Genomic DNA, 120,393 nt, shown 5'->3' with positions numbered 1-120,393 from the left:
CTTTGTATTCTACTTTTTAGAGCTGTTTGCAGAAAATAAAGAATATCAGAATGTTATTCAAGTTAAAGTAAAGCTTGAATTTAAGGATAAATCAATCAAGTAAAGGTTACAGTGAATAAACCATACTTGTGCAAAAGTTTGCGTTGAGAAAAGTGAGAAAATGAATCTGCACTTTAAGAAGAAACTTCACATAACTCAGCTCATATGTCCAAACTAACAATTCATTCAAGATGTCTGGATGTCACAAGGCCTCACAATAAAATTCAAACTCAACACAGATATGGACAAGTTTAATCGATTTGACAAAAATCTATAATGCCGTACTCATTTTAAACCAGCAGAGGGCACTCTCTGCTTTTAGAAACACGTATCGTGTCAGTTTTTAGAAATAAATAATATGCATCGTTTTATTAGGAATTATACCATCAAAACAAAAAGACCTACATTTATAAATAAAGAATAATAATAAAGTATAATAAAGAAAAAACGACATTTTGTGTTTTGATTGAAAATAAAATAATCATGCTTATTCATCATTTGACTTCAAGCTTTGTAAAAAAAAATCACAATTAAATTGTTAACCCAATAGTTATGTATCATTGTGGAGAGGGAGGCTGCCCCCCCCCCCCCCCCCCCCCCCCCCCCCCCCCCCACACACACACACACAAACACACACTCTAGAGTCATTCAGGAATCAGTCACATCAGGTCACTGAACGAGTCGGTGCAAGTGACTGTAAGCAGGGTGTGTCAGCGGCGTGCTGATTGATGGACAGGATATATATAGTGTATGTCATCTCACAGGTGAGAACTTCATCTTTAATGTGACTGAGAGAAGAAAATGGATGTCTGTGTCCTGCTGATAAAATGCTCTGTTATCTTCCACATTACTCTCCTGCGGACTCCACCTGCAGAGTCAGGTGTGAGACTGACAGCGGGGTGGAGAGAACAGGCTGAGAGAAGGAGCACCCTTCACCCTCCTGCTCCGCCTGCTCCGCCTGCAGAGTCAGGTGTGAGACTGACAGCGTGGTGGAGAGAACAGGCTGACATTAGCAGCAACCTTCACCCTGCTGCTCCGCCTGCAGGCACTGAGATACAGACGTCTGCCCCGCCTGAAGACGCAGAGGAGGGAAACACGCAGAGGGCAGATGTGAGACCTGTGCATGGAGACTCCAGGAGGAGAAAGAAGAACAGAAGGAGCAGAGGGAGACCTTTTGGACAGTTTAACTCAGACACAGTGAGTATGTTTTTTTTATGTTTAATGTTCTAAAGCAGTGGTTCTCAACTGGTGGGTCTGTACCCAAAAGCGGGTCATGGAGTCGGTTTCAGTGGGTCACCAATATGTGCCTGCGAAAAAATTATGTCGAAAAGAGTGTGAAGCACCTTGATGTTTATTTTGTTCAGTCAAATGGTTTTATACCATCTTAGATTCAAACTGAACAATTTTTCATTTAATGAATCTGGTTGGTGGAACATTTTCAGATATTTGGGCCGTGATTTAGGCGATTAAGGAGCTGGTGGAGGGTCGTGAGACTAGCCCAGATCGAAACAACTGCGTCTGTAAACGTCCATGTCGTCCGCACCTTTATGATATACTGAGAATATGATCTGTTCTTTAGTGTTGAGATAAGGTCCTTAACAAACAATAACATCATGAGTTATTATCTATTCAAATCACACAAAATGTGCAGAAATATTTGATTGATCCTCTATCTATCTATCCTGATATTTCCCCGTGTTTCTGTCATATTTTATACAATAATTTGTTTTTCTTCCCTTTTGAGATTTCTACATAGCAATCATCATTTGGCCAATTACAAGCTTCCATTTCCTGTTCCCAGCCTCTATCAGCCAATGAGATCCGTCTCTTATTAGACCGGTTTAACAGGATTCACAGTCACTGTGTTTGTTTACCAGAAAACTCCAACAGCATAGATAACATGGCGCTGTGAAGAAACAAATGAAACTGCTCAATCTGTTTTTGAGACATTATTATCAACTCAAATTTTCCCTCTTCAGTTTGGCTGCAGCGGGATCGAGCTGTGGAGCTGCAGCTCATCCTCACACTGCTCTGGATGTTTGGGACTGTTCACCTGTGACCGGATCCTGAGCAGCTGTCAGTTGAAGGCCGTGTCAGGACAGACAGGTACACGTCTCTGAGCACACTTCTTCAACTCCATCACATTTCTCAAAGGGATGGGAAAAAAAACCATGGCTGTCCACTGTTCCTGAATCAGGAATAAATCATGGTAATTTAGGCGTACTGCGGATCTTGCATTAGTTGATATACTGCGTTTTGGACCAATCAGAACGAACTACTAGTTTATATGGAGGTTTCTCAAACAGCCAAAGTCTGTACCTTTAAATGTAAATGAGCTGTGTCTGACCACGCCCCCTCTCTGGAAGGGCTTGGGTGTCTCGGGCTTTCTCGCTCCATGTCCTATTGTTTACGGTGAGAAGGCAGACTCAGAGGGCAGAACAAACACCTAGCTGTGGGAGAGTCACCCACCTGGGGGAGGGGTTACTGCCCTTTGTGATGTCATGAAGGGAAAATCTCCAAACGGCCTGTTTGAGCACACATTTTCTGAAAAGTGGAGCAGGAAAAAGACGAAGAGGATGGACTTTTCTCGTCATTGGGGGGTTTGTAGACAGACTTGAGACACATATTAGAGTTAGAGAAACATGGAGAAGTGGATTTATTATCATATGGGACCTTTAAAGTTTCTAACATTCATTTTTGTGTTTTTTCAGATACATTCCTGCAGACTCTGAGTGAAGTGTGATCATCGCCTGCACTTCAAACAAATGCTCCACGTGTTGTCTGTCAGTTTAAACTCTGAAGAACAGACGTGAACATTTTCACGACTTTACATCAGAAACAATCATTTCATCTGATCACCTCTTTGGACACTGGTTTTGTATAAAGGTTGTTTTTGCTGTTTTTTGCATTTTTAATATCACTTATTTATTGACATGGTGACATTTATCTCCAACAGTTTGATGAGTGAGAACGGTTATAACATGACAGTGATAAATATAAAGGTTTATAAATATAAATATTGAAATTTTAAAGATGACAGGAAACAATCATCATGTGTTTAAATCATAGGTTTAAATGCTCTAATAAGGAAAATGTCTCCACCTAGTGTTCGGACTAACACACAGCAGTCAGAGAGACTGGACTACAAAAATGTTTTTAAATTTAATGTAATGATAAATTAAACATTTTATCCTTCATATCAAAGAATCAAAGAATGAAATGGTTCATTTGTACTTTTTTAACTGCTTACTGAAATAAAAACACCTCGGCAATATATATTTTTTTAAGCTTTTATGATGGTATCACCTTCCTGCTTGTTCAGTGTCTCTCCCGTTTTTCCCCTTTTTATGGCTTCCTCTGACAATCATATGTTTCACGTCACAATGTTATGAACTCTGGGTAATTCCCTCACGGTAAGTCTGCAGGTATGCACACTTAGGGACAGGGTGCATAAAGGGCTCAAAAAGTCATCTCCCTCCACTGGCTCCCAGTTACTGCTCACATTAAATTTGATGATGATGATGACATTCAGGCTGGTTTTGATGCTGATTAGAACTCTCAAGAACAGCTGCCGATGTTATGCTCTGTCAGCACCTGTGCTCGGCCTCTGGTCACTTCCTGTCAGCTCCTGTGGTCACTTCCTGTCAGCACCTGTGTGTCTGATCAGACTTGGAGCTGTTTGTTTTCACTTCCTACTGTTGTCTCCTCTCTCTCTCTCTCTCTCTTTCGTGTTGTTCTTACTCTCTGATGTTCGTCTTTTTGGATTAATGAATTGAAGAAGTTTAGAAATATCCAGACATCCGAGGATGACTGCAACAAACCTGTTATTAAAGTGATTAACCTTTTTATTGTCATACATATTAAGATTGATTCTATAAAATGTCAAGAGAAACACTCATCATTATTTTGTTTGATACACTCTTGTGATCTTCATAAATGTTTCAAATAAAATCAGTTAAAAATCATATTTAAAATTGAAGCCTTTCTGTATGTTTGTTTGTGTTGTGATAAAAATAGATTCTCTATGAAACAACCGGTCTGAGTAAGAGCCTCCGGTTTGGTCCTGCAGCTCCTGAGCAGTGACTCTCTGCCGCCCCCTGCTGGCCTCAGTGAACTCAGTTCCCATTAGCCTCTCAGGTCTCCTCCTGTCAGAGTCCTGTTAGGGGTTTCTGTACCACAGTCACTTCTGCTCTTTGTTTCTCTGAATTTTCTAAGTGTCTCTGCAGAGAGCTTCAGGAAACAACTACATGACATCATTTAAGTGCAGTGCATTGTGGGAAATCAGGCTCATTTATTGACCACATGGGGGCAGCAGATGATGATTTATAATTTTGACACACAGCAGGCAGGTTGAGGTGGAGTCCAAACTGAGAAAGCAGTCTGTTAGTGTTGACCTGGTCCACGATCATTTCTCGTCCTCCTTCAGGTTCTGACTTAATAAAACGTCTCTTCAGCTTCAGGCTCGTGTTTACAGTGAGGGAGGGTTTGTGACGACAGGAGAGACAGAAACTGCTGCACACTGACCGGAGATCTGTTCATGAAGAACATGTATTCACAGAAATCAGACCTCAGATCAGAGCTTTATTCTGAAGGAGACCTGAAAGGTTGTTTTAATGTGAAGGTAAAACAAGGAGACTCAGGGCGCACTCACACGAGGTGTTTCCACTGTATCATGTGTACATGATCTCCTGTCTTCACTTGTAGCTACACATTGATCTGTGATTGGTGAAGTGACTGTGTTCATTTGTTTTTAAGATGACGCTGTACAATGTGACCCTCGTCTGATGAAGAGCAGGTGTGCTGCACATGTCTCCCGGTGAAGTAAAGTTCTGGAATATGGCGCCCTGCAGTGTGCGAGCCGTCTTTGTTTCCGGTGATTTCTTTGCTCGACTGCAGCACCTGCGCTCTTCAGGTTCAGAGAAGATTTCAAAGCTCAGGGCGCTGGTGGCGCAGTGGTTTGTGCTCGCGCCCCATGTGTGGCGGCCCAGGGTCGAATCCCACCTGTGGCTCCTTTCCTGCGTGTCATTCCCCTCTCTCTCCCTGATTTCCAGCTCTATCCACTATCTCTACATGGAAGGCGCAAAATGCTCCAAAAAAAAAAAAGTTCATGTCATGATCCGAAACTGTGCCCACCGTTGGACATCCAGCATCGTAACACCTTATGAGAGTTTAAAACAAGGAGCAGCAGTAAAGGTCGACTTTACCGTGACATGTTTGTTGAGAACAAAGCTCCATGATGGCGTTCCTCCTCTGTGCCGCTCCCTCCTGTACACACAGAGCTGTGCGGTTAATGAGCGAGTCGAGTCATCCTGTCAATTAGTATTTATTATTCATACGTCCGTGGTGAGTGAAGGCCTGCTGTCTGCAAGACGCTCTAAATGTTTCTGCACATTCTGAACAAGAATTTAAAGAGACAGAACTCAAATACTTTCACAGTTAGTGCCGGTGTAGGTACCAGATGTGCTCGGGTGTTCAGATCGACTCTGGGTCCTGCGCCTGCTAGTGATGTCATACAATATGAAGTTTTATTCGTTTTATTCAGGGCATAGAACTACACTTCCGCATTGAACTACACTTCCGCCTGCGACCACTTCCGCCTGCGACCATAGAGTGTTTCTGACTGGTTAAGCTTGCTGTTTCCATGGCAATGTTTACCGCCCCTCAGCGCCGTATGCGAACAGATAAGTCCCGCTAGCAGGCTAGCTGGTTAGTTAGCTAACACGAAATGTACTAGCCTAATAACCTTGTCATGCCGCAGTGAATGTAGTTTATATTTTCCACAACACAAACTACAAGATAGTTTTAGTAACGGTATAAAAACTTTAACAACGACAAAGTTCCATTTAAGAAGACGCAATATAATGGATTGTGGGATGGGTAGTTCCTTGACTTCGGACGAAAATCATGTACACAGTCTTGTACCTTTGTCTTTTTTCCGTTTTTTTAATGCCGTTTTGGTGCCAAATTAAATGTCCTATCGTCAGTGGACGGTCACTGTGAAAACTATAATTTCTCTGATCATATTGAGACTTCACTAACAGACGCAGGACCCCGAGTCGATCTGAAAACCCGAGCACATCTGGTACCTACACCGGTTACCGTTATCTTTCTGACGAGGCGGCAGATAAAGTCGAGAGTGAATGAAGCGCTTACACTGCGGCTGTGCTGTGTAGGAGGAGTCAGTAGAAATGTTTGTAAACATTCAAACTGGGCCCCTCCTCCTGGGCTCATCTCCCACCAGAGCCTGCACCTGCCTGTCCAACAGGAAGCAGACCAACTCCACGTCCACGGGTAAAAGACAATACAAGGTTCACCCTCGTTTTAGAACGAGCTTTATCCACTTAGTGTTTCACCTCACTGTGATTATATTTTCTCTTCTTTGCTGCTACGTCCACGTCCGTTATATTCACCGGTTTGAATGGCGTCCAATCTCTGAAATGTATCCACTCCTAAACTCACCTGCTGCGCTGTCATTGGCTGGAGGAAACACACCAGCTCCGCCCAGAAACGTCCCGAGTCAACCAGAACAAACCGGGACAGTAAAATCCAGTCAGAGGACAGAGTCTCTGCAGACACAGTCACCACCACACATGTACGGAGGCCCAGAAGGGACGACGGAGCAGCTTCACTTCAGGAGAAGTCTGTATTTTATTTTGAAGGGACATGATACTGACTCTGTCTTTAATTTACCGTCCTAATAATCTGACGAAACCAAACACAACGGGTTATATTTGTTATTTTTGGTCCTTTCTGACACACTAACCTTCGTTTCTGTCCCGTCTCTCAGAAATGACCACAGCAGCAGCAGCTTTAGTAAACACACTGACCAGATTTATTTTGTGATTTTACATTCCACAGTAGAACATTTCCTTTTTTTTCTCCTATGTTATGTTTACTGAACAGACACGTTACTGATGTTAAAGGTTGATAGTTTGTCCACAGTGGAGGCTGCAGTCTCTCTCTCTCTCTTTCTCTCTCTCTCTCCCCTCTCTCTGCGTCTCTCTGTCTATCTCTCTCGGCTCTGCGTCTCTTCGTCAGCGAGGATGGCGAGGGTCTGGTGGGTTATTATGAAGCTGTTTGTGAGTTCTGCTTCGATCCGTCAGTCTGAGTTGTTGCTGAAAATGTTTTCTGACGTCCTGCAGGTCCACGTCTTTGAATCTTTGTGGTTTATCTTGGATTTCTGTCGGTCTACAATCGATGTGTTTGAAGGAATCATCATCTGAGGAGAACATCTTAGAAGACCTCACTAAGCAGACAGATAAATGAAAGGGGTGTGTTGTGACTTAAAGCGTCAGTCTGTGTGTTCGTGTTCAGGCGTGTTAAGGCGCTTGAACACCCCTGCAAGCTGTCACACAATCGACGAATTGCAGCTTTTATGTTTTTGGACTGATGTTTTAGGACGATAGGCTTTTGATTTACAATCTGGTACGCTCCGGAGATTGACCTCGGCGTCTGCATTGGAAACAGAGGCATCGACTAGAGGGGCAGGGCGCCGTCCGCTGCCCCTCCATGTGGTCATCAGCAGTAGCATTATGAGCGTGTGTCGACTCTAACGTCTCTTACTGAAACATACGCTCTGACCGCACACGGCTGGTTGTGTGTGCGTGTGGTTTCTGTAATAAATACACACTTCAAAACAGATTTTTAATAGAATGACGAGTTTTGAATGTAAAAGCAGCCACTGACCCTCTAACTTCATTATTGGTGCGGAGATAATGGTTTGATTATCTGAGGAAAGGCGGATTTATGAAGAGGGCATTATGTAATCATATGAGATTATGTTATTATAAGATGAATCGCTGGCCGTCCTACGCAGTCTCTCGTCTGAAAGGAGGCTCGGAGGAACCACGATGATGAAATCAACCACAAATTAAAGATGTGAGCAGCAGGAGAACATGATGGGATATTATTATAATTACATTATTATTTAACATCTGTGGTGTCTGTTCGCCCTGCTCTCTGTCTGAGAGGTGCAGCTGGAAACACAAGAGGTTTTTATGAACTCTTTGAAGAGGCAGAGAAACGTCTTCACACAGCAGCCGTCCCCTCAAAATAACCCAGATAACCTCCGACACTCTTCACCCCTAACATACTCTCTGAATGTATCTACAAGCAGACGGCGTTTAACTCCATATGCCCTCTGTAGTATTTAGACTGAAGAGGAACAGACAGGATCTCGAGGTCATCAAAACGGAGGGCTCAAATTCAAACGCCAGATCAAACATGCAACATGTCAGTGGTATTCTAGCTTTTAACTTTTGGGGATAACTGCATCCACAGGTTCGCACTCGGTTGATTCATGAAGTGGGACAGTAAGAAGCGTTTTGATTCACAGTTAAAGAGAAGTCTGTCTCCGCTGCACTCAGACGTCCGATCGCTGTGTGGCGTTGGTGTGAATGCTGGATTGAAGGATCAGAAGTTTTGAAAACTTCTGGACTTCTGGACCCGTCTCCTCCTCATGTTCACCTCTCATGTCTGTGAAACCTCTAGAGCAGCTTGATATGATCTTACTGATCTGATTACTGGTTACCCCCCATGTGCCCACTTTTTTCTGATTGGCCAGCTCTCTGGAAGCCTTCTGATGGGCAGAACGCTGCAGGGCTGCCAGGGGAGGGTTGCTCTCCAGTGCTGGTAGAAGAGAGTCTATCTAAGAGGTTTCAGCGGCTTACGTGGAGGCTTGAAGCCGTCTGGTGAAATTCTTGGTTTCATATTGGGGAACTATGGTGTGATTTACAGAAAAAGCCTTTTAGGGCCCTCTGACTCATCCTTGGATTACCCCAACATGTTTCCAGCTGTTACCTGGCCTACGTTTAGCATGGGCAACATTTTTCGTTACCAAACTGTAGTTGGGTGGATGTTTATGTAAGTTGTAATAGTTTCTAATACCTTTTCTAAACTGAAGACATAATCTGAGTGAAGTTGGCAGCGTCTGACTGACGCAGCTGAAGACATAAAGCAGGTAAACCGTGGATGCACACATGTACAACTACCACACCCAACTGGTCTGAAAGACTGGTGCTGATTGGTTCGACACTTCCAGGATCGATTATTATTATTTAACGATTTACGTCTCATTTCCACTCACGTGTGTGTACGGGGTGAAGTCAACCGGAGGTCCGTTCATTCCTACGTCATTATTATGATACCCGATGTGTCAGCGAAACTCCCCTTGTAATATTTCAATCTGGGGGGGTGCGTCGAGTACGTTGAAAAACATGAACTTCTGCTGTGAATTTTAGGGAGACGATACGGCAGTGTTGCTAGCACAGCTAAATTATGCTAAGAGCTAACAGGCTATTTCCTTGGATTCAGTTGTCGACGTTGATCGTAAAGAGAGTTTGCGTGATTCAAAATAACGTCTTTAGCCAGTTTTAATGTTAATGTGCTAACATATGCTTATTCTTTGTATACAGTTTTATCGATGTGTTAAAACGGACAAAATTAGCCCCTCCCCCTTTCCTTCAGGAAGCTTCGATCAGATTTCTGTCCAACCTTAAAGATATGCACTTCCTTGAGCCGGACACTAGGAGGCATCATCTGTATATTAACGGATCTACGGACAAGAGTCACATACGTAAGTGGAGGCATTAGTGGATGTGTGATTTTTTACTTCCTGTAGCATCTTGCAAACTTCTTGCTGTGTTTGGTCCCTAGTTATTGCGGTTTGATCCTCGTCTCTACTGTGCATAGAAATATTCACCCTCCTGTTGGTGTGTGTTCTGATGTCTGACTCATGATTGTTTGCAGAGGCCTCGAGGATTCCTGCAGAAGCAGAACTTTTCTTCTTCAGTCTCTCTGGACTGAAACCTTTTGAACCTTGTGCTTTGATGCTGTTCTGCTCACAGAGAAACCTGCTAGCGCTCCACTGTTAGCGACAGAAACAGATGTATGTTAGGAGGAGGTATGGAGCTCCAGGAAGCTAATCTGTAGTTTACTCTCATCAGGTGAGGTTCAAACGTTGCTCCGAGCAGCAGAACTCAGAGTCTCTGCTTTCGTTAAAAATACTCCTCTTGATCTGCCGTGTCTGCTGGGAATCTCCAGAACAGACGAAGGAGTCATTATTCAGGAAACGCCACGTCTCCGTTACGTCTTCATCGTCTTCTTCCCGAGGCAGGACGCCGCTTTGTCACTACGATTCATCTTTACAACTTTTTTCAATAGAGACTGCGAAACAAACATCTCCCGCACATACACACTCACACACACATTTACCTCTATGACTAGAATGGAAAAAATCAGACAGACAAAACGTTTGCTCTGAAGAAACGTCCACAGTTCGTTCACTACGTGACGGGTTCAGTAAAAAGGAAACACTTTGAATCGGAGAGGAGTGGATGTATAAAACGCTAAATGGAGATACGGGATCATTGGACGATTTGGAATGCATCTACATGGGAATGAAAATGGTTCAACATGACAGGTCCTGTTTGTCTTTTCTCTGGAATATTCTGTACAATAATGTACAAGAGAGATGGTCCCCGACCTCCTCAACGCCTCGATGTCCCCAAAACATCCGAGGGACCAAAGTGAAAGTCAACGCATAATCCAACCCAGTGAGTTCAGAGTTTGATGTTTGGTCCTCTTTTTTTCTGAATCGACCACCAGGAAGCTCCACAAGGCGAGTCTAGGAGAAACCTCCTCAAGATCTTTAATTGATCAAACGACAGTTTCCCTCCAATCCTGAGTTCTGCTTCTCCCGGCAGACGAGTTTATAGAAGCCTCTTCACGTGTCCACCATTTAGTCCTTCAAAGTCCTCAGAGAGTTTCCTCTGCAGGGTTTCTCAGTCACGGTCCATTTCAGTGTCCACGACAACTAAACAAGCACAACTTCAAATGTTCGATAATATTTCTTCAGTTTTTTTCTGTTATTTTCAAGATCATCAAGACAGCCATTTTTAAACACACACACAGATAAAAAAAATACCCAGGAGAGACTGGAGATGATTGGATGGATGAAGACGTTGGACAGTTTTTCTGTTGATTTTGGGGGTTCAGTCGGTCGTCTTTAGCAGACGGTGCCGTTCTCCTGTCGGGACTTGGGGCAGGTGGATCGGGGTATTGGCTGGACAGAGGGGGCCAGGGTGCAGAAGAAGCCGGCGATGAGGGTGAGGCCGAGGCCGCCCCAGGCGCAGAACATGGACCAGCCGTAGCCGTGGCCGATGTCGTCGGGCAGACCGTACAGGTACCGCGGATAACGGGACAGCTCGAAGTTGATGCCGGCGACGCAGGTGCAGAGGGAGATGATGCAGAAAGTTCCTGAAATGACAGAAAAAAAGAATTGAACCTTTTTTCAGTGTGAGAGAGGAAACAAGAAAGACATCAAGCTCACATCAGAGACCTAGAAAAGAGAGTCAGGTCTGAGACTCGCCGTGGTGTCCATTACTAATTCATATTCTACTCATTCTCTTCAAGCTTTTCATGCTGCAAGTAGTTATTTAGAAAATACGAAACCTGGGTCTGTCCTACCAACACAAAACGGATCACTATGCAAAGTTAGCATGCTGAGGTCGCTCCTCACGTCCCGGTGTCACAGAGTTTGTTGTGTACATTTTTGTTCAAGCTAACAAACCCTGAACCTAAGAAGTCACTGAGAAACGTGATCTTTACAGCTGGAGGAGAGCTCAGTCTGAGAAACTTCACACAGAGAAGAGTTTCTGCTCATTTGTGATCATCACCTCATGAAGATGCTCTTCTAATCAGTAAGATGTGTAGTGAGTTAAATGATAAAGTGAGCTTACTATATGCTCAGACATTAAGGAAACATGCTCTGTTGAAGTGCTGGCTTCTCTGACAACAATGCAGCAGCCAGTATGTCCTCCTTCTAACTTTAGATTCTGCTCCTGAATGCTCTGGATTTGTTTGGACCAGAGAAGGTAGGCAGTTTTAAGGCACCCCCCCCACATAGTGGTGGGCGATATAACGGTCTTAGATCGTGAAGGATTTTAACGTGCTGACGATCTGCCAAAGCAGGGAGATTGTAGAACCGGGCTAATGTGTTTATTCTATCATGCTGCAGTTTATGCTCCGACACAGACGCGACTCCCCCTCTTTTGCTCCGGTGAAAACGAAAACAAAACTTAAAAGTAAAGTCTGCAAAAACAACTCCATCCCGGTTATAGGCAACTGTTCTTATATTTTTCCAAACCGACACGCCGTGATCAACAGTTAACTTATCCGCATAGTTTGCACAGTTAAGTTTACATCTCGGATAGCGACACAAGAAACCGTTTAACGAGCCGGAGAGACATTAACAGTCTGCAGAGAGTCAGACAGAGCGGAGCTCAGACAGACAGTGAGTGGAGATATAACCCCGGTGTTTAAAATCTTGCTGTCTGTGTTTTCTGCTCTCTCTCGATTTATGATCAAGCTTCTCCACCCGAAGCTCACCTGTTGTGATAACAGAACCTATAGGGATTAGGCTAAACGACGTTACAAAGCAGCAGGCAGGTGAGAGTGAGTAACCATGGTGACTGTCTGTCAATCAACAATGTCCCGCCCCCTCTATGAATTAAACTCTTCTTTCAGTAAAACTTACTTTGATCATGTGTCACAGAATGAACACATTCTGTATTATGTTTGATTATATATAAACTAAACTAAAGTTAGTCCAATGATGTCGTAAAAAACAACAAAGGCTGCAGAGCCTGTATGAAGCTGCAGCTCTAGGAATTCTGCAGGGCTAAAATACAACAGAAACACAAGAACTCGAAGTCTACATGTTTTTAAATGAATGAATAATTCCGTGAAAATGTTTCATGATGAACATAAAAAGAGGACACATTATTAAATCATAATTTGTGGTGCAGAAAACCTTCAAATTGTTCATAAATATTGATCAAATTGAGGGAAAGACATTTCTGTTGCTAAAGATGTTCTGGGTGAGAGATCTCCAGACCTCCTACAAAGATGTTTTTCAAATAGATTAAACTTGTCTGCACAGTTTTTGTGCATTTAAAAACATTATACAGGGAAATAAGTTTGGTTGAACTGGTCAGTAACTTACAAATTTGTCTAAAGATCAGTATGAAAAAAATCGTGATAAAATCGTGATCGGGATTTTGCCCAAAAAAAATTGTGATATGATATTTTTCCCATATCGCCCACCTCTACTCCCACATGGCCGTTTTGGACTCCCCTCGGTTTGCCAGATATGAGACCAGTTATCAGGTCAAACCAACAGGTGTTGCAGCGATGGAAGCGGGCAAGAGAAGTGGTTCAGATAGAAGTGATTGTACCCGACCTAAAAAGCCTCTGCATGTTTCTAATAAGCTCCACGAGCAGAAACGTGCTCAAACTAGGATCAATATTGGAGATGCTTTTGAAAAATGGAGAGAGGTTAGAACACAGAAAGGTTTACAGACCGATGCAGAGCTGGCTAAACACTGAAGCTTCAGTGTCCACCACATGGCAACCTGCGTGAGCATCGACTCTAGAGAGGAGGGGGCGGGGGGAGACAGATCTCTAATGTTTAGAATTTGGACTGCAGTACCCATTTTAAACACTAGTTGTCAGAGTTACATGTTGCACGGATGCAACCAAACACCAGATTCTTGATCAGAGGGGCCTGTGTTGAGAAAATACAGATTATGGCACAAACCACAATCTTTTTCCAAATGACCCCAAGTCGTTCTGATGAGAACTTAAATGTAGTATTTCATGAAACAGACAAAATGGTTGTTGTTAAGTACATGGTTTGGTTTAGGTAAAGATCTTTGCTCAGGCTGAAATAATGCATAGATGTTTATTCAAAGGGAGAACAGCTTTTGTCTTGGATAGCAAATAGTCTATTTTAGGGATACCTGCAGTAAAGATAAGAGAGAGGAATTGTGTGTGATCTTTGAATAATTAGTTATCGAATGTAGAACACACAAACATCTGCAGAAACAGATCACATGTAGATCAGCATGCCACCACACCATGGCCTCTCTCACAGGGCTCACATCATACATCTATCTGTGTTTGTTCTCTAGTTCCCCCCCCCCCCCCCGTTATCTTCACTGATGATTCCTCTCCTGTGGACTGTCAGAGAAGTAGACTCCGAGTCTGGCCTGGTTTTTGGGGGCTGTGAGGCGCTGCGGGCTGCTCTGCTGTGATTTGGACGCTGCAGACTGACCCGGCTTATTTCTGCTGCCTTCACTGCCAACAAATATAATTGACTTTTTAATTGCCTGTTCATTATACAACTGTAGGGCACAGCACTAATCCAACAGCCGTCATAATCGAGTGTGCAGCCGCCGCCTGCCAGAGCTGTGCATGTCATAGCGAGAGAGAGTGTGTGTGTGTGTGTGTATTTGTGTGTGTATTTGTGTGTGTTTGTGTGTGTTCAGAGTTACTACTGACTGTCCACGGCCAGAAACTGGGACACGCAGGGCTGTGTGTGTGTGTGTATGTGTGTTAAGGGCTGCGGGGGCTGAATGTGCACACTCATACACTACACTTTCATTCACCAAGAGAAATCAGCACACGCACACACTCATGCACGCACGCACACACACACACACACAACCCCACCCACACATACACACACACACACACACACACACACACTCAGATCATGTTTCAGTCGTTATTTGACTGTTCTGCGATAAAGCTTTAAAAATAGAGCTCTACTTTTTCCCTGAATATGCATCTTGACACTGTTGTTCAGTTGGTTAGCTTAGTTTATCTCAGCCTAACCTAGCTTAGCTTATTTTAGCTTAGCGTAAAGGCTGAAGACAGAGGGAAACCGCCTCGCTTCGTCCAAAGCACAAAAAGCACCAAAAACCTGTGAAGCTAATCGTGCGTCACACTAAAGTCCAGCTCCTGCATATTTTATGAATAAGTGTTTGTGTGAGTTTGTTGAAGGAAGGTTAAAGAGGCTCACTGTGTTTCAGCTGATCTGAAGAACGACTTGCTAAGGACAATCCTCGTCACCATGAACTTCTCACTCATCTCTAAATACTGCCTTAACGTGTGCAGATGTAAACACGCTGTGTGGACGCTGTCAACTTCTGTGAAATGGTTTCTCTCTGATCAGAGGGAAAATTAGTTAACCTTTCACATTTAGAATATTTGTCTTAAATGAAATGTGTTCATGTGTAAAAACAGCTGATCAATGGAGGCTCAAAGGGAAATAAATGAATACATGCAGAGTTAAAGTCTGAACGATCTTTCGAACATTAAGAAGGTGATGAATCCACGTCTGACTCACCTCCCATGAGGAAGAGGAGTCCGGCCACGTACTGCATGAGTCCTCGGTCCCAGCAGCAGCCGAGCACGCCGATGACCCAGCCGAACAGGATGATGGCCACCGCCATGCCCATGAAGCCCGCCGTCATCCTCCGCAAGTCTGAGGACACACAGGAGAGGAAGAAGAAGAAGAAGAAGAAGAAGAAGAAGAAGAAGAAGAGAGGTTACACATCAGGAGAGAAATGTGTTCTGTTCTCTGTTTGGTAACGTTTATTTTCTTTCTCAGCAGCTGTATCTGTGATGATAAAGGTTATTGATGAATGTTAAACTTCTTATTTGAAGTCCTGTTTGTTAAAGTCGTGGAAACGAGGACAAACAGGAGGACGAGCCGGAGTGGGAGTGAGGTGATGAGGACAGCAGTTTGCTCTGCAGGAGGCTAATGACAACGACAGCTACACGCTGAAAACTCTCAAACCAGAGGAGAGAAGAAGAGCTCGGAGCAAAAGCAGACTCCCCCCGCACCAGAAGATTAAAAGTCATGGATGAAGAGCGCCGTCGGGGGGAGGACGGGGGAGGGGGGGGGACGGGGACGGGGGAGTGAAGGAGGTAGAGGGTCAACGAGAACAACAACGACACCACCTCTCTACCTGCTCAGGTCTGAGCTGGATCATTTTTAAATATCAGGTTGCTTTCTCGTCACGTCTTAATGAGGTGCTGGCGTGTTTCTGACAGTGACGCGGCTCCGGGTGAGTCCTTGTCCCCCCTCACAGTCCGTCTGTCAGATCCCATCAGCCGTCAGCTCGTCTCTCTGTCAGGACTCACATCCTGCAGGTCACCAGGGGGCTGAAGGCCTCCTGGTGACCTGCAGAACAAACGGCCTCCTGGGGAATGATGATGTCATTTGTTCCCACGGGATATTACCCCACGGCCCCCCCCTCCCCCGCCCTCTGATTATGACCCCTCAGCTCCCTTACTCATTATTACGTTATTATTACTCGACTTAGCCTCGTTATTTATGATGACAGATGAGAGAGCAAGACGCCAACCAGGAAACAAAATAATAATGTGAATATTTAAAAATAAACATGATTTATTATAATAAATACAGAATACATTTCTAAATAATAACTTAAAAATAATGAATAATCAACAACAGATATCGTTGGTCAAGAGAGCTAGCATCAGCTTAGCATGTTTTCAAACCCAAACGGAGTCCTGTAGGAGATGATACGATAAGATATGACAGACGCCCAACAAGATATGACACGACATGATCTATCACGACACGACATAAAACGGTCTGATACGATATGACCTGACACAAAATGAAAAAATGAAACAACACGACTGAATATAACACGACTCAATATGAGACGAGACAGTGAACTTTCTTGTCCCTTTGGGTAAATGAGTGTTGGTCTCTGCTCAGAAGAATCAATGAAGAACAATCTAACAACAGTCCACGTGCCGCAGATAAACCACAGACACATACTGCACATTACCGTCAATGTGAGGAGAACTGGGAGCAGTCTGCAGAATGCTGTTCAGGAAAAGTGTCAGAAAGATTTTTGTAGAGACTCGTGACAGGAACAGAAAGTGTCTGATCAGCAGAAACTAATCTGAGTCTGAGGGGAGAGTCTGACTCCAGGTGAAATGTAATGTTCCTTAACGCAGAGGATCATCAGATTGTTCAATCAAACTCCGTCGCTGACCTAGAGGTCATGTTGCTTACAGCCGATTTCAGAGTATTCGCTCAAAGAGTGTGTTTCTCATCACTCTGATCAATCAGACACTCTGCAGCTGAACACCTGATCACCATTCTACCTGCAGACAGGAAATGAGAGAGGAGGATTCAAGAGCCTCAGGACTGTGAGGAGACACAGACACACACACACACACACACCTGGCTGTCAGTCAGAGAGAGACTTTTACTGAATGATTGATCTCAGGCCAAACTTGAGAACACGTGTTCGTTAAGCTGAATATTTCTGGTCGAACTCCGTCATGGACTCAGGGGCGATTCTAGAGTTTCTTGGGACCCTAAGAAAGAATCAATTGCGGGGCACTCCAACCAGCGTTCGTCCGTCATGTCTGCCAGCATCCCGACACTTACTCCTGTAGACGATCCTTCCTCTTCATTTTTCTTTGTCCACTTTCATCAAACTTTAGTTTTCACAGCGATAATGCATGCACGCTAAGCAGGGCAGCGAGAGTGAGTGGGTTTCCTCCTGTCATCGCAAAATGTGCACAGTTTGGTCCACTGCTTTGGTTTAAGTTTGTGAGCCCTCAGGGACCCTGTACTGGTCTGGGGGTCAGGGGGTCTGCCTGCCCTGCCTGTTGACCATCAGCGCCTCTGCATGGACTCAGAGACTGAAGAATACAAAGGTGATGCAGATGAGTTTGACGGAATGAAGACAGACATGTCATCAGAGAACACCTCTGCGTTAATCAGGTTCAGATCAAATACTCGATTTGTCATCATGCCTGACATTCAGCATCAAGTAGCGTTCACAGTTATTCTCTGTTAAACTGCAGAGGCTTCACTTTGAGGAGATCAAATCTGTAATTCAGTCCATTTCCTTCATGCTTTGGAACCACAAACGGCCCATTCTGTTGGTACTTTAAACCAAACACTGACTTTTATTACAAACACTTCCTCTGCTGGGCCAAACAGTCCCTCTCTCTCTCTCTCTCTCTGCCGCCTGCCATGTGGGAGCTTTTCTTTTAGGGACTTTAAATGTTTGAAATGATTCTTCTTTCTGTCCTGATCTGTCCTCGCTCGCTCTGAAGCTCGACCGGCTTTCATTCCACATCGTGCAAAAACTCTGCAGAGGATTTTCTGTTAACGCTCCCGACCGCTTCCAACAGAGACTCTAAATGTTATGACCTCCAGCTTTTAGAAACCCAAAATATTTAAACTTAAGGTCAAATGTTCACACGCTTATAAAATCTTATTCATGCAAATGTGAATTTAATTTGTGCAGAAAGGCTCAAGTTCAATGTCATCACAGGAATCATTTAAAAACTGCTGAAAAGAGAAAAGTGCTCTTTAATTAATACAACTTAAAGTCAGGGTTGGTAATTTCCTCCAGATCCACTTTTTAAGATGTTGTTTGAAATTGTCTTTAGGTCCTGACAGAAATTAATAACTCATGTTCTCTGAAAAAGGAACGAAGAAAATCCGTCATCTGTAGCAGTTGTAAGCCTGTAAAAACTTCGACCAATGTCTGCCACGAGGTATCAATCTGATGAACCAATCACACGCCTCCTTGTCTCCCTGCTCGCTCTCTACTCCTTGCGTGCACTAGCCCACACTCAAAGCGCTAGTTAGTTAGTTGCAGAGAAACTTCAAACTCTTAAATCAAATAAATCAGATGTTTGTCCCTTTAAATGTCACAAAGATTTAAAGAGCCCATATTCTGCCCTTTTTGGGGTTCGTATATTTAATCTATGTACCTACTTTTGTACGTTCACAATAGCTAAAGTCCGAAAAAAGTGTCTGTTTTCATGTACTGCTCCTCCTTGCTCCCTCTACGCTCTGAGTCCGTCAGCTACGCTCTGTTGAGCCCACACTGTTAGACCCCACGTGGGCCAAGTCTGCTCTGATTGGTCTGCCGATCCGCTCTGTCGTTATTGGTCAGTTGCTCAGCACGGTTCTCGGAAATGTCCCGCCTCTTTTATCATATTGGGAATGCAGCCACTGGCTCCGTCCGAGGGGAGCATAAACATTAGCACCTTAGCACTACTGTGCTACCGCAGGCTACGGCATATCGTGGGTGTGCTACAGAAGTTAATAGGCGTGCAACATGAGCTGCTGGGCTTACCACAAAGAGCCAATGGGCTTAGATCAGTGATCTCACACTGACAATGACGTCGGACTGACAAATTTTTATCGAGGGGGGCTAGAACCGAGCGTTACATGCGGCTAATGCTACAGCTAACAGGAGGAGGCAGGAGAAGCCCCGTTTCTGCAGACTTTGAATTTTTGCACATAGATGTGCCTAAACATGCACAGGACACTTGGAAAACACACTAAAGAGCATATAAAACCAGAAAAAGCATAATATGGGACCTTTAAATCAGTGTTTACAGCCTGCAGTAAAGACTTCAGAATCTTTCTATGATGCTGAAAACAAAGTGCAGCCTTTGTGCTGTGACGACAATGATCTGAGAGCGAGGAGACTCGAGGTAAAAATAGCTGCCGGTCGAGTCAGTCTGTGTTCAGTGTGCACGGCTGACCTGTATCTGCATACAGTTTAACCTGTGTTCATGGGTGAGTGAGCAGTGTCAGGTCTGATGTGGATACCTCACTGAGAGATGTGATGCACGCCGTGATGCTCGTCTCTGCAGCTGTCCGCCTGTCTGTCGTGCTCCGCGGATCCTGAGAGCTTTTTACAGCAGTCAGAATTCAGACGAGCACTCGGGCCGAGTGTTCGGGCTGTCAGACGTCATCCGTCCCGCCGCAGTTCACTACATTTATCCCCCCCAGAAGTTTGGAAAAGATGAGTGACAGGTATCCCCCAGGTGACTCTGTGTGCACCCACCTGTGTGCTGAGACAGAAGAAGCAGTCCGTCTGCTTTACCTCCATTGTTTTGCCTTGTTTGGTGTCTCTAAAAATGTTGTTGCTTTCAGATAAATACTCAAGATCATAACAAAATAAAGGTTTCAAAATGTAGAAATAAACTGCATATTGTAAAATCAGATGCTTCTTTTACAGTCTGACATGTTGGCTTCCAACACAGGTTCCCTTATTTCATCTGGTTAATCCTGACCAAAATATGAACTGACCATTCCTTATTGTCCACGTTACCGTTGTTCGTTCAGACATTGCCGCTCTACTTCGTTTTAGTTTTTTCCTCTTTTAGTTCCAAACTTTGTTCAACTTGTTTTTTGGATCGCTGGTCTCATTGCTAGACTCGTCTTGTTTTTGTGGGCCCCTAAATTTCCCCCAATTCTACTTCTCCAACATAGCGGGCCTCCTTCTCTTAGTCCCCGAAGTTGCAAACCTTGTTCCTTTAATTCTACATTTTGTTTTGTTTGAATTTTTTAGTTCCTAACGTTGCTGGTGTCCTTCGCTTAGTTCCTGAAGGTGCCGCTCTTGTTTTCCTCTTACCATTTCTGGTCAACCACTTCTTTAAAGATGTAATGAGTTAAAGATAAATACTTCTTTTCTTGGTCATGTTTTGTAATTTGTCGGGAAAAAGAAAACGAAGATTTGAAGCTACAGCCGTTATCAACGCTTTCAGTAAGATGTTAATTTGAGGGACTCTTTTAATTGGCTCTGGCGTCTTTGTCTGTCTGAGGTTATTGTGAAAATGTTTCAGGATGATTGTTCCTTTCATGACACAAGCCGCCATTCTTCTTTTGTTAAATAGTGAGAGACTTCTCAGCGTTAAGAGGAAACAATGGACGTCGTCATAAAAGACAGAAATAATGAAATGTTCAATCAGACTGAGACTGAAGGGGTTAATAAGAGGAGCAGACGATCACAACGATCAAGTCGTAGTCCTGATGACTGAATAACGCTCGTGTGTTTACTGTATCAGCCGCTAACAGGCTGCTCGCCACTCTTTAATAGCTTCTATTGTTCAGCGCCGTGCTGCTTTTCCTTTTTAATTACCTTCTGTGCAGCAGGACCGACGGCCCAATGAAACATTCATTCATAAAGGGGAATGAAGGAATGTTATTCTCTCAGTTAGATTGAGAGGGAAACGTCCCGTCTCAGAGATCGTCTGTTAATCAGCGGCCTGCTTGGATTCTGTGAGAACGAGCAACGTTGTTTCAGGGAACGGTACTGTGTGGTCGGAGATCTTCTGTTTGTGACCTCAGCTACCCCCCCCCCCCCCCTCCCCCCCACTCTCCTGGATCCTCAGGATCCCAAAGAGGAGGGGTCACTTCTCTATTGGAGGCGAAGATGCCAAAAGAAACCGCAACCAATATATCATATTCAAATGTCCACATCAAAGTATCCCGCTACAAAATGTGCATCTAAATCCAAAAATTTAATTCATATCAGTTTATCAAGGGGGGCGCCAGATAGCCATGACGTTATGTCATGCACCACATGTACAGAGATTATAGTCCTCATCGCAGCAGCCGCGGGTTTGAATCTGACCTCGGCCTTTTCATCGCTCTCTCTCTCCTCCAAACGTTTCCTGTCTCTATTCAGCTGTCCCATCCAAAAAACATCTATACTGGGCGTTCACCAAAAGACACGCCCATCTTCATGCCCGTCTACATCATGATGTCATCTGCAGAGTAAGTGATATCAATGTCTTCACGTGTTAACGTGGGGCTGATCGTTTCAATCAATCAATCAATCAACTTTTATTTGTATAGCGTCAACTCATAACAAGTGTTATCTCGAGACACTTTACAAGAAGCAGGTAAAATACCTTACTCATTGTCTGTTAACATTACAAAAGAGCAGGTAAAAGACCTTACTCATTGTTATGTTACAAAAAGCAGGTAAAGGACCTTACTTATTGCTATGTTACAAAGATCCGGCCTATCCATCATGAGCACTTTAGCAAAGCAGCAAAAGTTACAGTGGTAAGAAAAAACTGCCTTATTAAAAGGCAGAAATCTTCGGCCGGATCCCCGGCTCATGACGAAACAGTCTTCACAGGCCTAGACTGCGCCGGGCTTGGAAAGGGATAGGGGGAGAGATGGGATAAGATGCAGGAAGAGGGATAGAGAGCAAGGGGGTGGGGGGAGGTAGACCGTCCATCAGCAATCCGGTGGGGAGGGGAGGGGGTGTGGGGGGTTGTTCTGGCAGGCCGCCAACCCACGATCCGGTGGGGAGGGGGTAGTGGTGGGGTGGGGGTTGTTCTGGCAAGCCGTCAACCGATGATCTTGAGGAGCCTAGGGGAGCTCAAGAGCTCCCAGGAAAGTAGGTGGTTAGTGACTGAGATTTATAGATAGATACATGCAGTAATATGATGTACTGTATATGCAGAGAGAGAGAGAGAGGAGCTCAAGGTGCCAGTTCCCCCGGTAGTCTAAGCCTATAGCAGCATAACTAAGAGCTGGTCTACACCAGCACCAGCCCTAACTATAAGATTTATCAAAAAGGAAAGTTTTAAGTCTAATCTTAAAAATACAGACTGTGTCTGCCTCCCGGACCCCGGCTGGAAGGCGGTTCCAGAGGAGAGGAGCCCGATAACTGAAGGCTTTACCCCCCATAGTACACTTGGAGACTGTAGGTACCACCAGCAGGCCTGCACTCCGGGACCGCAACGCTCTCAAGGGACAGTACGGCACTAGTAGCTCCTTAAGATAAGATGGTGCCTGGCCATTTAGAGCTTTGTAGGTGAGAAGAAGGATCTTGAATTCTATTCTAGACTGTATAGGGAGCCAGTGCAGAGAAGCCAGGACAGGAGTAATGTGGTCCCATTTCCTGGTTCTGGTCAGTACACGAGCTGCAGCATTCTGGACCCGTTGAAGAGTCTTTAGAGATTTGCCAGAGCACCCTGACAAAAGAGAGTTACAATAATCCAGTCTGGAGGTAACAAATGCATGAACTAGTTTTTCTGCATCACTTTGCGACAGGATATTCCTGATCTTGGATATATTACGAAGGTGAAAGTAGGCTGTTCTTGAAACTTGACTGATGTGAGAGCTAAAAGACATATCTTGATCAAAAATAACTCCTAGATTCCTAACAGTGGTGCTAGATGCCAGGCTGATGTCATTAAGGACAGTCACATCACTAGAAAAAGTCTCTCTGAGGTTCTTAGGGCCTAGCACAATAACTTCAGTCTTGTCTGAGTTAAGTAGCAAAAAATTTCTGGTCATCCAGGTCCTAACGTCCTTAAGGCATGTTTCTAGCTGACATAACTGACTGGTACCATCGGGCTTCATTGATACATAAAGCTGAGTATCATCTGCATAACAATGAAACTGTATGGAGTGTTTCCTCATAATATTTCCCAGAGGAAGCATATATAATGTAAAAAGAATTGGTCCAAGCACTGAACCTTGTGGGACTCCATGGCAAACTTTAGTGTGCATAGAGGACTCATCATTAACATGTACAAACTGAGATCGGTCTGATAAGTAGGATTCAAACCAACTTAAAGCAGTCCCTGTAATTCCAAGCAAATGCTCCAGTCTGTACAACAGGATCCGATGGTCAATGGTGTCAAAAGCAGCACTAAGATCTAACAAGACGAGCACAGACAGAAGTCCCCTGTCTGAGGCTAGAAGTAGATCGTTTGTAACTCTAACTAGTGCAGTCTCAGTGCTATGGTGGACTCTAAATCCTGACTGGAACTCTTCAAATAAACTGTTGTCATGGAGAAAGTCACACAGCTGTTTAGCTACCACCTTCTCCAGGATCTTCGAGATAAAAGGAAGGTTGGATATAGGTCTGTAGTTAGCCAGAGTTCCTGAGTCCAGAGTAGGCTTTTTAAGTAGAGGTTTGATTACCGCTACTTTAAATGTCTGTGGTACATAGCCTGCCAGTAAAGACATATTGATCATATCTAATATGGAGTTGCTAACTAAGGGAAAGACTTCCTTAAACAGCTTGGTTGGGATTGGGTCCAAAATACAGGTTGACGGTTTCGATGCAGAAAAAATGGAATGTAGCTCTGAAAGGTCGATTGGAGAAAAACAGTCGAGACTAATATCTGGTCCTGGAACTGTCTCTGCCGTAACAGACGTATCTGCACCAGGTAAGGGCAGGAGGTTACCAATTTTGTCTCTGATGTCTAGAACTTTGTTGTTGAAAAAGCTAAGGAAATCATTACTGCTGAGGGCTAGAGGAATACAAGGCTCAATGAGCTCCCTTTAGGATGTTTTGGGTTCCAAAGTGACGTGGGGTCCTGCGTCATGTGATGTGACTGTGTGCTTGTGTTTGAGGTTAGAATGTGACAAAGCATTCCTCAGTAAGCGTGATGCGGAGGTTTTTTCGCCTCAGTCAGCATGTGGTGGTGTCACAGCGCCTGCCTGCAGCCTCAGCTCACCGGGGAGGACGAGTAGAGCTTCATTTCATTACCCCGTGTCTCCTGCCACCGGGGAGAAAACAATGGAGTGGGGAAATCAAATTATAAAGATAGCGGGGCGGTGTGGGGGGGGTGATGGAGCGGGATGGATATCTTTAAACATATGTGCTGTTTGCTGAGGAAGCCCCCTCCCCCCCCCACCGTGAAGCCTCGTGGTGCTCTCCGGGGTGGGGGCCATACGGGAGATTTCATGGTGTGTCAGTCAGCCGCAGCACGAGGACCCCTGCAGGTTGAGTCAGGGGCCCGAGGGACCCGCTTTACAGTGGGGGGGGGGGGGGGGGGGGTTAATTCTGACAGCCATCTCCTGGAGAACATCGGACACATGGGTCCCTGAAGAGCTGCCAGCTGTGGCAGGAGAGCTGGGAGTGTTACTACAGAAGCACACTCCCAACAGCTGTCCATCACTGTAACCATGGCAACGGGAAATAGGACTCTGAAGGAGAGGCAACAAGCCTTGTTCAGACTATCGTTTCAAGCCGTGATATTTACTCCCCTTTTGAGGTTGTGCCTTCATCTGAACGTTGTGGAGACGTAACGGGGGGAAGAAGTGACCCCCCCCCCCCCATCCCGTCTTCAGAGGTACTAACAGAGGCGTTACAGAGGAGAGACGGGATCAGCTGAGCCAGCGGGGGAGCGCAGCGCTGTGTGTGTGTGTGTGTGTGTGTGTGTGTGTGTGTGTGTGTGTGTGTGTGCATTTCTGACTGTGTGTATGCGGAGCTCCTGCTGTGCCGTGCTTCTACAACACCTTAACGCAATATCAAATTCACAGACGACTGGGACGCAAATATTACGACGTCGCTGAATCAACTTGAGTGTACCAAGACGTGATGACAGCTGAGTTAAAAAATTACAGTCCGATGGAAACTTATGCAAGGTCATTATTTACATTTTGTGTGTCTTATAAAGGGTGCACACAGCTCTGGCACTGTCGGACTTTGAGTTTAGATTGTAGAACAAAAGGAGGAGTCTTTTGGCTGATTTTTCTTTTTTCAGTTTCTCTTTGGGCGCTCTCATTTGCTTCACTAATCCAGACACTGATCCCCAGACAAAGGCCTGGATTAGCCCAGGGTTAGTCTGCTGTTTCAGGACCCTTAGACCTGACTAACTGATGACTGTGCTCAGGATCAGGAACTTATCAAAGTCATCCAGCAAGTCTCAGATCATCTACAAGCTTTAAAAAGCTGGAGGAGCAGGGTCAGAAACCGTCTGCAGCTTCTGTATCATAAAGCACGAGATGATCATCAAACAGAAGGAGGGCGTCTGCCTGATCCTCCCTGTCAGCCTGTTTGACATATTCCTCAGCTAATGTTCAATATGATTCCTTTAAAAGGCTGTAAAGCTCAGAGAGGTCTGCACAGGCGCTGACAGCCAATCACTGCACAGCACCATTAAAGTGTTGGTTTTGTGTTAATGGTTGTTTGTGCGTCCCTTTGACGGGCCGCTCCGCTGGCACCGCCGATAAAAACAGAACTTCTGTGAGTCAGCATTTTTTCACTGAAGATTTTCTTAATCTTTCCAGGAAGCGTGCCAAGTTTGTGAGCAGGCAACGCTCCGGTCTGGACCCGGAGAGCTGCTCCAATGATTCAGAGGCAGAACAGGAAGCAGGACAGAGAGAGAGAGAGAGAGAGAGAGAGAGGAAACCAGACAAGGAGGAGAGGAAGAGAGACACTAAAAGCTCTTCAGGCATTAATATGTGCAGCTGTAGACGCTGCGAGCATGGAAATGAGAGTGTCGCTCATTTGGAGAGGATGTTCAGGGCTGAGAGCTTAACAGAGACAGGAGCACAAAGAGGAAGTGACAGGATGGTTTTAGTTAACGCGCACATTTCTCTCCTCTCTAAAATATGTAAATGTGTCTTTTTGAAGAAGGTGAGAGCGCGTTGAAAATGATTTCACAGCCTCACAGAGGCAGAATATCCACGTCTGCAAAAATGTCACCATTCAGAGGAATGTCAGGATTTACCCTCCAAATAGAAAACACCATTCATCATCAAAGTTCATCTACAGGAGGACGACACAGATCAGCAGGGTTCATCCTGTGAGGGCCATGACATCAGCAGTTCATGAACGCTGTTTGTCGTGACACCAAGGCCAGTGTTTGAGGTGAGGTCAGGGATCGCCATGGTTACTAAGATTCATCCTCTGGGGGTAAAGAACCTCCACAACAAAGCTCACAGTAGTCAGACAGATCACACTGAAGGTTTGTTCATGCAGGTCGGATAAATCCTGTAGCATGTTGCGAGAAATGATCCTTTGATATCCCAACAATTTATTAAAGGACCAATCAGTGAGATGTGTAGTGAGTGAAATAATAAAGTGATCTTACTATATGATGAGACATTAAGGAAACATGTTATGTTGAAGTGCTGGCTTCTCTGACAACAATGCAGCAGCCAGTATGTCCTCCTTCTAACTTTAGATTCTGCTCCTGAATGCTCTGGATTTGTTTGGACCAGAGAAGGTAGGCGGTTTTAAGGCACCCCCACACGGCTGTTTTGGACGCCCCTCGGTTTGCCAGATATGAGAGCAGTTATCAGGTCAAACCAACAGGTGTTGCAGCGATGGAAGCGGGCAAGAGAAGTGGTTCAGATAGAAGTGATTGTACCCGACCTAAAAAGCCTCTGCATGTTTCTAATAAGCTCCACGAGCAGAAACGTGCTCAAACTAGGATCAATGTTGGAGATGATTTTGAAAAATGGAGAGAGGTTAGAACACAGAAAGGTTTACAGACCGATGCAGAGCTGGATAAACACTGAAGCTTCAGCGTCCTTCTCATGAGAGCTGGCTTGTGTTCATCATGGATCACATTGAAGTCCGTCTATAAGTTATTGGAAGAGGACTAAATCGATCTGCGAGCGGTCAAATACAACACCATCACCTCTACCCAAACTTTTACCCGGCCCCAAATCTAAACTCTCGTCTTCACTGTGACCTCACATCTTCTTCAGTCACCTTGAACAGATGCGGACTACCAGAGCAACCTGATGAAGTTTAAATCAGAGTCTTTCCTAACTCGTCATTTACTCAGAGTATCTTCTTCTTTGTCCTGAACTTAAAGATGTCTCCCTCTCCTCCGCTCGTCCTGTCACTGAAGGACGTCTGAATACTCTAGATTTTATCTCCACAGACGGGCGAGTAGCGGGGACGGACGAGGAGCGACGGTAAAGATGGTGGAAGTAATTACCTCTTAAATTATGCAGACAGATTAAAGAGACAGAGGGCAGAGAAAGCGTTTGGCTCTCAGCTGCAGCAGATTAACCGATGATGTGACAGATGTCTCACTTTATAATGCAAGGCCTGTAAGGTTCAAGGACTCCAATTTGATGATTATCACGTTATGAAATCTACATACTCTCAGAGAAAGAATTCATGATTTTCAACTTCAATTCTTTACTTTTGCTTCAAGTTGTCCGAACACGCTTACAAAAATAAATGCAAACATCTGTCTGAGAACTGGAGAACCTCACATCCCGTGTCCTGTGATCCAGAGAGCCACAGCAGCTCCTGAATGGACCAGAGACTGAGAGACATGGTCTCGGTGAATTCTGCTTCGCCTCACATCACATCTTTAGAAAAAGAGCCTGCAGTGTTTCCTGCAAGTGTTTCCTGCAGGACTTCCAGCTCTCGTTTTAGTAAGGAGGATGTTTTTTTTTACTAAGAAAAGAGAAACTCAGAGACAGAAGCGGAGTGTCTGAGAGTCAAGCTGTGGGAGGAGAAGGCAGACGGAGAGAGAGAGAGAGAGAGAGCTGATGTGAGTGGGACGATCGAACAAACAGAGAGAGGAAGAGATTCTGTTTCTGACGGAGACACTCCCACCTCTCCGCCACTGAAGTCAACTCAGCCGACTTCCTTAGGATTGATCCTCCTTTTGATTCACACGTCTACCTGAAGAGACCTGAAGCTGTTTGTTTTGTCGGCAGAAAGTCTATAAAAATCATCCACTGCGGCTCAGAGTGCGTCAGCTGTTACTCAGGCGACGGAGAGGTGGAGGCCGGTGGAGCGAGGGTAGCAGCAGGTACACAGACGTTACCCCACAGAGCGTCCTGCTGGCCCACCAGTACGGTGCTGGTGTGACCTGCAACATGCTGTTTGTTTGACACCTGCTGCTCGGAGTACAAGCTAAAAACATGATGCTGCATATGCCAGGGCCACAGACTGTATGAAACATGGACGTAGTCTCAGTGATGTCACCCACTGGATTACAAAAAGGCCAACGATGCTGGTCGCCATGTTGGAGACACTGACTCTACCGTACTAGAGATCAATCTAGGAACAGACAAACAGGTGACTTCATGAAACACACTGGGTGATTTATATGAATTCACACTGTATAGTGTTGACTCTAGTGGACAGTGGAGGAACTGCAGCTGTAAAGTTGGACATTTTAACATGGGGCTCTGTGGGGACTGACTCACTGAGGGAGACAGAGTCTAGTGGACACTGGAGGAACTGCAGATTTTCGTGCTAAGCTTCTTTATTGAACACCAAAAGGTTTGGTTTTCACAGGAGGAGGAAGAAGATGAGTTTGGGTTTTCTCAGACTGCACAGCGTCCGGCTGTCATCTCCTCGTGCACGGAGGAGATAAGCAGCAGCCGACCTGAGAAACCTGACGTCTCACAGCTCTGAACAACATGTGTCCTCCCACACACACACACACACACACACACACACACACACACACACACACACACACACACACACTCTCTCTTATCTGCCTCAGTACTGACACATTTTCACTTTAATTACAGCTGCATGCTGCTGAATAACGGTGCTGAGAAAGTGGTGACTGTTAGGAACTGTTTTTGTAAAGCAGGTAAAAGTCAGACTTGAGGGTGTGTCTGCGTTCAGACCCAGAGGAGCTCTCATATGTTTAACTCTTCTTTATTAAACTATCAGGTTGTTGAAATGTGATGATGTTCCAGAGTGTTCAGATGAACATGAGATGCATGCTGCATGTTCTTACACATTATTGTAAAACAATAGTTAAAAAAAAACAATTCAGTGACACCCTGAGGTGCTGCAGGAGCAGATTACCAACACGTCTGAGTAAATCCAGAGTGATAGAAGAAGAAATCAGAGAATGTGGCCTCCAGGCTCTCTGCAATTGAAGCTCAACACGAGCAGGTTGAATAAGTTTGTCTTTGTTCAGACTGCTTCACTGACAGAAATCATGATACAAGTGGTGCAGGAGTGTTTCTCTCTCTCTCTCTCTCTCTCTCTCTCTCTCTCTCTTAAAGACCATAAACTGCACTGTGTTTCATATTTCAGACTTTCTTTTCCTCCTTCAATGTCAACCAGGAGATAATCCTCCTGCTGCCGCCCTGCGAAGAGACGACTCGACAAAACGTAGACTTTGGCAGCGAGATGGCGCTTTGTGTCCGGCACACGCTGTATCATTAACTGTGAGCTAATTACAGTAAAGCAGGAGGACAGACGAGCGCTGTGAAATCTTCTGTGGCAGTTGGTCAAAATGAACTAAGCTCTTCCTCTCTTCTTCTTCTTCTTCTTTTTCTGCGTCAGGGTAAATGACTGGAGGATTTGTGAGCTGGTGGGTACAGAAGCTCTGTGATGTGACTAACCGGATTAGCGGTTAGCGAGGACTTCATGTGGGGGGAAAAAACGCAGTGTGGACTCGTCATCCTCTGCCGCAATGCTAACACACAACGCAGCAAACGTATGGAGGAAATACACACCGACAGTACACACACACACACAAGTTTACTGTCTATGACAAAGTGAGGACGGAGAAAAGAGTTCACTTAAGTACTGGAAACTATCGCTGCACCACGAGGTGTGATCATGACAGTCAGTGAGCGAGAAACATTTCTGCAACAGAAGGAATCTTAGAGAAGCTTGAACTCTTAAAAGCAGTAGGAAACATCCTGAAATCGACTTTATTTAATGCATGTATCTAATACAAAGGAACAGTTGTATTTCTATTACATGTACAGAGAAATGTGTCTATACTCTAGATATTAATCGTCTTTTTGTACATGTGATTCTGCAGGTCTGTCACCTTTTATCTCCTGTAACAAAGGTGAACTGATGTCTCGTGTAGAAGAAATGGACGTAGCCACAGTATCTCCTATTTGAAGCATTGAGTTTTACTTGTTGACCATAGACCAGGAGGACAGATAGGAAGGGGTTAAAATATACATGTTAAATATACATTTTAACATGGGGCTCTATGGGGACAGACTTGCTGCAGGAGACAGACTCTAGTGGACACTGGAGGAACTGCATGTGTATGTTCCAGTGTTCACTATCTTTCTCTGCTCTGGAGGTTCCTGCTTCAAATGATCTTTGCCCAAAGGTGGATGGATTATTGATAATTTTGTTCCTGGAAAATGTCATTCTGTACAAGAATAATTTAAATGTTTAATTATGGATTCAAAGTAACCCGTCGTTATGACACTACAGTGTTTGTGAATTTGTCTTGACCTTTGAATCAGGTCACTTAGATAAAGAAAAAGCGAATCCACGAAACATGACTGATGATATTTTGTTTCCAGCCAACATTTTGCAGGAGTAACGATCTTATCCCATGGGTTTAGATTATTAGACCTTGATCAGACTGTGTTAGTTATCTGTTCCCACAGGAGAGTTAGAGAGTGTAAAGTAAGGAAAGCAAAGGACGCTGTGAGTAAGCTCAGCTCAGTGATGAAGACGAGGGTCGAAGGAGGAGTTTATTAACACAGAGGTAAAGACTCAGAGAATGATGACTGAAGCAGTTTAGGGTCGATCACATCCGACTGACTGAAGGAATGACTAAATACTATACGACAACAGGAGAAACATGAGTCTGTATGTTAGCGTGCATCCCTTCCTCCAAATAAAAAACGTTTTTTTCATGTTTCACAGCTGTCCACAGCGGAGCGTCCCACTTTACAAAAAAATCAGCGATGCATTTAAAGCCAATTTTCTGGTTCTGTTTATGGTTTGTGTTTCTGCTGCTGCTCGTCTGACGACTCTGCAGACGCTCCGAGCCTTAAAGAAAACACATGACGGATCGAAATCATTTCATCATATATACACAGCTAAGAGGAGGAGGAGGAGAAGGAGCAGGAGGAGGAGGAAGAGGAAGAGGAAGAGTAGGAGGAGGGGGAAGAGGAGGAGGATGAGGAGGAGAAAGAGGAGGACAAATTAGAGGAGGAAGAGGGATGAGGAAGAAGAAGTGGAGGAGAAGGAGGAGGATATGGAGGATAAAGAAGAGGAGGAGGAGGAGGAGGAGGAGGGAGATGAGGAAGAGGAGGAGGAGGAGGAGGAAGAGGAGGAAGAGGAGCAGGAGGAGGAGGAGGAGGAGGGAGAGGGAGAGGAGGAAGAGGAGGAGGAGGAGGAGGAGCAGGAGGAGGAGGAGGGAGAGGGAGAGGAGGAAGAGGAGGAAGAGGAGGAGGAGGAAGAGGAGAAAGAGGAGGAGGAGGAAGAGGAAGAGGAGGAGGAGGAGGAAGAGGAGGAAGAAGAGGGGGAGGAAGAGGAGGAAGAAGAGGAGGAGGAGGAAGAGGAGGAAGAGGAGGAGGAGGAAGAGGAGGAGGAGGAAGAGGAGAAAGAGGAGGAGGAGGGAGAGGAGGAAGAGGAGGAAGAGGAGGAGGAGGAGGAAGAGGAGGAAGAGGAGGAGGAGGAGGAAGAGGAGGAGGAGGAGGGTCTCTGTGAGCAGATTTGGGGAGCTGCAGTCTGGCGCTGCTTTGAAGTTCAGCAGCAGACGAGCATGAGATGAGACTTTCAGTTTCCAATTACTCACGGCTCGGTGCAAATATGAGGAGGCTGAATTCACTCCGCTAAGAAGTCAGAAAGAAAAGCTGGCTCCATTTTTCTTTGCCGTGTTGGGAGGCGTGTTATAAAACATACAGTATGTTACATGTCAGAGTCTGCATGTTTCACTTCATGAGCTTTGTGCTGGGTTGTTGTTTGGACATTAGAGCCTGGAAGAGAAACAATCAGATCCAGACATGTTTCTGCTGTCGTCACAAACAAACAATCATTCGGTGAATTATCCCGCAGCCTGTCTTCATCGGAGCCGACAAACGTTTAGCTCCTTCTGTGCTGGTTCTTGTCTCCAAACACGGAGTAAATAATCCTAATAAATGATTTAAAAAAAGAAATTGAAGAAAATACAAATCTCAGAGCCACGGAGGGACAAATCCTCTAAAGTCTGGCCCACGCTGGCAGAGGATTCAAACCTTCACAGACGTTTAAAACCAGAGAGAGCGCCCCCACACATGACGGCGAGTAATGGCGGATTACTGTAATCAGTTTAGTTCCTGAAGTGTGAGGAGAGCAACGACACGACCAAGCCACCAATAACTCTCTCACCATCACAAACTATGACTTTAGAGGAAACAAACATGGAGGAGAACTTGGCCGGACATGCCACAGAGCGAGCTGGAGGAGACTAAAAACCGAGTTTCTGCGCTTGCTGTTCTCCCTTCGTCAGTCAGCTCGCTTCACGATTGGCTATCGTTTCGTTCACGTGCAGATCATAAATATTAAAATGTTGAATAGTCATGATTTGAAATCAAGCGGCCCGACGTTCATCTTCTGAACCATTGAACAACGCTTATCAGTGTGTACTCTGCTTAACCCTGGACTCTGCAGGATTGATCTGTGGACGGCAATGACTCATGATGTGTGTGTGTGTGTGTGAGTGTGTGTGTGTGTGTGTGTGTGTGTGTGTGTGTGTGCTCGTCCTGCATGTGGCACAATTCTTCCACCAGCCATTTTGGATGGAAGCAGGAGTTCGAGGATGCGAGAGCTATTTTCAGACTCTGAAGGAAAAGCTCGCATGCAGAAACGGATTATCTCCACGGACAAATATAGAGCAGCAGAGAGAAGATTAACACGAGCGTTTTATTCTGAAAATACACCGACCACAACGCAGCACAGAGTCTTTAAATGGCATTTTCTTTTATTCTAATCAGCTCGGTTATTCTTAGAAGTTTTCCGTATTCACCGTTTGAGTCTTTTTCTGATCATGAAATAAAACAAACAGGCTCAGGAAGCATCTGGTGTCTCCTCCATCAGCTGTTTGAGATCAGCGTTTAAAGTCACCTGTGTTCGTTTCTATGATGGATGAAGGTCTGTATTGATTACAGAGAAATCAATCAAAGCTCTGAAATGGAGAATAAGATATTATGAACCAACAGAGGGTTCCGGTAAAGGCTGAATATTAAACACGTTCAGCATGGACTCTACAGATGTTATTAAAAACTCAAACATCTTCTTTAGTTGAAGAATATGTGATCTGCAGAATATGTGAGCGCTGCTTCGTGTAGAGGAGCGCACACCTTGGATTCACCCTTTCTGATCATAAAGAATGTGTTTGTATACGACTTTGTCTGTTTGCAAAGAGGTTTGCAGAAAGTGGAACTCAAGGTCAAATTGCATCTTATCACCGCAGGGAGTAGAAACTCGGGCTCGCGGTGCAGAAACGCACAACTACTCACAGATATGAATACATATAGAATCTGTATCCTCGTTTCATGAGCACGAACACAAGCACACAGAGGATTTCTAAACACACTTCTTTCAGCACACACTTTCAAAGAGAAATGTAATCGCTGCATGGATTATTATCTCCTCGTCGTCTCCTGCAGGTTGGAAGGTTATTTGAAGTACACAAACCAAGCAGTAGGGATTAGAAAAAGTACAAAACACTGCAGTTCCTCCAGTGTCCACTAGAGTCTGTCTCCTGCAGTGAGTCAGTCCCCATAGAGCCCCATGTTAAAATGTCCAACTTTACAGCTGCAGTTCCTCCAGTGTCCACTAGAGTCTGTCTCCTGCAGTGAGTCAGTCCCCATAGAGCCCCATGTTAAAATGTCCAACTTTACAGCTGCAGTTCCTCCAGTGTCCACTGGAGTCAGTCTCCTGCAGTGAGTCAGTCCCCATAGAGCCCTGCAGAATTTGCTCGTGTGCTGTAAGACTTTTAAAGTGATTTTGTTGTGAAGCCTTAACTTACGGTTTTCTACTTTGAGTTCACCTGAAACCATTTCACTGGATCCAAAGTGTGAAGCTTTATTGCGTATTAAAAAAGATGAAATCAGTAAACGGCCCTAAAATAAAAAAATCTCATTAATCTTGTAGAAAGAAATGAAAGTCATTTCCCTACATAAATAAATCAACTGATGTTTAGGCTTCATGGCGCTCGGTGTGAACGCTGACTACAGGAGGTCATTTTCATCGAGTCAGAGAATATTTGTACGAGATGAAAAATGTTTTCTTTGATTTGCAGCAGCTGAACAGAAGTGATCTTTGGACGGAGCCTTTCATGCCAGCTCTGAACGTGAGATACTTCACTATGTGCATTCAAGTATGTGAACATGAAAAGAGGTTCTGCAGGATATTTAAAGATATAGAAGATATAGAGCATGATGACCTTAATATGTTGATGTTATCTGGAACTGAAGTGACCCCTGACCGCTCCAGAGACCTGATCAGAAGCGACTAAGCATTAGCTCGCTAGGCTAATGTAAGAAATTGATTATAACTGAAGCTTGAGCACAACATATGCCAAGTTCATACTTTGCAGTTTGACTTCAGGGGTTAATACAAACATTTCAGTTAAACTTCCAGGAAATAGCAACTCTTTGTGACCGGACATGGACACACACACGGCCATTCACAAACTCTTCATCTCTTCGGTCACTTTGCCTGCACGTTCAACTATTCCAGCAGAAACTATGACGTGAGGACTCCTGCGTGTTTTCTGAACCTCGTGAAGAAACAGGAGACGGGAGCGACGCATCGACCTGCTGCAGACAAACGCGCAGCATGGACGTTACTCTGCTCATGCAAATGATACAGTCAGACATGTGAGAGGAAATCAATGATGTTTATGTGACCCTGTGTGACCTCTACTGGAGGGTCATTTGTCTCTTCACTGAATCTGCAGGACAGACATCATGCCCTGCACCTGCTGCCAGATTAGTTTGGGTTTCAATAAGTACAAACTTATTAACAAACCCAACCTGATGTTAACAGAGAATCTACAAAATAATCAGAGTGACCCTGGAGGGGAACCTATGGAGTCACATTTTGAAGAGCTCCCGACCAGCTGATCTGAGGAGCGTGCTGTGAGAACGAGCTGTGTCTTAACACGGTCACATCATAGTGAGACGTCTCTTGATCGTCATGCTTCTTGACAGACTCATGACTCGACTTTTTGAGGCCACTTCTAACCGTCAGCAGACATTAAGATCTGGCAGATCATTGGAAGTTTGTGACACGCCTCTACGACCCTTTTTTATCGCCTGCAGGTGTTCAGATCACGGTCGACCTTCTGATTCATCATGACACGCCACCTTTCTTCATGTTTAGACTCTCTTATTACGAAGACTCAGGAGCATGCTCATTGGTCAGCTCTCTGTTCTCATTGGTCAGTTCTCTGTTCTCATTGGTCAGCTCTCTGTTCTCATTTGTAAGCTTTCTGTTCCCATTGGTCAGCTCTCTGTTCTCATTGGTCAGCTCTCTGTTCTCATTAGTCAGCTCTCTGTTCTCATTGGTCAGCTCCCTGTTCTCACTGGTCAGCTCTCTGTTCTCATTGGTCAGCTCTCTGTTCTCATTGGTCAGCTCTCTGTTCTCATTGGTCAGCTCTCTGTTCCCATTGGTCAGCTCTCTGTGCTCATTGGTCAGCTCTCTGTTCTCATTGGTCAGCTCTCTGTTCTCATTGGTCAGCTCTCTGTTCTCATTGGTCAGCTCTCTGTGCTCATTGGTCAGCTCTCTGTTCCCACTGGTCAGCTCTCTGTTCTCACTGGTCAGCTCTCTGTTCTCATTGGTCAGCTCTATATAGACAGCGGTCGTCCTGCTGGACTCTGGCCATCTGAAGCTCCTCCCTCTGGACTGAAGCTTTGTACGGATGAGCGGTGATGAATCAGCGGCCCGCGGGTATGGCGGTAACACGGCCGGACTTGAATAATTTCCTCTAGTCTGCGGAGCCTGAAACTGAAGTCTAATGAGCTGCATCAGGACCGCCAGCGATGAGTTTCTGCAGCGTTTCCGCCTGGCTAATTATGCTTAATTGTACTTCCCATCAATCATTATCAACGAGACGGAGGGAATCCATACAAGTGCCTGCAGATATACCTTCAGATCCAGTCTGAGTGTGATTGTGTCAATGCTCATCCTGCCAATCAGCAGCCTCTTCAACAAGTCTAAATATGGAAACAAACTGATTTATACGCTAATTATTATCACAGTAATTACCGGCTGCTTTGCATAAATCCTTTAACTCGAGAACATGAAGGAAACTTTTTGGAGTATAGCAACATCCACGTGAAAAACACCAGCTGATTGATCGGTGACAGGAGCTGTTTCCTCTTCCAAATCCTAACCCAGGAACTTTAGGAGGTACTTGGTGCACTTCCTTCAAAGAAACCAGGGTCTAAATGAGGTCCAGGAGTCCTCAAGTCACCCTATGAGGGGGTAGTACTTCCTTAAAGTGCAGCATGATGACTTTCACACAGCTGCAGAATCATTTCCGAAATCTTCATGGGGGTTGTTGAGCTCTGTGAAAATGTAGATAACAATGATCTGGAGGAACCTTTCAGCTTTTTGAACAGTAGCCTCTGGGGTAAAAACTTCCTGGTACTTTTGGGGCTGTTGAGCTCGATGCTGCTGGATGAAACCAGGAGGATTCTCAGGAACCGTCTGTTTCATCAATAATTTCATGTGTTGTCCTTTTTCTTGTTCCCTCTGAACAAACAGTGCACAGTTTCAGAGGTGTTAAAAGTTCTCACACTCCGGACGCTGATAGTCTCGCGCTTATGTCACCAGCCCCATGCATGGAGGCGGTTGTCCTCAATGCAGCAGCCGTGGGTTCAGGTCCGACCTCTGACCTTTGCTACGTCATCCCCCTCTCTCTCCTCCCAACACTTCCTGTCTCTCGTCAGCTGTCTCATCCAATAAAGGCTAAAAGGCCCAAAAATACAAAGTTCTCACACTCTGTCCTCCAGTCGAAGTTAAATAACCGTAAACCAACCAGGCTAACTGAAGCTCAGCTTATATTTAGAGAAACTGAAATAACTAACGTCAAAGAACGACAGTGACAAGAATCAACATTCACTCTGCTGAAACACAGTGTGACCTCAGACTGGGACGTCAATATTTCAACGTCCGGAAATCAAAATGAACGTCCAAAGACGCGATGAGGGCGGAGCTTAGTTAAGGTACAGTCTGAAAGGGGCTGATGATGCGCCGAGGAATCGTCTTCTCTGTGTTATCGTCCGTTTGCGTTTCGGGGGCAGATCAGTCCAAGTGTTGGAAGAGGTGGGGCACAGTGATGCAAAAATAAAAACAAACGTGTAAACTAAAGTGACAAGCTGTGTGAGAGAGTAAGTTTAGATATTTCTAGTTGAATGTGGACGCTTTCCAAAAGGTAGAAATCCTGGTGTTCAGTGCAGAAAGCTGAACACACTGATTTATTCAGACACGCTGATGTTGAAGCTGGAGTCTGTGTAAAGTGACAGAAGAAGAAACAGCAGCAGGTGTGTCTGTAGAAGATTAACACTTCTATATGCACACGATGACAACTTCATGTTTGTGTTTCTTCACAGCCTCCGAGATGTGTTTCCAGGGGCGGACGCACTGAATGAATATTTGAGTAGAGACGGAGTGAACAGGATGTGAACGGCTCAGGTGTTTCACTGCTGACTGTCGTCTCTACGTACAGAACATCTTTATGATTTACACAGGTAGCCATCCAGAGGAGGAGCACTCATCATCAGTTAAAGGTGTTTGGTTTCTTTTAAAACATTCATATACTGTATGTGAAACTGAAGATCTGCTGCTCTACATTTATCTGAGACTTTCACGCCTGATTTCACACACAGTCCTCTAACACTCGTTTGGGACGTTTGGTCGATTGCTGTGTTCTAACGGGTGACATTGTTTCTAACAGGTCAGGTTTGTGGTTTTTGCCCGTTTTAGCCGCACTTTTCTTCGGCAGAGTTAACAGAGCACGTTACTATGATTTTTTTTTGGACTGTAAATATCCAAAATATCTCTTTAAAGTGGAGTGGCCTTTCTTGTCGTCGATGTTTTCTCTGTTCTTTGAGCCGGTACAGTTTTCTTCAGTGTCGCTCATTTCAGCTGTTCTTTAATCCGTCAACGTTTCATCAAACATTCGTTAAATTTCTATTGGGAAAAATGTTGCCGCAGATGATTATCGTAATGGTTTTATCGCTTTGCTCAAAGCTTTTTCTGCCACAGTTAGTAAAAATACCCCGATAAGACGTGTGATAATCACGACATTTCACTGACTTTAAGAAGCAGCTTTGTCGAGAACAAGTCTCATTTTATTACGATGAGCTGAGTTTTGGGTGTTTTAATCGGTAAAAAAAACAAGAAGAAGAACATGGACGTGTTAAAATGATTTCAGCACATGTTCAGGCCTCTCTCTCTCTCTCTCTCTCTCTCTCTCTCTCACACATATATTATTTATAGTAATTATTTTTACACAACAGGTGAAGCAGTGAAAAGGCCCTCTGCGGCGCGCAGATTTCAGCACCATGGACAGAGAAATGCCTCATGTTGCATTAGGGGTCGAACTGTTATCCACTCTTTCCCTTTCAGGCTGATCTCACTCAATGCTTGAACGTCTTCACTCTGCACAAACCAAAGAGTCAAACACTCCATATGATGCACCTTCTCGTTAAGGTCAGCCTCCTGCTTCCTCCTCTGCACATTCAGATAACACATGCAGCACTCCTAAGTCCGCCTGCTCAGGTAAACAATCTTTAACACCCCCCCCCCCCCCCCCCCCCCCCCCCCCCCCCCCCCATAGAGTATAGACTCTATATATATGTTTGTTTGTGACGGTCTGCAGGTTTGACTTGATCAGCTTAATAAGATGAAAGCAACAGCACAAAGCCTTTAAACAGCAGAGAATCGATGCTCCTCATGCACTTTAATCCCCGTCATCTCCACACAGACCTGCTCGCTGTGTAATCTACAGTCTGCAGCCGCACATCGCCTTGGTGACAGCGAGGGGGCGGGGCTTCCAGCTGAACAATTAGCCTCAGCTGCAACCTTTAGCTGCTACCTCGGATTAAACAGTCAGTCATTGACAGCGTCTCCGGTTTATGCTCCTTTTGAAGTTATAAAATCTTAATCTGCAGCCAGAAACATCCTCTGTGAGCGCACGCACACGCACACGCACACACACACACACACACACACCTCTGTGACAGATTCTGTGTTTGTGTGTGTGTGTGTGTGTGGTGTTGTGTACTCTGTGATGCTGCTTTGATGTTCTGCAGTAATAGAAAATCGGGCTTGGTTCCCGGCTGTGCAGCTTTTTTGACTGACAGAAACAAATGAGTATCATGTTCATCTGTGAGGCCTTGAAGGGGTGTCAGAGTCAACCCCCCCCAGCGCAGCGTTGACAGCGCAGTAGGTGATTTTAGGAGTGGATACAATTCCGTGATTGGACGAGATTCAAACCGGTGAATATGACGGACGTGGACGTAGCAGCAAAGAAGAGAAAATACAATCAGAGTGAGGAGAAACACCAAGCGGATAAAGCTCGTTCTAAAACGAGGGTGAATGTTGTTTTGTTTACCCGTGGACGTGGAGTTGGTCTGCTTCCTGTTGGACAGGCAGGTGACAATCACCGGCGGTTCTGGCGGCGATGAGCCCAGGAGGAGGGGCCCAGTTTGAATGTTGGTTGAATTTGAAATGTGGAGTAAGATGAATGCATGATGTTTAGTTGCTGTCTCCTGTTCTGATGAAATGTGTGTGTGCTTTTAAACATCAGACTGTTTGTTAGAACATCTTCTGCAAACTTAATGGATCTGATGAACTTTAGATTGCAGAGTCCGATCTGATCTCAGGTCAGTGTCTCTGCACTCATTAGAAGTCGTCGGTCACAGTCGGAGTCCTGGATGAGATTCCTGATTAGTCCTGGATGTGATTTAATCGGACTCCTCTTCTCATTGATTTGTTAGACAGTGCCGACGCTCCCTCGGAGGTCCGCTCTTTGTTTATTCACCTTTTTTATCTTTGTTTCTCGTCCTCACAGCGTCACAGCGGCAGGCCATCGGTCAGACGAGTAATCTCTCTCTGAGACGGAGTGTGGATGGGCTCGGTAATAAGAACATTAAACATCTCGAGCTGCAGAGAGGTGACCTTCCTGCCATAAACATGAGCTATGTGTTTTCATCAGCCTCCAAAGATAGTGACGATTAAAAACACAGCGCGACCTCTCACTCCGTATGCAGAGCAGAGAAAACTTAAGAAGATTTCAGCGTCTTTTGTCCTCGACCGGAACTAAAGAGTGAATCCACAGAGATAATGTGGGGTCGAGAATCTGCAGGTGGAGCTGAAGATGCTGCTGATTTACTAAATTTAGAATCTGAGTGTGTGATATCACAGGTCTGCTGCAGACTGCAGAACGAAAACTGTATACTTTAACATTAAACATTCAATGTTTGCATTGTGAGAGACAGAGAGAGAGAGAGAGAGAGAGAGAGAGAGAGAGAGGAGGGCGTGCAGCTCAAGGACAGCTATAGGTGGAAGGATAGAGAGTCTGTATCAGAATGTTTGTTGTAACAAAGAAGAAGCTTTTATAGAGGACGACGTGATGCTGTATGAGGCTGTGCAGAAACCCGCTCCTTTAAAAAAACAACATACACGAAACCTCTCAACATGTTCTCCCTCACAGCTCGTCTCGTCTTGTTTCAGGGGCTGCATCCTTCAAAGGACACTTTTCAAACGCTCACTTAAATACTTCTTTTCCCGAGGCGCCCCAGGTCCGTCCCGAGCCTCCCTCGAGGGCCGACATATCGGAGAGTCGTCGTGGGCTGATTTAAACTAATACTGAGGGATGGATCTGCAAGCTGCCTTTAAAGCTCTGTTTGCATGTTGTTAGCAAGGATTAAGATTTGGAATTGCAGTGAAGAGATCCATTAATAACTAAGCGCTCGTTAATAGCAGGTGAAAGAACTTCAGGTGTTCTGTTTCCACACTGGAGGGACGGGGAAGATCCTATGACGATGATTTAGACGGACTCTCACTGTTGTTCACACCTGACCTCCCCTCGCCGTGTGTTTGCTCTAAATGTATGAAGCTTCAGTTCTCCTTCTTTTGTTTTATAGGACGGAGCCTCACGGAGGAAAAAAGGGAAAAAAAAACGACAGCAGAGCGATCTTCAGCAGCTCGCAGCAGACACAAGTTTTCTCCCGAGTCGTCACCTGACAGAGGAGGACGAGTCAGCCCCGAGTCGCTGACAGTTTGGGGTCAGAGCGTGTTTCCACTCGGCTCAGCGGCCACGCAGGAGCGGCTCGTGAATGGCAGGTATCCTGAGAGCAGACAGACTCCCTGTAGAGTCGTCTGACAGAGCTCGCGGCGCGCTGATGTAATCCAGCAGCAAACAGAGGAGACGCTCAGAACAGGACGCTCAGAAGACTCACTCAGAGACAGTCGGGCTGAAAGTAGAGCGCTGACAACTAACTAACAGAATACTGATGACACTGCTATCCCTAACCCGACCAACAGGGGGCACCAGGGGTAAAAGCTAGAGTGTAATTACGATCTCAGCAACATGGTCGTTCAACAATCTGCAGGAGAAATTAGGCGACATAGTCGGTGAATAGTTGACATATTTTAAGGCAAACTTTATAGTTCGGTTTAGTCCTTCAGGGCGATGGCCATTGTTTCGGGGGTGCTTTCAGATTCCCAGGAAACAGATACAAACATCAGGACAATGACCTGCAGCACTGCCTCTTCCCAAAACAGGCCTCAGGCCAGTAGGAGCTGTGCCCCCCCATCATCATCATCATCATCATCATTATCATCATCACACAGCTCTCTGATCAGAAGAAGCTGAAGCATTTGGCTCTACATCAGGACGAGTACAGGACGGAAAGATCAGGGATCATTTCCTGCAGAGAGGCACAGAGCTGACAGAGATCGTCCGTTTGATTCCTGATCTAACGGGAACATCGAGAACCTGCTCATCAGAACAATCAGCTGCTTTCAGACCGACAACATGTTCCTGCCTTTAGAGCGTCATAATTGGCTGAACAGTCCTTTAAGTGGAGACTAAACGAGAGCACTGAATAACCAGCAGCTCATTTACTGTCGGTGTTCATCTTCATGTGTTCTCATGTAAATATACGTCACAGCAGAAGAACTTCTCAAAGTGAGGACTCAAACAGCCTGCAGAGAGGACGAGTAACGTGACGTAACGGGAGAGGGTTTCAGACTTACGGAGGGAGTGCCACTCGTCCTGCCTTATCGTCTTGGTGATGTTGTACGAGAGGTTTTTGGGTATCGTAGCCGAGGAGTAGTGATACTTGATGTAGGAGCACCGTGCGATGGAACCTGGAGAGGAGACAGAGAGAGGAGAAGTTTAAAATACAGACACCACACACACACACACACACACACACACACACACACACACGAGGCATGAAGGAGGGTCACCCATCACACGCACTCAAAGCTTTCTGAAGAACAGATTCAGAGGAAGATGAACGCCTTGGCCTTCCTCCATTGAAAAAACATCTTTCATGATGGTAGCGTTTGAATGACAACATGTATCGTGCAGGTAAGACAGTTTGAAAGCAGCGCCTAATATTATAACATAATATTCACACAGCAGCACTGAAGAGAATCTTTTCTGTTGTTTTTGGATACAGACTTTATCAATTTGAGGACACATCACAGAGTAAAAATTACACAAGCAAAGATCAACAGAGGAGGAGACAACGACAGGAAGGGCAAACAAGCAGCTTTAGGTCTGATGGTAACACTTAATAGACACCTAACCCTGTTTATTTCTTTCACACAACGGGTCACACCTACACGCTCACACACTGATAGTAGAGCTGAGTAAAGAGTCCATCAGTATTAAAAATCAATGTTTGCATTGTGACACTGGAGGCTGAGAAAACATTTACAGATAGACGAGAGAGAAAGAGAGAGAGGAGTGTGTGCAGCTCAAGGACATCTATAGGGGGAAGGATAGAGAGTCTATATCGGAATGTTTGTTATAACAAAGAAGAAGCTTTTCACTCATCCATTCATACACGTTCACACACTGACAAAGCAGTGGGAGTAACTTGGGGTTAAATGTCTTGCCCAAGGACACATCGACATGTTGCTGTAGGAGCTGTTGATCGAACCCCCAACCTTCCTGTTGAGAGACTACCGACTCTACCAACTGAGCCACACAGGCGCTGACAGCAAGTGACCAGAGGTTGAGCACAGGTGCTGACAGGAAGTAGACCAGAGGTTGAGCACAGGTGCTGACAGGAAGTAGACCAGAGGTAGAGCAAAGGTGCTGGCAGGAAGTGAGCACAGGCAAAGTCTGCTGAGTTTGTCTGCTGCAAAGGAGGATCTCTGGATTGTGACTTGGGGCTGGGTTTCTTCAGGGCGAGATGTTGGAGCTTTATTTTAGCTTTGTCCAAAGCCTGCGTAGATACTGACAGCCACGTCTGTACCACGAGAGATGGTCAGATCAGCCAATCGGATCACTGACAAATAACATGGTGTAAACTTAAAGCGCAGTGAGTCTCCTTTATCTTCTCTTGTTTCAGTAAGTTGCCTTTTTGTCCTCCATCTTTTAGATTCTGTGGCCTCAGGGGACTCCTCACGGTCGAGACTAAGAATGTAAAGACAGCTCATGATAAGTGAAACATAAAAACATCTATCTCAGATGTGCAGCTGTTAGGCTCCTCCCACAGGTGTGACCTCACAGGTAGCACTGATGAGCACAGACCTGGGATAAAACTGACGGACTCCCTTTGGAGAAACTTAAGGTCGTGTTAAAAGTCCACCTGACTAAAATCTAGAACAGACCAGCAGCTGGTGCAGGTGTTTTCCTTCTCGTTTGGCATCTTTGTTCTGTTTTTATCGTGTTTAATCTTTTATATAAACTCTACCTGGTGTGCTGTCTCGCTCTCTCTCAGTGAACAGATTTACATCTTCAGGGACTTCCTGGTGAAAATCTGATTGTTCCTGCAGTCAGAGATAAGATTGTTCCACCGAGTCGAGATTCTGCAGAGTTCTTAAACTTCCCAAACTCTGGAAAAACGTCTCCTTTCTCCTCCAACAATAGAAACCTGCTGTCGTGTAAAAGTCTTTTTGTGTCGACGCTGCAGAAACATTTCTCTCACCTCCAGCTCCGACACAAAGGCTGTCAGAGGAATCCTGTAAGAGCTCTTAACTCATCAGCACAGGAAGCCGCTCATTCATGGGTAAGTCTCTGTTTGGAGACGAGTCCTTGTTGGGGGGGGGGGGGGGGGGGGGACTGTTTCACTGATAAAGTAAAACCTGAGTTTAAGTGACAGTCACAAAGATTGATGAATGCTGACTGAAGGAGCTGCAGGAAAAACGACAGTGACAAGAGATAATAAGATCATTTTTTTTAGACACAAGAAGCTGTTTTAATGTTGAACTATTTCCTGACCTTCAAAGTACTGCGACCCCGTGAATAAATATTCCTCCCTCTGACCTGTAAAGATGTCACTGCATTTAAAAACCCGCTCATCGAGCAGCTTCCAGAGGATGTCTGGGTGTACTGAGCATCTGACTCTGAATCTAGAGATCCCCGTTTGTTATTCTGTTCCGCGACCAAGAGTCAAATGAAGTTTCCCTGAACCCGACCTGAAGAGTTTAAGCCGTCTGAACATTCAGTCAGGTCAAAGATCTCTCTCTCTCTCTCTCTCTCTGATGGTACACCTGCTGACGGCGGGATGAAGGAAAGCAGACGGTACAGCAGCTCTGTGACATTAAACAGGTACAGAGTTGGTTGAGTTTGTTTTAACTGAACTGAAGAGGTGAGGTGTGAAAACGCCCTCAGAGTGTTGCTAACCAGGATGTGATTTTGTGTCTGGTGCAGAAAGAGCGGCTTCCTCCTGACATGTTTCTGCTCTGATTATCTCGGGCACCACCAAACCTAAAGTCCTGAGAGACAACACCGCTCCTCCTGTATCTCCTCTGTCCTGCAGCCAAAAACACACATACACACACACGCACACACACACACACACACACACACACGGGAATAAACATGCAAACCCAGGAGACCACAGCTGCTAACTCAGTAATTACCCGTTCATGATCATCAGTGGTTCAGTGTCTCACAGACAGACTGATTTATCTGATGAAGCATGATGCAGGAGCTGGTACGGTTTACTTCCTGACCAGTAACTACGATAACAAGTTATAAGCCAGGTCAGATCCAGACCTCAGGAGGTTTTCTGATAACTCTTGCCAGTACGCCTTTAACTTTTAACTTAAGGCCATCACAAGGTCATAACAAACATCCCCAACCTGCTCCATGTTAACTCAGAGCTGCTCTCAGTGAAGGCTTGGTGTTAGCTCAGAGCTGCTCTCAGTGAAGGCTCAGCGTTAGCTCAGAGCTGCTCTCAGTGAAGGCTCGGTGTTAGCTCAGAGCTGCTCTCAGTGAAGGCTCGGCGTTAGCTCAGAGCTGCTCTCAGTGAAGGCTCAGCGTTAGCTCAGAGCTGCTCTCAGTAAAGGCTCAGTGTTAGCACAGAGCTGCTCTCGGTGTTAGCTCAGAGCTGCTCTCAGTGAAGGCTCAGCGTTAGCTCAGAGCTGCTCTCAGTGAAGGCTCGGTGTTAGCTCAGAGCTGCTCTCAGTGAAGGCTCGGCGTTAGCTCAGAGCTGCTCTCAGTGAAGGCTCAGCGTTAGCTCAGAGCTGCTCTCAGTAAAGGCTCAGTGTTAGCACAGAGCTGCTCTCGGTGTTAGCTCAGAGCTGCTCTCAGTGAAGGCTCAGTGTTAGCTCAGAGCTGCTCTCAGTGAAGGCTCAGTGTTAGCTCAGAGCTGCTCTCAGTAAAGGCTCAGTGTTAGCACAGAGCTGCTCTCAGTGAAGGCTCAGTGTTAGCACAGAGCTGCTCTCAGTGTTAGCACAGAGCTGCTCTCAGTAAAGGCTCAGTGTTAGCTCAGAGCTGCTCTCAGTGAAGGCTCAGTGTTAGCTCAGAGCTGCTCTCAGTGAAGGCTCAGTGTTAGCTCAGAGCTGCTCGCTCCGTGTTAGCCCAGAGCTGCTCTCAGTGTTTGAAGAATCTTAACTGAGACTCTGTCGATCTCCTCGGCTTTATCGCAACGAGGTCAGCTGATGTAATTGAAGCTCTGAGAGGATCTAGGTGATGAGTGGAGTCAGAGATCGAGCGTGGATCTGACGGGGCCTCAGAGACCTGCAGGGATACAAAATAAAGCTCATGACCCTGACAGGAGGCTCATCACAGTAATCTGACTTCTATTACCCGACCAGCTCTCCTCTGATCAATAAACCTCCTCTCCTCACATTAAGGAGACGTCTGCAGAGAAATGCATGTGCACATTGTGCTGCTTTAAAGGCAGTTCTTCTTCTGCAATGTGCTCAGAAATCAGTGTTTGTAATCAGCGCTCGTTCTCATGAACATCAGAGCCAGGCGATCGATACTCCCTGCAGACTCTGACGCCACAACTCTCCTCCTTTTATATCGGTTGTTGGAGAGAGAAAGAGCGTGTGAGCGGGCGGATGATGTTTCCGTCCTGACAAGTGGTCAGAGTCCATTAAGTCAAAAGAGATTCAGAGCAGACGAAAGCGGAAAACAACCATTTTCACCTGTCAGAGGCTCGACGAGAGGCAGGAGAGGAGCTGTGTCGCCTCTCTCAAAGGAAATCTGTCAAAGAAAAACTGGAGAGAGTTTGAGCATCTGAGAATCTAGAGTCCCATTAATCCCCCTCCATAATACTTCTACAGACACAGACTCATTGAACACCGGAGCCTGGTTTCCCCCCCCCCCCGACGTCCTGCACATTCACAGACTGATTTTTATGGTTCCGAAAAATCCTTTAGAAGCATCAGAAGAAGAAAATCAACGTGCATTCACGCTTTCCTCTTGGACCAAAGTTCAGAAGGACGTGCCGATACATAAATACATCTTCTGAATGAATGATTGCATTATTATCTATGACGTCCAGGTGATTCAGATGTTTCTGTAATTAATGTAAGCATCATTAAATATCCGAACGCTCAGTAAAGGAAGCATTAGAGTCAAAAAGCTGAAATCAAGACATAAATCGAGCTCTACATCCAACATCTGCTCTGACACACTTTATTCTGATGTGAGGTCACCTTCACACATTTAGACTCTGTTCCGTACAGACGGCTGAACGAGCCCGAAGTCTGACAGTGAAAACAGGCTGCAGACTTTTTTTATCACAAGGTCGTCCTCCCCGCCTCAATGTCTGCATTTAACTCGACACTGCTGCACTGCAGCTGAACCCGAGTCTGAAGTAATCCTCACACATTCAACAGTCACAACTTTACAACGCCAGAGACGCAGCACGCAATCCGAGCATCTTTCTGTCTCCTCTGCAGATCCACTGATGGTGATGATGATGATGATGGTGATGATGGTGATGGTGATGATTATGGTGATGGTGATGATGTGATGGTGGTGATGATGATGATGGTGATGGTGATTATGGTGATGGTGATGATGGTGATGGTGATGATGGTGATGGTGATGATGGTGATGGTGGTGATGATGGTGGTGGTGGTGATGATGGTGGTGGTGACGATGGTGATGTTTGTGGTGATGGTGATGATGGTGATGGTGGTGATGATGGTGATGATGATGGTGATGGTTATGGTGATGGTGATGATGGTGATGATGGTGATGATTGTGGTGATGGTGATGATGATGGTGATGATTATGGTGATGGTGATGGTGATGATGGTGATGGTGGTGATGATGGTGATGGTTGTGGTGATGGTGGTGATGATGGTGATGGTGATGGTGGTGATGATGGTGATGGTGATGATTGTGGTGATGGTGATGATGGTGATGGTGATGATGGTGATGGTGGTGATGATGGTGATGGTGATGGTGGTGATGATGGTGATGGTGATGATTGTGGTGATGGTGATGATGGTGATGGTGATGATGGTGATGGTGGTGATGATGGTGATGGTGATGATTGTGGTGATGGTGATGGTGGTGATGATGGTGATGGTGATGGTGATGATTATGGTGATGGTGATGGTGGTGATGATTGTGGTGATGGTGATGATGATGATGATGATGATGGTGATGGTGATGGTGATGGTGATGATGGTGATGGTGGTGATGATTGTGGTGATGATGGTGATGGTGATGGTGATGGTGTTGATGGTGATGATGGTGATGGTGGTGATGGTGATGATTGTGGTGATGATGGTGATGGTGATGATGGTGATGGTGATGATTGTGGTGATGATGGTGATGGTGATGATGGTGATGGTGATGATGGTGATGGTGGTGATGGTGATGATGGTGATGATTGTGGTGATGATGGTGATGGTGATGGTGATGATGGTGATGGCGATGATGGTGATGGTGGTGATGGTGATGATGGTGATGATGATGGTGATGATTGTGGTGATGATGATGGTGATGGTGGTGATGGTGATGATGGTGATGATGGTGGTGAAATGTTTAAGGCGACCTCCCCCCTGACAGATTTGAATGAAACAGAGTCTGAGGTCACAGGAGGATATGTGACCTTTGCAGACATTAATGTTATTCAGAAATAATGACCAGAGGCCATGACAAAAAACACAAATCTATACAAGTTACATATCTGTCTGTTAGACTCGTGTCCATCGACACGGAGAGGACAAACATGTTCCTTCAGGTTCAAAGATCCATCTCATCAAAGTCAGCATCAACAGCATCTGCTGATCCTAACATGACTCACAAACCAAACCATACACAACAACAAGTTGGATAGGTGTTGCCAAGCAACACTTTCCAGCAGAAAGATCTCGATGTTTTCCTGCAGAAACGAACATGACGTGTGCTGAGAGCGAGGACAAAAGCACATCCTGAGAGTCTGCTTCTACAGAGCGCTTCTTTTAAATGTATTCACGCCTCAGGTAATCCAGACTCCCAATTTAAATATTCATAAAGGGATGAGGCTCCACACAATGCTCCTTCAAAAACATTTTCAATGCAGCCAGTCTCGACCGTTTCCAAATATTTACCTGAGTAGGAGCAATTATGTATTCGCTCCAAAACAAAGTCATTCTGTGTGGGTCACTGGAGATGTGAACTAACATGAGTCAACAGATTTTTGCAGCGATGAACAGCCGTTTGTTCGGAGTGCCCGCGTGACTCAGACCGAGGCTGGCCAGAACGCAGGAACATGTTGAGAGAGGAGGAAACAGAATGGGAGAAACACGGAGGGAAATCTGCTTTTTGTACGGCCAGATTTCACAGTCACACAAACCAACCGCAGACCGGATTCATTTTGACTTTGTGATATCCTCGACTCTTTCTTCTGTCTGTGTTAGAGCGTAAACGCTGTAAAGACGTCTGATGTGCAGCGACGACAGGGGAGAGGAGATCCAGCAAAGGGCCGAGGACCGGAATCACACCGAGGACTCAGACGCTGCAACAGGGTGCCCTACGTTCCCTTTAGCGTCATTGCATTGCATTGCACAGAGATTAGGACAAGCAGTGACGCACCTCACTAAGCGTTAGAAAAAAGTGTGAAGAATGTACATACAGGTGGAATAAATACAAGAAGTCATAATTTGTAGAACAGAGAGAGAAACAAGAAAAGGATTTCAGTTCAAGTACTAAGGAAGCGCTGCCGTGTTGCTCAGTCAGACGCAGCTATAGAGGGAAAAGATCTACCTGATTTAGTGGTTGAAAGATTCCTGCAGCGCAAACAATTAAAAAGCAACAGTACTGGTGACACCTTGGTGCAGATTTCTCAAAATGACTGTAGATGTTGAGCATAAAGTATAACTGTTCTCTGAACACAAACGACACATTTAATATCATCTTCAGCCAGAACAAATAATTCTGTTTCCTTACCTCACTGCTCAAACAAAGGAAACAGAAACAAATGTTAAAGAGGCTCAAATGTCCCACATAGTGTTTAACATCTCTCTGTGTGTTTGTCTTCATTACACACACTCAATCAAGTAAAATGATCCAAACTTCCCTTTAACACATAAAGAAAAGTGAGAGCACAGAAGAAAATGACAGAACCAGAAGGGACGTGTTCTTCAAATATCACACAAAGACATCGATGCAAAGACAACACTTTCCATGTGTTCACTTCACGTTTCACACATTCAACATGAGATCGTGCTTCTGAACACGTTAAATCAACGTGGTTCTCCTGCAGCTGTTCGAAAGATGCAAACAGACTGGATGTAGCGCCGAGTCCTTTGGAGACAGCCTCTTCTTAATAAACATGTTTACTGAGTGTGTGAGTCTTCACGCTCTCAGGTGTGCAGAGTGAATGTGGACGATCTGAGGGTGTAGCTGTGCGTGTAGAAGAAACAGAGGATGGGGTGTAATCTGATGCCCGCCCTCTGTGATACATTTAATATCCTCCAACATCAATCACCATCTGCTCCCCGGCCTGCAGCTGCTCTCAGAGTTTGATTTCCTGACAGTATTCACCTCTCTGCTGCCTCATGCTTCTCATCCCTCTATCTTGTCTCTCGTCTCTCCTGCTGGTCTCTGCCTCTCGTCTCTGCGTCCCATTTCTCCTGCTGGTCTCTGCATCTCGTCTCTCCCGCTCGTCTCTGCGTCCCATCTCTCCTGCTGGTCTCTGCATCTTATCTTCCTGCAGACAACGACTCGGCGGATGTCTTTTCCAAAAACCTCTGGACTTTCCATCAGGAGACACTTCACATTGCACAACATTGGAGTGTCCCTGCTGACACTGAGGCATTCTGCTCCCGCTCTCCCAAATGGATTCTAACGCGGTCATTTTAGCCAAATTGCCCTTCAGCCTTCTGCACACATCTCGGAGGCAGACACCATTTCCTCTCTGTAACAGACAGAGACGGGACATGATTGTTTGGAGGAAGACGGTGTTTGTATTCAGATCTGCTCAGGGGACTGTGTGCAACGTACACGGCCGTATTCTATCGCTTACAGGTCATTAACTAAGAGTTCAGCCTCAATACCCTCCTGAAGTTATTGAACCTGGACTATACTCTTAATATGCTTCAGCTGACTTCTACCTTATGAAGGGCTACATAACAAAATGCCTCTGAATCATACACAAAGACATCTCATGTTGCTCATGTGGCTGTTCGACATCATGTCTATGTGGATGTGATCTATTAAAACTTTTTTGAAAATCATTACGAGTGAGATGGAAAAAACCTTCCCGAACATTACAGCTGATGGACTTCCTGTCCGTTAATGGTCTGCAGCTTCAGGAAGCTGTCCGATGATCGATCAGTTCACTCACATACTCTCTGAATACCTGCGTCATCCCGGCATGACTCACAAAACCGTTCATTCATGCTTCATCATGCGCAAACACAGAGCCAGGAGGAGGCACACACCCAGACAACGACGGGGTGGTCTGAGGTCACACATCCCCCCCCGATTGGCCAACCAACAGGTGCATGCTGGGATGGCTTACATGCTTAATCTTCATGATGAATCCTCGGCTGCATTTTGCATTTTCCTCGAAACATAAACTTCAATATTAAACATGTAAAACAAGGTTCACTGATGTGAAAGATAAATATGTGACTTCTGTAAAGTTGACAGAGAAAATTCATAAAAGCAAAATGTTTGTGTAAAATGATTATTGTCTGATTCCTGTGTTCTGATTGGATAACATCCCCGGTGTAAACCTGATCCAGCTGCCTCGTCCTGTCTCATGTAAAGCGCTCTCTCTCTCTCTCTCTCTCTCTCTCTCTGCCAGATGGAGGTCCTGCTGCAGTCAAGCCCTGCATGGCCTCATTTTCCTCTGACCCACTTCCGCTCCTCTTCCTCTTCCTCCTCCTCTGTCTATCATCCCCTCTCCCACACCCTCACCCACAGGATTAGAACGAGAGCGAGCGAGCGAGCGAGGAGGAGGAGGAGGAGGCAGCGGTCCTGATGCTGGACGAGCACAGCCTGCATCTACAAACAACATCTGTCTTTCATTTTATCTCTGTCAATATCCTCACACAGAGAGGCTCATAATGCTGCATCACAGAGGTGTTAGAGCCACGTCAGGTGTGTGTGTGTGTGTGTGTGTGTGTGTGTGTTTATGTGTGTGTGTCTGTAGTTGTGTGTGTGTGTGTGTGTGTGTGTGTGTGTGTGTGTGTGTGTGTGTGTAGTTGTGCATGTGTGTGTAGTTGTGTGTGTGTGTGTGTGTATGTGTGTGTGTGTATGTGTGTGTGTCTGTAGTTGTGTGTGTGTGTGTGTGTGTGTGTGTGTGTGTGTGTGTGTATGTGTGTGTGTGTGTGTGTGTGTGTGTGTGTATGTGTGTGTGTGTGTGTGTGTGTGTGTATGTGTGTGTGTGTGTGTGTGTGTGTGTGTGTGTGTGTGTGTGTGTGTGTGTGTGTGTGTGTGTGTGTGTGTGTGATGCCTCACAGTAGGTCTTGCGTAGCTGTGAATGTGATGGTCGCTGACATTTAGAGGAAGTTAAATTGAAACCCGTCAAACACTGACTCTGCCACTCAGCTGATGTTTCAGAGAGGACGAATAGAAACAGTGCTTGTGGCTGTCATAACGTCCCATGTGCGATACGTTTGTGATACCAGGAGTTTTAAAGCGAAGCCGTCTCTGTTATTTTGATGATCGATGGAATCTAAGCTTTTCTAAAAAAAATGCAACGCTGAATACTTACTGTCTGTGTTACAGCACCACTTGAAACTGTTTGTTTGTTTTTGTTGTGTTTTCGTTTGAGTTTCTGAAGACTAACGTTGATCCAAATGAAGTCTGAAACAGAGGCAACATGAGCAGAAAAGAGTCAACAATCAACGCAGCGGCTTCAGCGAGGAGCGACGTCACCAGAGAGAACATTTGGCTTGTTTTTTGTTTTTTTTTAGTTTATTTTATGTAATTTGGGTTTGCATTTCTCTGGCAGGGGCCCAACAGTGGAGTTATTTTTAGTAATTCATGATGAATCCCCCCCCTCGGTCTGCCTGACATATGAAGATGTGCAAAGAAGAACGAGTTAAAATCCTCCTTTCCTCTGATGAGTTCCTCTGCTTCTCCTGGTGTTAGTCGGAAATGTGATGGAGGCAGAAGAGTCCGTCTCAGCGTGATCCCGTCATCGTTTAGCCTAATTCAGCCTCACACAGGCCTGTCAGAAACACTCCTCCAGTAATAACCAATTAGAGAAGAGGAAACCAGGAGCCTCCCCCTGTGGAGCTCAGCGGGATCCCATCACAACCGATCCCTTACGAAGCAACAACTTTTCACATCTCACCAATCTGAAGCCCACAAACGCGCCTGAAACCCCACCAGGCTGCAGAGACGCCGTCTGAAAAAGATTCTGTGTTTGTTTGTTGATGCATTTAGAAGCACGAGGACGATACGAGATGACACCAGACGAACGGGACTCCTCCCCGTTAGAGACGAGCAGGCGGTCTTTAACCCATAACCCCCCAGCACACACACTCTCTGCAGCAGAGCTCTGAAAACATGATGACATCATCTCTCTGGTCTCATTCTAGACTCTGCCTTTCAGTTTAGGGCACCAGCCCCTCCCCCCATCACTAATAGCCATCCAGCTGTATCACGGGGGTGGGGGGGATGGGGGGGTCCTAAATCTGTCCTGAGGCTTCGGTTAAAGACAGTAATGATGGATTGACTGCAGCATTTCTGTGCTCCCCCCTTCTCCCTCTCTCCCTCTTTCCCCCTCCTCTGACCATGAAATGATGGACGTCCACTGTCTTTATCACCTCAAAGAGGACGTAAGGAGAAGGAGGAGGAAGGAGCAGGAAGGAGGAAGAAGGAGCTGGAAGGAGGAGGAAGGAGAAGGGAGGAGGAGGAAGGAGCAGGGAGGAGGAGGAAGGAGGTGGAGGAAGGAACAGGAAGGAGGAAGGAGGAAGGAGAAGGAAGGAGGAGGAAGGAGCTGGAAGGAGGAGGAAGGAGCAGGAAGGAGCAGGAAGGAGGAGGAAGGAGGAAGGAACAGGAAGGAGGAAGGAGGAAGGAGAAGGTAGGAGGAGGAAGGAGCAGGAAGGAGGAAGGAGAAGGAAGGAGCAGGTAGGAGGAAGGAGAAGGAAGGAGCAGGTAGGAGGAGGAAGGAGCAGGAAGGAGGAAGGAGAAGGAAGGAGCAGGTAGGAGGAGGAAGGAGCAGGAAGGAGGAAGGAGAAGGAAGGAGCAGGTAGGAGGAGGAAGGAGCAGGAAGGAGGAAGGAGAAGGAAGGAGCAGGTAGGAGGAGGAAGGAGGAGGAAGGAGCAGGTAGGAGGAGGAAGGAGCAGGAAGGAGGAAGGAGAAGGAAGGAGCAGGTAGGAGGAGGAAGGAGGAGGAAGGAGCAGGTAGGAGGAGGAAGGAGGAGGAGGATCAGACGTCCACATGCCTGTGCTAAATGTTACACATCTCTTTCTGTCGATATCCCAGTTTAACTCTCTTAATCTCTCCACATCGTCTTCTGTGTGTTCACCTCCGACAGGACGTCCAAACGCTGACTATACTGAGCTAAGATCGGCTCTGAAAGAAGATCAACCTTCAAAGCTTTCTGTCAAACAGCTGTGTCCTACTCTGTCTTTGGGAATCACAAAAGTTTAACCCAAGAAACAAAGTGCGAGAGTCTGCAGAGGGAACGAGCGAGTTAACCCCAGTCTTCACTCAGTCTACTCTGAACACAGGCGTAACATCTTTATTTGTTTAAAGAGTTAAAGCAGCTTTAAGCCTGACAGGAGACTCAAAGAGTCAGAGTTTAAAAACACAGGATCGATCTCTGAATCCAACCAACGGAGGATTCTTCTGCCCTCAGTGAAAACAAGCTTCAGAGTCACAAAAACATTCTGCTCATCCAGAAAAAGTCAGAATCACAGTCTGAACACTCGTATCTGATCTGAAACCATATGTCAAGTCAACAGCTGGATCAGTAAATATCTTTGCTGTTTCATACACAAGAGATTAAAAACAGTGACAAAGACAAACATGGCAGGAACACATCCTGTGCACACATGTTCACCTAATGATGCAGAAACTACACACCAACATGTGTCAGTTTCCTCCAGAGGTCTCTAAACCAACACTCATGAGCACCAGGCGTTCACTCACATGTTCAAATGAAAGGTTATCTACACATTAACCCGACAGTTACCACTCTTATCTCTTCAACACTTAAATATCTTTGTTAGTTCAGGCTGGATTGAAGCAAGAAAACCGAGAAAGAGTGACACGGGAGACTGCTGCTCACATCCTGTTTCCTAGCAACAGTCAGCTGTTGGCTTATTTAAACTCCGACCACGATCTCTGCAGAAACCTTAAACATGTTGTTCCTTTACCTCCCGATCGGGTCAGTGTGTGACGCTGCTGTGTGTGCAGGATCGTCATGGAGGAGATGAACGTGATGCAGCCGCTCGCACAAACAGAGGAGACATTTATTTCACTTATCTAAAGAGACAGAGCGTCTCCTCAGCAGACTTTCATTTGGATTAATAGATGGAGTGAACAGAGTGACAGTCAGCAGGGACAGAGGCAGGAGAATCTCACCGTGTTCAGCTTTTACTTTAGTCCAGGAGAAACTCTGCTGTGGTGTGTTTTCGCTCCTCGAGGAGCTGCGAGCTGTGACAGATTTTTAAAAGCTTTTTGAGGCTGGAGGGATTTCGGTCCCGTCTTTTCTGTGACCGACTTCACCGTCACTGTCAGCGAGTTTCTGCACTGTTAACACTGCAGCTGGTGTTTTAATTTGAAAGCTGTTTTATTTCATGTCAACGTGAGCTGACAGCTGCTTTCATGGAAACAAATGAGTCGTTGAACGCAGCGTGTCTCTGTGACCTTGGAGGAGAAGCAGAGAGGCTGGTGGGTGTGATGAGGCAGACCTTTGACAGACAGAAAGATTTACTCGTTAAAGACCGAGACCATGAGCGTCTGATGAAGTTCAGCACAGGAACACAAACATAGACCCAGGAGGAGAAAGCCCAGCAGCTCTCTGCATCCGACCTGCTTTTACAAAATCTGATGCATTTATAAGAAATGTCAGGCGTAGCCCTCAGGTGTGAGTAACCTTTCCGTCCACAGCCGACCCGAGGAGTTCCCCACCTCCACACAGGAGACCTCTGAGCTCCACACCAATGAGATGTCACAACGGTTTGCACAGTGATGTGTTTTTAATGGACTTTTGACTCCGCAAAAGTAGTAAAAGAAAAACACAAAGCACGCTCAAATAATTCTGATTTTGGACTCAGGGTTGTCATAATACCAGAAATATAAAGATAGAGCCAAACTGGGCCCCTCCTCCTGGGCTCATCGCCCCCAGAAGCTCACCCTCTCTGCAGGACGTAGTGTGTACGTTTACTGCTTGTACCTACACTGCAAGCACAAGCTAACCGCCGGTGTTTGTCACCGGCCTGTCCAACAGGAAGCAGACCAACTCCACGTCCACGGGTAAAAGACAACACAAGGTTCACCCTCGTTTAGAACAAGCTTTATCCACTTGGTGTTTCTCCTCACTGTCATTATATTTTCTCGTCTTTGCTGCTACGTCTGTCATCCACTCCTAAACTCAAAAAAAAAAACCTCAATATTTAAACGTCTGACAGAAAACGTTCTATTTGAGGAACATCTTCTCTTTTTAAGATTCATTTGTATAATTTTGTAGAACTTGAACATCCAGGCCTGCCAGTGCAAGTCACAGAAGTGAAATCTGCATATGTGAGCTTTATTTGCACACGTTTTGTGCGTGAGTGCATGTGTGTGGTTGTGTGTGTGTGTGTGTGTGTATGATTTGTAGAATGTGTGTCATGCCTCGTCTGCACGCTGGGAGACAGCTGGAGCCGAGCTAAAGCAGCTCTGAGCAGAGCGCTAACCTAAAACGACATCACAGAGCAGCTGACCCACATGCAGTCTGCCTGCGGTTCATTTTTACACTCGGAGAACGTTCATACTTTCACATAAAATACGGATTCTAGTTTGTTCTCTGCAGAGCTCAGACTGACGCTCACGATGACATTAAACACTCTTCATAAAGAGGAATCCAATCATGACCTCTGTGGTACACCGATTCTCTGCTTGTCGTCGTGTCGTTAGGATGAAGCGGAGGCTGAAGCTCTGATGGTTTGATCTCAGTTTAAATTCAAATGAAACTCAAAGATTTCATCTTCTGCAGCTCGTTTCCTAACTCAGAGAAATCTGCGAACTTTGGTACTTTGGTAACAGCTGTTCATTTTTATAATATTGTAATGCACATTGTTTGACTTCAAAGGATTTTTTGGGGCAACTTTAAAATCAGCCTGTTTTTAGCTTCCCACCAAAAGTCTAAAATCTCCCTTAAAGCTCAAAATACAGATAAAAAAGGTGATCATGTATCATCAAGTAAAAGCAATCTGGAGCGACATCAGATCTGTGAGGCTGCACTGAGACCAAGAAGTTCTTTAAAGGTCCAATCAGTAGGATCTGTAGTGACTGAAAAGATAATATGACCTGACTATGACGTTGTTGTGTTACATTGTGTTGTTATGTTGTTGTGTTGCAGTGTGTCATTGTGGTGCAGTGTGTTGTTGTGGTGCAGTGTGTCGTTGTGTTGCAGTGTGTCGCTGTGTTGCAGTGTCGTTGTGGTGCAGTGTGTCGTTGTGTTGCAGTGTGTCGTTGTGTTGCAGTGTGTCATTGTGTTGCAGTGTGTCGTTGTGTTACAGTGTGTCGTGTTGCAGTGTCTCATTGTGTTGCAGTGTGTTGATGTGTTGCAGTGTGTCGTGTTGCTGTGTGTCGTGTTGCAGTTTGTTGTTGTGTTGCAGTTTGTCATGTTGCAGTGTGTCGATGTGTTGCAGTGTGTCAATGTGTTGCAGTTTGTCGTGTTGCAGTGTGTTGATGTGTTGCAGAATGTTGTTGTGTGTCGATGTGTTGCAGTGTGTTGATGTGTTGCAGTTTGTTGTTGTGTGTCGATGTGTTGCAGTGTGTTGATGTGTTGCAGTGTGTTGAAGTGTTGCAGTGTGTCGATGTGTTGCAGTGTGTCGATGTGTTGTAGTTTGTTGTTGTGTGTCGATGTGTTGCAGTGTGTTGATGTGTTGCAGAGTGTTGAAGTGTTGCAGTGTGTCGATGTGTTGCAGTGTGTCATGTTGCAGTGTGTCATGTTGCAGTGTGTCGATGTGTTGCAGTGTGTTGATGTGTTGCAGTGTGTCATGTTGCAGTGTGTCGATGTGTTGCAGTGTGTTGATGTGTTGCAGTGTGTCATGTTGCAGTGTGTCGATGTGTTGCAGTGTGTCGATGTGTTGCAGTGTGTTGATGTGTTGCAGTGTGTCATGTTGCAGTGTGTCGATGTGTTGTAGTTTGTTGTTGTGTGTCGATGTGTTGCAGTGTGTTGATGTGTTGCAGTGTGTCGATGTGTTGTAGTTTGTTGTTGTGTGTTGATGTGTTGCAGTGTGTTGATGTGTTGCAGTGTGTTGATGTGTTGCAGTGTGTCGATGTGTTGCAGTGTGTTGATGTGTTGTAGTTTGTTGTTGTGTGTCGATGTGTTGCAGTGTGTTGATGTGTTGCAGTGTGTCGATGTGTTGCAGTTTGTCGTTGTGTGGCAGTGTATCGACATGTTGCAGTGTGTTGATGTGTTGCAGTGTGTTGTTGCGTTGCAGTGTGTTGTTGCGTTGCAGTGTGTCATTATGTGTTGGTGTTACAGTGTGTTGATGTGTTGCAGTGTGTCATTGTGTGTTGGTGTGTGTTGTTGTGTTGCAGTGTGTCATTGTGGTGCAGTGTGTCGATGTGTTGCAGTGTGTCATTGTGTGTTGGTGTGTGTTGTTGTGTTGCAGTGTGTTGGTGTGTGTTGATGTGTTGCATTGTGTTGTTATGTTGCAGTGTTGTGTTGTTATGTTGCAGTGTCGTGTTGTAATGTTGCAGTGTTGATGTGTTGCAGGGTGTCGTGTTCCAGTGAGTTGCAGTTTCGTTGTGTGTTGTGTTGCAGTGTGTTGATGTGTTGCAGTGTATCGTTGTGTTTGTGTGTCGTTATGTTAAAGTGTGTCGTTGTGTGTTGATGTGTTAGAGTGTGTCATTGTGTGTTGATGTGTTAGAGTGTGTCATTGTGTGTTGATGTGTTAGAGTGTGTCATTGTGTGTTGATGTGTTGCAGTGTGTCATTGTGTGTTGATGTGTTAGAGTGTGTCGTTGTGTGTTGATGTGTTGCAGTGTGTCATTGTGTGTTGATGTGTTAGAGTGTGTCGTTGTGTGTTGATGTGTTGCAGTGTGTTGTTGTGTAGTTCCAGCCCGTACCTCCCTGCAGCTCAGCAGTAAGAACAGAGGAGTGATGGAGGATAATCTAAACCCTGGAGAGAAGATGGGAGGCTTATTTCACATATTGATGGAATTGATTTTCAGGCTTGAATGGCCAAGTCCAATTATAGTGCCCTTCAGCGCCGCAGAGGAAGAGGAAGGAGTGAGGAGGAAAAGTGAGTCCGTCAGCGAGAAAAGGTTTGGGCTGTTTGGAAGATAAGCGTCGCTGCGTGTCATTGGTTCTGTTTTGATTGGATTCTTCCTCTTTTGATGTTTTTTCCTCCTTCCCTCATATTGTCCTCGTCTTGATTCAGAGTCCCATCTCTGAGAAAACGTGGAATCAGTTCAAGTCTGAAATTTGCATCAGATTTGAATAATGATGACACGACGCTGGCTGCTCCCTCGCCTCCTGTCAGGCCGCCGTTGTTTCACCATCGTCCGCTGAGTGATGGGTCTAGACCAGCCTTCGCTCTCAGGCTGGCACTAATGTAAGCCGTGTAATCCCAGCATGCACCACTCCAAATGCAGGAGGCGGAGCAGATCCTGGAGGCTGCTGGCAGATTCTGACACGTCGTCACGATCTCTGGGCTGATCGGTGGATTGAACATTTCAGAGAACATATGTGCTCATGTTCCTCCTGCCAACATATGTGTGTGTCCTCTGAGGCCTGGAGCTCATAATTACACAGACACAGCTCTCACATATGGATGATTCAACACACTCATGTATGTGTAGCTCTGGTTTTATCTTATGATTAGCTGAATCAGTGCATTGAGAGAGTGTGTGTGTGTGTGTGTGTGTGTGTGTGTGTGTGGGGGGGGGGGTAATTTGGGGATTAAGGTGCACACTTTCAGACAGTCTCTCCTGGAGGATCCATCCCTCCAAAGTGCTGCAGATCCCAGCGTGAAGTGGGCGAGAATGTCAGATTTCAAAAAGTCGGAAACACTCCAGACTCCAGCCCCAATAATCTGACGTCAGAAATATGTTTGGAAAGAAGATTCAATCGTGCTTCAGCACGGTTTGGGACAACTGGGCTTAGTGAGTGCACCCTAAGAATAGCACGTCTGATTTTGCTGCAGCGTTTTAGAAAAAAACCAAGTGCAAGTTGTTTTGAAATCCTGCAAACCGTTAGTTATCATCTGATGTCAATGAAGCTTAATAAATCAGAGTAAACAGATATTAGCAGATAATAATCAGGTCATTGACTTGATCTCTAATCTCAGATACAGCTGAACAATGACCAGTACATGAAAAATTAAATGTAGCACCTCTGTGTTTGACTTGATTAACAGCTGATGACGACTGACGCCCTGAAACAACGGCCTTCACTCTGAGCAAACAAGAGAGCAAAGAGTCGTAGACTTCGTTGGGTATCAAGAGTGGAAAAATTGGCAAACAAGGGTCACTGCTTTGTCTGAGCGCATTAACCCTAAACCCCCCAACCTCTCAGGTGGGGAACTGGGCAGGACTTATCATTTACAGGCGGCAGTTTATATCTTTATAATGCGTTCATGATTAGATATAAACACAATTCAATTTGACCATCTGGACGAGGTTCTTTTCTTCAAAATAGAAACTTTGTACAGAAAAGGACAGATTCAGCTGTCACTGGTGACCAGCAGAGGGGATGATACTCCTCCACAGGAAGTTTGAGGAGTTTTTAACAAGACGAAGATGTCAGACTGAGACGTGAACAAACTGCTCTGTTCATGTGAGCGCATCAGGACGTCTGATTGGACGATTCGGCTCACAGCTGGAGTCCAGACTCTGACTTTAACATGCGTGATTCTGTCTCCTGACATTTCCCGTCATGTCTGTCGCACATAATGAGTCCATGCTGTCACAGCAGCACGTCCTGTGAGAGATCAGCTCCAGGCGGACTGCAGCCCCCAGAGACCGAACGGACACACGGTTAGATCTGTCTGTCTGTGTGTGTGTGTGTCTGTGTGCGTGTGTGTGTGTATGTCTGTCTGACTGACTGTCAGGTAGATCATATCTAATGACTCAGAAGTATCTGGAGGAAACCAGTTTGAGGAGAGTTTCCTCCTTTGAAAACAAAAACCACATCATATTCCGGTCCTCACCCGTCAGTCTGCTCTACAGCTCTTCATAAAAATGAGTCCTGAACTCGATCCAAGCAGAGACCTTTAAAACCTGAAACAAAAAATGATCCTGACTGAGGCGCTGGTGACCTAGAGGTTAGATGGCACCCCATGAATGGAGGCTTTAGTCCTCCTAGAAGGCGACCCAAGTTCAAGTCCGACCTACGGCTCCTTTATCCGATGTCATTACCCACTCTCTCTCCCCCGATTCCCGGCTCTATCCACTGTCCTGTCTAAACCCCCTAAAAATGATCCTGACTGTTGTGTATGACAAATATTAAAGCGCCTCTTCTTCTAACCAAATCACACGTTCACATTCCTGCTAAAAGGTCAAAGGTCGCTCAGGTGAGTTCAGTCCGCAGCAGAACAGATTCTTGTGTCGGTTTGAAGCAGACACTCACGGTGAAGGAAAGTACTCCCGTGTTTGTGTTCGTCACGGCTCCTCTCACTGTTCCTCCTCTACTCTGATCATCCGGAGCACACAGCAACGCATTGGTCGACACAGCTGTCAATCATGGTGGTGCACATCTAAACCAATTCAAACTAAACTTCTCAGCCAAATGACGACTGTTGAGATAAATAAGCATGATTGAACTATAACGACTGAAAATATGTCTAGTAAACATTTATCAGTTAACAGTGAGGAGGCGGAGCTTATGACCTAAACTGCAGCCAGTCAGCAGAGGGAGCTCTGAATGTTTTGGCTTCACTTCCAGGTGGATGTTGTTTTATCCATCTTCTTATGCAGCCTGTGGTCCAGACAAGTTTTTAAACATCTTTAAGTGTTCTCAAACAGGCGCCTGAAGGTGGACAAATGACACAGTCTGCGCTGTTATTGGCTGCTTTGTTGCAAAGCACGAACCTATAATGGAGTATCCCGATTAAAGACATCATTTAGTTCCCACAGACCGTGCTCACACACACACACACACACACACACACACACACACACACACACACACACACACACACACTTTAAACAGAGACATCCATCACTGGTACGGCTCTTCTTCTGGTGACCAACCTTCCCGGGTTTCCTCTCAGAACAAACTCTCCACGCTCTTAATTAACACCAACACACATCCTGTTCCTGTGCCTCCATCTGCACGGCTCCTCTGGGCATGCACGGATGGAGTTTGTGTGTGTCTGTGTGTGTGTTTTATTGAAATTATATACTTTCTTATGCTCCTCTGCAGTGTGCAGTTTTCATTAATCAACTCACTGTGGCTTCAATTTGCACCTTTGTCTCTATCACCTTTGTCTCAATCAAAAATCACTTTAAAGGGACGGCATACGTGCCGCCATCTGATCTCAGCCCACAACAGCGTTCGTACTTCTCCTGCACCGCCCTGTGAAGTAGCTGCATCAGGACGGGGAGGGACGCGGGCTAAAACGACAGATCACGGCAGACCACAGATCGCTGTCTGAGCGATTCTACAAAACCACAAACGATGTGAGACGCAGAAAGCACGAAGCCAGTGATGGATTACTGTGAATGTCCTCGGCTGAACCTCTGCTACACATCAAACTTTAATGCAGAGTCATGTCGTGGTTTGCGTTTCAGCAATCATGACGAGGAGGATGCAAAGGTAACATCCGAGATTATCTGGAAGCATGAAACACCAGAGCGACTCTGTGTTTCTGCTCACAGTGTGAACAGAGAAGAAAGCTCCACAGACGCTTCAGTGAAGACTGGAAACGTCTGTTATCTCACTCTTTAACGAGTGCAGCTCGCCCTAAAGGAACGTTACACACACCAGAAATGAACGTTTTATTTCCTGTATAGCTCATTTATTGTTCCATTCACCACCAGCTGTGAAAACAGGTCAGAGAAAAGCATTTAGCAGCATGACAAATGAAGCTTTAATACAGCAGAAGACACAAATTACAACTGGAATGAATTAAGACAGTGGACCTGAGTGCACACTGAGGCGGTGTGTGTGTGTGTGTGTGTGTGTGTGTGTGTGTGTACACTGAGGTGGTGTGTGTGTACACTGAGGCGGATTGTGTGCAGTGTGTGTGTGTGTGTATGTGTGTGTACACTGAGGCGGTGTGTGTGTGTGTGTGTGCACACTGAGGCGGTGTGTGCAGTGTGTATGTGTACACTGAGGCGGTGTGTGTGTGTGCGTGCAGTGTGTATCTGTGCAATGTGTGTGTATGTGCAGTGAGTGTGTGTGCAGTGCGTGTGCAGTGTGTGTGTGTGCAGTGTGTGTGTGCCGTGTGTGCAGTGTGTGTGTGCAGTGAGTGTGTGCAGTGTGAGTGTGTGCAGTGTGTGTGTGCAGTGTGTGTGTGCAGTGTGAGTGTGTGCAGTGTGTGTGTGCCGTGTGAGTGTGTGCAGTGTGTGTGTGCAGTGTGTGTGTGTGCAGTGTGAGTGTGTGCAGTGTGTGTGTGCCGTGTGAGTGTGTGCAGTGTGTGTGTGCAGTGTGAGTGTGTGCAGTGTGAGTGTGTGCAGTGTGTGTGTGCAGTGTGTGTGTGCAGTGTGAGTGTGTGCAGTGTGTGTGTGCAGTGTGTGTGTGCAGTGTGTGTGTGCAGTGTGAGTGTGCAGTGTGAGTGTGTGCAGTGTGTGTGAGCAGTGTGTGTGTGCAGACTTTGTGTATCTTCATCATGGGATTTAGAAGGAAATATAATGTTAAGTTGGTTCTGTGATGTAACACCTGCTAATCACAGGTCATCAAATGCAAACACTTTTTAAAGCTGGCGACTGAAGCAGACAAACATCAAAGCCTGAAGCAACTGCTTTTAGGTACCCTCATGAGAGTGAACACTCAGTAAAAAGCTGTTTTTAGGGTGTGAAATGGGATAAGTTGTCGCCACTTTTAAAATACAAAGCATGCAGAACATGTTGCCTCATACTGGCACATGCATAGTTCAGTACAGGGAGGCCTGGCAGTGAAATGATCTTGTTAGTCCAGCTTTAGCACCGGGGAGGCCTTGGCTCGCTGAAGGCTGGCTTCAATCGATACAGCTGATTGACACTGATCCACTCAGGTTGGAGTAACGCCGATCCAGCAGTTTGATTTTACTTTTGAACTTTAAAAGGAAGTGATCAATACAGCACAGTTTGCCCTATCAGAGAGATTTTGATTCTGTAAAAGTTGGTCTTATATTTGATCCTGGTTCTTATTCCTCGTGTTTAGAAGGCTTACGTTCAGAATATCACAACGCAACATCATTACTGACCTTCACAATCCCTCACAGTTTATACGATCCACCTGAAACATTGCAGTGTGATACCTATCTGTCTGACCTTGCTGTTTCCAGGGTGCAAATATCCGACAGCGTCCACATCTCACAGAGGATGTAGATAAAGCGGAGGATAAATCCCCCTGCAGGCCTGACACAGACTAGACTGTGTTATTGATCGTTTTTCTGTGAATTTGAGGCCCGTGCACCTGGCGGGGCTCGGCGTGACGTCAATGATCTGCAGCTGTTCTTATGTGCCGTTTCCTCCCTCCTGTTTGATATTCCCGTCCACGCTCGTTCCAGCGAGCCGCTCACAAAGAGATCTGCATAGCGCGGCCCGACGAGGCGGAGCACGGCTGCATATCGCCCGCTCTGTAATTACCCCTTAGCACTGAGCAACTTTGGAATAACAAATGAGCAATCAGTGGTATGTATGCAAAAGGTCTGAAAGAATCAAAACAACAACATGAGCCATGAGCAGGAGGATGGAGCGACTGATCCCACAGAGGCTGCTGCAGTGCTGGCTCACTGAATCAGAGAGGAAATGTTCTTTCTGGCTCCGCCGAGCCCCGGGGAACCAGCTGAAAACACACCGCCAGCTACTTCTTTTTTTTCCCAACACATGAAGCTCTGAAAATTGTGATTAAATTAATTCCCTGCAGTTTGGTATTGAATCCCTCCCCCCCTCCTCCTCCTCCTCCTCCCTTCTAAAACATGCCAGTGGCATCAACATGTCGAGTGGTCAATTTGAGCGTAACACGAGACCTCAGAGAGGGCTGGTTAACATGGAGAGAGGCTGCAGAGAGCGAGAGTTCATTCTTATTGAGGGAGCTTTCTGACATTTTGTTTAACATACACGTTTGTCTCTTTGTGGAGACATGGATGTTTGATTCCACTGTCATGTCTGTACTGTACAAATAAAGTAGGTGAATGTGATGCTAAAGCAAGAAAAAGGTTAGCTTAGCTTAGCACAAAGATGTGCAAAATTCTTGCCACGTCTGGTTCAACTTCGACACTGTGATACGTCAATGCAAACCAGGAAAATGACTCTCAGTCGACATGTCTCTGAAGGTCCCCTCTTTGTAGTTTAGGGTCAATCTGGGTAACAATCCCCCCCCCTCCCCCGCCAACGTTTGTGTGAGAGTTATTTTTGTATGTTTACACCTCGCCGCTCTATAGAAGAATGATTATGTGCACATGCGTACAAAATCACACCGCCAACTACTGGCCTGGCATGTGTACTGCAGCGTTTCTCGTCGGTTGCTCTCAAGATGTTGCCGTGTGAGAGTGGAACTTGTTTTCAGTGGATCGTTCTCGTGTAAACGCTGCCTCGGGGAAAGGAGAAATGGCGAGCAAATCACACAAACAGGTTGTTATGGTGCTTCTGCAGATCCATCCAGCCTGAAAGACGAAAACACTCAATGAACCTCTCTGATGGAGCGGTGAGTCATTCTGGAACTTGAGGATATAAAAGCTTCACACACCTTGTCTTATTAAGGGCCAGTCCGTCACAGACACACCTGCTGATTCCCTCACTACACCTCCCCATCACGCCATCCTAAGGCCTCTGAATATATCCTGCATGTGTTCAATAAATATATATTTAATGTACAGCATATTTCATGACCAGACGCTGGAGAGAAAGTCTGTCCAGGATAAATTTATCTCTATAGTAACTCCTGATCAGGAAAAGATGACAAAACAGTGAAGAACCGTGTCGTCTGTTCACACAGGTGTTCCATGTAAACAGAGACGACGCTCAGATAAATCTCTTGATTTGTTGGAGCTATATTTATCTCTGTGCTTCATGCAGCTAATTCTTCCTAATGGATGCCTCCATGTCTGGCCCTCACTCTGCCTCCTCATGCCATATTAATTCAATGTTACACTCACTGCCAGGAAGCTGAATTCAATTAGTGCAGCAGCATGGTGGAGCTGGCCTAACCAAACGGCTCCCTGACCAGCAGCTCCGCTGAGTAGAACTAATCAGGAGAAGCTGGAAATGAACCGTGGAGGTACGCAGTATGTTTAAAAAAAGAGATCGAGGCTGCTTGTGTTTAGTAAAAAAAACATGAGCGGGAATACTTTGGCTCAAATGAGTCTGGTATGACATAAATGTGTGAAATACGTTGAAATATGTGAATCAACTATCAACTACATTAAAAAAATATTTATCCGAAGAAATAGCTTTTAGTTTTGGGTTCCTGTTGTGCAAGAGAGTTTTTAGAAGTGGCGATTCTTATTTTCTTATTGTGAATGTTTATTTTTGTCCGGAAGCGTGTTTAGGTGACTGACAAGAAGCATAATGGCTGACCTGCAGCGCCCCCCGCAGGCCTGGAGTACTTTTGTCGAGATTCTCAGGATTATTCTTTTGCAGCTATTTCTTTCTATTTCTTACTTTGCGTTGTTTATGTAGTTGCAGCATATCAAAGATTTATGTCTCTGCATTGTTTAAGACTTTTGCATACGTTTCTGAAATCGCTGCGTTTTTTCCCTAATGTTAATCATTCGGTGCCCCTTCTCAGCCATCGTGCTAAAGGGACCCCTCAGTGGCTTCCCACCAATAAACCCTGATTGTAGCGATGTGGTGGAATGAAGTGAAGCATTGATTGTTTTGTATCAGAATCATGTTGAAGTTTAAAATTCTGGTATTGTGTTATTCTTATTACCAACGAGTCCTTTAAACGAGGAAGAAACTGAGAAAGTCAAGCATCCGGGAAAGCTCCCTGTCTCCATACTGACATTCTGCATCATACTAAGTGGAGATTTATTTCAGCACTGTAGACTCAAAGCCTCTTAAAGAACAAAAGGCTTCTCTGAGTTTGTTCTTTCCATCTTTGCAGCTCGCCGAGATCTCCCACAAACTGTCAGGAAAAACTGTCTTTGGATGGACTCGTTTCATGTGGATCCGACGTTTGTTTCCAAACTATATCTGCCACACTTCCTTCAGAAACAGGAAAAATACCAAGAAATCTAAAACTAAAAAACTTTAGTCTAGTATAATCTATTACTTTCAAACAGGCGATCTTTAAGATGTGTAGAGACTGAAATGACCTACAATATAGACACAATCAGAAAGAAGGCACAGCAGAGGATGTACTTCCTGCGTCAGCTCAGGAAGTTCAACCTGCCCCAGGAGCTGCTGATCATGTTTTACACCGCCAACATCCAATCTGTTCTGTGCACCTCCATCACTGTCTGGTTTGGATCTGCAACCAAACTGCGACAGACAAAGACTTCAACGGACTATAAGGACTGCAGAAAAAAATAATTGGTGTCGACCTGCCCCCCCATCCAGGACTTATACCAGTCCCGGGCCAGGAAACGGGCAGGTAGTATCACTGCAGACTCATCACACCCAGGACACAAACTTTTCAAACTCCTCCCCTCCGGCAGGCGTTACAGAACACTGTACGCAAAAATAAACCCATCATATGAACAGTTTCTTCCCCCAGGCTGTCACTCTGATGAACGCTAAACAGACACAGAGTGTCAGACCTGTCACTGTGAAATAACTCTAAACCAAACCATCACTGTGAATATACATATACGTATATATATATATATATATATATAATTTAATTTAAATGACCAATCTATACACACTTATTTATGTAAATACTGTAATTGACATGTTAATTGACCCATCTGTCACATTTTCTTATTTTTCTTATTATTATCACGTTACTTCCGCATCTTTTCTTATGATGTTTATTGTTGATATTTAATGTTGTACCTGTACATATGAGAGCACAGTTCACCGAAGTTAAATTCCTTGTGTCTGTATTGGCATACCTGGCCAATAAATCTGAGTCTGATTCTGATAAAGTGACCTCACTATCTGATCAGACATTAAGGAAACATGCTATGTTGAAGTGCTGGCTTCTCTGACAACAATGCAGCAGCCAGTATGTCCTCCTTCTAACTTTAGATTCTGCTCCTGAATGCTCTGGATTTGTTTGGACCAGAGAAGGTAGGCGGTTTTAAGGCGACCCCCACACGGCCGTTTTGGACGCCCCTCGGTTTGTCAGATATGAGACCAGTTATCAGGTCAAACCAACAGGTGTTGCAGCGATGGAAGCGGGCAAGAGAAGTGGTTCAGATAGAAGAGATTGTACCCGACCTAAAAAGCCTCTGCATGTTTCTAATAAGCTCCACGAGCAGAAACGTGCTCAAACTAGGATCAATGTTGGAGATGCTTTTGAAAAATGGAGAGAGGTTAGAACACAGAAAGGTTTACAGACCGATGCAGAGCTGGATAAACACTGAAGCTTCAGTGTCCACCACATGGCAACCTGTGTGAGCATCGACTGTAGAGAGGAGGTAAGTGTTAAATGAGTTAAATATCTGCTGTGAAAAGGTCTCGTTTGTTTCATCTCCTCTGCTCGTGTGTTCAGATGTCTGGTAAGTTTGAGTTCCTCTCCCAGTGTGCACCTGTGCACTGTCACCATGACTACAACTCGATGTTGTGACATCACAGGCTGTAGTGCACGGTGTTGCAGCGAGGTCAAGGCGCGCTCCCAGCTGTCTCGTGTTGTCGGGGACGTCAGCGTGGCGAGAAAGCCGCTCTGAGCGCTGCGGGGCAGGTAGGTGTTTGTAACGAGACCCGTGAGCCGACCTGACACGCTGAGACTCGACACCACTTGGCTTGAGTCAAATCCTCACACACTTGCAGTCCAGCGCACCAGCATGTGTGAATGTTTGCTCTTTAGGTTTAAATGCTCTACTTATCTGTACATTTTTGCTGCCAAGAATTTGCTCCTATAAATAAATCTCTTCGGGCTAACAGCTTTGGAAAGCACTTCCCCCAAGTCAGGACCTGCAGCAGCTCATCTGACCTCTTGTTGATTTTCCATCAAGGCCAACGGGAGTAATGGAGAGCTGCTGATTCCTCCGAGGACGCTGTTATTCCATCAACATTCTGATCCTTCAGAGATTCACTGATGTTGACCTCAACCTTTCCTCTTAAATATGTGCATATACAGCATTTGAAACAGACAGTAAAGACAAGAGGTCAAGTCTGAGCAAAAAAAAAAACAAATCTAGCAAGGAGGGAGTCGGGCAATCTGCTGCAGCTCGACCAGCAACAATATGAAGAAAATGGTTTTATTAAATCTTTAATCGTCTGTAATGAGGAACAAAAGTTCTCGCAAAATGTGTTGTGATCTGTTCAGAGAGACATTTTATCACGCACCAACTTCTGTAGTTTGTCTGTGTGTGTGTGTGTGTGTGTGTGTGTGTGTGTGTGTGTGTGTGTGTGTGTGGGGGTGTGTGCGCGAGAGAAAGAAAGACTGCTGGAAGATTTACGGCTGAAGGTCTGCACTGGAGGTCAGTGTTGGAGAGATTGGTGACACCACCTTTACCTCAGCCGTGCTCAGAATGAAATACACATTTATATTACCCCCCCCCCCCCCTTTTTTGAACGTGCTGTCACTTAAGTAAACGTCAAACGTCCCTGATAACTGCAGCTTTAGCACCGAACACATATATAACACGACACTGCAAGTGCATCCCTGATAACCCTTCAACAGCTCAAACATGACGTTCAAATGTCATCATATAGAGAACACTAGAGTGAATGCATCTTTGTATGCTCTTAAAAGTTTGACAAAATATTTTGATTGGAGGCTACCCGTGGGAGTGGAAACACGTCACCATTTTTTTCTCTTTTTTAAGTGTCACATTTAAAGACTTCAGAAGTCAGAACATCGTTAACCTTAAACTAAAATATGAAATAAATGATTGAACGATCCCTCTTGACATTAGACGAAAAAGTTTGCGCAAAAAAACCTTGAGCATCTACTCGTCCTGAAAGTGACCTTGAGTAACGACACTTTCATTTTAATTTGAGATTGAAACATTTATTCAAAGGAGGTTGAACCTTTTTTTTTTTTTTGCAGGGTTAAAGCTCCTGTGAGGAGATTTGAGCGGGTTTTTGAAACAGACTGAATTTAATACTGATGCCACTGTTGAATAAAAAATAAAAAAAAGCAAACGAGAAAATAAATGTACAGAAAGAGATGAACAAAGACACAAGGATTACACTTTGCTTTTGCTAACATCTACCTTATAAAGGGCCAAACCAAGCGACTCATTTTAACATCAAAGTTTAACAACTTCCTGACTGACTATCAATAAGCAGTAATTAGGAGGGAAAACTCTGAGTTAATGACCTGTTAGCTATAGCCTGTGGTCATGTAGAGTAAGGTACTAATAAGCACTCAGAAATGGATAATAAGCAGGCAGTATGCTACTGATTAGCATGCTAATAAGCAGCTAGATGATGGTGAATATTGTGACCTTAATTTAAAGTGTTACCTATAGTTTTATATTTATATTTGAATTTGTTTCAAGGTTGTTGTTTTTTAACACAAGCAGCCGAAGGCCATCTGGAATCTAAAGATGTTTAATGTGGTGAAACTTTTCGTGAACCTTTTTGTTTCCTGGAGAAATCTGATGTTTATAAAAATGAAAGTAAATCGTCTTCTGATCGCGTATTAAGCCGATGCAGGTGATTGAATGCGTGACATTTCAAATGTTTCCTTGTTTAAAGTCTCGATCCACTCAGATATTCTCTGAGTTGTTTTCTTTGCTCGGATCCCTTTGATGTTTGATATTTTATCTCGGGAAAGTGTGGGCAGCGATCTCCGCTTCCTTTATCTCACCCTACACACCTGACTGCGTCGCTCCGAGCCACAGCCATCTGCAGCGATAAAAAGATTATAAAAGGCAGAGACGGCCGCGTTTCCTCGCCACCTTGATGATACAGCCTTCTTAATCTGTGCTGACAATAAAGAGGCTGCATAAAGAGCCGAGTTTACAGAGACAGACGGAGGACAAACAGGGAAGGGATGAAGCTAAACTAAAGAGATCCCTTCTCAACTCACTTTATTTAACATTCTCGGTACTTTCCTTTGACTCTTTTTCAAAACTCTGGTTGAAAATTCACCCTTGATCTCACAGCCAACAATCGACTTGACAAAAAAGGTTCCTCCAGCTTTGTGCTAATCTTCCTTCTGTTTCAATTTGACACAAACCAGCTCTTTGGAGTCCCAGTGTCCTGTGGAAGAACTGGGCCGACCCGCAAAGAGTCCTGAATTAAACATCTTTGGGATAAACATTTTACATTTTATTTCTGACGCCCGTAATCACGATAAAATCTCCCTGATGTCCTCCCGGCTTACTGGGTGTAAACATCGGCAGCAAGGTTCAATTTCAGTCCTAGAAGCTAAACCCAAAGGTTGTTAAAGGAGCACATCAACGGTGTCAGAAAGATTCAAATATCTAATTTGGGTCCAATGTTTGGGAAACGAAAAATAATCCTGCGATAGGCTGCCTGAGTGCCAATTTTAAAACAGTGACACTTTTCATCATCGAGGAAGAAAAACCAAGTAAATTTTTACAGAAGTACTTCTCACATGTAGCTGCTGTTAGCTTGTTAGCTTTGTGCCCCAGGTAGCTGAAAACTGGTGTAAAGCTCAGAGCACCGGGGGGTGTTTGTGTTTACATCTCCAGCTCAGGAGCTTTGGATTGTCAGGGACTAAGATATCTTAGAGGCCCGGGGCTGGAAGGACCCAGAGAGGATTTATGGGTATCTTGCCAAAGTCTACACGAGTATATAATGAGAAATGTAAGCCTTTTACCCTGCATGAGCTGTAAAAGGAGCTCCTTATAAACACTGTTGGTTCGTTCAGACTGATTGTCCTAACAGAGTTTAATATGAAGAACAAGCATCAAAGCAGCTTCAAATGCAATTCAAAGCAACATTTTCTCATATTAATGAAACTCAGGAAAACCCCGATGTGATGAAACCATTCAACTCAAAACACTCAGAATCCCACAATCCCTCAGTCCCCACAAAATAAACAGTCCAACTCAAAATGACACTTCAGGTTTTACTAATTCAGATCCAACACACACACACGACATGATTTTATTTTTAAACACTGACAATAAAAGTTATAAACTTGGTGACACCTAAGGGTCTTAATTCTGTCCATTATCTACTTAAAAAAAGATGCAGATGTTTCCCATGATTATTATCGTTTTATTTGATACCGATCTTTTATGCAGGTTCTGCAGAGTTAGGGAGCTATCACTGAGGCAAAGTGCAGATTTGTGTTCAGTGTAGTCCTTACTTATCACCTCTGTCTTGTCCTGTGTCTCATGAAATAGATGTAATAATGATTGAAAACATGAAATGACCCAACTCTGGGTGTCGAGGACTTCAGTTTTTGTTGCGGTGCTATCAAAACAGAATTGCTATTGTTTGAGCTTTTCCAGAATTGAAGTTTAAAATGATGGTACGGGGCAGACCCCAATGGAAACAGGATGGTCAGTCCATGTCAGCGTCCAGATCTGGAGTTCAACAGTCGCTCCTCACGCCATCAAAATACGACACCTAAATAACGACCATCACGACCATTTCTTCTCTGCTCCTGTACTCTCTGATACTGTGTATCTGAAACAGCAGTGTGTAGTAATATCAGTTACACACCCCTGACAGAGAACAGTGGCAGATGATGAGAGAGAGAGAGAGAGAGAGAGAGAGAGCACCACACACCCCTGCGATGAGCTTTGAATTGGCACTTAGTGTCAGCGATGGAAACAGATCTGTGTTTCATAACGCTGCTGCAGGAGTCAGGATGGTTCAATAAAAGACTCAAACCATTACTGTGCTCTTCTATCACTGCAGAGCAACATCAGGAAGTGTAAGAGGAGACATGCAAACCACAACCTCTTGAATCATGAGCCAGTAGTGTTTGACAGAGGGGGAACTACAAAACGTATATACTTTGATCAATAATTGGAAGTAAATGGATGCATTAATGTCTTTGATTTGAAGACTTTTGGCAGAAACGCTGCCCTTCTGAGCTAAATGAAACTATCAGAACGAGCTCGACCGACCTGAAAACCATTGGAAAAGTAAATAAAAGATTTATCTGCTTTTAACAGAAGTCGACCCGTCAAGCCCGGTTTACCACCGAGGCAGTTTGCGGCCAGATCCTGTCCAGTGTTAGAAGGTTCAACAGCCAGAGAATCCACCAACTATTTCCCATTCCCCTTCTAATGACTGAACTTCTGAACTAACTGAACCGATTCGGAGTTTAACCGTTCACCGTTCCTGTTTGCAAAAGTCCAGCGTAAAACAAGAAATGCTCATAGGTACTTCAGAGGTGGACAATTAAGGGACGAATGAAGAAAAAAGCTAAGAAGAGAATCCTAACAAAAGTCTCAAATGAAATATTAAGGAGGTAAGTCAAGAGGTTACCGTGCTCAGGCTGGGTTAGAGCGATGTGAGTGCAGGCCAGCGGGGCACTCGAGAGGGGGGACAACAGGGCCTCGTGTGAGTGCGCCTTTAGTTTGGGCCTGAGGTCACGGGTAGAGCTGTTGTCTCTCTCTTCTTTCCTCTGAGGTCACTTTATTTCTCAGGAAGTTTTGGGAGGAGGTACTGAGAGCGACGACCCAACACGTGATTGGCTTAGCATCTTCCCATCTGATGTTCTTTGTGGCCGAGGTCTCCATTCACTTTGGTTTTCTTTAGTTTATTCTTTGTCTTTTGAGAATTTTAAGGGAATTTATGCAAATAAATCTCATTTTAATGTGCTTTATGAGTTTTTGGTGTCCATGTTTTGAGCCTTAAGTTCAAGGAGGCCGTATGGCGCTATTATTAATCTGTATGTTGAGTGCATACGCATGTTATTTTAGTGTTTAAAGAGATGCACAGCTCATTTTATCGTACAATGAAAGATGACGACAAATCAATTCTCTGTTATTAAAGCATGAACGTTTATAAAAACTAGATTTTGTTGTAGCTGGTCTTATCAGTCGTTAGCAGCTGTGTTCAGAACAAAGCTCGGCTGGTGGAAGTCGGACTCTTTGAGAATCAGAATCATTAACACAGTTTTGTGTCGAGTCTCAGTTAAAAGCAGCAGAGTGTGAAATAAAGAAACAGATAATAAACTTTACAAAGCAGCTGCTTCTCATTGGCCCCATGCTGCGCCGCTCCAAAGTTTCTCCTTCTTCTAAAAGTTGTTCTTAAACTTAAACCGGCTTTAGGAAACCGAGAGATTGTAGAAGTTTAAAGAGAGACTCCATGTCTGTGTGTGGTCATGTGTCACTGTGTGAATAAATTAAGAGCAACTGAAGGAGACAGAAGCAGGAAGAAGAATTTGCAGAATGAAATGATGGAGAGAAGAGAAACGAAGCAGCACAGCCCGTAAACTTGTTCTCTCTCAGCTCTTGGGTTTCTCTTTCTGTTGAGTGTTTTTAGATCTGCAGAGCTCCACACCTCTCTCCTCACGTCAGTCGACACGATTCAGCCAATTATTCAGACAGAGATGGCTGTCATTCAAATGTCAGAGTCCTGCCGAGCTCAGCTGCATGTCAGAGTCCTGCCGAGCTCAGCTGCATGTCAGGCTGTTGACAAAGGAGGATGTACGAGGAGGATGTATACACTCTGGATGGTATTCAAAAGTTATTTTAGTCGTCTCATTTAACCTATTTTCTTAAACTAAAATAAAATCATGTCCGTCCATCAGCTGTTCAGTTGTCAGTTTCCATCCATCAGTGTTTCTCACAGAATGAGGGCGAAACCAGTGCAGAGGATGGATTTCTGTGAATATGCACGAAGCACCACAATCATTTACAGGATGGACACAATAGGTCTCATTGGTAAAAAATCCCGTTCATTTCCTCCATAGAGGATTTGATTATTAGCCGTGATGTCATAACCGTCACAGGTAGACTGACCACGAGCTACCTGAGTGTGATGGTTTCTGCTCCTGTAGGAGACACAAGTTCGTCTGATATCAACCTCGTTTTAAGAACAACAGGCTTTATACATGATCTCAGGGAAAGGAACTACAATACCCACAGTGCTACAGCATCACAGCCACGTCTCTGATTGGTGGAGCTCGCTGTAACCATGGACACGTTTACCTGCACAGCAGACTTCAGCTGTCGGCTGCTACCTCTGAAGTCCAACACACGGTATGATCACAAACTAAATTATATGAGGACATTAATATTAACAATATAAACACTACCATAAAGAACCAACTTTAGTTGGGTCTCATGGAAATTGCAATGGATTGTGGGATGTGTAGTTCCTTCACACCCAGAAAAAATTATGTAAACATTCTTGTAACTTTTTGCCTTTTTCTCTGTTATTAAATCGCTTTTTGGCACCGAATCAAATGTTTTATCATCACCAGTATTCCTGTAGCTGGTTGGCTCAGTTCCAGGTGAACTAATATTGATACAAAGATTTTATTAATTTGTCAATGGAGGATTTGAATGAGGATAAAGTGGACGCTCATTGTTGAGCTCTATAGAGAATGGGAATTGTCTACTAATCAACGTTTAGGGTGTTTTCACATCGAGCTTGATTGGAGCATGATTCTTCCCCTCTCCACCCCTCGGCTGCGTTCACATTGGTAACATTGCGTATGTACACAGTCTGAAACAGCAGGTGGCGGTATGCCGATAGCTGTTCTGCAAGGAGAAGTCACCATGGCAACCACTCACAGAATGAGTCCATCCTTCTAACTGTGGATGTTTGTGTTGTTTCTGAGACACCACCAACGACCCTCTTCCTGCGTCCACATCTACCGTGCAGCTCAGAGGAGGAAACGGCCCGTGCGCTGCGGGGATACGACGGTTTTTGAAGCCACTTGGGTCGTTTAGAATGACGTCATATACCGGCCCACTTCCTTGTTTGAGCATCTTTGCTTTTACATCTCCTGTGGATCGTATTCAAATACACATGAATCGTGCCCAAGACCACCTCTTCAAGCGGACTCGGGCACAGAACCTACCTGAGTGCGGTACGTTTGTGTTCATGCTGATCAAATGAACCGGACTCTGGGGTCAGGTGTATCCGGATCCGGGTCCCTAATATGAAACCAGCCTTAGTTACCAAAACATTGCCGACCTTTATGTGCAATTTCGACAGTGTGCAGGAGTTCGCCTGATTTTTTCATAATTGGAAACAAGAAATTACCCAACATTGGAAGACTTAGATTTCTGTATTTGCTGCCGAGGAATCAAAACAGAGATCGATCTGATGTTAACCCTAGATGCTACGTTTCTCTTTGTGTTTGGGGTTAAAGCTGTTTGTGCAGTAAAAATGTTTTAATACAGGAAATTCAAGAGATTACAGAAGCTAAGGTTAGGAAGCAGATAAGGTTGAAGAAGTCAATATAAAAGACCACAAACAGTAAAGTAATGTGTGTTTAAAGCCCTGTGATCCTGTGGAGCAGCTGTGTGTCTGCAGGTCATTTCAACGTGATTTTAAATCAGTCTAACCTGACGTGGTCCTCCTGCAGCCCGCCTCTGTAACTGCTCTAAAATGAGACTCTCCTCCTACACTCGTATCATAGCAGCCTGAGTTCATCTCCCATCATCCAGCGCGTTGTAATTATGAACTCAGAGTGAATTAGGAGGTAAAAGGAGATGAAAGAGAGACGCCACAAACTGAGGGCTTGATGATGATGTGAGGAGACGAGCTGTTGGACGGAATGAGACGAGGCTCTTATGAGGCTTTAAACGGGGGCCACAGAGGGCTCAGGTACGTCTCGGGTACGTCTGCACCTCTGCTTTAATGATGAGAAACTATTTCACCAAGTCTCCGTTCATCAGTGACTGCTCCGTCACTCTGAAATCTACTGCTAATGACTGCCAGAGGCTCCATGAGAGCAATAACTGCAACTATGTCGATATCTGTGACACATCCAAAGCTCCAAAAAACCCTGCAGTTCCTCCAGTGTCCACTAGAGTCTGTCTCCGGCAGTGAGTCAGACCCCATAGAGCCTCATGTTAAAATGTCCAACTTAACAGCTATTCTATGCAGCGTGTTTATAATGTGGTATGTAACATTTTGGTTGAAAGCAAATTCCAGGGGTTGTCTGCAATTTTTGTTGACTTTTGTTGCCTTGGCTTCCAACAGTTACCACATCATTTAAATATTCACTAAACTCATATCGAGCTTTTAAATTGTGGTATTTTGAGAACCTGAAACTGGACTTTTCTCCATGCAAACTTCCCCCTGGCATTGCTGAAGCTTCATCAGCCTGGAAGCAGAGGAAGCTGTCGCCGTGGGAACGCCGTCGCTCTCTTTCCTCCTCGCCTGTCGTCATCCCGAGCGGGCGGCTTTATTGTCTCACCTTCTGACATTCAGAGAAACACTCGTCCTGATCCCCCTCTCTTTCTCCTCGCCTTCAGCTCAGCCTCCGGTTCAATCTGCCCGATTTTCATCTGTCAAACAGTCACCGCCTGGAACCGCGACGACGCAAACCTGGGTACGAGCAGGGTGTTTCTGTGTTGCTCTGAAGCAGAGGATGATGATGCTGTGGTTCGCCCTCTTCAGTGTTAACCGAGGCTGAAAAGGAGCCTCTCTGGTTGGAAGTCACAAAGCTAAGCTAACTGCCTCCTTTCAGCGCACACACAGCCGTGCTGCTCCGAGGCGCAGTAATGGACTCTTTATAGGACATAAGTGTTGTTTTGTCCGCCGGTCCTGAGCACTAAAAAGGCCTTTTCTTGTGAGCGAGCAGCTGCAGCCACAGAGCTGCCTTCATGTGGCAGAATAAGGCCGTGATTGATGCGGGCTCTTCCTTCGGGCCCGCGGCGCTCTTTGACTTGATAAGCCGTTGATTAAACGGGCCGGCCGGAGGAAGACGAGACTGAAGAGGCGCCTCAGGACAGAGAGCGGCCTTCTGAAGAATGGAAATGTCCTCTGATGTGAAATCAAACATGGTTTTCTCCGTGAACCCTTCACGAAGTCTGTGCAGTGTTTCAGAGCCGCCGTCTTCTGGATGAACTCGACTGAACCCAAACAATAGTCTGAAACTGTACAGGGCGCCGCTCTGCTTTAAAACCAGGAGCGGAGACACTTTCACGGTCTCGCCCTACATGTGGATGTTGCCAAAAGTTTTGTGCAACGTAGACAATGTGCAGGAGTTTTTCCTGCACACGTTGATGCATTTATTCCTCTCCTATGCTCCGGTTTTATGAAATATAGAAAATATAGAAAAGAAAAAAAACAACAACTCTGTCACGTTTTAATCTTTAAATCTGTGAAGAAGCAGTGAGGACACAACTTCATCAACCACCAAGGTGCATGAAGAGGTGCTGCTTGTCAACAGGCAACTGCGGCCCCAAAGCAGCGGCTGAAAATGTGCAAATTTTGCAATGACGGTAGGCAACCTCCTTAAGGGCTCCCCAACAGACTCTAGAATTGCCATGAAGAGTGAAAGGCTAGAAGAGCTCAAAAAAAAAACACTTGTAGCGTGAAGATCAACTTTATAAACAAATTAGGCCCGACTCGTTTGCTGAAGCGTGTCGGTCTAATTTTTAAATCCATAAAACACACTCCACCTGCGTTCCATCGTCTCTCTGTTTGTCTGATGTTGCTTCATTTATCTTTTAATTTAAACATTGGAATGTTTTGATGTTTTGAAGTCAGGAAGTGTAACTTTGCACGCTGCAGCTTGGCGATGACTCGGCGAGGAGAAAACCTCCACAAGACGTTCCTGAGTGAAACTAAAGATGTGTCAGCCACAGCTGCAGAGTGAATACACTCATTCATCCTCCACACACTGACTGTGAGTGTGTGTGTGTGTGTGTGTGTGTGTGTGTGTGTGTATGTGTGTGTTTGTGCGTGGGGTTCATTCCTCATCACTGAGCCTTCATCAGCCGCCTCCTCATCTCCATAAAGGTCCTGACTGCCAATCACACGCTCAGGACACCTTTGTTTCCATGGCGACGTCACGCTGCACCGACAGAGTGGGTTACCGTAGTGTGAAAGGGACTGGTGTGTGTGTGTGTGTGTGTGTGTGTGTGTGTGTGTGTGTGTGTGTGTGTGTGTGTGTGTGTGTGTGTGTGTGTGTGTGTGTGTGTGTGTGTGTGTCACCTCCAGCAGCTCCTGTGACATTTGCAGCAGAGTATTTTAAATGTATCTCATTAAACACGGGGACGAGGAACAGTTTGATCAACTCTTCGGGACTTCACAGAAACACACATGGATTTTCTGGATCACTTTTCTTTTAAATTTCTTTCACCAGTTTTTCCTGAAACCACTAACAGCCTTCTCAAAGTCTTCCACACTCACAGAGCCGCCATGTTTCTCTGACGTCACGCTCAGGGCTCGAGCTGTTAAACTGTTCAAAGCTTTAAATGATCGTGTCTCAGCTTCTCTTTTGATTTATAACGGAACACACCTGTTAAAAAAAAAAAAAAACACAAGACACCTTGGAGGGACGTCAGACATGTTTGAAGAAAAGACAACATGCTAAGCATCCAACAGCTTCTTAGCTAACGTTAGCCTTTTGATGCTGTCAATGTAAACAACAGGAAGGCATTCATTTCTCAAGGGGAGTACACGCTACGAGACAACTGGGGCGGTACGTCCTGTGGGGAGAACGGCGAGGACGGCCGAGCACGAACTCTGTCGAGGAAAGGAGTTGGACCAAAATGTTTAGCGTAATCACTCGAGAGTGGAGACTCTGCTTGTCGCTGAGTGAATCGGTTAGCGTGTGGCGTGCTGAGTGGGTCGTCTCGTTGCTCTCCACACACGAGAAGAAAAGAGCTGATAAATCTGTCGTGATCTGTCGTCATGGGTGCGCTCTCTCACATTTTAAAAGTTTTAAAAAAAATCTTTTAGTGTGTGCCGGCCTTAGCTGTCGGTACCTGCTGGGTTATAAAATATTTGATGTTATCGCTGTGTCTCAATGGCGCTCCAGGTTTTAGACCCGTCTGCTCTTTTCTGCTTCGGATCTAAAGGACTCAATAGTGTCAAACACAAGAACCAATCCAGCTCCAACCGCCATCTTTAAATACCACTGTGTGAAAAGGGAAATTAATAGTTTTTTTCTAATGTCTCTTTAATTGACATCTTATCTGTTTTTCAGAATTTAACTTTCTGGTGATTGTCAGTTTCAGAGAACAGAGACGGCATTATGAGGACTAAGCTTCGTCCTCTCTGCAGCAGATAGAGAGCTGCTGTGTGTGTGTGTGTGTGTGTGTGTGTGTGTGTGTGTGTGTGTGTGTGTGTGTGTGTGTGTGTGTGTGTGTGTGTGTGTATAATCCTTGCACATTATGTGTCCAGTCTGTCAGAAGAAGAGCTTCATGTTTTATTCATGTTGTATAAATCATGTTTTAGTGCATCACTGATGTGTGTAACATGTTCTCATGTTAGTAGGTGTTGTAAACTCTGTGTGTGTGTGTGTGTGTGTGTGTGTGTGTGCCCTCAAGCTGCACATGCTCAGTGCGAGAGAGCGTGAGGTCATCAAACATTCATGTCGGCTGTGTGGAAACAAACCACATCATGCTCCAATCTCTCTGACTCGACTCTCCCAGTGGTCACACGAGTCGCTCTGACTGCACCATGACTAACTCTCTCTCTGGACTCACTCACACACACACACACACACACACACACACACACACACACACACACACACACACACACACACACACTCTCTGCTTTTCAGCTGTGATCATTTTTATCTTTTTGAACAAAACGACCAGAACAAAGTGAGCGTCAGAAGCGGCGTGATGATGATCGAGCTGTTCTCACTTAGAGCAATTATTGAGTTTTTTTTTTTTTTTAAAGATGATGTTGGAAAAAGAACGCCAAAAACAACTAGAGCAAAAAAACCAGAGCGGAGGATTTTGATTGGAGAACTTGGAGTTTAAAAATAAAATAGATTAAAATCAACAATTTAATAAGTTCACTGAAAGAGACTTTTTATGTTCGTTTCTCAAAAACCAACAAAGGCACCCCTACACGGCCGTTTTGGACGCCCCTCGGTTCGCCAGATATGAGAGCAGTTATCAGGTCAAACCAACAGGTGTTGCAGCGATGGAAGCGGGCAAGAGAAGTGGTTCAGATAGAAGTGATTGTACTCGACCTAAAAAGCCTCTGCATGTTTCTAATAAGCTCCACGAGCAGAAACGTGCTCAAACTAGGATCAATATTGGAGATGCCTCCGTCCTGCTGTGGCGGTTACACGTCCATTACTGACTTTAAGTTTCTGTGAGACAAACTGCAGCAGGTCCTTCAACAAAAACAATAAAGCTGAACAAGAGTGAAAAACCTCCAGTAGCAACAGGAATAGAGTCATCAGCCTGCAGGCAAACATCGAGCGAACACTCTGCAAGAGAAAATCATTGAAAAGAATCCACCTCATAAAACAAGCAGCAGACACGTTCGAGTGATTCCCGAAATCACACGGAGCTTCAGCCGCTCATCCAAACAGAAACCCATGACTCTTTAGAGCTTCAGAAACACAAACCGCTCCTGGAAGTCAACCCGTTTCATCAAACCATCCAAAGACTCCAAAGACTCTCAAGACGAGATCATGAAGTGACCTCAGCAAAAATAAAAGCTTCAGCGGTAACAGGCCGGGTGACATCATCAGTGTGTGGAAACAGTGTGTGTGTTTGATTAGTGTCAAGAGTGTGCAGCAGTGTGTGTGTGTGTGTGTGTGTGTGTGTGTGTGTGTGTGTGTGTGTGTGTGTGTGTGTGTGTGTGTGTGTGTGTGTGTGTGTGTGTGTGTGTGTGATGTGTGTGTGGTGTTGTGCAGCAGCAGCAGAGAGCAGGTCGTCAGCGTGTGGACTGCGGGGGCACTAATGAGCAGAGAGACAGTCTGAATAATTTACGAGTTTCCAGGAAGACGAGCGTGTGCAGCTCAGGACTCGACAAACCTGCTCACACTCTGAAAAACTTCCCTCTGAAACCTGCGAGCAGCTGAGCAGAGTCAACTGATACGCCCGAATAAAACAAAGCAGAACAGTAAAATCCAGTCAGAGGACAGGGTCTCTGCAGACACACATGTACGGAGGCCCAGAAGGGACGATGGAGCAGCTTTACACACAACGTGGACAGTCTTCATTATGGAGAAACCCTGGAGTGTTCTATCTGTATCTGACTAACATGACTCAGAATAAGACACAAAGTCACGTAAAGCCATTCATGTGTTGTACTATGACGTTACGTTCAAGGGGTAACCGTGCTCAGGCCCGGTTAGTCCTGGAGCAGTGTGAGGGCAGGCCAGAGGGGGGACTGGGGAGGGACAACTGGACCTAGTGTGAGTGCGCCCTAAATCCTGAATCTGTGAAGTTTGACTTCCCAAATGTTTGTCTCCAGGGACACAGTTCCCGACAGCAACCTGGCAGCTTGCGAAGTGTCGCCAAAACACCCTAAAAGAGGAAGCTCAGACGTGTTAAAACGAGCTCTTTATATTTGATTATCACTTTCAACCTAATGATCCGTTTGAAGCTCTCGTCCATCCAGTCTCAAACAGAACCCCTCCTCCCTCCATGTGTGGATCACCTGAGCAGCTTTAACACCTGGCTCATTGTCAGGTAGCCAGTGACGCACCTTTAGCCCCCCGTAGTGTCTAATTTAGCCCCGTCTTGTGATCCGGGGCCCTCGGGGAGTGAGGTAATCCGACCCCCCCCCCCCCCCCAGGTTACTGTGTTGGGACCAGACTGAGAGCGTCTTCATCATCAGGACCTGAGAGGTTTTTTTTTTCTTTACAGAGCGACAACAGATGGCACGAGATGAAGAGGCCACACACACACACACACACACACACACACACACACACACACTGGATGTAATCCTGTCCTCTCTGACATAAACATCCTCCCTTGCTCTCTCTCTCTCCCTCCCTCTCTCTCGTCTCATCCTCTGTTCACAAACACTCAGATGTGTCTCTCTCTCTCTCTCTCTTTTGTTCCTCGTCGACACAGTCACAGTGTTTTTTTTCTTCACCACGAGGTCACATACAGGTCACCGCCGCAGCATCAGAAGACGAGCTAACATATGCTAACTGTAAGGACAATCAGCAGTGACATGTGTGTGTGTGTGTGTGTGTGCTGCTGACCCAGATAGATCTTTAGGTCGGCTCAGTTTACGTTCTCATCCTTCTGTTACAGCAGATTCTCTGAATGAACATTCTTAAAGATGAGACTTCAGAGGGACTGTGAGGTGTTAGCGTACCTCCTGCAGAGTGTCTGTAAAGGAGACACTGAGCGCCTCTTGTTTTCTCTTTTATGATGAGGACACGTCAGGATTTAACTTTCCTTTAAGGGTCGTCTATAATAACTAAAGATGAGGTTAAATAATGACAGGAAGTGATTAAATAATAACAGGAAGTAACATCATATTTTAGGAGTTTGTTTCAGTAGACGTCAGGATCCCTGTTATGATCCGGTTTTTAATCCTGTTTTTGTGTTTGGGCACGTAAACATTATATCCTGGTTTCAGAAATCAGGGATAAGCCCTTATCACCATTTAGAGAAAGCCGGCGGCCACTGCGGCATGTTGATGCCTTTCCCCCGGTTTCTGACAGCTGACGACTACCTGCACAGGCGCCGCCTCAGCCAAAGGGACACGTCAGCCAAGCAAACGCGGCAGGGCGCCAACGAGAGCGTCTTACATCTGGAGCGACGAAGAGACCAAGTTCTGTGTTTGGGTAGTGAAAGAACGAAATATTATGGTGTAGATGAGAGAAAGCATCGGGAGCTGTTCAAGTCTGTGGTGAACATACTGCAGGACGCCGTTTGCCCAACACGTTTACAACAGTAGAAGAAGAAGAAGAAGATGGACTTTATTAATCCTGTGAGGGGAAATTTGACTTGAAGCTCTGTTGTTGAACATGCCACACACACACACACACACACACACACACACACAAACATGTACAAACAGGATCCTGAGGACATGCACTGATAGTGAGATCTCAGGGTGGTGGGGGGGGGGGGAACCAGCGACCCACTGGCTCCCAACCTAAGTCCCTACAGACTGAGCTTCTGCCGCCCTCGTTCCCATTGCTTGAAATGAGGAAGAGACGCCACATCTGCAACGCCATGTTGCCGTTTTATTCGTGCTGAGCCCACAGTAATCCACAGCGGCCTTATTTCTCTCAGATTTCTAAATGTCCGTAGTTTGTGTTGTAAAAAATAAACTTCACAGGCGCCTGCACCAATAGGACGCAGTCGTCACGAAGCAGGATACGAGTATTTATCATGACAACTGTGCAGGTAACCACCAGCTCCTGAAGATGATCAGACCCAGGATCAGACTCCGAACCGGGACCCCTCAGGTCCATGTGTCCATCTCTTTATTACTGAGGCGCTGGCAGACGGATCCTCGACGTCTCTAAGTTCAGCCGCTCTCAGAAGCTAACTGCTGCATTTGAAATCAAATCTGATCATGTATCAGATTTAAAAGGTGATCAGGATTTCCGTACACTTTCATCTGATCGGTGGTGAGGCGATGAGACGGTTCGCGCTGGTGTCTCCGCTCCTGTCTGGATTTGGATTCAGACCGACTGGAAGGATTAGCGGGATCTAAGACTCTGAATGTTTGGCTGTTTTTTTTAGGAGATTTGTTGTCAGTAAGGAAACACTCGTCATCATCCCTCTAACGCTGAGCGCATAACCCACAGCCACCCACTCCACCCCCCTATTCACAACACACACGCACACTCTGATTCTCTGTGTGTGTGTGTGTGTGTGTGTGTGTGTGTGTGGACCTCTGCCGCCACTCTCCTGCTTCAGGTAAGATGAATGAGCGAGCTTCATTAGTGTCTGTGTCAGACGAGGAAGGAAAAAGTTAAAGATGAAGTTAAATGTCAGCGTGAGTGGAGACGATACGTGCTCTCAGATTGTGATTCATCTCTTACATATGACTACAAATATCATCTTTATTTATATCCAAACAGCGCGAGAGAGGACGTGACTCATCAGATGTGTTGCTAATGTGTCACAGGAGAACCCGAAAATAGTGTGGAGCTGCCATGAAGCTGCAGATTTGATCCAGCGTGCGGTTGGACTGCATGGATTAAAGGGGAATAAAAGTCAAACGGCGTGTAGAGATAAAGCTTTGTGGTGTTTTCCCCTGACTTCTGACCTCAACAAATCCCGCAAAAAAAAAAAAAAAAAAAGAGAATTATGTTCTTTGTACAACACGCAGAATCAGCACGGGGCTTAACATCTCGTCTCAGTGGAAGCTACCGTGAATGTGAAGCGGTGAGTCAAAGGTTGGAGGGCAGGAAAAAAAACACAACAGGCTCGAAAATACTCAAAAATGAAACAACGAACGGTGGACGAGCGGGTCTGCAGACGGTGTCTCCTCCTTCGCAATAACAACACCAGCGTTTGAAGAAGCCGCCGTGACCTTGAAGGAACTCTCGCAGCAGCAGCAGCAGCAGCGGCCGGCTAGCTTAGCAGTTCAGATCCGGGAGCTTTAAGTATCTGTCGTAGTAAGCAGCACGCTACGTTTAGTGGCACGAGCAGAAACACCAGCACAAGAGGGAGGATAAGAAGTGGAAGTTTGAGTGGTTGGTAAGCGAGGGAAGGAGTGGGAGTCGAGGTTCACAGATACCCGAGAGCCAGAAGAGGAAGTTAAAGAAGAAGAAGAAGAAGAAGAAGAAGCAGGATAATGAGGTCAGGGACATGATGACCTTTGTGGGAATGACAGGTCACAGGTCGGAGAGAGCCGAGAACTGTTCAACAAAAGTGCAACCAGCGAGGGTTATGATTAGAAGTAAAGGTGGGAGCTAAACTGACGTGGACTCCTGAGCTTTTAAACCACTTCAATACCTTTTGATCCCACAGCGATACAGTCCCTGTTAGCTTAATGATCCATATCATCACGATCCTCAGTCATATTGTCAAACGAGAGAGAGAGAGAGAGAGAGAAATCTGAAATTTTGCCAATGTATTTGTGTAGGAGTTTGTCTGCAATTATCCACAATTAAAACCAATGCATGACTTGATAGCGGGTGTTTTTGTCTTGCCGTGGTATCAAACTCGTGTCGACATCGTATTGATTTGAACTGGCAGCATGTAACAGTTTAAACTCGGTTATCATGACGACCCTTTGTTCGCAGGAGTCTTTAAGGAAACGGTCAGCAGCATCTAAACTCAGTCGAGGCTTTTCAGAGCGACTTGTTCATCATATTCTGTGACTGGACTCAACGCACTTTAGTCACGTCCGCACTTTTACCCATAAAGCCACGCATCTGCACTTTTTATGTTGCCGTATTGTCTGTGCGTTATTGAGACTCTCCCTGTAACCAGATTTACCTACAGGGAACAAAGAAAGTAACCTGAGCCTGAACAGTGGAAGAAGCAGCAGCAGTTGTTTTTTTTTTTTTTGCAGCATTAGTGCTAGTTTAGCATTAGCAGCAGCAGAGACAAGAGACATTCGTCTTTCGGACTTTAGCAGGGACTGGCTTTACCTCCAGCAGCAGAACTGGCAGCGAGATCTGTTTTGTCTTTGGTGTAAAAAAAACAAACAATGGACGTCACAGCAGCAGTCAAAGGTTTATTACGCCAAAACACTCCAAAAAGAGCAGCAGAGCGTTTATCGCACGGCAACGTAGATAAACGTCCTCTGCAGTCTCTCGTATGGAGCCGTCAGTGTGAAGTGATGACGAGCTGCATGATGAAGAGGAACATCGATCTACTCTTCATCCTGACGGAGCTCAGAGCCCCCATCTGACCACCACCCTCTGTGGAGGCATCCATCTCATCCCTGAGCACACACACACGCACACACACACACACACACACACACACGCACACACACACACGCACACACTGAGCGCTGTACACACACACACAACACAATGCAAACACACACTATGAGCTGCACATCACTGCAGATGGAAAACCATCAGGGCTGTTGATGCATCCTCAAAGGAGGCACAGCTGCAGCACAAACACACATATTCACACTGAAGCATTCAGTGAGCATACACACACGTACACACACACACACACACACACACATCCTCTCCCTCCTCTCCCAGCTTGGACTCAGACCAGAGAAGCCATGAAGACAGGATCCAGCTTGTTTGAATGACTTGTATCTGCACCGAGTGACGAAGAACCTCCTGGGACGCTTCAGGAGGAACGCTAACCATCAGCCTTTGTGCGTCTTTACGCCGGACGCTTTTAAAAAAAAACTGACAGCAGGTTTTCTGTTCACTTCCTGCAGCAGATCTAAGAGCTAGTAAACTTTAGAGTCCAAACATAAGGTCGTTAAAATAACAGCCATCGTGTCGTTCTAAAAAACGCATTGGCATCAAAAAAAAAAAAAAAGGATGAAAACTTTGACCACCTTACTCTGACCTGTGCTGCTGCTGCTGACCTTTCCAAGTGCAGCCAATCAGATAACAGCTGTGAGTGGCTCTTTGTAACACAGCCGAAGACATGTCTGTGAATGAGGTCTAATACCACCGCGACATGGTTTGTCCATCAGACAGCACTTTTCGATCGTCTACACTGTCAAATGTCCCGCTCAGGACCTCCATCCGAGTCACAACTAGAAATGATGACAAATCTAAAGGGTCCTGATAAGAGGGCAATAACTCCCAACGCGGATATCAGTGTCTGCCTCTAAACTCCAGCGTCTTCCTGGATGTACAGAAAACCACTCGAAGGATTTCATCTTTAAATGTCGACACTGAAAAGCATCCAAGTCTTCACCTTCTGCGAGCCTGCGATCGGGAGATGTTGAGGATTTCATGACCCCCGCTCAGGCTCACCAAACCATCAAGTTGGTTCATGTTTTACTTCCCTGTCCTCGAGGCACTGTCGTTCATGGAAAAAAAGGCCAAACTTAAAGAGTGAAACCGAGACATGTGAAGCAAAAAAAAAAAAAAGAGCATTGCACAAATATCCAGATGTGAAAACCAGCAGAGCCTCTTGATGTTCCTGACAGCATGCAGGCCTCAGTCCTCTCCTCCAGCGTCAGGATGAACATGAAGCATGAAAACAAGAGGCAGGGCCGTTCATCCCTCACACACACACACACACACACACACACACACACACACACAGACACACACTGCATGCCTTCACACTGACGAGCAGAACACAGTTCGTGCCCTTGTTCGCCCTCAGCACCAAGCAGAGTAATAAACCGTCTTGTGATACGTGTCTCAGCGGCAGCTTGTGACGCTCTTCACGTCGTTCTTACCTTTCCGGATCAGGTCCTCGATCTCCTGGTCGAAGCCCAGCCGGTGGCACCTCCTCCACAGCCCCATGTTGGTGGAGTTGTACTGCCGGCTGCACTCATCCGCGGCGCTCATGGCGAACAGCTGCCGCCGGTTCCGGGCCAGCAGCAGCTTCTCCTCCCAGCGGGGCGGGCTGCTCCGGCTGGCCCGCAGCGGCAGGCTGTTGTTGGGGATGTAGATGAATCCCGGGTCCTTGCGGCGGCTGGAGAAGCTCCGGCAGCGGTCCCGGTATCTCCTGGCGTCGGTCTCGTACCAGTGGTCGGAGCACATCGCCACGGCCAGCATGCCCAGGGCGCACAGAGACAGAGAGAGCCCGGCGTACAGCAGCAACTTCCCGGCAGCCATGCTCGCTTCTGTCACAGCCGCATCAGCACCTCGACAGACGGACAGCTCCTCTGCGGCGTCCCGCCAGCTCAGCTCACATCACCGCCGGAGCGACGCGCCGGGACCATAACCGAGGAGCTGGAGACGTTCTCAACCCTTTTTTTTTTTTTTTTTTTTTTTCCTGTGACGAAGCTCGCCGGTGAAAGGAAACAGTTATATCCCGTAATGACACCGTGTTTTCCTCGTGCGCGGGGCGCTGCAGCAGCTCGGCGGAGGCAAGAGGACGTTTATCTCGTCTCAGACCCCGAATCTCCGGCGTCCATCGGCCTGACAGGAACACAGCGAACACACGATCAGTCACATCTTTATTCAAACACGTTCATTTGACACAGAGCACCCCCCCCCCCCCCCCCCCCCCCCCTCCCTACATCACCCACCCACTGAAACAAACGGTGCATTCAAAGGAGCAGCTGCGGACACAAACAGGGGATCGAGCAGCTGCGTTCAGACAAACACTCAATCACAACACGAGCCGTCTTTTCACGACACAGAGCCGCTTTGTTCGGCCCCTGAAATGTACCTGATGTGTCCGGGTCGCCGCAGTCCGTCAGCAGAGGGGACAGTGGAGCTCAGTCAGCATCCTCAGCACGTCTGAAGGATGACGGCAGCTGCTTCAGAGCAGGCCACAGCACGAGCCAATCAGCAGCGGGCTGTCTGCACGAGAGCCGCGTTAGCTCACCGGCTACATCCTGTCTGACAACACACTTTAAAAACACCGATGAAGATACCACTGCTGTTCTCAACTTCATATTCCAAATAATTACAGGGTGTGGTTATAGGCAGACTTTCAAAATAAAAGGCACAACATAAAGGCAACAACACTGCAGAGTTTGCTATATTTTTATTTTTATTGGGGTCTTTCAATCATAACTAACAAGACTGACCATTTTTATACAATGGTCAGTCTGACAGCAAGTACAGAGTTTATCAAATGGAAACGTCATTAAAGGACCAATCAGAATCAGAATGTGTAGTGAGTGAAATGATAAAGTGACCTCACTATATGATCAGACATTAAGGAAACATGCTATGTTGAAGAGCTGGCTTCTCTGACAACAATGCAGCAGCCAGTATGTCCTCCTTCTAACTTTAGATTCTGCTCCTGAATGATCTGGATTTGTTTGGACCAGAGAAGGTAGGCGGTTTTAAGGCACCCCCACACGGCCGTTTTGGACGCCCCTCGGTTTGTCAGATATGAGAGCAGTTATCAGGTCAAACCAACAGGTGTTGCAGTGATGGAAGCGGGCAAGAGAAGTGGTTCAGATAGAAGTGATTGTACCCGACATAAAAAACCTCTGCATGTTTCTAATAAGCTCCACGAGCAGAAACGTGCTCAAACTAGGATCAATGTTGGAGATGTTTTTGAAAAATGGAGAGAGGTTAGAACACAGAAAGGTTTACAGACCGATGCAGAGCTGGATAAACACTGAAGCTTCAGTGTCCACCACATGGCAACCTGTGTGAGCATCGACTCTAGAGAGGAGGGGGGGGAGACAGCTCTCTACAGTGTTTAGAATTTATATTGCAGTACCCATTTTAAACACTAGGTGCCAGAGTTATCAGAGTTATACTGCTCCTTTAATTAATCATACATATATAGAAACATATATAAGTAGGCTTAAAGATGATATACTTTAATAAATATGTGGATTTCTATCTTTAACTTTTTCTTAAAGGTGCAGAGGGACTCTGCAGATCGAATGGAGTTTGGTAGTTCGTTCCTCCACCGGGGGGCGACAGAGGAGAAGAGTCTAGTCAGCGTCTTAGGACCCTGTTGTGAAGGTTGGATCAGACGCCTTTCATTGGCAGAGCGTAGTGGGTGGGAGGGAGTGTAGACCTGGATGAGAGAGTTTAGGTAAGGGGGAGACGTTGTCGTCTCTGTTTTTGTAAGCGAGCAGCAGAGTTTTAAATTTGAGGTGAGCAGTAACTGGGATCCAGTGGAGGGAGATGAACAGCCCAGTGATGTGTGCTGATTTGGGGAGGTTGAAGACAAGTCGCACGGCTGCAATCTGGATCATCTGCAGGGGTTTGATATCTTTTTTGGAAGTGTAAAATACATAACACAGTTTTATTCCTGTATATCAGAGAGCTTAAAGTGTCATTTTCAACACTTAAAAACGAAGTAACGAAGGATCCTTCCTGCCATCTCATGATGATGTTTCACTCCTCTCTCTTACATCTAAACTGCTGGATAAACTACTGCTGCTTCATGGCAAGAAAACGTGTTGAGCTGGATCAAAGACAGACCTCCCACTGTTACTGTGTTGGACACGAAGACGTTCTAGCATGCAGCTCTTACATGTTTAGCCTCGGGTTAACGGAGGCTCTGCGTGTCGTTAACGCTGCAAACACCGACGTGAACCGGCCCCGAGTCGTGTTTGTACTCTTGCCTGCTGAAGCTCGCTCGCAGAAACTCTGTTCTGCTTCCTCCAAGGAAGACGAAGGTCAGGGGATGAACCTGCAGGCCGGAGAGCTGAGAACAACACTGAAATAAAGAGTGCGAGTGCTGTGTTGGCGCCCAGGCACAGACGGGTCTCAGGTGAGCAGAGAGGGAGACACAAAGCAGAGATTCCCTCTCAGCTTCACTCACTTTGAAATTCAACTTGCTCTCTCAACATCACTCTCAAATGTGGATGCTCTCTCCTTCCTTGGTGCGTCTTGGTTTCTGTTTGCAGCGCAGTGAACATCACAGTCTGTGCTCGCTAATAATGCAGCTTCATGAATTGTGCATCATCAGCATCCATTATCTGATTAACTTTTTGCTGCTTCCACACGAGAGGTAAGCAGCGTGCTGACGTGCAATGAGCAGTTATTCCTCCTGACTGTTTGGAAACACCTCGTCTCTCGAGCTACATTTGATTGGACTCATGCAGATTGATGCCTTGACACGAGCATGACGAGAACACAGGGGGTTTTATTGTTATTTGTTTTCTTTTTCATTTACAGACTTCATTAATGACTGAGGGGGAGTTCTGGTTTTTACACTCTGTTGAGGGACATGCTTCACGCACACATAGGCCCGAATCACACACATGCACTGATGGAGAGAGGTCAGAGTGGGGGGGGGGGGATTTCTGTGCCTTGCTCAAGGGCACCTCGGCAGTACTCAGGAAGTGACCTGGCACCTCTCCAGCTACCAGACCAACATCTATATTTTGGTCTGCACTAGGACTTGAACCAGCGTGCCTCCTGTTCCCAACCCGACCCTACAGACTGAGCTACTGCCGCCCCTGTCTTGTTTTGTTTACTGTCCGTCTGGTCGTTTGTAATGTTTGACTTTAGTCCTTCTAGTCGTGTCACTTTACATGTTTTTGTAACTGTTATGACTGAGGTTGGTATCTTTAGCGAAGAAAAATACTACAGATCCAAGAACAACCTGTCTGCGACTTCAGCACCACGGACAGCTCCACAGATCACCGACACACAGCAGAGCCAGGACGTTTACTTTTTAGAGAGTTTGATTCTGACTCACCTCCGCCAGGAGAAGAATCAATGAGCCAGGAGAGGCTACTCTGAAAGGTGAAACTCAACATCTCTCTCCCTCTCTCTGCTGCTGGGGGAGAGGAGGAGGATGGCAGGTTGACAAAGAGGGAGGGGGGGGGGGGGGGGGGGGGTGTTCGCTAACAGAGGTGACGCATCCACCTCCGAACTCAGGTGAGATCATGTGAATGTTAAACGGCTGTGATGAGATTTACAACAGGTGGGAGGACATATAGGGCGATGTCTAATTTCAGGAGTGCGCCGGATATTCTCCTGACCTTGTTGTTCACACATGCAAAGTGGGAGACTATCCCTGTCAGAGGGGAGGGGGGGAGTCTCCTGAGGTAAGACGTGACGCAAAAAGAACGATGTGGAAGTGCTGGACAAAGCAGCAGAGTCCTCTATTCGACTCTATAATGAGAATATGTGTCTTTCTATCAATGCTACGTGTAGTTGAACAGAATCTCAATCTGAACTAAAGAGTGAAGAACATACTGGAGAACAGGAAACATGTAGCAGCAGGTTCATTAGGAGATGGTAGAGGTGGTCGTGCAGACAGTCTATGGTCGTGCAGCGATCACAGGGGATAAACGTCACCACCCCCTCCCACTCGCTCCAGGTGAATTCTCCTGATTATATCCTGCTGCGTTCTCACATCAGATCACTCTGACTTTCTGCAGAATAAATACGAGGAGAAACTCTGAGTGAAGAGAGAAACATTCAGCTGTTTGTGTTCACACATGACGCTCAGCATTGAACACTAGTGTGAAAGCGCTTTATATTTCTTGTTTACACCTGGCTGCTAAACTAATTTCTCCTTGAAGACAATTCAATGAAGTGACCCCAAGTGTGACCCTCAATGACCACTGGGGCTGAAGCACCAGACTCCCCTTTACAGAGAAGACTCTCATTCAGTAACATTATTTAAATATTAAAGTTATAATAAACATAAGAAAGAACACATGGAGGCTTTTATTTTATTTCACTAACGGCAGTAAACACACCTGAGTTGTACCCTCACTCACAGCATGCTGACCCATCCCTTCAGAGTTGTTCTTGTTATACTTCCTGTCAGTATGTGTCGCTCTGCAGCTGCAGGTGAAGCTGTAAAAGTGTCCAGAAGAAGCTACACCTGCAGTTCTCCGTTTCTGCGTATCTGGCGCCCTCTGCTGTTTATAAACTGTAATGAGGTGATAAACTGAAACGTTTATCACTTACATTTTGAAGTTCTTCAGAATAACAATGCTGCACACAAAGCAGAGTTAAATAAGAGATGTGATTTTTTTTTTATTTCATAAACTGAGTCTTAATCCTGAGTCTCAATATTCAGAGTTTAATCATGAAAGTTTCTAATTTACTTGTTTGAAGATGAAAAGTTAGATTTGACGATTGACAGATTATCTCAACTGCTAAAAAACAATGAGTGCCGTTTTGACAGCAAATAATAAGATCACTTAAACAGCCAATATTTAGAGGAATTGAGGAGATGAATATGACGACATGGGAGAGATTTGAAGAATTATTGAGGATCCTGAAATTATTCACACACATTTTTAAAACACTCTAAATGAACAAACAAACATAATTGGTCTTAATGTATCTTTGAATGTGTTGATTTCATTAAAAATAGATTCATACGACACAACATTTACATTTATGTTTGTATTACACTCTTGGTTTGATTAGAAGACTTCGATAAGAAGTCACCAGAACCAGTCGATTTTAAACCAATCTATAAATTATTTCAGTCTGAATAAAGGTGGTGGATAGATTAAATAAAATGCCATCCTGAGCATGGTGTAAAGAGCTACAGAGCAGCGAACAAACTTCCGGTCTAAGGTAGGCGTTAGCAGGCAGATGTTTCTATTTTATATCACGTACGTGTACATGCCTCGAGTTTTCTCACCTTTAATCCCTGTAGGTTATTTGTGGTGGTCCATAATACGTCTAATAAATAAATAAAGATTTTATAAGCCACATACAATTTAAATAATATCGGTAAACTTTTTATATTTTCAAGATCTGGCAAAGGGGTGTTAACGGAACGGTATGTGAGAACTGTTACACATCGGACTCTTTAGAGCGACGGACATCCCTCCGGCGGTTAAATATATAAAAAAAATGACATGAAAACAGAATAAAAACTTAAAATTTAAACGTTAATCAAACCTTTATGACACATGATACATAAATGTGTAAGTAATATTATTTTTTTAAAGTAAGCTTCGTAAGTACAATTCGTTTTTATCGCTAAACCGGAAGTGGAAGAAACTGGCCAATCAGGTGAAGGGAACTGTGTCATGCGCCGTAGAGTGTGTGATGGCCGTGTGGATAGTGAAGGTTAACGTTGGTGTGAATGTTTGTGAATTTAATCTGTTTTCATTCAGATTTTGCTGCATGTAGAGACATTTTAACATTTTTACAGCAAAGATTAAACTCTGACTGACGGAATACAGACTCAGGTGAGAAGAAAATGTGAACTGTTATTATTGTTAACAGCTAAGAGCTACACGAAGAGTTGAGGGCTGTTTCACACTTCATTATTCTATTTTCTTATATTTAATATTTAACCTACGACTGTAAGAGATTCATGTTAGTGTGTTATCATGTTAACCTGTTGTGTTTCGTGTTTTGGTATAATGATGCAGGTAGTTTTATTTTGTCAGAAAACACTTTAAAAAACTCAAATTAAAGCTCTGCTTACGTCTTTTATATTCTGTCTCATATTCTCTGCATCATTTCAGTGGTTGTTTGTTTGCTCTAACATGTCAGAAAATCGTGAATCATGTGGATCATCTTAAAATGTGCCAAAGAGGGATCTACCCCAGAGCTGTAACACAGGATGAATGAATAGACTGTGAATGTTAAAAGTCAGGGTTGGTCATTTCCTCCAGATCCACTTTTTAAGATTCTGGTTGAAATTGTCTTTAGGTCCCGACAGAAATGAATAACTTGTGTTCTCTGAAAAAGGAATGAAGAAAATCCGTCATCTGTAGCAGTTGTAATCCTGTAAAAACTTCAACCAATGTCTGTCACGAGGTACCAATCTGATGAACCAATCAGACGCCTCCCTGTCTCCCTGCTCGCTCTCTACCTCTTGTGTGCTCTATCCCTCACTCAAAGTGTTTCACCGATGACTTTAGGAGTTTATACTGAGAGTTTACGTACCGCTGAATGAGACATGAGACGACGTCGTTTCTACACGATGCAAGAGATGAGCTGAGGTCCGCTTATGAGGGAGCGTCCTGATGCAGAGAACAGTTGGTCCTCATGCGTCCTGGACGTAGAGGATGGTGAGGCGGCCGTACACCAGGCTTCAGTGCTGTGGCTGCAGGCAGTTGGCGATGCTTAGCTGCACCGTAAAAAAAAAAAAATGTCCCAAAGAATTCAAGAAATTTGCAGGAAATAATATTAATATCCTGTAGGTTGACTTAATGACTTCTTGTTTCACCTCATGATAGTTTATAAATCCCGTGTGCAGCTTCCTGTCAGCCCTTCAGGTTAGACGGAGATAAAAATAAAATCAGTACAGAAATGATCAAAGATATTTAGTGCTCAGGACATGTGACCCTCTTCATTAAACACCTTCAGTGTTTTTAGAATCACAGTTTTTCTGTGTGGTCTGTTCAACCTGATCATGATAACATTAAAAGTCTGCATTGACCTCAAAGACACCAAACATCCTCCCCCTCTTTTTGAGGAGCTCAGACCCTTCCTGTTAGTCTGAGACTGCTGAAACAAAAACCGCCGTCACTTGGTTTTAATTTGTTCTGTGAACGCCCGGTTTAATCCTCGTCTCCTCTCTGTTTCAGCGGCCATGGCCGGTCTGTCGAACTACGCCCTGCGGATGGCCAGACTGAGCGCTCAGATCTTCGGGGGGGTCGCCCGTCCCACAGACTCTAAATCCATGAGGGTGGTGCAGCTGTTCAGCGAGCCCCCCGTGGCCCAGAGGAAGGAGGTGTACGACTGGTACCCCCAGCACAAGATCTACTACGCCATGACCCAGAAACTACGCTTCATGGGTCTGTTCAGGTACGCAGAAACTGAAGCTACCGGCAGGTCAGGGTTCACACAAGCTGAACAGAAATGATAAGCCTGATATGTACTGTTAACAGAATCAGGATAAGAATCAAGGTTTACTGACAAGAAAGGAATTAGTTTGGGTGCTTTATGTTTACGTGCATCACTTCTGTCTGAACCAGTTATTTTGCCCTCTTTCATCACCTTCTGGCCTCCACCACTGCTCACCACACCCACACACAGCTCCTGTCATGGTACCTACCACATGGCCTTCACACACATTGTGATTTATAGGTCAGTCGGGAAGAGAATCATTTCTTTATTTTAGAGATAGGACCGTGGATAGGGTCAGAACTCAGAGAGAAGGGGGGGAATGACAAGCGGGGGAGTAGCCACAGGTCGGATTGTCCCCGGGCTGTCAGCTTGGAGGACTGCAGCCGCCGTACGTGTGGCAGGCGCCCTAACCATTAGGTTACCAGCGCCTCCTGTTAAAAGAATTCTAATCAGAGATTTCACAACGAAGTTCTTTAATGCTTGTTTGTTTTCTTCCTCTCAGAGATGAACACGAGGACTTTAAGGAGGAGATGCGTCGTCTGAGGAAACTGAGAGGAAAAGGGAAACCGAAGAAAGGCGAGGGGAAGAGAGCGGGGAAGAAGAAATGAGCTGCACTCGTTCTGCTGTTCCGTCTCCACACAGGACTCATGTTTCTCTTTTGGTGTTTATGGAGGCGGACAACTTTGGACTAACGGGGGGTGGCCCTCCTGGCTGCAAATGAAACATTCTCTCTCATGTCTATTCCATATTGATGTTCACTCCTTTCATTATTAAAACCTGCTGGAGTTAAAGTGTCAGAGGGTGAAACATAGACAGACAGTTTGATGTGAATTTGTGACGTTGATGAGCTGCTAAGATGATCGACCGAGTGAACAAACGAGGAAGAATTGAAGAATTCTTTCTCTTCCTTTATAACCTTCATGATGATCTGGATCCTTGCAGCTTCGTGTTCCTCGTGTTGATTTGGGAGGAAGTCGCTTCCTGTCGTCAGCTTAAGAGGAAAAGGATGTAAAGAGAGACAAACATGTTGTGATTTTCAAAATAAAAGCCACTTGATAAACGTTACAAATGTCTTCCTGAGCTGAGATACATGTCGAGGAACGACGACACACTTCACAGATGTTTGTGATGTTTCCAGGTTTCATGGATTTATTTGAAGTCAACGTGAGCGCTGAAGGTTTTCACATGGTCACAAAAAAAACGGATTCAGGTCACTTCAATAAAAATGATAACTTTATTTGTAAAGCTCTTTTAAAAACAAGCGTACATAAAGTGGTCTGACGTGCAGAAAGAAACGTAACAACAAAGAATCAGAACTCAAATAACCAGACAAACAATCCGACCAGCATCAGAAAAGATTTCTGCTCTGTCTCTGGTCACTTCCTGTCAGTACCTGTGCTCTGCCTCTGGTCACTTCCTGTCAGCACCTCTGATCACTTCCTGTCAGTACTTGTGTCTGCATCTGGCTCACACCTCACCTTTCACACAAAATGCCTCGTACAGTAACTTTTAAGACAACAGATCCACTAGAAACAATTCTGCAGTTACAACAATACAGTGTTTGAAATCAAAACAACTTTATTAGTTAACATGTATAAGACTCATACAATGGGGCTGCTGTGGCTCAGTGGTAGAGTTGTCCTCTCTCGACATGGTCGGGTGTTTGATCCCCAGCTCCTGCAGTCAAATGTGTCCTTGGGCAAGACACTTAACCCCAAGTTGCTTCCTCTGCTTCGGCAGTGGCGTATGAATGGATAATACTGATGGACTCTTTACTCAGCGGCCTCTACCATCAGTGTGTGAATGTGTATGAATGGATGAGTTAATACTGATGGACTCTTTACTCAGCGGCCTCTACCACCAGTGCGTGAATGTGTATGAATGGATGAGTTAATACTGATGGACTCTTTACTCAGCTGCCTCTACCATCACTGTGTGAATGTGTATGAATGGATGAGTTAATACTGATGGACTCTTTACTCAGCGGCCTCTACCACCAGTGCGTGAATGTGTATGAATGGATGAGTTAATACTGATGGACTCTTTACTCAGCGGCCTCTACCACCAGTGTGTGAATGTCTATGAATGGATGAGTTAATACCGATGGACTCTTTACGCAGCGGCCGCTACCACCAGTGTGTGAATGTGTATGAATGGATGAATTAATACTGATGGACTCTTTACTCAGCGGCCTCTACCATCAGTGTGTGAATGGATGAGTTAATACTGATGGACTCTTTACTCAGCAGCCTCTACCATCAGTATGTGAATGTGTATGAATGGATGAGTTAATACTGATGGACTCTTTACTCAGCGGCCTCTACCATCAGTGTGTGAATGTGTATGAATGGATGAGTTAATACTGATGGACTCTTTACGCAGCGGCCGCTACCACCAGTGTGTGAATGTGTATGAATGGATGAATTAATACTGATGGACTCTTTACTCAGCGGCCTCTACCATCAGTGTGTGAATGGATGAGTTAATACTGATGGACTCTTTACTCAGCGGCCTCTACCACCAGTGTGTGAATGTCTATGAATGGATGAGTTAATACCGATGGACTCTTTACGCAGCGGCCGCTACCACCAGTGTGTGAATGTGTATGAATGGATGAGTTAATACTGATGGACTCTTTACTCAGCGGCCTCTACCATCAGTGTGTGAATGTGTATGAATGGATGAGTTAATACTGATGGACTCTTTAATCAGCGGCCTCTACCATCAATGTGTGAATGTGTAGGTGTGACCTTTGAGTCGTCAGAGGTGCCCAAGACCACCTCTTTAAGCGGACTCAGGCACGGTACCCGAGTACGATACGTTTGTGTTCACAATGATCAAATGAACCGTACTTTGGGGTCAAGCAGACTCGGGTCTAGGCCCGGGTCCCTAATGTGAAACTCCCCTTAAATTTACTTACTTTTGTTAAAAGCCCCTGAATCCTTTTAAGAATGTCACACGTTTGTATTTTTACAAACTTTTAGAAACTTTTTTATTATTGAATCTAAAATTAAATGTTCGGACGATTGTCCTCTCAGGGCTTCTGTATAAAACACAGCATAAACATTTCACTTTATATTTAAGATTAAAAAAAAAATACAAATATACTTAAATCAATCAAACTAATGGATCAAATTAATTCTAAAATAAGTTAACATATTGACTTTATAAAATCATCTAATCATTAATTATAATATTTCAGTTATAAATAAACAGTAAAGCCCCCCCTCCCTCGTTTATTCCCTCTGTGTGTGTGTCTGTGTGCTCGCTGCTCTCTGTCGCCCCCTGCCGGCCTCCGCCTCTCTCTGCGGGCTCCTCTATTATTTTCCACTCAGTTTCTCGCAGTTTAAAATGGCGGCGTTGAGCAGCGCCGAGTCTCCACCGCCCGTCTTTAACGGAGACACCGAGGAGCAGGAGCCGGGCAGCGAGCGGGGCCTGGAGGAGCTGGGCGCCGGGCTGGAGGACTCCTGCACGGGGGGGATCCCCGGGGGTCCGCAGGATGAGGAGGTAAGCGCTCCGGCGGCGGGGAGCGGGGCTAAGCTGGGCAGTGGACCCGGGCTAGGAGAGGAGGTAATTGGATGTAAACGTTCAGGAAACACCGGCTGTAGCACGGATCAGGGGGGAGGCAGCGCGGGGGGGGGGGGAGGCCGGAGCGTTGAGAGGTAACGGTTTATCTGAGCGGGGGGAGTCTGAGGAGCGAGGCCGGGGGGGGGGGGGGAGAGAAGAGGAGGAGAGGAGGAGGAGGAGGAGGAGGGGGAGGTGGAGGAGGAGGAGGAGGAGGAGAGAGCTTTATCCGGGGTAGAGATGCTCGTTTCGGGCCTGCTTTATTCCTCCGCTCCTGCTCCATTTGTCCAGCAGAAAGACTCACTGCAGCTGCAGCCTGGTGCGCCAACACACACACACACACACACACACACACACACACACACACACACACACACACACACACACATACACACACACACACACACACACACACACACAGCAGTGTTGACGCAACAAACACACACACCTTGTCGTTGAGTGTGTAACGTGCTCTCAGGTCCTCCTCAGAGGAGGTGAGGATGAGGATGGAGGAGGAGGAAGATCACTCAAGTCGTGCCTGTGTGATGTTCAGGTGTGAGGGAGCCATACGCACACACACACGAGCAGACTGTGTGTGTGTGTGTGAGAAGGTATCCTTGGTGTGATGCAGGTCAGAGGCCCCTCTCTCTCTCTCTCTCTCTCTCTCTCTCTCTCTCTCTCTCTCTCTCTCATCCTGCAGGTCGACACAGTCTGTCCCATCAGCTCCAGTCTTCCCACTAACTCTCCTCCGTCTGTTTGAAGAATCATCTTTTTGTCCGTATTTATAAAACTGAACCTTTTTCTAGGATTTAGAGATCGCCACGAACAGAGCTTCTGTAACTTTTAATAAGATGACCCTGCAACAAACCGAACCGACGATGCTGCAGAAATAATCCTGATTTACTCGGTTAGTTTGTTCAAGTAAAACTCATGACAAATACTACGGTCGTCAAAATAGTTGAATTATTTTAAACACGGCGTGTTCTTAAACAGAACAAAACTTTAAATAAACTTCATAAGACAGGTGTGCAGGAGAGGAAACAATCCATCAATGTTTGGTTACCGAAGCAATCTAGTCAGCGTGCAGGAGTTTGTCTGCAAGTTTTCATCTTAAAGAAAACCAGAAATGACCAAATATTTGCCGCCTGGATCTTCCATCTTTGTTGCCGTGGTATCAAACAGGATGATGAGATTTTTTTGGATTGTACTCGTGTTCGCTCAGTGTTCCTTTTTAATTGTCTGTAAAGTTATCTCATGATCTCATTCCTGAGATAGATTTAAGAGACCGCTTTATCGTGTATCGCTGTCTGTGCAAGGCTCCTTCATATTTATATAACAGCGCCCTCGTGTGGCGGTGGCGGTCATTGCAGAGATCTGGGATTGTCAGCTCGTCCCCTTTGATTGCTGACTATCTGAAAGCAGCTCCGTGGCTTGTTGCCAATAGTTACTCTAACCACCAAATGCATATAAAGTGACACGAGTAGAGTCCAACCTGCTGAAGTGTAAAATCCTGCAGTTACTCGAGTGTCCACTAGAGGCTGAGCTGCAGCAGCACAGGAAGTCACATACACACCCATTCTAAAAAAGCCTGTTTTTACAGCAGAGATTAACATGTTTACAGCCTGGTTAAAAAAAAACAAATAGGTCTGATTAGCTCATGTCTCGATCGGCACACACTGTACGGGGGGTGAATGTTTTGATGACTCATTCGTTTTGATTTGATGAAGGATAAGAGTTATTAACAATAAGGCGTGTAGCTGACCTGATTGACAGGTGGGCGCGGTGAAACGGTTTATCAGGAGGTTTAAAACCCGCCTCAGCTCCAGCTCTCAGCCTGTCGTTAGGTTGACTGAAAGTTAGGCTGAGACAGCATTTCCAGCATGGAGACCGCCATCGATGGGACTCCAGCGCCCCCTGCAGGATCAGACGGGCGACGACACTCAGGCTTCAAACATTCATCTTTACAGTCTGTGGTCACATCTTGTGACTGTTGCAGGTTGTCATTTCTGTTTATCTTTTTCTGCTGCGTAAAGTTAACTTGCTAAGCGTGCTAGTTTGTGCAGCAGCTAGCTGCGCTGTCTCGTGCTCGTGTGTTCACAGACGAACGGATCATTTAAATACGGCGTCTTCTTCGGTGTGTTGATTGTCTTCTTTTAGTGTGTGGGGGCGGGATCTGTTTAGCTTATGACTGTATGCTGACATGCTTGATAAAGCTCCTCTAATAATGTTACTGATTTTCTGCAAGTCCAATTCCTCAGCTAATGAATCGTTCTTAACTAGTTTGATTTTAAATTCAGCAAAATATAACATCAGAGGAAACGGCTTCTTGTCTTGAAGCTTGATCCTTAAAGACCCTCAGTCTGTGGGAAACACTGCCATCCAGTTAGTAACACAGTCCTGCAGTTATTATCTTCTCGGCTAAAAAAGAAGATGCACAAAGTCACAACTTAAAGATCTCCGAAAACTGCATTCAAACTCGTGCACGCCGTCTGATCTGCAGAAATACATTTATTGACACGTTTCGGTGACGTTGCTTCTTCACGCTTTAAAAGTTAGACAGCGTGAGTTTGCATGCACATTTTTTATGGACTCATTTTTTTATTCCTAAGAATGTTTTCTTATGAAGTGGACGTCCCCACGTGAACAGAAAATCTAAACGCTCGAGTGCTCTCATAACGTTACGATCCAGTTCTCGGGTACTCGCTGGTTTGATTGTTTTTACACACAGAGCTCCCGCTGCTCCGTTACGCTCGCTCCGGTGTGTCGCTCATCAGTTCACTGAATGCAGGACAGCGGTCTTCAAATCTGAATGAATTGACAGGTGATGGGAACATGTGACTCCGTGGTGAGAGATATCCATGAGTCTGAGGTTACAGACACTCTGCGGCGTCTGTTCCTCTCTCGTTGTTCGCCGTGATGGTGACTTTTTACTCCGGCTGCTCAACAAAAAACGAGAACTTTTTAAAGTCATGTTAGAGCCTGAACATTATCAGAGCTGTAAGCTTTGAGTGTTAGAACTGAGACGGAGCAGATAGACGGAGTACTGAGCTGCTGAAATCCAGGAAACCCGCCCGTAGTTTAGGATGACCGTTGTGCCCCCCTACTCTTTCCGTCCACCTGGTGTCTAGTCCACTGCCCAGGTACAGAGTGAGGGAAACTCTGCATCCTGACAAGATATATGACACTGACACAGAAAACTACCAGCATCCTGTACACCGCTATCTGATAGTTGATTAGTTGATTTGAACTCCCGCCTCTGTTAAGTTGACGGGCTAATCATAGTCTGGGATTTTGGGGTGACACCTGGAGTGGCGGGTGCCCATGCCACCCTCTGGAGATCTGGCCACGCCCCTGCACACAGCTTGTGGTTTCTTAGACTTTATTAAGAAACGCTTCCTGTTTGACTCCTCATCTATCAGGCACGTCGTGTGTGTGTGTGTGTGTGTGTGTGTGTGTGTGTTTCTGGTTGTGAGTCGAGTTCATCTTCCTGCCGAGTGATTTTTAGTTTGTATATTTCCTGATTTCAGTACGGCTTTCTGTCACTTTAATCCTTCATTGATCATGTAAGCTGCTAACTGTTGTTAACGTCTAACCGTTCTAAGGATTTCTTTAAGTCAGGAAGTGTTGGGAGGAGAGAGGGCGCTTTGACGTGCAGCGAAGGGTCGAGGTCACGCTGCGACCAGGACTACATCTTCTGTACATGGTGCGCGTGATATAGCCGCCGGGCTATCGGCGCTCCTGATTTAGTTTCTCTCAAGTGAAATGTGAAGTAAAGCTTGTGAGGCGAGCGGACATTTCTGCACGTTGTTTGCAGGTTGTAGGGTGAATAGATGGACAGCAGGAATTCAGAGAGAGTTTGTCGTTTAAAACGCGCGGCGCTCCCTCGCTGGCTCAGCGGATCCCGTCTCTCCTCTGCATCAGTTCGACATGCTGAAGAGGACACGCCTCAATAAAAGTGCGCTAAAAGATTAAGAGCTCATTTCCAACTTCCTGTCGGGCTAACGCGGCTAACCCCTCGCTCGACCTCCTGTGAAACCTAAAGAGGACACATTGGTCCCGCCTCGCTGTGCGTCCTCATCCTCGCTGTACGTCCTCGAGCAGAGGATTGTTTGCCACTGGGGCGGCTGTGGCTCAGTGGTAGAGCCGTCCTATCTCAACTGGAAGGTTAAAGGTTCGATCCCCAGCTCCTGCAACATGTCCGATGTGTCCTTGGGCAAGACACTTAACCCCAAATTGCTCCCGCTGCTCCGTCGGCGGCGTATGAATGGATTAGTTACTTCTGATGGTCTCACTACACAACAGTCTCTACCATCAGTGTGTGAATGTGTAGGTGTGACATGCGGTGTCAAAGCGCTTTGAGTCCATTTTTTGCTGGAAACTCTGAATTTTTTGATAAACATTTTGTTTGTTTGTTTGTTTGTTTCCCTGCACAGATCTGGAACATCAAACAGATGATCAAACTGACACAGGAACATTTAGAGGCTCTCCTGGACAAGTTCGGAGGGGAACACAACCCTCCGTCTATTTACCTCGAGGTGAGAACGGGTCACGTTTAAACTGATATATTTATAGAGAAATAAAATCTTCATTGGTTCACACTCTCTGCTGCTCCTCATACTCTCCCTCCTCCTCCTCCTGGTCCTCCTCTTCTTCCTCCTCCTCCTCCTCTTCCTCCTCCTCCTCCTCCTGTGTCAGGCGTATGAGGAGTACACCAGTAAGCTGGACGCCCTGCAGCAGAGGGAGCAGCAGCTGCTGGAGGCGATGGGGAACGGGACCGACTTCCTCTGCTCGCCTTCTCCCATGCCCGCTCTGCTGGAGGTGAAGATGGGGGGTTGTGGGGTCGGAGGCGGGGCTCAGGCCTTCCCCTCGGCCCCCAACACCTTAGCTGTCCTGCAGACCCCGATCGACGCCAGCAGAGCCAACCCCCGCTCCCCACAGAAACCCATCGTCAGGGTCTTCCTGCCCAACAAACAGAGGACGGTGGTACGTTTGATGACCTCGGTGTAGATGTAATGATCGTTATGTATTTCCGTTCAACGTATTTCACTAAATGTTGTTGTGATGCGTTCAGGTACCGGCCCGCTGTGGGATGACTGTGAGGGACTCGTTGAAGAAAGCTCTGATGATGCGAGGCCTCATCCCAGAATGCTGTGCGGTCTACAGGATACAGGACGGGTACGTCTCTCACTGACACACGCTGCACTGCAGACTAGAGCTGTCATCATTTCAATCAAACAACTTAGAACAGATTTAGAACATCACACAGTAAGGCTCGACCGCATTCGACCCACCCCCACAACGCCACGCCCTGCTGTTACTTCATTATAGTGTATCAATTTATGAGCCTAAAACCTGTTGACGATCCTGAAGGGAGGAAGATTTTTTTAAATATTATTCAACAGAAACATAAGTCTGTTAACTTGATCAGGATCGAGTGCAGCTCTTTTTAATTTACAACACTACCTGCTGAAGTGAACACCCGTTCAGAGCGCACAGATGCTCCTGGTACACAGATATTTGCGAGCCAGCTTGGAGAGTTGCAGGTTTGCAGCGACCCCGTGTCTCTCCACCAATCAGTGAGCTGCTTTCTGTAGAGAGACGAGTCTCCTATTGCTTTTGCCAGAACATAACCGTCTTCATTTACTGAGGTCAAGAGTGCATTCAATGGTCAAGTCACGCTGAGAGCGCCCTCTGCTGGATCAAACTGCAATCTACCCCCCCCAGGTTTGAATGAATGTTTGAACCTTGAATGAAAACGGACAGCCGTACTGCAGACAGAGGGTTATAATGTTCTGAAGAGAAGGTTTTACAAAGGCTGGAAGTTTGGAAAATAATGAATTTAATCATTCAGTTTTTCTTTGTCAGAAAATGCAGAGTTTGCTTCATGCACAAAATCAGAGATTTAATCCAGAGCACATCAGATCCATACAAGTCCTCTCTGAGGTCCTCAGACCGAGTCAAATCTGCCAACACTATCCTGATACCCTGACATGTTGTGTGTTACGCTCTGTAAAGACGTAAACCAGAGAAGAGCTGCAGAGATCACACTGTGGGGGCCGAGCTGACTTACTCGTCCTCGTTTTAGGTGAAAGTCGATGTTTTTATGAGATATAAACATGAAGACGGTAATGCAGACGAGTAGAATAATTTTATTGTTAACTTAAAAACTGCAGCAGTCTGTGAAAACGATCTGGTTCAGTCGTGTGTGAGCGTCTCTGTGATGACGACAGAAGGTTGAACTGTTGTCACATTTCATGTCTGCATGAATCTCTGCGTGGTGTTTGAACGAGCAGCTTTGTGAAGTACACACAGCTGTGGTCAGCGTGCGCGTCTTGTTTCAGAGAGAAGAAGCCGATTGGCTGGGACACAGACATCTCCTGGCTGACGGGAGAGGAGCTGCATGTGGAGGTGTTGGAGAACGTGCCGCTCACCACACACAACTTTGTGAGTGCTCAGAGGTTCACATCATGACGCATTACATTCGATATTTCTCTCAGCCTGACTCTGTTTCTAAATGTTTGGGTGTGTTGTTGATTTTTTTGATTTTTTTTTTGGATTGACAGGTGAGGAAGACGTTCTTCACGCTGGCCTTCTGTGACTTCTGCAGAAAGCTGCTGTTCCAGGGCTTCCGCTGTCAGACCTGCGGATACAAGTTCCACCAGCGCTGCAGCACCGAGGTCCCGCTCATGTGTGTCAACTACGACCAGCTCGAGTGAGTCCCTCACATGCACGCACACACACACGGGGCACGCTGCTGACACGTCTGAGATCTGATCTATAACTCTGTATATTCTTCACTTTATGGAAATGATCTACTTTCATGACGCCCCGGTTTGACTTAGCAGGTGGTCAAACCTTTTAAACTGTTTGAGACCACATGTTTTAAAACAATGCAAGAGTAATACAGTTTTGCCTTTATTAGACAGGACAGCTGAAGAGAGAGACAGGAAGTGCCCATTGTGCAGCAAATGGGCCGAGGTCGGATGGGAACCCAAGTTGCTGCGTCGAGGACTATAGCCTCTGAACGTCGGGCGCCCTGCAATCTCTCCTTTAACGATCGATAGTGTCAAAAAGTATCAAAACTAGAAAAAAAACCTTCAGATTTTTAACAAGCAGAGGGGGAAAAAAACATTGCAAAATTTAGCATCGAGCTGTCTGTGTTTGGGGTCGCCAGAGATTGGTGAAATCTAAGTGGGGTCATGAGACTGACAGGGTCGGGAACCTCTAGAGGACAGATCGATGCAGGACTCTGAGGGTTCGGTTTGTTGTAAAGTGGTGAACTGTAAAGACATCCATGTATGAAAGTGTTGAAGCTCTGTGTGTCTATAACTGAATGATGTTTGTTCTGCAGCTTGTTGCTCGTGTCCAAGTTCTTCGAGCACCACCCGTTCACCCAGGAGGAGGTCTCCTCTGAGGGGACCACCCCTGTGTCCGAGGCCTGTCCATCCCTCCCCCCGTCCGACTCCACCGGGTCAGTCCTCCTCTCTTTGGTTATTCACTATCGTGCGCTTTTAAACCATGCAGAGATGTTCCCTGTGAGTGAAACTAGTGACACGTATTTTTTAATTTTCTCAGGTCGATGTGCCACGCCACTGTGTCCCCGTCCAAGTCCATACCCATCCCGCCCAGTTTCCGGCCCAACGAGGAGGACCACCGCAACCAGTTTGGCCAGCGGGACCGTTCGTCCTCGGCCCCAAATGTTCATATCAACACCATCGAGCCGGTCAACATCGACGTGAGTGTGCGCCCTCCCTCATCCTGTTACAAAACATGGCGGCTCCTCCGGTTTTTACCTGTTCTGTGTCAGGAGTACGGTCTGCGGGAGATGATCAACGCAACCATGCTCAAACGAGGAAGTGGACCGCTTAATGACCTAATTCTAAACGGCTCCCGCCGCTTTTAAAACCATCTTATCCGCGCGGCACGGCCTGTTTCCTCCTCTGAGCTGCACGGTAGACATGGACGCAGGAAGAGGATCGATGTTGGCGTCTCAGAAATAACAAAAACATCCACAGTTAGCAGGATGGACTCGACAGCGAATGGTTGCCATGGTTACTTCTCCCTCTTTCTGCTTCTTGGTGAATTTGCAAACCAACTTTGTGCATTCTGCCCCCTGCTGTTTCGGACTGTGTACATACACAAGTTTCTTCGGGCACAGAACAATGTTACTGATGTGAACGCAGACCAGCGGGGGGGGGCACGGTGCGAAACAATCGTGCCTGATGTGAAAATGCCCTGAGAGTTTTTCTCCAGCAAACACTGAAATGAATATAAAATGATTTCTCCGTCTTGTTTCCTTCTCAGGACCTGATTCGGGATCAGGGCTTACCGAGGTCAGACGGAGGTAAGGGTCACTGACGCAGATTTCTGGATCATTCTGTGGCTTTTTTTTTCCCACCATCCCGCGTCTGCGTGCTCTGGTCTTATGTGTGTGTGTGAAGTTCAGTCAGCTGTGTTTAGATCTGCACCCGAACACTCACTGAGAGCGGATTCAATCGGCAGACCTCGTTCACTGAAACACTCACAGTCACAGTTCAGTTAGTCGGCACATTTCAAAACCACCTCAGTCGACCGGAGAGACGCTCAAAAACAACAATTTGAAAAAAAGAATAAGAATCAAAAGAGGGAAAGACATCTGTGAAAGTGAAACATCAGGATTTAATGGATTTAAAATGATTGGATGACATGCTTTGGATCAGAATATTTACTTAATCATGTTTTCTTCTCCTGGTGGTTTTTGGTGTTTTTCGCTGACTTCAATCTTTTAACTTCAGAACGTCGATGCTAACTCACTCAGAGGGAAACATTCAATAACAAACCATCAGCTGCTGCCGACAGAATCAACAATAATAACATATTTCCAAAACCAGTCGACAGCAACACGAGAATTATTCACTGAACGCACACCTCTCAGGACGAATGTTTCAGCCCCGTCCAAGGCTTACTTAATGAACTTAATTTTAATTCAAATAAAAAAAAAAACCTGAATGTATCCGTTAAGTTTCATTAGTGAAAAACGCAAAGCACGCTGAAGTAGACGGCGTGTCTGTAGCTCTGCTTCCTCCGTGGATATTCTACAGAAACTCATTAACCCGGGGCGACGCTGTACGAGTTCAGGCCCGTTTAGAACCCGTTAATGAGTCGTAGACCTGATTTTAAAGACGCATGTCACAACCCCGATCTGCTGCTGTGCCCGACCGGTCGTATTATTTCCTGATGATATGAAATGAACGCGTGATCGATTGTGTTTCAAAAGTCGTTCAACTGGAGATTTCTTCTGAATCTTCGAAATTCAGGAAATGTTCTTAAGTACCGAACAAGTTCAAATATCAAGTTTAAAATTAAAAAATAAACTAAGTCAGCGATAAATCCAAACTGTAACCATGTCATGAATAACAAAGATGATGTTACTAATCAGAACTGAACAGGAAACAAACTAGCTGAACACAAGCTAAGCTAAGCTAACCACGTCCTTCTTCGAGCTCCAGTCTTTGTACGAGGTTTTATCATCTTCTGACCAATCAGCAGACAGAGGTGTTTGTTCAATGAATGCTGTTTATCTTCACGTTAAACTGTGTGAGACCTGCAGAGACACGCTGACCGACACAGCGAGCTAACATGCTAACATGCTAACATATTCAGGTGTAGCCAGCAGTCCTCTCCATCCATCAGCTGTAGCTGTAGTCAGGAGTTGGAGGTGCGAGGGGCAGAGGGAGTAGCAGTGATGGTCTGTCTGTTTCTCTTTGCCCTGCAGCCCCCCCGAACCACCCCGCCCGCTGCTTGAGGAAGCACCGAACACGGACCTCAAGCCCCCTCCTATACTCCTACCCCAATGACATAGTGTTTGATTTTGAGCCCGAGCCTGTTTTCCGAGGTAGTTAGGCCTCTGTGTGTTTCTGTGTCCTCCATTCACCCTGAACCACACCTGAACCCCACACCCCCCACATCCCACCCCCTCCCTGTGTCACTGTGTGCCCCCCCCCCCCACCACACACACCTCTCTTTACCCCTCTATGTCCTCACCTGCTCTCTGAACACACCGACACCTCACAGAGACGTCACCACTGATCAGACACACGCCTTCCATTGGATGCTGCTTTCATGATCTTTATTATTGATTTTAAAAAAAAGATGAATATTATTCAGGCCCGACAGATATGTGGGGCTGATATCGATGATGGGGAGATTAAAAAAAATCGGATGCCGATATATCAGCCGATATCTATCTTCGATCTGTAGAGATAGAGAAACACATTTCAGACGTAGTTATCAAACACTAAGATTTAGAGTGAAGACAGGATGGTCACTGAGCTGGAAAGTAACTGAGCATGTACGTGCATCACCGCTCGACACTCTGCAGTGTGATGATGCTTGTTGTAATCCATACAGCGCCCTCTGCTGGTGACAGAGAACTGCTAGTGTAATCTGTTTGACTGGCGAGACTCAGCGTAGTTTTATTTCAAGTTTAAATTTAACAACAATATGCTGCAATCAGTCAATCTATAGATTCATCAAATCAACTAACCCAGTAGGGGGCGTAAGACTTCATCTCAAAGGGACTAGAGACTAAAACCTTGTGACCAGCAGAACCAATCAGAGGAGGAAGAATTCTGCCTGTCGGGGGTTAACGCCTTACTCACAACGTGTCGCATTTATCGTGAGATTGTTTGTCCCTTAAGGAGCACCGTAGCTGAGCAGCAGCACTGAGCGCAGCGTCTCCCTGTAACCACACCTTCGATAACTCACTTCTTTTATTTCAAAATAAAATTACCTTTTTATCCCAACAGGAAGTAAAGTACCCGTTAGCTTAAGGCAGTAGGAGATTACAAAATAAAAGCATAAAATAAATGCTTTTTTAAATTAATCGTGACATCCAACACACCCCTCACCTCACCTCTGCATGTGACCACACACACACACACACACACACTTTCACCTCCTTTATTTCCGGCGTACTCTTCCCACTCACCTCCCGTTTCCCGTCTCTCCTCCTCCAGGCTCGACCACGGGGCTGTCGGCCACGCCCCCTGCCTCTCTACCCGGCTCTCTGACCAGTGTGAAGGTCCCACAGAAGTCGCCATGCCCACAGAGGGAGCGCAAGTCGTCGTCCTCGTCCGAGGACCGCAATAAGATGGTGAGAGATGTTCAGACGTGACGAATATGTTTCCCGATGGGTTTTTTCTCGCCCGTGTTTGTGCTGATGAGTGTCGTGTTTATCAGAAAACTCTGGGGAGGAGGGACTCGAGCGACGACTGGGAGATCCCCGAGGGTCAGATCACTCTGGGTCAGAGGATAGGGTCTGGATCCTTTGGGACCGTCTACAAGGGAAAGTGGCACGGTAAGACCCAAGACGTTCTTTTAAAACGTGATGAGGTTACCTTTCTGTCTGATGTAAAGAAGTGAATCCTTTTAGTCGGACTGAAAACCTGGATGAGCTCTGACGCTCTGTGTCTGAAATGTTCCCCGTCTGCTCTCAGGTGACGTTGCAGTGAAGATGTTGAACGTCACCGCTCCGACGCCTCAGCAGCTTCAGGCCTTTAAGAACGAAGTGGGAGTCCTCAGGTAACGCCGTTAACGTCCTCATGTGGTGTTCACCTGTACACTGCGCTCCTGCAGCTCTGTGGTCTGACTTCCCCCCCCCGTCTGTGTGTCTGCATCAGGAAAACACGTCACGTCAACATCCTGCTGTTCATGGGCTACACCACCAAGCCTCAGCTGGCCATCGTGACGCAGTGGTGCGAGGGCTCCAGCCTGTACCACCACCTGCATATCATCGAGACCAAGTTCGAGATGATCAAGCTGATCGACATCGCCCGGCAGACGGCGCAGGGCATGGAGTGAGTTAATCCTGACTGATGCTGCAGGATGATGTCACACTTTAACCTGAGAGAGTCACTGAACGCCTGTCCTCTTCTTCTTCTCTTTCAGTTACCTGCACGCCAAATCCATCATCCACAGAGACCTGAAGAGCAACAGTATCCTTCTGGCGCACTTTAACTGCTTATTCATCTTATTTTTTATGCATTTAACCCTCAAAGAACAAGGAGTCGAAGAAGAGTGTTTGCCTTGACCTCCGCCCTCTCAGATATTTTCCTCCACGAGGATCTGACGGTGAAGATCGGAGACTTCGGTCTGGCCACGGTGAAGTCTCGCTGGAGCGGCTCGCACCAGTTTGAGCAGCTGTCGGGCTCCATTCTGTGGATGGTGAGTCGTCTGATTTTGAGCGAAACAAATAAAAAGTACGAGGAAGAGTCGTGATGAGACGGTTTGTGTGCCCTGCTCTGTGTCTGTCAGGCTCCCGAGGTCATCCGGCTGCAGGATAAGAATCCGTACAGCTTCCAGTCGGACGTTTACGCCTTCGGTATTGTTCTGTACGAGCTGATGTCCGGCGCTCTGCCGTACTCCAACATCAACAACAGAGACCAGGTACGACCTCAGACGTGTCAGACCCCCCACACACGTTACTGTCACGTGTTCCGCGCAGTCAGAGAAATACTCTTTCTCCTCCCACAGATCATCTTCATGGTGGGCCGGGGTTACCTGTCTCCTGACCTCAGCAAGGTGCGCAGCAACTGTCCCAAAGCCATGAAGAGACTGATGGCCGACTGTCTGAAGAAGAAGAGGGAGGAGAGACCTCTGTTCCCACAGGTGAGCCCCCCCTTCAGGTTTAGACTACAAGGTGGTCTTCATGTGTGACGGAACCTGTGAGGCAGCATGCACACAGTGTTCAGCATCAGTCTGTGACTCCTGTGAGGCTTCCAGTGTTTGAGGTTTCAGTCCTGCACGCCGTCATGTCATCGAGTCACCAACGTCTCCGTGCAGACGTTGATGTCATGAAAATATTCTGTTAGTAATCAGATTTAAATCAGTCTCTCTTCACAACATGTTTGTTTATTTAATCTGCTGTCTGTGACTTTCCCTTCGGTCTCATGAACACAGAGGTTTAATTAAATGGATGAGTTGATCGTTTCCACCAGCAGGGGGCGTCAGAGGTTTACGAGCGGAAAAAGCAGCCGCACTCAAAATCCAAACACAGAGCACAAGACGCACAGCGGGTTTTTGTTTAATCCTGATTGTTGACCTCTCTGCTGTGTGTGTGTGTGTGTGTGTGTGTGTCCGTCAGATCTTGGCGTCCATCGAGCTGCTGGCTCGCTCCTTACCCAAAATCCACCGCAGCGCCTCGGAGCCGTCGTTAAACCGAGCTGGCTTTCAGACCGAGGACTTCAGCCTGTACGCCTGCGCTTCACCCAAAACCCCCATCCAGGCCGGGGGCTACGGTGAGATGCAGCACACACACTCACACACACTCACACACACACACACATGCACACACACGCTTGTATTCACAGTTGCTCTGAGGAGCTCCGTCTGACTCAGATTGTTACCCATCCAGTCCTGACTTAAATATTTAAGGTGTTAAAGGAACAATAGGTAGGAATTTGGTTCGGTGTGCTTTGGCGCCCACCGAAGGTATCTGAGTGTAACTGCACTGTGCTGTTAGCTCCTCCCCCTCATTGACAGCGCGCATGTGTTGACAAGCGGAGGGCGGTGTTCATATCAACCGACGAGGTTCAGTAATATAACCTGTCTGCTAGCGTCTACAGCCCTTTGTTTGCTAACTGTTAGCATGTGGAGTATGTGTATTCAACTGTTACCATGACGACTGTAGGCCCATATACTCCCATCATTCAGTCTCTCCTGGACAGATGTTGAAGGTCATCTTTATGTTTGTGTCTTGCTGCTTTTAATCTTTGATTTGGACCTCTGAAGGAGAGCTGCCTTTATCTGTCAAAGCCTGCAGCAACAGCCGGCTGGTAAAAATGGGAGGAGCTTTTATTAGAAGTTTTACGGTACCTGTTCCCCTGACAGTCTGATTTGCTTTTGAATATCGAGAACAAAAGAGCATCCAATCATGTAAGCAATCCGAAGTCACATGTAAGATGTTTGTTCATGTTCGCGTCTGAGACATCGTTTAATTCACCACCACGATCACTGAGGACATGATGGTTTTCTGCAGCACAGTGTGAATCCTAACTCTCTCTCTCTCTCTCTCTCACTGTTTTTTTCTCTTCAGGGGAGTTTTCAGCGTTTAAATAAGATCTGCAGATCTCTTCAGTCCGTCCCTCTCCACCTCTCTAAAGTCTCGTGTCCATGCGGTGGATTCATCCATTTCTGAACAAACAAAGAATGTGCTTTTTTTTTCTTCCTCTGTCCACCTGAAGGGGGCAGTGTCACCCCACCGTCCTCCAACAAACAGACACTGACCAAAAACTCAATTAGAAAAACACTCCGAATAAAAGACCTTCAGACGAGACGACGGGAAAGATAAACTCCACGACCTAAAGATTTCACCACCAGACGAGTTTGAGGAGGAGACGCCTGCTGCCTGCTGGAGGGAGCGCGAGGACGAGGAGGAGGAGACGTCACTCCCTGTGCGAGGAAGCCGGTTCATCCGCGGGGCCGCTAGCGGCACTTTGAGCGAGGGCCAGGCGTTAGCCGGGTCCCGAGAGGAGCTGGATGGTTCACCCTGAAGGAGGACGACTTGAACGAGACATTTATTTTTTTTTCCTTTGTTCTCATGTTACAGATGGGAGCGAGCAGCTGCTGCTCGCCTCCAGCTTTTCTGTTACTTCTGCAGCACAAGCCTTCGCTTTTTTTGTCTTTACGGGCCGACCAAACCCTGCGTTTTCCCTTTTTTAATCCCACACCTGAGCCGAACAGCAGCTGAAAGTTTGAGCTCACTCGACCTTCTCGCAGCCTCCGTGTGGAAGCTGGAGGAGAGTTTTTTTTTTTTTTTTTTTTTTTTAGTCTGGAGCGTTTCTTTTGGAGGATAAAAGCTGATTGGTTCGTTCTAGCGTTGCTGTCCAGCGTTTACACTGAGCCGAGGAGCGTGTACAGGACCCGCCTTCTCCACGTGCATGTTGTGTCACTTTTCTTTCTCGCTCCTTTGGCTTTAATATTTGCACTCCGCTTCTATCGGGGACGTCATCGTCTCGGCTGCAGACTGACGGCTGCAGCGTTTCCTGCTGATTGGACGATTCCCACCTTTAAGTTTTCACACACACGCACACACACACACACACACACACACACACGTGCTCCGGTACTCTTCATTCCAGCGTGTTCAGGGCCGGGCGTGTTGATTCCAGGTTGATTCTGTTCTCGTCGATGTTTGCCTTTTTTCTGTACAGGCAGGCCTGCACATGTTGACTTATTTATGAGCTTCTTTTGATTTTCGCTCTTTCTTTGGACGCTTGTTTTTCGTCTTTTTGGACTCGTGTACTTGCACTTTGTGGAGATGGATCGAAGCAAACGAGCGACTTGCCTTTTCCTTTTTTTTCTTTTTTTTTTAAATGGAGGAATAAATCGTGACACGCAGAGCTGACGATCCAAACTCCAGTTTCTGATGCTAGAGCATGAACGTATCATGGTGCGTTCAGGAGCCTGACGCTGGAGCGTGAACGTATCATGGTGCGTTCAGGAGCCTGACGCTGGAGCGTGAACGTATCATGGTGCGTTCAGGAGCCTGACGCTGGAGCGTGAACGCATCGTGGTGCATTCAGGAGCCTGCTGTGGAGCTTGAACGCATCATGGTGCGTTCAGGAGCGTCCAGCTGCAGCAACGTCCATCCAAACTCTTGACTGTCTGATTTTTGTCTTTCATCGGGGTCATGTTCGTCTCTCCATCATTCACTAAACCTCAGCGTGTTCATTCAGCTCGTTGGCACAGTTCAAAGGTCAGGGTCGGACCGAGACTCTTTTACATATCAGCCGCCGTCATGATGACGAGGATCATTAAAAATCGAGCTTCAGACGAGGTTTTAAAAAGTTCTTCTTTTGAACGAGTGTTTGAGATAAAACCTTTGAAATTTAAACTCTGAAGTTTTGGAGATAAATACGCTGCTCGCCCGTCGGCTCAATACGAGTCGAGTAATAATGAAACTCAGAGCGAGGAGGATCCGTTCTGATGACATCATTTGACGCTTTTTTTCCGCTAAAATCCAGAAATGTTTTTTTCTAAATTCACACTGGAGCAGATTTAGATTCATCGTCAGACTGAATTTGTCTTTAGAACAAAAGAAAACGGACCCTTAAACCCGGAGAGAGAAAATTGGGGATGAAATATAACTATTTATCTCGGGTTAAGCCTGTGTTCACCAAACATGTTTTTTTTTTTCAGAGTGCTCCGCCTTTTTTGTGCTTCTGCGCCGCGCCGCTCCAGGACCGATTTAGAGTCGAGATGAAAGTCTTGCAGCTGCTTGAATCCGTTGACCTCGTGCAGCTGAAACGTTAGAGATCTCTAAACAAATATGTAATCGTTTGACAGCTCTTAAAAAATATCAAGGCGAGTTAGTAGAGTAATCTAAGGTGTTCAGTTGAGCTAAGACGTGGCCTTCATCCTCCTCCACGGACTCCGATATCATCATCATCATCATCAGAGACCTGAAGTCTCCAGAGCGCTGTATTTATCCTCCTCATAGATCTTTAATTTAACAGACAGATATCATCTTCATTCTGTTCAGCCTTCTTCTTCTGTAACATTCCCGTCTCCTCCTCTTCCTCCTCCTCCTCCCTGCCTGCACCTTCACCCTCCTCTTCCTCACTCGACCATGAAGAACTTTCAGAGATTTTAGTTTCCTTTTGTTGTTGTTTTTTTTTTGTTCCTGTTGTAAATATGTGTACAGATGAAATCCTGTCAGTTTGCTAGGAGGCATGGAGACTACAAAATGTAACAAACTATAAAGTGTTGAGAACCGAGCGAGCGAGAGAGCAAGCGACCGAGCGAGAGAGAGAGAGAGAGAGAGAGAGAGAGAGAGGCGTTTTTTGATGAGACAAACAGTTGGCGTGTAAAAATATTTAAGGCTGTATCATACGGAGAAAAGAGCTTAATGTATTTGTTGTGAATATGAAAAACTGATATATTAAAGAAGTGCATGAAAACTGTAGTCTGCTTCATGTGTTTTATTGAGTGTGTAGGAAGATTAAGGACCACAAGGGGGCAGCAAACCACAGACAAGAACATCTGCTGCAGATTCACAGCACACACTCCAGGCCTGCTCCCAGACCTGAATGACTTAGGGTGACTGAGATTTAAGGGGGTGCAGCCAGAGGCACTGCTTGTCAACAGGCGACTGCTGGGGGCCCCCAGACCAGTAGGGGGCCGACAAACTTTAAACCACAGCGTTGCCTCAAAATCTGCACATTTTGCAATGACAGTAGGAAACCTCCTTAAGGGAGCCCCATCTGACAGGCACTCACTCTCAATGCCCTGCTAAGCGTTGCATGCGTTATTGCTGTGTGGGAGTGATTAAAGAAAGAGGGAAATAATAATGACAGCTGGTGGGAGGGGCCCCAACAGACCCCAGCTACAGGGCGCTGCAGCAACAATGAAAAACAGTTCAGGTGTCCGTCCTGTGGACCCCGGGAAACAGACAGGTCAAGAGCACCTGTCATGACCGTCACGCCATGGATGTAGTGAGCAGTCCGAGTCACTGTTGTTATTTGAAAGCCTTGACATTCAACTGAGGGTGCAATGAAACCTTTTGCTCCCTCAGAACCTGCAGCGCACACATCATACTCCGCTAACTCAGACGACGCCATCTTTTCCGTCTTCACATACTTTCAGGTGAATGTCCAGCTACAATGACTCAGCATTTTTATCTCTAATATATTTATAACTTTCCGTAGAAATAAATGAAGTGAAAACAGTCAGCAACTTGCTCTGCGATTGAATAACTCAAAATAAAAACTCTTCCTCTCTGCAAACAAAGGGAACACTGTCTCTCCATTTATATAATAAAGGCATAAAAGTGAGTGATTGAGTGAGTGAGTGAGTGAGTGAGAGAGGCAGGTCCGTGATGAAGTTTATATCGAACTCTCACAATATGAGCAGGCACTCCAAGAAAAGATGTTTTTATCTTCCTGAAATCCACTCTGCGTTCGAGTGTTTGGTCTTCATTTACACCCCTGAAGCTGCTCAATTTGTTTTTTCACTAAAAACATCAAAAAGTGTGACGTTACGCCCGGCCATTAGGTGGCGCTGTGGGGCTATGAGGGGAGACAGAGACACGTTCAGTAACATGACAATCTAGTTTATCTGCTCTCATGCTGCATGAGTCACCAACGAGCTTCACCACTGATTTCATTCATGCACACGCACACGCACACACACACACACGCACACGCACACACACACGCACACAAGCACACACACATAAATACATATGAGATGGCTGTGAATCTTGGCGTACGACTGAAAATGATCCAGGAGAAATTAATTTCACGTCGAGTCAAATTCATTTTTCTGAATTAACAGTTGTTACTCACAGTCAGACACACAAACTAAAATACACACACACATACACTCACAGTCAGACACACACACACAATCACAGTCAGACACACACTAAAACACACGCATGCATGCACACACACACAAAACTACTTGAAACTAGAAAAAGCATCTCCAGGAGAAAATGTGTGATTTCTGAGCACGTTTGAGTCTTTGATGACTTTGTAACTTAAAGAAATCCACACACGTACAAGCAAACACAGGCATGCACACACACACACACACACACACACACACACACACACACACGTAAATACACACACGCAAACACACACACATGTAAATACAGTTTGTCTAGAGAAGCAGAACAGATCATTCTTTGGTAGATAAGCACACATCAAACTAAACATTATGTATGAATGTAGTGTGTGTGTGTGTGTGTGTGTGTGTGTGTGTGTGTGTGTGTGTGTGTGTGTGAGAGGAGCATCACTCCATGACCTGCTCCGTCTCCTCCTCTGACATATGATCACACTCTGCATTAAACATATTTACAGCCTTCATAAACGCACACAGGCTGCCGTCTCAGATCATATGTTTCATTTATCACCGGCTGATAACAGCGAGGGTGCCTTCATTTATATGACAGGATGTAAGACACACACACACACACACACACACACACACACACACACACAGACACACACACACACACACACACACACACACACACACACATTAGGATGATCTGTCAGAGGAGGAAGATAAAAATCAAGCAGTAACCTCCGGTGTTGAGAAATGAAGCCGATGCTGAAGTGTAAAATCCTGCAGTTCCTCCAGTGTCCACTAGAGGCTGAGCTGCAGAAGCACAGGAAGTCACATACACACCCATTCTAAAAAGCCTTTTTTTACAGCAGAGATTAACATGTTTACAGCCTGGTTAAAAAAAACAAACAGGTCTGATTAGCTCATGTCTCGATCGACACACACTGTACGGGGGGGTGAATGTTTTGATGACTCATCAGTTTTAATTTGATGAAGGATAAGAGTTATTCTGAGACAGCATTTCCAGCATGGAGACCGCCATCGATGGGACTCCAGCGCCCCCTGCAGGAACAGACGGGTAGCGTCACTCAGGCTTCAAACATTCATAAGTCTAATAACTAACATGTCCCTGTTTTGAACAGCTCTCTTCTCCCTGTACGACTGTAGAAACAGAAACCGGTCATCCTGCAGGGCGACCGTGCACGTTTAGAGTAAAATTTGAACTGAAGATAAACCGGGAATAAATCCTGAACGATGCGCAGACAGGAAGTATGAAATCACTGAAAACGTGTGCTGCACAGAGCTGATAGCACCTTATTGTTCTGCTTTTCTTTTGTGCCCCTGCTTTAAAAAAACAGTCGCTCGCTAACAAGGAGGATTTAAAATGTGTGTTTTTCAGGAGCACAGGAGTGCAGAGATAAAGAAGCTGCAGCACGCCGCTGACGCTCTGCAGACATGGCGCTCATTTTGTTCCTTTAAAGCATCTCATTACAAACAAACAGCTTCATCTCCTCCATCTCTGTTATCGCCCCCGCCTGTGATCACACTGCTGTTTAATTCATCAGTCCTCGGCAGCCATCTTTAAATCACAGATAATACCACGATCATCACATGATGGCTGGAGAGCGCACTTTCACAATAAACCCGACGCATTCTATCACAATAAAAGCCTTTTGTAATGTGTAAGGTCAGCCAGGATGTGATGTTTCAGCTGTAGAATGAGATAATAAAGATTTTATAAGGAGCTCTTCAGGCCTGATGGCTCGTTTTTTTTTTTACCATCATAATAACACAGGGTTCATGTTTATCTGCATGCATCCATAAGATGCTGCAGGTGGTTCTGCCTTATGTTCCATTCCCACCTCCTTTAGTGTTTCCTGTGGAAAGACCTGCAGCAGCGTCAGATTCAGATCCTCT

At 45.7% G+C, this 120,393-nt stretch overlaps 3 protein-coding genes and 1 long non-coding RNA gene across 5 annotated transcripts; 2 read left to right on the top strand and 2 right to left on the bottom strand.

Moving 5' to 3' along the window:
• Positions 1-11,014: 11,014 nt before the first annotated feature.
• On the bottom strand, positions 11,015-89,261 carry tmem178bb (transmembrane protein 178Bb). The gene is made up of 4 exons (XM_061029977.1): positions 88,605-89,261; positions 42,414-42,527; positions 15,230-15,367; positions 11,015-11,295 (listed from the first exon to the last, which is right to left on the bottom strand). The coding sequence occupies exons 1-4, from the start codon at positions 88,984-88,986 to the stop codon at positions 11,045-11,047; spliced, it is 885 nt and encodes a 294-aa protein (XP_060885960.1). The 5' UTR covers positions 88,987-89,261; the 3' UTR covers positions 11,015-11,044.
• On the bottom strand, positions 82,098-84,289 carry LOC132956492 (uncharacterized). The gene is made up of 2 exons (XR_009666036.1): positions 84,039-84,289; positions 82,098-83,990 (listed from the first exon to the last, which is right to left on the bottom strand). It is a non-coding gene; the product is annotated as an uncharacterized LOC132956492 (long non-coding RNA).
• Positions 89,262-94,803: 5,542 nt separating the features above from the next.
• Positions 94,804-97,648, top strand: mrps33 (mitochondrial ribosomal protein S33). The gene is made up of 3 exons (XM_061030059.1): positions 94,804-94,967; positions 96,318-96,537; positions 97,082-97,648. Exons 2-3 carry the CDS (start codon positions 96,323-96,325, stop codon positions 97,185-97,187), a joined length of 321 nt encoding a protein of 106 aa, XP_060886042.1. The 5' UTR covers positions 94,804-94,967; positions 96,318-96,322; the 3' UTR covers positions 97,188-97,648.
• A 2,258-nt stretch (positions 97,649-99,906) lies between these two features.
• On the top strand, positions 99,907-117,088 carry braf (B-Raf proto-oncogene, serine/threonine kinase). Of its 2 annotated transcripts, XM_061029513.1 has the most exons (20): positions 99,907-100,086; positions 104,577-104,678; positions 104,839-105,126; positions 105,215-105,318; positions 106,485-106,587; positions 106,707-106,855; positions 107,495-107,614; positions 107,719-107,878; positions 108,448-108,487; positions 109,898-110,017; positions 111,141-111,277; positions 111,364-111,481; positions 111,621-111,705; positions 111,804-111,980; positions 112,072-112,118; positions 112,229-112,347; positions 112,438-112,569; positions 112,657-112,791; positions 113,267-113,420; positions 114,218-117,088. In XM_061029513.1, the coding sequence occupies exons 1-20, from the start codon at positions 99,931-99,933 to the stop codon at positions 114,238-114,240; spliced, it is 2,469 nt and encodes an 822-aa protein (XP_060885496.1). In that variant the 5' UTR covers positions 99,907-99,930; the 3' UTR covers positions 114,241-117,088. The 2 variants fall into 2 exon arrangements, with proteins under 2 accessions (XP_060885496.1, XP_060885497.1); XM_061029514.1 differs by lacking the exon at positions 109,898-110,017 and having other exon boundaries at positions 99,908-100,086.
• The last annotated feature ends 3,305 nt before the right edge of the window (positions 117,089-120,393 follow it).

The sequence above is a fragment of the Labrus mixtus genome, chromosome 22 (assembly GCF_963584025.1).
Source record: "Labrus mixtus chromosome 22, fLabMix1.1, whole genome shotgun sequence".
Classification (NCBI taxonomy): Eukaryota; Metazoa; Chordata; class Actinopteri; order Labriformes; family Labridae; genus Labrus; species Labrus mixtus.
This window is presented reverse-complemented; position numbering and strand designations above follow the sequence as displayed.

Bases quoted from the DNA above. Each gene is read 5' to 3' on its own strand.
- braf (XM_061029513.1), top strand. From the start codon at position 99,931: ATGGCGGCGTTGAGCAGCGCCGAGTCTCCACCGCCCGTCTTTAACGGA. The intron at 100,087-104,576 runs GTAAGCGCTCCG...TTCCCTGCACAG, and splicing joins GGGGTCCGCAGGATGAGGAG to ATCTGGAACATCAAACAGAT. The intron at 112,570-112,656 runs GTACGACCTCAG...CTCCTCCCACAG, and splicing joins ACATCAACAACAGAGACCAG to ATCATCTTCATGGTGGGCCG.
- mrps33 (XM_061030059.1), top strand. From the start codon at position 96,323: ATGGCCGGTCTGTCGAACTACGCCCTGCGGATGGCCAGACTGAGCGCT. The intron at 96,538-97,081 runs GTACGCAGAAAC...TCTTCCTCTCAG, and splicing joins CGCTTCATGGGTCTGTTCAG to AGATGAACACGAGGACTTTA.
- tmem178bb (XM_061029977.1), bottom strand. From the start codon at position 88,986: ATGGCTGCCGGGAAGTTGCTGCTGTACGCCGGGCTCTCTCTGTCTCTG. The intron at 42,528-88,604 runs GTAAGAACGACG...TCTCCTCTCCAG, and splicing joins CGAGGACCTGATCCGGAAAG to GTTCCATCGCACGGTGCTCC. The intron at 11,296-15,229 runs GTGAGTCAGACG...CTGTCATTTCAG, and splicing joins ACTCCTCTTCCTCATGGGAG to GAACTTTCTGCATCATCTCC.